A 144,179-nucleotide genomic window follows, 5' to 3' on the forward strand; every position below is an offset into this window, starting at 1 on the left:
ATTGTTTTCATTTCATACAAATTTACATTATCTTATGTGTATTTTGTTCATGTATTTAAATACAAATTTAACTAATAATATGTGTATTTTGTATATCTATTTTCATAGAAATTGAAATTATTTTTGTGTTTTTTTTTTTGTGTATATATTTTTATACAAAATTTTGCTATTTTATGTGTATTTTGCATATTTATTTTCCAAAAAATATACGTTCTTTTATCGGAATTTTGTTTATTTATTTTGATACGAATTTACATTATTTTAGGGGTATTTGGTATATATATTTTTATACTTATTTACATCATTATATATGTATTTTGTATGCATATTTTCATAGAAATTTACTCTATTTTATGTGTATTCGTATATATCTTTTGATAAAAATTTACATTATTTATGTGTATTTTGCATATCTATTTTAATATAAATTTACTTTATTGTATGTGCATTTTCTATATTTATTTTAAAACAAATTTAATTATTTCATGTGTATTTTTGTATATTTATTTTTATTACATTTACATTATTTTATTGATATTCTGTTTATTTATTTTTATACGAGTTAATATTATTCTATGTGTATTTTGTATATATATATATATATATATATATATATATATATATATATATATATATATATATATATATATATATATATATATATATATATATATATATATATATATATATATATATATATATATATATATATATATATATATATATTTTTTATACATATTTACATTATTTAATGTTTATTTTGTATATATATTTTATCCAAATTTACGTTATTTTATGTGTATTTCTTTATATATTTTCATACAAATTTACATTATTTTATGTGTATTTTGTATATGTATTTCAATACAAATTTGCCTAATTTTATGTGTATTTTGCATATCTATTTTCAAACTAATTTAACTTATTTTTGTGCATTTTTGTATATGTTTTTATACAAATTTTAGTTATTTTATTTGTATTTAGTATATATATTTTCCTACAAATATAAACTCTTTCATTGGAATTTTGTCTATTTATTTTGATACGAATTTACATTATTTTATGTGTATTTTGTATATACTTTTTCATAAAAATTTACGTTATTTTCTTGTGTGTATTCGTATATATTTTGATACAAATTTTATACAAATTCATGTTATTTTATGTGTATTTGTATAAATATTTTCATACAAATTTAGATGTGTATTTTGTATATATTTTTTTTTACGTATTTACTTAATTTTATGTGTATTTTGTATATATAATTTTATAGAAATCTACGTTATTTTGTGTATTCGTATATATATTTTTAAACAAATTTACATAGCTTTATATGTATTTTGCATATCTATTTCAACACAAATTTACCTTAATGAATTTGCATTTTGTATTTTTATTTTAATACAAATTTAAATATTTTTTGTGTATTTTGGTACATATATATTTTCAAAAAAATGCGTTATATTATGGGTATTTTGCATCTTTATTTTCATACAATTTTACATTATTTTATTAATATTCTGTGTATTTATTTTGATAGGATTTTACCCTATTCTATTTGTGTTTTGTATATATTTTTTTCATTCATATTTGCATTATTTAATGTGTATTTTATATATATATTTTATAACAATTTACGTTATTTAAAAGTATATTTGTTTATATTTTTTCACTCAAATTTACATTATTTTATGTGTATTTTGTATATGTATTTCAATACAAATTTACCTAATTTTATGTGTCTTTTGTATATTTATTTTCATACAAATTTAAACTATTTTTGTGTATTTTTGTATGTATTTTTTATATATGTTTTTATAGAAAACTACGTTTTTTTTATGTGTATTAGTATATATATTTTGAAATAAATTTACCTTGTTTTATGTGTGTTTTGCATATCTATTTCAATACAAATTTACCATATTGTTTGTTCATTTTGTATATTAATTTCAATACAAATTTAATTATTTTATGTGTATTTTTGTATATGTATATTTATAAAAAAATATGCTTTATGTTATGGGTATTTTGCATCTTTATTTTCATACAAATTTACATTATTTTATTGACATTCTGTGTATTTATTTTGATACAATTTTACATTATTCCATGTGTATTTTGTATATATATTTTATAAAAATGTAAGCTAAATTTGAATTGAAATATATATACAAAATACATAAAATAATGTAAATTTGTATCAAAATATTTGTACTAAATTATACACATATAATAACGTAATTTTTTTTTTAAATATATGAACAAAATACACATTAAATAATGTAAATACGTATAAAAAATATGTACAAAATACACATATAATCATGTAATTCGTATCAAAATAAATAACCAAAATACCAATAAAATTACGTAAATTTGTGTGAGAAAACATATACAAAATACATATAAAATAACGCAAATTTCTATAAAAATATATGTACAAAAATGCACATAAAATAAAGTAAATTTGCATAAAAATATATATACAAAACACACACTAAATAATGTAAATGCGTACATAAAATAACCTAAATTTGTATAAAACTATATACAAAAATACACAAAAATAATTTAAATTTGTTTGAAAAGATATATACAAAATACACATAAAACTAGGTAAATTTGTATTGAAATACATATATAAAATACACATCAAATAATGTAAATTTGAATGAAAATATATAAACAAATACACTTAAAATAACGTAAATTTGTATAAAATATATATGCAAGATACACATTAAATAATGTAAATGTGTATAAAAAAATATATACAAAAAACAAATAGTATAATGTAAAATCGTATCAAAATAAATACACAGAATATCAATAAAATAATGTAAATTTATATGAAAATAAAGATGCAAAATCCCCAAAAACTATCGCATTTTTTTAAAAAATATATATACCAAAATACACATAAAATATTTAAATTTGTATTGAAATAAATATACAAAATGCATATACAGTAAGGTAGATTTGTACTGAAAGAGATATTCAAAAATACATATAAAACAATGTAAATTTGTTTCAAAATACACATAAAATAAAGTAGATTTCTATAGAAATATATATACAAAATACATATGAAATTATGTAAATACGTATAAAAATATATATACAAAATACATATCAAATAATGTAAATTCGTGTCAAAATAAATAAACAAAATATGATGAAAAGAATGTGTATTTGTATGAAAATAGATAATAGATAATAAATTTGTATGAAATATATATGCAAGATACACATTAAATAATGTAAATATGTATAAAAAGATATATACAAGAGACAAATAGAATAATGTAAAATAGTATCAAAATAAATACACAGAATATTAATAAAATACTGTAAATTTGGATGAAAAGAAAGATGCAAAATACCCATAAAACAACGCAATTTTTATGAAAATAGATATACCAAAATACACATAAAATATTTAAATTTGTATTACAATAAATATACAAAATGCACATACAATAAGGTAAATTTGTATTGAAATAGATATGCAAAATACATATAAAACAATGTAAATTTCTTTCAAAATATATATACGAATACACATAAAATAACGTAGATTTCTATAAAAATATATATACAAAATACACATAAAATTAAGTAAATACGTATAAAAAAATGTATACAAAATACACATAAAATAATGTAAATTCGCATCAAAATAAATATACAAAATACGAATAAAAGAATATGTATTTGTATATACATAAATATACAAAATACACATAAAATAACGTAAATTTATATAAAACTATGTACAAAAATACACAGAAGTATTTTAATTTGTATGAAAATAGATATACAAAATAAGGTAAATTCGTTTCAAATTCAATAAACAAAATTCAGATAAAAGAACGTATATTTGTAGAAAAAATAAATATACAAAATACACATAAAATAACGAAAATTTTTATGAAAATATATAAAAAAATAAACAAAAATAATTTCAATTTGTATGAAAATAAAGATACAAAATACACATGTATTTTGTATATCTATTTTCACACAAATTTAATTACTTTTGTGTATTTTTGCATATAGTTTTATATAGATTTACGTTATTTTATTTGTATTTTGTATATTTATATTTACACAATACACATTCTTTTATTAGTATTTTGTTTATTTATTTTGATACGAGCTTACATTATTTTATGTGTATTTTGTATACCTTTTTTTTATACGTATTTACTTCATTTTATGTGTATTTTGTATATTTATTTTCATAGAAATCTACGTTATTTTATATGTATTCGTACATATATTTTGAAAAAAATTTACATGGTTTTATATGTATTTTGCATATCTATTTCAATACAAATTTACCTTATTGTATGTCCATTTTGTATATTTATTTTAATACAAATTCAAATATTTTATGTGTGTCTTGGTATATATATTTTTTATAAAAAAAAGCGTTATTTTATGGGTATTTTGCATCTTAATTTTCATACAAATCTACATTATTTTATTAATATTCTGTGTATTTATTTTGATACGACTTTATATTATTCTATTTGTGTTTTGTATATATTTTTTTATACATATTTACATTATTTAATGTGTATTTTTTATATATATTTTATACAAATTTACGTTATTTTAAGTGTATTTGTTTATTTATTTGTATTTAGGTTATTTTATGTGTGTTTTCTATATATATTTTCATCCAAAATTACATTATTTTATTGTTATTTTCTTAATTTAACTTGACTCGAATTTAGATTATTTCATAGGTATTTTGTATACATATTTTTATACTCATTTACATTATCAAATGTATATATTTTTTTATGCAAACTAATTTTATGTGCATTTTTGTACATATATTTTTATAGAAACTTAAAACGTTATTTTATGTGTATTTTGTATATGTTTTCTCATACAAATTTACATTATTTAATTAGTTTTTTGTTTATTTATTTTGATACGAATGACTTGATTATTTGTGTATTTTGTAAATATTTTTTTATACGTATTTACATTACTTAATGTGTATTTTGTTTATATATTTTGTTACAAATTTACGTTATTATATGTGTGTTTGTTAAAAATATTTTGAAACGAGTTTACTTTATTTTATGTATTTTGTATAGATATTTAAATTCAAATTGAGCTTATTTTGTGTGTATTTTGTATATCTATTTTCATACAAATTTAATTACTTTTGTGTATTTTTGTATATAGTTTTATACAAATTTACGTTATTTTATATGCATTTTGTATATTTATATTTATACAAATACACACTCTCTTATTGGTATTTTGTTTATTTATATTTATACGAATTTACATTATTTTATGTGTATTTTGTATACATTTTTGATTCGTATTTACTTAATTTTATTTGTTTTTTGTATATATATATATATATATATATATATATATATATATATATATATATATATATATATATATATATATATATATATATATATATATATATATAGATATATATATATATATATATATATATATATATATATATATATTTATAGAAATCTACGTTATTTTATGTGTATTCGTATATATATTTTGAAACAAATTTACATTGTTTTATATGTATTTTGCATATCTATTTCAATACAAATTTACCTTATTGTATGTGCATTTTGTATATTTATTTTAATACAAATTCAAATATTTTGTGTGTATTTTGGTATATATAATTTTATAAAAAATGCGTTATTTTATAGGTATTTTGCATCTTAGTTTTCATACAAATGTACATTATTTTATTAATATTCTGTGTATATATTTTGATACGATTTTATATTATACTATTTGTGTTTTGTATATATTTTTTTATACATATTTTCATTATTTAATGTGTATTTTTTATATATATTTTATACAACTTAACGTTATTTTAAGTGTATTTGTTTATATAATTTCATTCAAATTTACATTATTTGAAGTGTATTTTGTATATGTATTTCAATACAAATTTACCTAATTTTCTGTGTATTTTGTATATTTATTTTCATACAAATTTAAATTATTTTTGTGTTTTTTTGTATAAACATATAGAGTAAATTTCTATGAAAATATATATTCAAAATACATATAAAATTATGTAAATAAGTATAAAAATATATATATATCAAATACACCTAAAAAAATGAAAATTCGTATCAAAATAAATAATCAAAATTCCGATAAAAGAACGTATATTTATAGGAAAGTAAATATACGAAATACACATAAAATTACGAAAATTTGAATAAAAATATATACAAAACAACTAAAATAAATTTCAATTTGTATGAAAATAGATATACAAAATACACATATAATTAGTTAAATTTGTATTTAAGTACATGTACAAAATACACATAAAATAGTGTAAATTTGTATGAAATGAAAACAAATTCACATAAAATAACCTACATTTGTATAAAATAGATATACAAAATATACGTAGTAAAATGTAAAATCGTATCAAAATATATACACAGAATATCAATAAAATAATGTAATTTTGTATGAAAATAAAGAAAATAAAGAAAAAAGAAATGTATTTTTGTATATGTATTTTTAATAAAAATATGCTTTATTTTATGGGTATTTTGCATCTTTATTTTCATACAAATTTAAATTATTTTATTGATATTCTGTGTACTTATTTTGATACGATTTTACATTATTCTATGTGTATTTAGTATATATATTTTATACAAATGTACGTTATTTTATGTGTATTTGGTTTCATTTCATACAAATTTACATAATTTTACGTGTATTTTGTAAATGTATTTAAATACAAATTTAACTAATTATATGTGTATTTTGTATATCTATTTTCATACAAATTGATATTATTATTTTTTTTTTGTATATATTTTTAAACAAATTTTCGTTATTTTATGTGTATTTTGGGTATTTATTTTCCTACAAATATATGTTTTTTATCGGAATTTTGTTTATTTATTTTGATACGAATTTACGTTATTTTAGGTGTATTTGATATATATATTTTTATACTTATTTACATCATTTGATATGTATTGTGTATGTATATTTTCATAGAAATTTATTCAATTTTAGGTGTATTCGTATATATATTTTGATACAAATTTACATTATTTATGTGTATTTTGCATATCTATTTCAATACAAATTTACTTTATTGTGTATACATATTTCTATACATTATTTAATGTTTCTTTTGAATATATATTTTTATACTAATTCATGTTATTTTATGTGTATTTGTATTTATATTTTCATACAAATTTAAATTATTTTATGTGTATTTTGTACATATATTTCATTACAAATTTACCTTATTTATGTTTATTTTGTATATTTATTTCATTCAATTTTAAATTATTTTATGTGTATATTTGTATTTGTATTTAGGTTATTTTATGTGTATTTTCTATATATATTTTCATCCAAAATTCCATTATTTTTTTGGTATTTTGTTAATTTGATTCGATACGAATTTAGATTATTTCATTGGTATTTTGTATACATATTTTTATACGCATGTACATTATTTAATGTGTGTTTTGTATATATATTTTTATGCAAATTTACATTATTTTATTGATATTCTGTGTATTTATTTTGATACGATTTTACATTATTCTATGTATATTTTGTATATATATTTTATACAAATGTACGTTATTTTATGTGAATTTGTTTTAATTTCATACAAATTTACATTATTTTATGTGTATTTTGTATATGTATTTCAATACAAATTTACCTAATTTTATGTGTATTTTGTATATTTATTTTCATACAAATTTAAAATATTTTTGTGTATTTTTGTATATAGTTTGATACAAATTTAGATTATTTTATGTGTATTTTGTATATCTATTTTCATACAAATACACATTCTTTTATTGATATTTTGTTTATTTATTTTGACGCGAATTTACATTATTTAATGTGTATTTTGTATATATACTTTTATACGTATTTACATAATTTCATGTGTATTTTGTATATATATTCCTATAGAAATCAACGTTATTTTATGTGTATTCGTATATATATTTTGAAACAAATTTACACTGTTTTATGTGTATTTTGCGTATTTTTTCAATACAAATTTACCTTATTGTATGTGCATTTTGTATATTAATTTTAATACAAATTTAATTATTCTATGTGTATTTTTGTATATGTATTTTTAAAAAAAATATGCTTTATTTTATGGGTATTTTGCATCTTTATTTTCATACAAATTTAAATTAATATATTGATATTCTGTGTACTTATTTTGATACGATTTTACATTATTCTATGTGTATTTTGTATATATATTTTATACAAATGTACGTTATTTTATGTTTATATGTTTTCATTTCATAAAAATTTACATTATTTTATATGTATTTTGCACATGTATTTAAAGACAAATTTAACTAATTATATGTGTATTTTGTATATTTATTTTCAAACAAATTGAAATTATTTTTGTGTTTATTTTTTGTATAAATTTTTATACAAATTTTCGTTATTTTATGTTTATTTTGTAATAATATTGTATATATAATATTGTAATAATTTAAATCTGTATTTAAATAGATGTACAAAATACACATAAAATAATGTAAATTTGTATGAAATTAAAACAAATTCACATAAAATAACGTACATTTGTACAAAATATATATACAAAATATGCATAGAATAATGTAAAATCGTATCAAAATAAATACACAGAATATCAATAAAATAATGTAAATTTGTTTGAAAATAAAGATGCAAAATATCCATAAAATAAAGATTTTTTTTTATAAAAATTACATATACAAAAATACACATAGATTAATTAAATTTGTATTAAAATTAATATACAAAATGCACATACGATAAGGTAAATTTGTATTGAAAGAATATGCAAAATACACTTAAAACAATGTATATTTGTTTCAAAATATATATACGAATACACATAAAAGAACGTAGATTTCAATAGAAATATATATACACAATACAAATGAAATTATGTAAATACGTATAAAAATATATATACACAATACACATTAAATAATGTAAATTCGTGTCAAAATAAATAAACAAAATATCAATAAAAGAATGTGTATTTGTATGAAAATAGATATACAAAATACTCATTAAATATTGTAAATTTGTATAAAACTCTATACAAAAATACACAAAAAATAATTAAAATTTGTATGAAAATTAATATACAAAATACACATAAAATTAGGTAAATTTGTATTGAAATACATATACAAAATACACATAAAATAATGTAAATTTGAATGAAAATATATAAACAAATACACTTAAAATAACGTAAATTTGTATGAAATATATATACAAAATACACATTCAATAATGTAAATATGTATAAAAAAATATATACAAAAGACAAATAGAATAATGTAAAATAGTATCAAAATAAATACACAGAATATTAATAAAATAATGTAAATTTAGATGAAAATAAAGATGCAAAATACCCATAAAACAACGCATTTTTTATGAAAATATATATACCAAAATACACATAAAATATTTAAATTTGTATTACAATAAATATACAAAATGCACATACAATAAGGTAAATTTGTATTGAAATAGATATGCAAATAATATAAAACAATGTAAATTTCTTTCAAAATATATATACGAATACACATAAAATAACGTAGATTTCTATAAAAATATATATACAAAATACACATAAAATGAAGTAAATACGTATAAGAAAATGTATACAAAATACACATAAAATAATGTAAACTCGTATCAAAATAAATAAAATAATGCAATATATATATATATATATATATATATATATATATATATATATATATATATATATATATATATATATATATATATATATATATATATATATATATATATATATATATATATATATATATATATATATATATATATATATATATATATATATATATATATATATATATATATATATATATATATATATATATATATATATATATATATATACATATATATATTCTCTTAAATATACATTCTTTTGTTATAATTTTGTTTATTTATTTTGATAATGTACATTATTTTTTTTATGTATTTTTCTACATACATTATTTTATGTGTATTTTGTATATATATTTTCATAAAAATTTACGTTATTTTATTGTGTGTATTCGTATCTATTTTTATACAAATTTACATTATTTTATGTGTATTTTGCATATCTATTTCAATACAAATATACCTTATAGTATGAGTATTTTGTATATTTATTTTAATACAAATTGAATTATTTTATGTGTATTTTTGTATATATTTTTTTTAAATATGAGTTATTTTATGTGTATTTTGTATATATATTTTCATACAAATTTAACTACTTTTGTGTATTTTTGTATATACTTTTATATCAATTTACGTTATTTTATGTGTATTTTGTATATTTATATTTATACAAATACACATTCTTTTATTAGTATTTTGTTTATTTATTTCGATACGAGTTTACATTATTTTATGTGTATTTTGTACACATTTTTTTATACGTATTTACTTCATTTTATGTGTATTTTGTATATATATCTTTATAGAAATCTGCGTTATTTTATGTGTATTCGTATATATATTTTGAAACAGATTTACATTGATTTATATGTATTTTGCATATCTATTTCAATACAAATTTACCTTATTGTGTGTGCATTTCGTATATTTATTTTAATACAAATTCAAATATCTTATGTGTGTTTTGGTATATATATTTTTTACAAAAAATGCGTTATTTTATGGGTATTTTGCATCTTTATTTTCATGCAATTTTATGTTATTTATTTTATATATATTTTAATAAAAAATTACATTATTTTATTGTGTGTATTCGTATTTATTTAGATACAAATTTTATACAAATTCATGTTATTTTATGTGTATTTGTATATGTATTTTTATACAAATTAATATTATTTTATGTGTATTTTTACATATTTTTCATTACAAATTTACCTTATTTTATGATTATTTTGTATATTTATTTCATTCAATTTTAAATTATTTTATGTGTATATTTGTATTTCTATTTACGTAATTTTATATATTTTTATACAAATTTTAGTTATTTTATTTGAATTTTGTATATATATTTTCCTACAAATATACATTCTTTTATTGGAATTTTGTGTATTTATTTTTTTACGAATTTACATTATTTTATGTGTATTTTGTATATATATTTTTCTTCGTATTTAAATTATTTTATGTGTATTTTATATATACATTTTCATAAAAAATTACGTTATTTTATTGTGTGTATTCGTATATATTTTGATACAAAATTTTATACAAATTCATGTTATTTTATGTGTGTTTGTATATATATTTTCATACAAATTTAAATTATTTTATGTGTATTTTTACATATATTTCATTACAAATTTAACTTATTTTATGTTTATTTTGTATATTTATTTTATTCAATTTTAAACTATTTAATGTGTATATTTGTATTTGTATTTAGGTTATTTTTGTGTGTTTTCTATATATATTTTCATTCAAAACTATATTATTTTATTGGTATTTTCTTAATTTAACTCGATACGAGTTTAGATTATTTCATAGGTATTTTGTATACATATTTTTATACTCATTTACATTATCTAATGTGTGTTTTGTATATATTTTTTTATGCAAATTAATTTTATGTGCATTTTTGTACATATATTTTTATAGAAATTTGCGTTATTTTATGTGTATTTTGTATATGTTTTCTCATACAAATTTACATTATTTTATTGTTTTTTTGTTTATTTATTTTGATACGGATTTATGATTATATGTGTACTTTTTACATATTTTTTTATACGTATTTACATTACTTAATGTGTATTTTGTTTATATATTTTTATACAAATTTACGTTATTATATGAGTATTTGTTAAAAATATTTCGATACAAATTTACTTTATTTTATGTATTTTGTATATATATTTCAACTCAAATTTAGCTTGTTTTGTGTGTATTTTGTTTATCTATTTTCAAACAAATTTAATTACTTCTGTGTATTTTTGTATATAGTTTTATATAAATTTACGTTATTTTATGTGCATTTTGTATATTTATATTTATACAAATACACATTCTTTTATTGGTATTTTGTTTACATTATTTTATGTGCATTTTGTATACATTTTTTATACGTATTTACATAATTTTATGTGTATTTTGTATATATATTTTTATAGAAATCTACGTTATTTTATGTGTATTCGTATATATATTTTGAAACAAATTTACATTGTTTTATATGTTTTTTGCATATCTATTTCAATACAAATTTACCTTATTGTATGTGCATTTTGTATAAATATTGTAATACAAATTTAAATATTTTATGTGTATTTTGGTATATATATTTTTATAAAAAATGCGTTATTTAATGGGTATTTTGCATCTTTATTTTCATACAAATTTACATTGTTTTATTAATATTCTGTGTATTTATTTTGATACGATTTTCCATTATTCTATTTGTGTTTTGTATATATTTTTTTTATACATATTTACATTATTTAATGTGTATTTTGTATATTTTAAAACAGATGTACGTTATTTTATGCGCATCTGTTAAAATATTTTGATACAAATTTACATTATTTTATATATATTTCAATACAAATTTTGTTTATTTTATGTTTATTTTGTATATCTATTTTCATTCGTATCAAAATAAATAAAGAAAATAGCAATGAAATAATGTAAATTTGTATGAGAAAACATATACAAATACACATAAAATAACGCAAATTTCAAAAAAAATATATGTACAAAAATGCACATAAAATAAATTAAATTTGAATAAAAATATATATACAAAACACACATTAAATAATGTAAATGCGTACATAAAATAACCTAAATTTGTATAAAAATATATATAAAAATACACAAAAATATTTAAAATTTGTATGAAAAGAAATATACAAAATACACATGAAATTAGGGAAAGTTGTATTGAAATACACATACAAAATACACATAAAATAATGTAAATTTGAATGAAAATATATAAACAAATACACTTAAAATAACGTAAATTTGTATCAAATATATATGCAAGACACACATTAAATAATGTAAATGTGTATAAAAAATATACACAAAAAAGAAATAGAATAATGTAAAATACTATCAATATAAATACACAGAATATCAATAAAATAATGTAAATTTGTATGAAAAGAAAGATGCAAAATTCCCATAAAATAGCGAATTTTTTATAAAAATATATATACCAAAATACACATAAAATATTTAAATTTGTATTGAAATAAATATACAAAATGCATATACAGTATGGTAAATTTGTTTCAAAATATATATACGAATACATATAAAATAACGTAGATTTCTATAGAAATATATATACAAAATACACATGAAATTATGTAAATACGTATAAAAATATATATACAAAATACATATCTAGGTAAATTCGTGTCAAAATAAATAAACAAAATATCATGAAAAGAGTGTGTATTTGTATGAAAATAAATAATAGATAATAAATTTCTATGAAATATATATGCAAGATACACATTAAATAATGTAAATATGTATAAAAAATAATATATACAAAAAACAAATAGAATAATGTGAAATCGTATCAAAATAAATACACCGAATATTAATAAAATAATGTAAATTTGTATGAAAATAAAGATGAAAAATTCCCATCAAATAGCGCATTTCTTATAAAAAAATATATATACCAAAATACACATAAAATATTTAAATTTGTATTGAAATAAATATACAAAATGCAAATACAATAAGGTAAACTTGTATTGAAAGAGATATGCAAAAAATCATATAAAACAATGTAAATTTGTTTCAAAATATATATACGAATACACATAGAATAACGTAGATTTCTATAAAAATATATATACAAAATACACATAAAATTAAGTAAATACGTATAAAAATAGATATACAAAATACACATAGAATAATGTAAAATTGTTTAAAAAAAAAAAAAAACAGAATATAAATAAAATAATGTAAATTTGTATGAAAATAAAAATGCAAAATACCCATAAAATAAAGCATATTTTTTTAAAATATACATATACAAAAATACACATAGCATAATTAAATTTGTATTAAAATTAATATACAAAATGCATATACAATAAGGTGAATTTGTATTGAAAAAATATGCAAAATACACATAAAACAGTGTAAATTTATTTCAAAATCTATATATGAATACTCATAAATCAACGTAGATTTCTATAGAAATGTATATACAAAATACACATCAAATGATGTAAACACGTATAAAAAAAAAATATATATATATATATATATATATATATATATATATATATATATATATATATATATATATATATATATATATATATATATAATACACATTAAATAATGTAAATTCGCGTTAAAATATATAAACGAAATATCAACAAAAGAATGTGTATTTGTATGAAAATAGATATACAATATACACATAAAATCACCTAAATTTGTATAAAACTATATACAAAAATATAGAAAAATAATTTTAATTTGTATAAAAATAAATATACAAAATACACATAAAATTATGTAAATTTGTATTGAAATACATTTACAAAATACACATAAAATAATGTAAATTTGAAAGAAAATATATAAACAAATACACTTAAAATAACGTAAATTTGTTTAAAATATATATACAAAATACACATTAAATAATGTAAATATGTGTAAACAAATATATACAAAACACAAATAGAATAATATAAAATCGTATCAAAATAAATACACAGAATATTAAAAAAATAATGTAAATTTGTATGAAAATTAAGATGCAAAATACCCATAAAATAACGCATTTTTTTTTATAAAAATATATATAGAACATAAAATATTTGAATGTGTATTAAAATAAATATACAAAATGCACATACAATAAGGTAAATTTGTATTGAAATAGATATGCAAAATACATATAAAACCATGTAAATTTTTTTCAAAATATATATACGAATACACATAAAATATCGTAGATTTCTATGAAAATAAATATACAAAATACACATGAAATGAAGTAAATACGTATAAAAAAGGTATACAAAACACACATAAAATAATGTAAACTCGTATCAAAATAAATAAACAAAATACTAATAAAAGAATGTGTATTGTATAAATATAAATATACAAAATACAAATAAAATAACGTAAATTTATATAAAACTATATGCAAAAATACACAAAAGTAATTAAATTTGTATGAAAATAGAAATACAAAATACATGTGTATTTTGTATATTGTATGAAACTATATACAAAAATACACACAAATAATTTAAATTTGTATGAATAGAAATATAGAAAATACACGTAAAATTAGGTAAATTTGTATTGAAATACATATACAAAATACACATCAAATAATGTAAATTTGAATGAAAATATATAAACAAACACACTTAAAATAACGTAAATTTGTGTAAAATATATATGCAAGATACACATTAAATAAGTTAAATGTGTATATAAAAATAAATACAAAAAACAAATAGAATAATGTAGAATCGTATCAAAATAAATACACAGAATATCAATAAAATAATGTAAATTTGTATGAAAATAAAGATGCAAAATTCCCCAAAAATATCGCATTTTTTATAAAAATATATATACCAAAATACACATAAAATATTTAAATTTGTATTGAAATAAATATACAAAATGCATATACAGTAAGGTAAATTTGTATTGAAAGAGATATTCAAAAATACTTATAAAACAAGGAAAATTTGTTTCAAAATATATATACGAATACACATAAAATAATGTAAACTCGTATCGAAATAAATAAACAAAATACTAATAAAAGAATGCGTATTTGTATAAATATAAATATACAAAATACACATAAAATAACGTAAATTGATATAAAAGTATATACAAAAATACACAAAAGTAATTAAATTTCTATGAAAATAGATATACAAAATACACATAAAATAACTCATATTTAAAAATATATACGAAAATACACATAAAATAGTTAAATTTGTATTAAAATAAATATACAAAATACACATACTATAAGGTAAATTTGTATTGAAATAGATATGCAAAATACACATAAAATAATGTAAATTTGTATCAAAATAGATACGAATACACACAATAAAATAACGTAAATTTTTTTGAAAATATATATACAAAATACACATAAAATAATGTAAATACGTAGAAAAATATATATACAAAATACACATAAAATAATGTAAATTCGTATCAAAATAAATAAACAAAATTCCAATAAAAGAATGTATATATATATATATATATATATATATATATATATATATATATATATATATATATATATATATATATATATATATATATATATATATATATATATATATATATATATATATATATAGTATATGTATAGAAAATACACATGAAATAATCTAAATTCGTATCGAAATAAATTAACAAAATACCGATAAAATAATGTAGTTTTGAATGAAAATATATATAGAAAATACACATAAAATAACGTATATACAAATAAATATATACACATAAAATGATTTGAATTTGAATGAAAATATATATGAAAATAAACATAAAATAAGGCAGATTTGTAATGAAATATATACAAAATACATATAAAATAATGTAGATTTGTTTCAAAATATATATACGAATACACATAAAATAACGTAGATTTTTATAGAAATATATATACAAAATACACATGAAATGATGTAAATACGTATAAAAATATATATACAAAATACACATTAAATAATGTAAATTCGTGTCAAAATAAATAAGGAAAATATCAATAAAAGAATGTGTATTTGTATGAAAATACATATACAAAATACACATAAAATAACGTAAATTTGTATAAAACTATATATAAAAATACACAAAAAAAATTAAATTTGTATGAAAATAAATATACAAAATACACATGAAATTAGGTAAATTTGAATAGAAATACATATAGAAAATACACATAAAATAATTTAAATTTGAATGAAAATATATAAACAAATACACTTAAATTAACGTAAATTTGTATAAAATATATATACAAAATGCTCATTAAATAATGTAAATATGTATAAAAATATATATACAAAACACAAATAGAATAATGTAAAATCGTATCATAATAAATACACAGAATGTAAATAAAATAATGTAAATAACGAATTTTTTTTAAATATACAAAATACCTATATATATATATATATATATATATATATATATATATATATATATATATATATTTATAGATATATATATATATATATATATATATATATATATATATATATATATATATATATATATATATATATATATATATATATATATATATATATATATATATATATATATATATATATATATATATATATATATATATATATTTATATCTATATATATATATATATATATATATATAAAAATAAAATATATATAATAATATCAATAAAAGAATGTGTATTTGTATGAAAATAAATATACAAAATACACATAAGATAACATAAATTTGTATAAAACTATATACAAAAATACACAAAAATAGTTTAAATTTGTATGAAAATAAATATACAAAATACACATAAAATTAGGTAAATTTGTATTGAAATACATATACAAAATACACATAAAATAATGTAAATTTGAATGAAAATACATAAACAAATACACTTAAAATAACATAAATTTGTATAAAAAAATATATACAAAACACAAATAGAATAATGTAAAATCGTATTAAAATAAATACGCAGAATATTAATAAAATAATGTAAGCTTGTATGAAAATAAAGAAGCAAAATACCCATAAAATAACGCATTTTTTTTATAAAAATATATATACAAAAATACATATAAAAAAATTAATTTGCATTAAAATAAATATACAAAATACAAATACAATAAGGTAAATCTGTATTGAAATAGATATGCAAAATACATATAAAACAATGTAAATTTCTTTCAAAATATATATACGAATATACATAAAATAACGTAGATTTCTATAAAAATATATATACAAAATACACATAAAATGAAGTAAATACGTATAAAAAAATGTATACAAAATAAACATAAAATATTGTAAATTCGCATCAAAATATATATACAAAATACCAATAAAAGTATGTTTACTTGTATAATTATAAATATACAAAATACACATAAAATAACGTAAATTCATATAAAACTATATACAAAAATACACAAAAGTATTTTAATTTGTATGAAAATAGATATACAAAATAAGGTAAATTCGTTTCAAATTCAATAAACAAAATTCAGATAAAAGAACGTATATTTGTTAAAAAAATAAATATACAAAATACATATAAAATAACGAAAACTTGTATGAAAATATATAAAAAAATAAACAAAAATAATTTCAATTTGTATGAAAATAAATATACAAAATACACATGTATTTTATATCTATTTACACAAATTAATTATATGTGTATTTTGCATATAGTTTATATAAATTTACGTTATTTTATTTATATTTTGTATATTTATTATATACACATTCTTTTATTAGTATTTTGTTTATTTATTTTACATTATTTATTATTGTATTTTATATTTATTTTCATAGAAATCTACGTTATTTTATGTATTCGTATATATATATTTTGAAAAAATTTACATGGTTTTATATCTATTTTGCATATGTATTTATTTTAATACAAATTCAAATATTTTATGTGTGTCTTGGTATATATATTTTTATAAAAAATGCGTTATTTTATGGGTATTTTGCATCTTAATTTTCATACAAATTTACATTATTTTATTAATATTCTGTGTATTTATTTTGATACGATTTTATATTATTCTATTTGTGTTTTGTATATATTTTTTATACATATTTACATTATTTAATGTGTATTTTTTATATATATTTTATACAAATTAACGTTATTTTAAGTGTTTTTGTTTATATAATATCATTCAAATTTACATTATTTTAAGTGTATTTTGTATATGTATTTCAATAAAAAATTACCTAATTTTATGTGTATTTTGTATATTTATTTTCATACAAATTTAAATTATTTTTGTGTTTTTTTTGTATATACATATAGAGTAAATTTCTATGAAAATATATATTCAAAATACATATAAAATTATGTAAATAAGTATAAAAATATATATATCAAATACACCTAAAAAAATGAAAATTCGTATCAAAATAAATAAACAAAATTCCGATAAAAGACCGTATATTTGTAGGAAAATAAATATACAAAATACACATAAAATTACGAAAATCTGAATAAAAATATATACAAAAAAACAAAAAAATATATTTCAATTTGTATGAAAATAGATATACAAAATACACATATAATTAGTTAAATTTGTATTTAAATACATGTACAAAATACACATAAAATAATGTAAATTTGTATGAAATGAAAAGAAATTCACATAAAATAACGTACATTTTATAAAATAGATATACAAAATATACATAGAATAATGTAAAATCGTATCAAAATAAATACACAGAATATCAATAAAATAATGTAGTTTTGTATGAAAATAAAGATGCAAAATACCCATAAAATAAAGCATATTTTTTTAAAAATACATATACAAGAATACACATAGAATAATTAAATTTGAATTAAAATTAATATACAAAATGCACGTACAATAAGGTAAATTTGTATTGAAAAAATATACAAAATGCATATAAAACAATGTATATTTGTTTCACAATATATATACGAATACACATAAAATAACGTATATTTCTTTAGCAATATATATACAAAATACACATGAAAAGACGTAAATACGTATAAAAATATAGATACACAATACACATTAAATAATGTAAATTCGCATCAAAATAAATAAACAAAATATCAATAAAAGAATGTGTATTTGTATGAAAATAGATATACAAAATACACATAAAATATTATAAATTTGTATAAAACTCTATACAAAAAATACACAAAAATAATTAAAATTTGTATAAAAATATATATACAAAATACACATAAAATTAGTTAAATTTCTATTGAAATACATATACAAAATACACATAAAATAATGTAAATTTGAATGAAATTATATAAACAAATACACTTAAAATAACGTAAATTTGTATGAAATATATATAGAAAATACATATTAAATAATGTAAATATGTATAAAAAAATATATACAAAACACAAATAGAATAATGTAAAATAGTATCAAAATAAATACACAGAATATTAATAAAATAATGTAAATTTGTATGAAAATAAAGATGCAAAATACCCATAAAATTAAGGATATTTTTTATGAAAATATATATACCAAAATACACATAAAATATTTAAGTTTGTATTACAATAAATATACAAAATGCACATACAATAAGGTAGATTTGTATTGAAATAGATATGCAAAATACACATAAAACAATGTAAATTTGTTTCAAAATATATATACGAATACACATAATATAACGTAGATTTCTATAAAAATATATATACAAAATACACATGAAATGAAGTAAATACGTATAAGAAAATGTATACAAAATACACATAAAATAATGTAAATTCGTATCAAAATAAATAAACTAAATGCCAATAAAAGAATGTTTACTTGTATAAAAATAAATATACAAAATACACATAAAATAACGTAAAATTGTATTAAACTATATACAAAATTAAACAAAAATAATTAAATTTGTATGAAAATAGATATACAAAAGACACATAAAATAAGCTAAATTTGAATTGAAATAAATGTAGAAAATACATAAAATAATGTAAATTTGTCTCAAAATATATATTCAAATACACATATAATAACGTAAATTTGTATAAAAATATATAAACAAAATACACATTAAATAATGTAAATACTTATAAAAGATATGTACGTAAAGTAAAAAAAATTTAAATTAAAGATGCAAAATACCCATAAAATATCTCATATTTAAAAAAAAATATATACAAAAAAACACATAAAATAATTGAATTTGTATTAAAATAAATATACAAAATACACATACAATAAGGTAGATTTTTATTGAAATAGATATGCAAAAAACACATAAAATAATGAATGTTTTTATCAAAATATATACGAATACACACAATAAAATTACGTAAATTTTTATGAAAATATATATACAAAATACACATAAAATAATGTAAATACATAGAAAAATATATATACAAAATACACATAAAATAATGTAAATTCGTATCAAGATAAATAAACAAAATTTCCTCTAAAAGAATGTATATTTGTAAGAAAATATATATACAAAATACAAATAAAATACCAAAAATTTGTATAAAAATATATACAAAAGTACACACAAATAATTAAAATTTGTTTGAAAATAGATATGCAAAATACATATGAAATAAGGCAAATTTTTAATGAAATACATATACAAAATACACATAAAATAATGTAAATTTGTATGAAAATATATAAACAAATACACATAAGATAACGTAAATTTCCATAAAATATATGTACAAAATATACATTAAATAATGTAAATATGTCTAAAAATATATATATAAAAAACTACACAGAATAACGTAAAATCGTATCAAAATAAATAAACAGACTATCAATAAAATAATGTAAATCTGTATGAAAATAAAGATGCAAAATACCCATATAATAACGCATATTTGTTTAAAAATATATATACAAAAATACACATAAAATAATTAAATTTGTATCAACATAAATATACAAAAGGCACATACAATAAAGAAAATTTGTATTGAAATAGATATGCGAAATACACATAAATAATGTAAATTTGTATCAAAATATATATACGAATACACATAAAATAGAGTAAATTTCTATGAAAATATATATTCAAAATACATATAAGATTATGTAAATAAGTATAAAAATATATATATCAAATACACATAAAATAATGAAAATTCGTATCAAAATAAATTAACAAAATTCCGATAAAAGAACGTATATTTGTAGGAAAATAAATATACAAAATACACATAAAATTACGAAAATTTAAATAAAAATATATACTAAAATACACAAAATTAATTTCGATTTGTATGAAAATAGATATACATAATACACATATAATTACTTAAATTTGCATTTAAATACATGTACAAAATACACATAAAATAATGTAAATTTGTATGAAATGAAAACAAATTCACATAAAATAACGTTCATTTGTATAAAATATATATACAAAATATACATAGAATAATGTAAAATCGTATCAAAATAAATACACAGAATATCAATAAAATAATGTAAATTTGTATGAAAATAAAGATGCAAAATTCTGATAATATAAAGCATTTTTTTATGAAAATACATATACAAAAATACACAAAATAATTAAATTTGTATTATTTTATATGTACTTTGTATATATATATTTTTATATGCATTTACATTATTTAACATTTATTTTGAATATATAATTTCATACAAATTCATGGTATTTTATGTGTATCTGTATATATATTTTCATATAAATTTACATTATTTTATGTGTATTTTGTACATATATTTCATTACAAATTTACCTTATTTTATGTTTATTTTGTATGTGTATTTTGTACATTTTATATTTATACAAATACACATTATTTTATTGGTATTTTGTTTATTTATTTTGATTCGAATTTACATTATTTTATGTGTATTTTGTTTACATTTTTTTATACGTATTTACTTAATTTTATGTGTATTTTCTAATTATATTTTTATAGAAATCTACGTTATTTTATGTGTATTCGTATATATATTTTGAAACAAATTTACATTGTTTTATATGTATTTTTGCATATCTCTCAATAGAAGTTTACCTTATTGTATATGCATTTTGTATATTTATTTCAATACAAATTTAAATATTTTATGTGTATTTTGGTATATATATTTTTATAAGAAATGCGCTATTTGATGGGAATTTTGCATCTTTATTTTCATACAAATTTACATTATTTTATTAATATTCGGTGTATTTATTTTGATACGATTTTACATTATTCTATTTGTTTTTTGTATATATTTTTAATATGTATTTTGTATATATATTTTAAAACGTATTTACATAATTTCATGTGTATTTTGTATATATATTTCTATAGAAATCTACGTTATTTTATGTGTATTCGTATATATATTTTGAAACAAATTTACATTGTTTTATATGTATTTTTGAATATCTCTTTCAATACAAATTTACCTTACTGTATATGCTTTTTGTATATTTATTTCAATACAAATTTTAATATTTTATATGTATTTTGGTATATATATTTTTAGAAAAAAATGCGCTATTTTATGGGAATTTTGCATCTTTCTTTTCATACAAATTTACATTATTTTGTTGATATTCTCTGTATTTATTTTGATACGATTTTACATTATTCTATTTCTTTTTTGTATATATTTTTTTTATACACATTTACATTATTTAATGTGTATCTTGCATATATATTTTATAAAAAAATTACGTTATTTAAGTGTATTTGTTTATATATTTTCATTCAAATTTACATTATTTTATGTGTATTTTGTATATGTATTTCAATACAAATTTACCTAATTTTATGTGTATTTTGTATATTTCTTTTCATACAAATTTAAATTATTTTTGAGTATTTTTGTATATAGTTTTATACAAATTTAGGTTATTTTATGTACGTATTTACATCATTTAATGTGAGTTTTGTATATATATTTTTATGCAAATTTACTTTATTTTATGTGATTTTTTGTAAGTTTGTATTGAAATAGATATGCAAAATACATATAAAACAATGTAAATTTGTTTCAAAATATATATACGAATACACATAAAATAACGTAGATTTCTATAAAAATATATACAAAATACACATAAAATGAAGTAAACACGTATAAAAAAATGAATAAAAAATACACATAAAATAATGTAAAATCGTATCAAAATAAATAAACAAAATACCAATAAAAGAATGTGTATTTGTATAAATATAAATATACAAAATACACATAAAATATCGTAAATTTGTATAAAACTATTTACAAAAATAAACAGAAGTAATTAAATTTGTAGGAAAATAGATATATAAAATACAGCTAAAATAAACTAAATTTGAATTGAAATATATATATAAAATACATAAAATAATGTAAATTTATATCAAAATATTTATACAAATACATATAATAACGTATATTTGTTTAAAAATATATAAACAAAATACACATTAAGTAATGTAAATACGTATAAAAATTATGTACAAAATACACATATAATCATGTAATTCGTATCAAAATAAATAAACAAAATAACAATGAAATAAACAAATTTCTATAAAAATATATGTACAAAAATGCACACAAGATAAAGTAAATTTGCATATAAATATATATACAAAACACACATTAAATAATGTAAATGAGTACATAAAATAACCTAAATTTGTATAAAACTATATACAAAAATACACAAAAATAATTTAAATTTGTATGAAAAGAAATATACAAAATACACGTAAAATTAGGTAAATTGTATTGAAATACATATACAAAATAAACATCAAATAATGTAAATTTTAATGAAAATATATAAACACATACACTTAAAATAACGTAAATTTGAATAAAATATATATGCAAGATACACATTAAATAATGTAAATGTGTATAAAAAAATATATACAAAAAACAAATAGAATAATGTAAAATCGTATCAAAATAAATACACAGAATATCAATGAAATAATGTAAATTTGTATGAAAATAAAGATGAAAAAATTCAAAAAAATTATCGCATTTTTTATAAATATATATATACCAAAATACACATCAAATATTTAAATTTGTATTGAAATAAATATACAAAATGCATATACAGTAAGGTAAATTTGTATTGAAAGAGATATTCAAAAATACATATAAAACAATGTAAATTTGTTTCAAAATATATATACGAATACACATAATACCCAAATAAATACACAAATAATACGTAAATAAAGTAGATTTCTATAGAAATATATATACAAAATACATATGAAATTATGTAAATACGTATACAAATATATATACAAAATACATATCAAATAATGTAAATTCGTGTCAAAATAAATAAACAAAATATCATGAAAAGAATGTGTATTTGTATGAAAATAGATAATAGATAATAAATTTGTATAAAATATATATGCAAGATACACATTAAATAATGTAAATATGTATAAAAAAGTATATACAAAAAACAAATAGAATAATGTAAAATCGTATCAAAATAAATACAACGAATATTAATAAAATAATGTAAATTTGTATGTAAATAAAGATGCAAAATTCCCATAAAATAGCGAATTTCTTATAAAAATATATATACCAAAATACACATAAAATATTTAAATTTGTATTGAAATAAAATACAAAATGCACATACAATAAGGTAAATTTGTATTGAAAGAGATATGCAAAAATACATATAAAACAATGTAAATTTGTTTCAAAATATATATACGAATACAAATAAAAAAACGTAGATTTCTATAAAAATATATATACAAAATACACATAAAATTAAGTAAATACGTATAAAAAAATGTATACAAAATACACATAAAATAATGTAAATTCGAATTAAAATAAATAAACAAAATACCAATAAAAGAATGTGTATATGGATAAATATAAACATACAAAATACACATACAAAAAAAAAACACAAAATAAGGTAGATTTGTAATAGAATATATTTACAAATACACATAAAATACCATGAATTTGTATAAAAATATATATTCAAAATAAATATTAAATAATGTAAAAGCGTATAAAAATATATACACAAAGTACATATAAAATAATGTAAATTCGTATCAATATAAATCAACAAAACACCAATAAAATAATATATATTTGAATGAAAATAAATTTACAAAATACACATAACATAACTAAAATTTGTATTGAAATATATACAAAAATACATAAAAAAAAATTGAGTTTGTATAAAAATAGATATTCAAAATACACATAAAACTAGGTAAATTTGTTTTGAAATATATATACAAAATACCAATAAAATATTGTAAATTTGTGTCAAAATATATAAACAAATACACATAAAATAACTTAAAATAATGTAAATATGTATCAAATATATATACAAAAAACACATTAAATAATGTAAATATGTATAAAAAAATATATACAAAACACAAATAAAATAATGTAAAATCGTATCAAAATAAATACAGAAAATATTAATAAAATAATGTAAAGTTGTATGAAAATTAAGATGCAAAATACCCATAAAATAACGCATTTTTTATAAAAATATATATACGAAAAAACATAAAATATTTGATTTTGTATTAAAATAAATAGATTTACAAAATACACATAAAATAAGCAAAATTTGAGTTGAAATATATATACAAAATACATAAAATAATGTAAATTTGTATCAAAATACTTATACAAATTCACATATAATAACGTAAATTTGTATAAAAATATATAAACAAAATACACATTAAATAATGTAAATACGTATAAAAAATGTACAAAATAGACAAATAATCATGTAATTCTTATCAAAATAAATAGACAAAATACCAATAAAATAATGTAAATTTCTATGAGAAAACATATACAAAATACACATAAATAACGCAAATATCAATAAAAATATATATAATATAATATATTTTTATACCTATTTAAAATATTTAATGTATATTTTGTATATATATTTTATCAAAATTTACGTTATTTTATATGTATTTGTTTATATATTTTCATTCAAATTTACATTATTTTACGTGAGTTTTGTATATGTATTTCAATACAAATTTGCCTAACTTTATGTGTATTTTGCATATCTATTTTCAAACAAATTTAAATTATTTTTGTGTATTTTTGTATATATTTATAAACAAATTTTAGCTATTTTATTTGTTTTTTGTATATATATTTTCCTACAAATATACATTCTTTTATTGGAATTTTGTGTATTTAATTTTTTACGAATTTACATTATTTTATGTGTATTTTGTATATATATTTTTCTACGTATTTAAATTATTTTATGTGTATTTTATATATACATTTTCATAAAAATTTACGTTATTTTATTGTGTGTATTCGTATATATTTTGAAACAAATTTTATACAAATTTATGTTATTTTATGTGTATTTGTATAAATATTTTCATAGAAATTTATATTATTTTATGTGTATTCATACATATATTTTATTACAAATTTACCTTATTTTATGTTTATTTTGTATATTTATTTCATTCAATTTTAAATTATTTAATGTGTATTTTTGTATTTGTATTTAGGTTATTTTATGTGTGTTTTCTATATATATTTTCATCCAAAATTACATTATTTTATTGTTATTTTCTTAATTTAACTCGATACGAATTTAGATTATTTCATAGGTATTTTGTATACATATTTTTATACTCATTTGCATTATCTAATGTGTTTTTTGTATATATTTTTTTATGCAAACTAATTTTATGTGCATTTTTGTACATATATTTTTATAGAAACTAAAAACGTTATTTTATGTGTATTTTGTATATGTTTTCTCACTCAAATTTACATTATTTAATTAGTTTTTTGTTTATTTATTTTGATACGAATGACTTGATTATTTGTGTATTTTGGAAAAAAAATTTTATACGTATTTACATTACTTAATGTGTATTTTGTTTATATATTTTTTACAAATTTACGTTATTATATGTGTATTTGTTAAAAATATTTTGAAACGAATTTACTTTATTTTATGTATTTTGTATATATATTTCAATTCAAATTTAGCTTATTTTGTGTGTATTTTGTATATCTATTTTCATACAAATGTAATTACTTCTGTATTTTTTTGTATATAGTTTTATACAAATTTACGTTATTTTATGTACATTTTGTATATTGATATTTATACAAATACACATTCTCTTATTGGTATTTTGTTTATTTATATTTATACGAATTTACATTATTTTATGTGTATTTTGAAAACATTTTTGATTCGGATTTACTTAATTTTACTTTTATTTTGTATATATATATTTATAGAAATCTACGTTATTATATGTGTATTCGTATATATATATTGAAACAAATTTACATTGTTTTATATGTATTTTGCATATCTATTTCAATACAAATTTACCTTATTGTATGTGCATTTTGTATATTTATTTTAATTCAAAATCAAATATTTTATGTGTATTTTGGTATATATAATTTTATAAAAAATGCGTTATTTTATAGGTATTTTGCATTAGTTTTCATACAAATGTACATTATTTTATTAATATTCTGTGTATATATTTTGATACGATTTTATATTATACTATTTGTGTTTTGTATATATTTTTTTATACATATTTTCATTATTTAGTGTGTATTTTTTATATATATTTTATACAAATTAACGTTATTTAAGTGTATTTGTTTATATAATTTCATTCAAATTTACATTATTTTAAATGTATTTTGTATCTGTATTTCAATACAAATTTACCTAATTTTATGTGTATTTTGTATATTTATTTTCATACAAATTTAAAATATTTTTGTGTTTTTTTGTATATACATATAGAGTAAATTTCTATGAAAATATATATTCAAAATACATATAAAATTATATAAATAAGTATAAAAATATATATATCAAATACACCAAAAAAATGAAAATTCGTATCAAAATAAATAAACAAAATTCCGATAAACGAACGTATATTTTTAGGAAAATAAATATACAAAATACACATAAAATTACGAAAATTTGAATAAAAATATATACAAAAAAACAAAAAAAAAATTTCAATTTGTATGAAAATAGATATACAAAATACACATATAATTAGTTAAATTTGTATATAAATACATGTACAAAATACACATAAAATAATGTAAATTTGTATGAAATGAGAACAAATTCACATAAAATAACGTACATTTGTATAAAATAGATATATAAAATATACATAGAATAATATAAAATCGTATCAAAATAAATACACAGAATATAAATGAAATAATGTAATTTTGTATGAAAATAAAGATGCAAAATACCCATAAAATAAAGCATATTTTTTTAAAAATACATATACAAAAATACACATAGAATAATTAAATTTGTATTAAAATTAATATACAAAATGCACGTACAATAAGGTAAATTTCTATTGAAAAAATATACAAAATGCACATAAAACAATGTATATTTGTTTCAATATATATATACGAATACACATAAAATAACGTATATTTCTATAGAAATATATATACAAAATACACATGAAATGACGTAAATACGTATAAAAATATATAAACACAATACACATTAAATAATGTAAATTCGCATCAAAATAAATAAACAAAATATCAATAAAAGAATGTGTATTTGTATGAAAATAGATATACAAAATACACATAAAATATTGTAAATTTGTATAAAACTCTATACAAAAATACACAAAAAATAATTTAAATTTGTATAAGAATATATATACAAAATACACATAAAATTAGGTAAATTTCTATTGAAATACATATACAAATTACACATAAAATAATGTAAATTTGAATGAAAAGATATAAACAAATCCATTTAAAATAACGTAAATTTGTATGAAATTTAAATAGAAAATACACATTAAATAATGTAAAAATGTATAAAAAAATATATACAAAACACAAATAGAATAATGTAAAATAGTATCAAAATAAATACACAGAATATTAATAAAATAATGTAAATTTGTATGAAAATAAAGATGCAAAATACCCATAAAACAACGCATTTTTTATGAAAATATATATACCAAAATACACATAAAATATTTAAATTTCTATTACAATAAATATAGAAAATGCACATACAATAAGGTAAATTTGTATTGAAATAGATATGCAAAATACACATAAAACAATGTAAATTTGTTTCAAAAAATATATACGAATACACATAAAATAACGTAGATTTCTATAAAAATATATATACAAAATACACAAAAAATAAAGTAAATACGTATAAGAAAATGTATACAAAATACTCATAAAATAATGTAAATTCGTATCAAAATAAATAAACTAAATGCAAATAAAAGAATGTTTACTTGTATAAATATAAATATACAAAATACACATAAAATAACGTAAAATTGTATAAAACTATATACAAAAATAAACAAAAAAAATTAAATTTGTATGAAAATAGATATACAAAAGACACATAAAATAAGCTAAATTTGAATTGAAATAAATATATAAAATACATAAAATAATGTAAATTTGTATCAAAATATATATTCAAATACACATATAATAACGTAAATTTGTATAAAAATATATAAACAAAATACACATTAAATAATGTAAATACGTATAAAAGATATGTACGTAATGTAAAAATTTATAAAATCAAAGATGCAAAATACCCATAAAATAACTCATATTTAAAAAAAAAATTATATACAAAAATACACATAGAATAATTAAATTTGTAATAAAATAAATATTCAAAATACACATACAATAAGGTAGATTTTTATTGAAATAGATATGCAAAAATCATATCAAATAATGAATTTTTTTTATCAAAATATATACGAACCCACACAATAAAATTACGTAAATTTTTATGATAATATATATACAAAATACACATAAAATAATGTGAATATATAGAAAAATATATATACAAAATACACATAAAATAATGTAAATTCGTATCAAAATATATAAAAAAAAATTCCTCTAAAAGAATGTATATTTGTAGGAAAATATATATACAAAATACAAATAAAATAACAAAAATTTGTATAAAAATATATGCAAAAATACACAAAAATTATTTAAATTTGTTTGAAAATAGATATGCGAAATACACATGAAATTAGGCATATTTTTATTGAAATACATATACAAAATACACATAAAATAATGTAAATTTGTATGAAAATATATAAACAAATATACATAACATAACGTAAATTTTCATAAAATATATGTACAAAATATACATTAAATAATGTAAATATGTCTAAAAATATATATACAAAATACACAGAATAACGTAAAATCGTATCGAAATAAATAAAGAGACTATCAATAAAATAATGCAAATTTGTATGAAAATAAAGATGCAAAATACCCATATAATAACGCATATTTGTTTAAAAATATATATACAAAAATACACATAAAATAATTAAATTTGTATCAAAATAAATATACAAAAGGCACATACAATAAAGAAAATTTGTATTGAAATAGATATGCGAAATACTCATAAATAATGTAAATTTGTATCAAAATATATATACGAATACACATAAAATAGAGTAAATTTCTATGAAAATATATATTCAAAATACATATAAAATTATGTAAATAAGTATAAAAAAATATATATCAAATACACCTAAAATAATGAAAATTGGTATCAAAATACATAAACAAAATTCCGATAAAAGAACGTATATTTGTAGGAAAATAAATAAACAAAATACACATAAAATTACGAAAATTTGAATAAAAATATATACTAAAATAAAAATAATTAATTTCGATTTGTATGAAAATAGATATACATAATACACATATAATTAGTTAAATTTGCATTTAAATAAATGTACAAAATACACATAAAATAATGTAAATTTGTATGAAATGAAAACAAATTCACATAAAACAACGTTCATTTGTATGAAATATATATACAAAATATACATAGAATAATGTAAAATCGTATCAAAATAAATACACAGAATATCAATAAAATAATGTAAATTTGTATGAAAATAAAGATGCAAAATACCCATAAAATAAAGCATTTTTTTATGAAAATACATATACAAAAATACACATAGAATAATTAAATTTGTATTATTTTATATGTACTTTGTATATATATTTTTATACGCATTTACATTATTTAATATTTATTTTGAATATATAATTTTATACAAATTCATGGTATTTTATGTGTATTTGTATATATATTTTCATATAAATTTACATTATTTTATGTGTATTTTGTACATATATCTCATTACAAATTTACCTTATTTTATGTTTATTTTGTATGTGTATTTTGTACATTTATACAAATACATATTCTTTTATTGGTATTTTGTTTATTTATTTTGATTCGAATTTACATTATTATAGGTGTATTTTGTTTACATTTTTTTATACGCATTTACTTAATTTTATGTGTATTTTGTATATATATTTTTATAGAAATCTACGTTATTTTATGTGTATTCGTATATATATTTTGAAACAAATTTACATTGTTTTATATGTATTTTTGCATATCTCTATATATATTCAAAATAAATATTCAATAATGTAAATGCGTATAAAAATATATATACAAAGTATATATAAAATAATGTAAATTCGTATCAATATAAATCAACAAAACACCAATAAAATAATATATATTTGAATGAAAATAAATTTACAAAATACAAATAACTAAAATTTGTATTAAAATATATACAAAAATACATAGAAATAATTTGAGTTTGTATGAAAATAGTATACAAAATACACATAAAACTAGGTAAATTTCTTTTGAAATATATATACAAAATAACCATAAAATATTGTAAATTTGTGACAAAATATAAACAAATATACATAAAATAACGTAAATTTGTATGAAAAATATATACAAAATACACATAGAAGAATGTCAATTCGTATCAAACTGAATTACCAGAATATCAATAAAATAATGTAAATTTGAATGAAAATAAAGATGCAAAAAACCCATAAAATAAAGCATATGTTTATAAAAATACTGATACAAAAATACACATCGAATAATTACATTTGTATTAAAATTAATATACAAAATGCGTATATAATAAGGTAAATTTGTATTGAAATAATATACAACATACACGTTTACTCATACAAATTTGTATTATTTTATTGGTATTTTGTTTATTTATTTTGATACGAATTACATGATTATATGTGTATTTTGTACATATTTTTTTACACGTATCTACATTATTTAATGTGTATTTTGTTTATATATTTTCATACAAGTTTACCTTATTATATGTGTATTTGTATAAATATTTTGATACAAATTTACTTTATTTCATGTATTTTGTATATATATTTCAATTCAAATTTAGCTTATTTTATCTGTATTTTGTATAATATATTTTCATACAAATTCAATTACTTCTGTGTATTTTTGTATATAGTTTTATACAAATTTACGTTATTTTATGTATATTTAGGATATTTATATTTATACAAATACACATTCTTTTATTGGTATTTTGTTTATTTATTTTGATACGAATTTACATTATTTTATGTGTATTTTGTATACATTTTTTTATACGTATTTACTTCATTTTATGTGTATTTTGTATATATATTTTTATACAAATCTACGTTATTTTATGTGTATTCGAATATATATTTTGAAACAAATTTACATTGTTTTATATGTATTTTGCATATCTATTTCAATACAAATTTACCTTATTATATGTGTTTTTTGTATATATATTTTAATACAAATTTAATTTTTTGATGTGTATTTTGGTATATATACTTTTATAAATAAAAAAAATGCATTATTTTATGGGTATTTTCCTTCTTTATTTTCATACAAATTTACATTGTTTTATTAATATTCTGTGTATTTATTTTGATACGATTTTACATTATTCTATTTGTGTTTTGTACATATTTTTTTTTATACAAATTTACGTTATTTTATGTGTATTTGTTTATGTATTTTCATTCAAATTTACATTATTTTATGTGTATTTTGTGTATTTATTTCAATACAAATTTAAAAAAATTTATGTGTATTTTATATATTTATTTTCATACAAATTTAAAATATTTTTGTGTATTTCTGTATATAGTTTGATACAAATTTAAATTATTTAATGTGTATTTTGTATATATATTTTTATTCGTATTTACATCATTTCATGTGTATTTTGTATAGTTTTAAACAAATTTGTATTATTTAATGTGTATTTTGTATATATATATTTATACAAATACACATTCTTTTATTGGTATTTTGTTTATTAATTTTGATACTAATTTACAGTATTTAATGTGTATTTTGTATAAATTTTTTATACGTATTTACTTAATTTTATGTGTATTTTGTATATATATTTTTATAGAAATCTACCTTATTTCATGTGTATTCGTATATATATTTTGAAACAAATGTACATTGTTTATATGTATATTGCATATCAATTTTTGTGTATTCTGTATTTATTTTTGTCATACATAAAATAATGTAAAATCATATCAAAATAAGTACACAGAATATCAATAAAATAATTTAAATTTGTATGAAAATAAAGATGGAAAATACCCATAAAAAAAGCATTTTTTTTTAAATATACAAAAATACACATAGAATAATTAAATTTTTATTAAAATTAATATACAAAATGCACATACAATAAGGTAAATTTGTATTGAAAAATACACATAAAACAGTGTAAATTTGTTTCAAAATATATATACACATAAAATAACGTTGATTTCTTTAGGAATATATATACAAAATACACTTGAAATGATGTAAATACGTATAAAAATATATATACAAAATGCACATTAAATACTGTAAATTCGCGTCAAAATAAATAAACAAAATATCAATAAAAGAATGTGTATTTGTATGAAAACAGATATACAAAATACACATAAAATAACCTAAATTTGTATCAAACTATATACAAAAATACACAAAAATATTTTAAATTAAATTTTTTATACGTATTTACTTCATTTTATTTGTATTTTGTATATTTATTTTCATAGAAATCTATGTTATTTTATATGTATTCGTATATATATTTTGAAAAAAATTTACATGGTTTTATATATATTTTGCATATCTATTTCAATACAAATTTACCTTATTGTATGTGCATTTTGTATATTTATTTTAATACAAATTCAAATATTTTATGTGTGTCTTGGTATATATATTTTTTATAAAAAATGCGTTATTTTATGGGTATTTTGCATCTTAGTTTTCATACAAATTTACATTATTTTTTTAATATTCTGTGTATTTATTTTGATACGATTTTATATTATTCTATTTGTGTTTTGTATATATTTTTTTATACATATTTACATTATTTAATGAGTATTTTTTATATATATTTTATACAAATTTACGTTATTTTAAGTGTATTTGTTTATATATTTCATTCAAATTTACATTATTTTATGTGTATTTTGTAAATGTATTTCAATACAAATTTACCTAATTTTATGTATATTTTGTATATTTATTTTCATACAAATTAAAATTATTTTTGTGTATATTTGTATATAGTTTTATACAAATTTAGCTGACTTTATGTGTATATGGTATATCTATTTTCATACAAATACACATTCTTTTATTGATATTTTGTTTATTTATTTTGACGCGAATTTACATTATTTAATGTGTATTTTATATATATATATATATTTTTATACGTGTTTATATCATTTGATGTGTATTTTGTATATATATTTCTATTGAAATCTACGTTGATTTATGAGTATTCGTATATAGATTTTGAAATAATTTTACACTGTTTTATGTGTATTTTGCATATTTTTTCAATACAAATCTACCTTATTGTATATGCATTTTGTATATTAATTTTAATAAAAATTTAATTATGCTATGTGTTTTTTTGTATATGTATTATTATGAAAATATGCTTTATTTTATGGGTATTTTGCATTTTTATTTTCATACAAATTTACATTATTTTATTTATATTCTGTTTATTTTTTTTGAAACAATTTTACATTATTCTATGTGTATTTTGTATATCTATTTTTATACGGATTTACTTAATTTTATGTGTATTTTGTATATATATTTTTATAGAAATCTACGTTATTTTATGTGTATTCGTATATATATTTTGAAACAAATTTACGTTGTTTTATATGTATTTTTGCATATCTCTTTCAATACAAGTTTACCTTATTGTATGTGCATTTTGTATATTTATTTCAATACAAATTTAAATATTTTATGTGTATTTTGGTATATATATTTTTATAAGAAATGCGCTATTTAATGGGAATTTTGCATACAAATTTACATAATTTTATTAATATTCGGTGTATTTATTTTAATACGATTTCACGTTATTCTATTTGTTTTTTGTATATATTTTTTTTATACATATTTAAATTATTTAATGTGTATCTTGCAAATATATTTCATATAAATTTATTATCTATTATTTATTTTCATACAAATACACATTCTTTTCATGATATTTTGTTTATTTAATATGACACGAATTTACCTAGATATGTATTTTGTATATATATTTTTATACGTATTTACATAATTTCATGTGTATTTTGTATATATATTTCTATAGAAATCTACGTTATTTTATGTGTATTCGTATATATATTTTGAAACAAATTTACTTTGTTTTATATGTATTTTTGAATATCTGTTTCAATACATATTTACCTTACTGTATATACATTTTGTATATTTATTTCAATACAAATTTAAATATTTCATGTTTATTTTGGTATATATATTTTTATAAAAAATGCGCTATTTTATGGGAATTTTGCATCTTTGTTTTCATACAAATTTACATTATTTTATTGATATTCTGTGTATTTATATTGATAGGATTTTACATTATTCTATTTCTTTTTTGTATATATTTTTTTATACACATTTACATTATTTAATGTGTATCTTGCATATATATTTTATACAAATTTACGTTATATTAAGTGTATTTGTTTATATATTTTCATTCAAATTTACATTATTTGATGTGTATTTTGTATATGTATTTCAATACAAATTTTGTATATTTCTTTTCATACAAATTGTAAATATTTTTGTGTATTTTTGTATATAGTTTTATACAAATTTAGGTTATTTTATGTACGCATTTACATTATTTAATGTGTGTTTTGTATATATATTTTTATGCAAATTTACTTTATTTTATGTGCATTTTTGTACATATATTTTTTTAGAAATTTGCGTTATTTTATGTGTATTTGTATATGTTTTCTCATACAAATTTACATTATTTCATAGCTATTTTGTTTATTTATTCTGATACGAATGAAAACAGATATATAAAATATACATAAAATAAACTAAATTTGTATTGAAATATATATACAAAATACATAAAATAATGTAAATTTGTATCAAAATATTTTAACAGATGCGCATAAAATAACGTAAATTTGTTTTAAAATATACAAAATACACATTAAATAATGTAAATATGTATAAAAAAATATATACAAAACACAAATAGAATAATGTAAAATCGTATGAAAATAAATACATAGAATATTAATAAAACAATGTAGATTTGCATGAAAATAAAGATGCAAAATACCCATTAAATAACGCATTTTTTATAAAAATATATATACCAAAATACACATGAAAAAATTAATTTGTATTAAAATAAATATACAAAATACACATACAATAAGGTAAATCTGTATTGAAATAGATATGCTAAATACATATAAAACAATGTAAATTTGTTTCAAAATATATATACGAATACACATAAAATAACGTAGATTTGTATCAAAATATATATACAAAATACACATAAAATACAAATAAAATACAGATAAAATAAGCTAAATTTGAATTGAAATGTATATACAAAATACATAAAATAATGTAAATTTGAATCAAAATATTTATAAAAAAACATATAATAACGTAAATTTGTTTAAAAATATATAAACAAAATACACATTAAGTAATGTAAATACGTATAAAAAATATGTACAAAATACACATTTAATCATGTAATTCGTATCAAACTAAATAAACAAAATATTAATAAAATAATGTAAATTTGTATGAGAAAGCATATAAAAATACATATAAAATAACGCTAATTTCTAGAAAAATATATGTCCAAAAATGAGCGTAAAATAAAGTAACTTTGGATGAAAATATATATACAAAACACACATTAAATAATGTAAATGCGTACATAAAATAACCTAAATTTGTATAAAACTATATACAAAAATACACAAAAATAATTTAAATATGAATGAAAAGAAATATACAAAATACACATAAAATTATGTTAATTTGTATTGAAATACATATACAAAATACACATCAAATAATGTAAATTTGAAAGAAAATATATAAACAAATACACATATAATAACGTAAATTTGTATGAAATATATATTTAAAATACACATTAAATAATGTAAATATGTATGAAAAAATATATACAAAACACAAATAGAATAATGTAAAATCGTATCAAAATATATACACAGAATATAAATAAAATAATGTAAATTTGTATGAAAATTAATATGCAACATACCTATAAAATAAAGCATTTTTTATAAAATTATTGATACCAAAATACACATAAAATATTTGAATTTGTATTAAAATAAATATACAAAATGCACATACAATAAGGTAAATTTGTATTGAAATAGATATGCAAAATACATATAAAATAATGTAAATTTGTTTCAAAATATATATACGAATACACATAAAATAACGTAGATTTCTATAAAAATACATATACAAAATACACATAATATTAAGTAAATACGAATAAAAAAATCGTATCAAAATAAATATACAAAATACACATAAAATAATGTAAATTCGTATAAATGTAAATAAACAATATACCAATAAAAGAAGGTGTATTTGTATAAATATAAATATACAAAATTCACATAAAATAACGTAAATTTATATAAAACTATATACATAAAATAACGCAAATTTCTATAAAAATATATGTACAAAAATGAACATAAAATAGATTTGCATAAAAATATATATACAAAACACACATTAGATAATGTAAATGAGTATAAAAATATATATACAAAATACCTATGAAATAATCTAAATTCGTATCGAATTAAATTAAGAAAATACCATTAAAATAATGTAATTTTGGATGAAAATATATATACAAAATTCACATACAATAACCTAAATACAAATACAAATATACACATAAAATCATTTAAAATTGAATGAAATAAATATACAAAATAAACATAAAATAAGGTAAATTTGTAATGTAATATATGAAAAAATACACATAAAATAATATAAAATTGTATGAAAATATATATACAAATACACATTAAATAACATGAATTTGTATAAAATTTGTATCAAAATATATACTTATACACAAAATAAAATAACGTAATTTTTTTTATGAAAATGTATATACAAAATACACATAAAATAATTTAAATACGTAGAAAAATATATATACAAAAAACACATAAAATAATGTAAATTTGTATGAAAATATATAAACAAATACACATAAAATAATGTAAATTTGGATAAAATATGTATACAAAATGAACATTAAATAATGTAAATATGTATAATAAAAATATATGCAAAATACACATAGAATAATGATAATCGTATCAACATAAATAAAGAGAATATCAATAAAATAATGTAAAGATGCAAAATATCCATATAATAACGCATATTTGCATAAAAAATATATATACAAAAATACATATAAAATAATTAAATTTGTATTAAAATAAATATACAAGATGCACGTACAATAAAGTAAATTTGTATTGAAATAGACATGCAAAATACACATCAATAATGTAAATTTGTATCAAAATATATATACGAATACTCATAAAATAGAGTAAATTTGTATGAAAATATACATACAAAATAGATATACAAAATACACATATAACTAGTTAAATTTGTATTTAAATACATGCACAAAAAACACATAAAATAATGTAGATTTGTATGAAATGAAAACAAAAACATTTTATGTAAAATATATATACAAAATACACATAGAATAATGTAAAATCATATAAAAATAAATACACAGAATATCAATAAAATAATGTAAATTTGTGTGAAAATAGAGATGCAAAATACCCATAAAATAAAGCATATTTTTATAAAAACACATATACAAAAATACACATAGATTAATCAAATTTGTATTAAAATTAATATACAAAATGCACATACAATAAGGTAAATTTGTATTGAAAAAATATGCAAAATACACATAAAACAATGTAAATTTGTTTCAAAATATATATACGAATACACATAAAATAACGTATATTTCTATAGAAATATATATATACAAAATACACTTGAAATAATGTAAATACGTATAAAAATATATATACAAAATACACATTAAATAATGTTAATTCGTGTCAAAATAAATAAACAAAATATCACGAAAAGAACGTGTATTTGTATGAAAATAGATATACAAAATACACATAAAATAACCTAAATTTGTATAAAACTATATACAAAAATACACACAAATAATTTAAAACATATAAAATTATGTAAATTTGTATTGAAATACATATACAAAATACACATAAAATAATGTAAATTTGAATGAAAATATATAAACATCTAGACCTAAAATAATGTAAGTTTGTATCAAGTATATATATAAAAAACACATTAAATAATGTAAATATGTATAAAAAAATATATACAAAACACAAATATAATAATGTAAAATCGTATCAAAATAAATACAGAAAATATTGATAAAATAATGTAAATTTGTATGAAAATTAAGATGCAAAATACCCATAAAATAACGTATTTTTTTATAAAAATATATAAACGAAAAAACATAAAATATTTGATTTTGTATTAAAATAAATAGATATACAAAATACACATAAAATAAGCTAAATTTCAATTGAAATATATATACAAAATACATAAAATAATGTAAATTTGTATCAAAATACTTATAAAAATACACATATAATAACGTAAATTTGTATAAAAATATATAAACAAAATACACATTAAATAATGTAGATACGTATAAAAAAAATGTACAAAATACACAAATAATCATGTAATTCGTATCAAAATAAATAGACAAAATACCAATAAAATAATGTAAATCTCTATGAGAAAACATATACAAAATACACCTAATGAACGCAAATATCAATAAAAATATATATAATATAATATATTTTTATACATATTTAAAATATTTAATGTATATTTTGTATATATATTTTATCCAAATTTACGTTATTTTATATGTATTTGTTTATATATTTTCATACAAATTTACATTATTTTATGTGAGTTTTGTATATGTATTTCAATACAAATTTGCCTAACTTTATGTGTATTTTGCATATCTATTTTCAAACAAATTTAAATTATTTTTGTGTATTTTTGTATATATTTTCATACAAATTTTAGTTATTTTATTTGTTTTTTGTATATATATTTTCCAACAAATATACATTCTTTTATTGGAATTTTGTGTATCTAATTTTTTACGAAGTTACATTATTTTATGTGTATTTTGTATATATATTTTTCTACGTATTTAAATTATTTTATGTGTATTTTATATATACATTTTCATAAAAATTTACGTTATTTTATTGTGTGCTATTTTATGTGTATTTGTATATATATTTTCATACAAATTTATATTATTTCATGTGTATTCTTACATATATTTTATTACAAATTTACCTTATTTTATGTTTATTTTGTATATTTATTTCATTCAATTTTAAATTATTTAATGTGTATATTTGTATTTGTATTTAGGTTATTTTATGTGTGTTTTCTATATATATTTTCATCCAAAATTACATTATTTTATTGTTATTTTCTTAGTTTAACTCGATACGAATTTAGATTATTTCATATGTATTTTGTATACATATTTTTATACTCATTTACATTATCTAATGTGTGTTTTGTATATATTTTTTTATGCAAACTAATTTTATGTGCATTTTTGTACATATATTTTTATAGAAACTTAAAACGTTATTTTATGTGTTTTTTGTATATGTTTTCTCATACAAATTTACATTATTTAATTAGTTTTTTGTGTATTTATTTTGATACGAATGACTTGATTATTTGTGTATTGGGTAAATATTTTTTTTATACGTATTTACATTACTTAATGTGTATTTTGTTTATATATTTTTTTACAAATTTACGTTATAATATGTGTATTTGTTAAAAATATTTTGAAACGAATTTACTTTATTTTATGTATTTTGTTTATATATTTCAATTCAAATTTAACTTATTTTGTGTGTATTTTGTATATCTATTTTCATACAAATTTAATTACTTCTGTGTATTTTTGTATATAGTTTTATACAAATTTACGTTATTTTATGTGCATTTTTTTATATTTATATTTATACAAATACACATTCTCTTATTGGTATTTTGTTTATTTATATTTATACGAATCTACATTATTTTATGTGTATTTTGTATACATTTTTGATTCGTATTTACTTAATTTTATTTGTATTTTGTATATATATATATATATATATATATATATATATATATATATATATATATATATATATATATATATATATATATATATATATATATATATATATATATATATATATTTATATAAATCTGGGTTATTTTGTGTGATTTGGTATATATATTTTGAAACAAATTTACATTGTTTTATATGTATTTTGCATATCTATTTCAATACAAATTTACCTAATTGTATGTGCATTTTGTATATTTATTTTAATACAAATTCAAATATTTTATGTGTATTTTGGTATAAATAATTTTATAATAAATGCGTTATTTTATAGGTATTTTGCATCTTAGTTTTCATACAAATGTGTATTATTTTATTAATATTCTGTGTATATATTTTGATACGATTTTATATTATACTATTTGTGTTTTGTATATATTTTTTTATACATATTTTCATTATTTAATATGTATTTTTATATATATTTTATACAAATTAACGTTATTTTAAGTGTATTTGTTTATATAATGTCATTCAAATTTACATTATTTTAAGTGTATTTTGTATATGTATTTAAATACAAATTTACCTAATTTCATGTGTATTTTGTATATTTATTTTCATACAAATTTAAATTATTTTTGTGTTTTTTTTATATACATATAGAGTAAATTTCTATGAAAATATATATTCAAAATACATATAAAATTATGTAAATAAGTATAAAAATATATATATCAAATACACCTAAAAAAATTAAAATTAAAATAAATAAACAAAATTCCGATAAAAGAACGTATATTTGTAGGAAAATAAATATACAAAATACACATATAATTAGTTAAATTTGTATTTAAATACATGTACAAAATACACATAAAATAATGTAAATTTGTACGTTCTTTTATCGGAATTTTGTTTATTGATTTTGATACGAATTTTCATTATTTTAGGTGTATTTGATATATATATATATATATATATATATATATATATATATATATATATATATATATATATATATATATATATATATATATATATATATATATATATATATATATATATATATATATATATATATATATATATATATATATATATATATATATTTTATACTTATTTACATAATTTTATATGTATTTTTAATATATATTATCATAGAAATTTATTCTATTTTATGTGTATTCGTATATATATTTTGATACAAATTTACATTATTTATGTGTATTTCGCATATCTATTTCAATACAAATTTTCTTTATTGTATGTGCCTTTTATATATTTATTTTGATACAAATTTAATTATTTTATGTGTATTTTTGTATATATATTTTTAAACAAATATGCGTTATTACATGGGTATTTTGCATCTTTATTTTCATACAAATTTGCATTATTTTATTGATAGTCTGTTTATTGATTTTGATACGATTTTACGTTATTCTGTGTATTTTGTATACATATTTTTAGACATATTTACATTATTTAATGTATATTTTGTACATATATTTTATGGAAATTTACGTTATCTTATGTGTATTTGTTTATATAGTTTCATACAAATTTACATTATTTTATGTGTATTTTGTATATGTATTTCAATAAAAATTTGCCTAATTTCATGTGTATTTTGCATATCTATTTTCAAACAAATTTAAATTATTTTTGTGTATTTTTGTATATATTTTTATACAAATTTTTGTTATTTTATTTGTATTTTGTATATATATTTTCCTACAAATATACATTCTTTTAGAGGAAATTTTGTTTATCTATTTTGATACGAATTTACATTATTTTATGTGTATTTTGTATATATTTTTATCTATTGTATCTATTGTAATACAAATTTAAATATTTTATGTGTATTTTGATATATATATTTTCATAAAAAATGCGTTGTTTTATGGGTATTTTGCATCTTTATTTTCATACAAATTTACATTATTTTATTAATATTCTGTGCATTTATTTTGATTCTATTTTACATTATTCTATTTGTCTTTTCTATATATTTTTTTATGCATATTTACATTATTTAACGTGTATTTTATATATATATATTTCATACAAATTTACGTTTTTTTAAGTGTATTTGTTTATATATTTTCATTCAAATTTACATTATTTTATGTGTATTTTGTATATGTATTTCAATACAAATTTACCTAATTTTATGTGTATTTTGTATATTAATTCTCATACAAATTTAAATTATTTTTTGTGTATTTTTGTATAGAGTTTTATACAAATTTACAATATTTAATGTGTATTTTGTATATTTATTTTCATACAAATACACATTCTTTTATTGATATTTTGTTTATTTATTTTGACACGAATTTACATTATTTAATGTGTATCGTGTACATATATTTTTATACGTATTTACGTCATTTCATCTATTTTTTGTATATATATTTCTATAGAAATCTACGTTATTTTTTGTGTATTCGTATATATATTTTGAAACAAATATACATTGTTTTATGTGTATTTTGCATATTCTTTCAATACAAATTTACCTTATTGTATGTGCATTTTGTATATATATATATATATATATATATATATATATATATATATATATATATATATATATAGATATATCTATAGATATATATATATATATATATATATATATATATATATATATATATATATATATATATATATATATATATATATATATATATATATATATATATATATATATATATATATATATATATATATATATATATATATATATATATATATATATATATATATATATATATATATATATATATATTTATATTATATTTATACATATATTTAATTACTTTTGTGTATTTACGTTATTTTATGTGTATTTTGTGTATTTATATTTATACAAATACACATTCTTTTATTAGTATTTTGTTTATTTATTTCGATACGAGTTTACATTATTTTATGTGTATTTTGTACACATTTTTTTTATACGTATTTACTTCATTTTATGTGTATTTTGTATATATATCTTTATAGAAATCTGCGTTATTTTATGTGTTTTCGTATATATATTTTGAAACAAATTTACATTGTTTTATATGTATTTTGCATATCTATTTCAATACAAATTTACCTAATTGTGTGTGCATTTCGTATATTTATTTTAATACAAATTCAAATATTTTATGTGTGTTTTGGTATATATATTTTTATAAAAAATGAGTTATTTTATGGGTATTTTGCATCTTTATTTTCATGCAAATTTATATTATTTTATTAATATTCTGTGTATTTATTTTGATACGATATTACATTATTCTATTTGTGTTTTGTATATGTTTTTTTTATACATATTTACATTATTTAATGTGTATTTTGTGTATATATTTCATACAATTTTACGTTATTTTAAGTGTATTTGTTTATATATTTTCATTCAAACTTACATTATTTTATGTGTATTTTGTATATGTATTTCAATACAAATTTGCCTAATTTTATGTGTATTTTGCATATCTATTTTCAAACAAATTTAAATAATTTTTGTGTGTTTTTGTATATATTTTTATACAAATTTTAGTTATTTTATTTGTATTTTCTATATATATTTTCCTACAAATATTCATTCTTTTATTGGAATTTTATCTATTTTTTCTGATACGAATTTCCTTTATTTTATGTGTATTTTGTATATATATTTTTCTACGTATTTACATTATTTTATGTGTATTTTTTTTTATTGTGTGTATTCGTATATAATTTGATACAAATTTTATACAAATTCATGTTATTTTATGTGTATTTGTATATATATTTTCATACAAATCTACATTATTTTATGTGCATTTTTACATATATTTCATAACAAAATTTACCTTATTTTATGTTTATTTTCAATATTTATTTCCTTCAATCTTAAATTATTTGATGTGTATATATGTATTTGTATTTAGGTTATTTTATGTGTATTTTCTATATATATTTTCAACAAAAATTACATTATTTTATTGGTATTTTGTTAGTTTAATTCGATACGAATTTAGATTATTTCATAGGTATTTTGTATACATATTTTTATACGCATTTAAATTATTTAATGTGTGTTTTGTATATTTATTTTTATGGAAATTTACTTTATTTTATGTGTATTTGTATAAATATAAATATACAAAATGCACATAAAATAAGGTAAATTTATATAAAACAATATACAAAGATACACAAAAGTAATTAAATTTGTATGAAAATAGATATACAAAATACACACAAAATAAGCTTAATTTGAATTGAAATATATGTACAAAATACATAAAATTAAGTAAATTTGTATCAAAATATTTTTTCAAATACACATATAATTACGTAAATTTTATATAAAAATATATAAACAAAATACACATTAAATAATGTAATTACGTATAAAAAATATATACAAAATACACATATAATCATGTAATTCGTATCAAAATAAATAAACAAAATACCAATAAAATAATGTAAATTTTTATGAAAAAACATATACAAAATACACATAAAATAAATAAATTTCTATAAAAATATATGTACAAAAATGCACATAAAATAAATTTGCATTAAAAAATATATACAAAACACACATTACATAATGTAAATGAGTATAAACATATGTATACAAAATACCTATGAAAAAATCTAAATTCGTATCGAGTTAAATAAAGAAAATACCAATAAAATAATGTAATTTTGGATGAAAATATATATAGAAAATACACATAAAATTACGTAAATACAAATACAAATATACACATAAAATAATTTAAAATTGAATGAAATAAATATACAAAATAATCATAAAATAAGGTAAATTTGTAATGAAAAATATGTAAAAATACACGTAAAATAATATAAATTTGTATGAAAATACATACAAATACACATAAAATAACATGAATTTGTATAAAATTTGTATCAAAATAAATAGGAATACACACAATAAAATAATGTAAATTTTTATTAAAATATATATACAAAATACACATAAAATAATGTAAATACGTAGAAAAATATATATACAAAATACACATAAAATAATGTAAACTCGTATCAAAATAAATAAACAAAATTTTAATAAAAGATTGTATATTTGTAGGAAAATATATATACAAAATACAAATAAAATAACTAAAATTTGTATAAAAATAAATACAAAAATACACAAAAATAATTTAAATTTGTTGGAAAATAGATATGCAAAATACACATAAAGTTAGGCAAATTTGTATTGAAATACATATACAAAATACACATAAAATAATGTAAATTTGTATGAAAATATATAAAAAAATACACATAAAATAACGTAAATTTGGATAAAATATATATACAAAATATACATTAAATAATGTAAATATGTATAAAAATATATATACAAAATACACATAGAATAATGTTAAATCGTATCAAAATAAATAAACAATATCAATAAAATAATTTCAATTTGTATGAAAATAAAGATGCAAAATACCCATATCATAACGCATATATGCATAAAAATATATATACAAAAATACACATGAAATAATTAAATTTGTATTGAAATAAATATACAAAATGCATATACAATAAAGTAAATTTGTATTGAAATACATATGCAAAATACACATCAATAATGTAAATTTGTATCAAAATATATATACGAATACACATAAAATAGAGTAAATTTCTATGAAAATATATATACAAAATACATATGAAATGATGTAAATAGTATAAAAATATATATACCAAATACACCTAAAATAATGTAAATTCGTATCAAAATAAACAAACAAAATTCCGATAAAAGAACGTATATTTGTAGGAAAATAAATATACAAAATACACATAAAATAACGAAAATTTGTATAAAAATATATACAAAAAAAACAAAACTAATTTCAATTTTTATGAAAATTGATATACAAAATACACATATAATTAGTTAAATTTGTACAAATTTGTACATGTACAAAATACACATAAAATAATGAAAATTTGTATGAAATGAAAACAAATACACATAAAATAACGTACATTTCTATTAAATATATATACAAAATACACATAGAAAATAATGTAAAATCGTATCAAAATAAATACACAAAATATCAATAAAATAATGTAAATTTGTATGAAAATAAAGATGCAAAATACCAATAAAATAAAGCATATTTTTAAAAAAATACATATACATAAATACACATTCAATAATTAAATTTGTAGTAAAATTAATATACAAAATGCACATACAATAAGGTAAATTTTTATTAAAAAAATATGCAAAATACACATAAAACAATGTAAATTTGTTTCAAAATATATATACGAATACACATAAAATAACGCAGATTTCTATAGAAATATATATACAAAATACACTTGAGATGCTGTAAATACGTATAAAAATATATACAAAATAGACATTAAATAATGTAAATTCGTGTCAAAATAAATAAACAAAATATCAATAAAAGAATGTGTATTTGTATGAAAATAGATATACAAAATACACATAAAATAACGTAAATTTGTATAAAACTATATACAATAATACACAAAAATAATTAAAATTTGTTTGAAAATAAGTATACAAAATACACATAAAATTAGGTAAATTTGTATTGAAATACATTTACAAAATACACATAAAATAATGTAAATTTGAATGAAAATATATAAACAAATACACTTAAAATAACGTAAATTTTTATAAAATATATATACAAAATACACATTAAGTAATGTAAATATGTATAAAAAAAATATATACAAAACCCAAATAGAATTATGTAAAATCGTAACAAAATAAATACACAGAATATTAATAAAATAATGTAAATTTGTATGAAAATAAAGGAGCAAAATATCCATAAAATAACGCATTTTTTTTAAATATATATACCAAAATACATATAAAATTTTTAAATTTGTATTAAAATAAATATACAAAATGCACCTACAATAAGGTAAATTTATATTGATATGCAAAATACATATAAAACAATGTAAAATTTGTTTCAAAATATATATACGAATACACATAAAATAACGTAGATTTCTATAAAAATATATATACAAAATACACATAAAATGAGGTAAATACGTATAAAAAAATGTATACAAAATACACATAAAATAATGTAAATTCGTATCAAAATAAATAAACAAAATACCAATAAAAAAATGTGTATTGGTATAAAAATAAATATACAAAATACACATAAAATATCGTAAATTTATATAAAACTATATACAAAAATACACAAAAGTAGTTAAATTTGTATGAAAAAAGATATACAAAATACATAAAATAAACTCAATTTGTATTGACATATATATATATATATATATATATATATATATATATATTTATATATATATATATATATATATATATATATATATATATATATATATATATATATATATATATATATATATATATATATATATATATATATATATATATATATATATATATCAAATAATGTAGATTTGTATCAAAATATTTATACAAATACACATATAATAACGTAAATTTGTATAAAAACACATAAACAAAATACACATTAAATAATGTAAATACGTATAAAAAAATATGTAGAAAATACACATATAATCATGTAATTCGTATCAAAATAAATAAACAAAATACCAATAATATAATGTAAATTTGTATGAGAAAACATATACAAAATACATATAAAATAACGCTAATTTCTTTAAAATATATGTACAAAAATGCACATCAAATAAAGTAAATTTGCATCAAAATATATATACAAAACACACATTAAATAATGTAAATGCGTATAAAAAAATGTATAAAAAATACCTTTGAAATAATCTAAATTCGTATCGAATTAAATTAACAAAATACCAATAAAATAATGTAGTTTTGGATGAAAATGTATATAGAAAATACAAATAAAATAACCTAAATATAAATACAAATATACACATAAAATAATTTAAAATTGCATGAAATGAATATATGAAACAAACATAAAATAAGTTAAATTTGTAATGAAATATATGTAAAATTACACATAAAATAATTTAAATTTGTATGAAAATATGTATTCAAATACACATAAAATAACATGAATTTGTATAAAATTTGTATCAAAATATATACGAGAGCACACAATAAAATAACGTAAATTTTTATGAAAATATATATCCAAAATACACATAAAATAATGTAAATACGTAGAAACATATATATACAAAATACACATAAAGTAATGGAAATTCGTATCAAAATAAATAAACAAAATTGCAATAATAGAATGTATATATGTAGGAAAATATATATACAAAATACAAATAAAATAACTAAAATTTGTATAAAAATTTATACAAAATACATAAAAATAATTTAAATTTGTTTGAAAATAGATAGGCAAAATACACATAAAATTAGGCAAATTTGGATTGAAATACATATACAAAACACTCATAAAATAATGTAAATCTATATGAAAATATATAAACAATGTATTTAAATACATTTACAAAATACTCATCAAATAGTGTAAATTTGAATTAAAATATATATACAAATACACTTAAATTAACGTAAATTTGTATAAAATATATATATATATATATATATATATATATATATATATATATATATATATATATATATATATATATATATATATATATATATATATATATATATATATATATATATATATATATATATATATATATATATATATATATATATATACATTAAATAATGTAAATATGCATACAAAAATATATACAAAACACAAATAGAATAATTTAAAATCGTATCAAAATAAATAAACAGAATATTAATAAAATAGTGTAAATTTGTATGAAAATTAAGATGCAAAATACTCCAAAAATAGCGCATTTTTTTTATAAAAAATATATATACCAAAACACACATAAAATATTTGAGTTTGTATAAAAATAAATATACGAAATGCACACACAATAAGGTAAATTTGTATTGAAATAGATATACATACATATAAAACAATGTAAATTTGTTTCAAAATATATATACGAATACACATAAAATAACGCATATTTTATAAAGATATATATACAAAATACACATAAAATGAAGTAATTACGTATACAAAAATGTGTACAAATTACACATAAAATAATGTAAACTCGTATCGAAATAAATAAACAAAATGCTAATAAAAGAATGTGTATTTGTATAAATATAAATATACAAAATACACATAAAATAACGTAAATTGATATAAAAGTATATACAAAAATAAACAAATTTAGTTTATTTTATGTGTATTTTGTATATCTATTTTCGTATAAATTTAACTACTTTTGTGTATTTTTGTATATAGTTTTATATAAATTTACGATATTTTATGTATATTTTGTATATTTATTTTTATACAAATACACATTTTTTTATTGGTATTTTGTTTATTTATTTTGACACGAGTTTACATTATTTTATGTGCATTTTGTATACATTTTTTTATACGTATTTACTTCATTTTATGTGTATTTTGTATATATATTTTTATAGAAATCTACGTTATTTTATGTGTATTCGTATATATATTTTGAAACAAATTTTACATTGTTTTATATGTATTTTGCATATCTATTTCAATATAAATTTACCTAATTGTATACAAAATACACATAAAATTAGGTAAATTTGTATTGAAATACATATACAAAATACACATAAAATAATGTTAATTTGAATGAAAATATATAAACAAATACACTTAAAAAAACGTAAATTTGTATGAAATATATATATAAAATACACATTAAATAATGTAAATATGTATAAAAAAATATATACAAAAGACAAATAGAATAATGTAAAATAGTATCAAAATAAATACACAGAATATTAATAAAATAATGTAAATTTGTATGAAAATAAAGATGCAAAATACCCATAAAACAACGCATTTTTTATGAACATATATATACCAAAATACACATAAAATATTTAAATTTGAATTACAATAGATATACAAAATGAACATACAATAAGGTAAATTTGTATTGAAAGAGATATGCAAAATACATATAAAACAATGTAAATTTCTTTCAAAATATATATACGAATAAACATAAAATAACGTAGATTTCTATAAAAATATATATACAAAATACACATAAAATGAAGTAAATACGTATCAGAAAATGTATACAAAATACACATAAAATAATGTAAATTCGTATCAAAATAAATAAACTAAATGCCAATAAAAGAATGTGCACTTGTATAAATATAAATATACAAAATCCACATAAAATAACGTAAAATTGTATAAAACTATATACAAAAAAAAAAAAATTGTATGAAAATAGATATACAAAAGACACATAAAATAAGCTAAATTTGAATTGAAATAAATATAGAAAATACATAAAATAATGTAAATTTGTATCAAAATATATATTCAAATACACATATAATAACGTAAATTTGTATAAAAATATATAAACAAAATACACATTAAATAATGTAAATACGTATAAAAGATATGTACGTAATGTAAAAATTTATAAAATTAAAGATGCAATATATCCATAAAATAACTCATATTAAAAAAATATATATACAAAAATGCACATAAAATAATTAAATTTGTATTAAAATAAATATACAAAATACACATACAATAAGGTAGATTTTTATTGAAATAGATATGCAAAAAACATAAAATAAAGTAAATTTGTATCAAAATATATACGAATACACACAATAAAATAACGTAAATTTTTATGAAAATATATATACAAAATACACATTAAATAATGTAAATACATAGAAAAATATATATACAAAATACACATAAAATAATGTACATAAAATAACCTAAATTTGTATAAAACTATATACAAAAATACACAAAAATAATTAAAATTTGTATGAAATGAAATATACAAAATACACGTAAAATTAGGTAAATTTTTATTGAAATACATATACAAAATACACATCAAATAATGTAAATTTGAATGAAAATACATAAACAAACACACTTAAAATAACGTAAATTTGTATAAAATATATATGCAAGATACATATTAAATAATGTAAATGTGTATAAAAAAATATAAAAATAGAATTATGTAAAATCGTGTCAAAATAAATACACAGAATATCAATAAAATAATGTAAATTTGTATGAAAATAAAGATGCAAAATTCCCAAAAATATCGCATTTTTTATAAAAAAATATATATACCAAAATACACATAAAATATTTAAATTTGTATTGAAATAAATATACGAAATGCATAATTATACAGTAAGGTAAATTTGTATTGAAAGATATATTCAAAAATACATATAAAATAATGTAAATTTGTTTCAAAATATATATACGAATACACATAAAATAATGTAAACTCGTATCGAAATAAATAAAAAAAATACAAATAAAAGAATGTGTATTTGTATAAATATAAATATACAAAATACACATAAAATAACGTAAATTGATATAAAAGTATATACAAAAATACACTAAAGTAATTAACATAAAATAGCTCATATTTAAAAAAAATATAAACGAAAATACACATAAAATAATGGAATTTGTATTGAAATAAATATACAAAATACACATACTATAAGGTAAATTTGTATTGAAATAGATATGCAAAATACACATAAAATAATGTAAATTTGTATCAAAATAGATACGAATACACACAATAAAATAACGTAAATTTTTATGAAAATATATAAACAAAATACACATAAAATAATGTAAATACGTAGAAAAATATATATACAAAATACACATAAAATAATGTAATTTCGTATCAAAATAAATAAACACAATTCCAATAAAAGAATGCATATTTGTAGAAATATATATATATATATATATATATATATATATATATATATATATATATATATATATATATATATATATATATATATATATATATATATATATATATATATATATATATATATATATATATATATATATATATATATATATATATATATATATATATATATATATATATATATATATATATATATATATATATATATATATATATATATATATATATATATATATATATATATATATATATATATATATATATATATATATATATATATATATATATATATATATATATTATATGTATAGAAAATACACATAAAATAATCTAAATTCGTATCGAAATAAATGAATAAAATAACGATAAAATAATGTAATTTTGAATGAAAATATATATAGAAAATACACATAAAATAACGTAAACACAAATAAATATATACACATAAAATGATTTGAATTTGAATGAAAATAGATATAAAAATAAACATAAAATAAGGCAAATTTGTAATGAAATATATATATAAAATACACATAAAATAATGTAGATTTGTTTCAAAATATATATACGAATACACATAAAATAACGTAGATTTCTATAGAAATATATATACAAAATACACATGAAATGATGTAAATTCGTGTCAAAATAAATAAGGAAAATATCAATAAAAGAATGTGTATTTGTATGAAGATACATATACAAAATACACATAAAATAACGTAAATTTGTATAAAACTATATATAAAAATACACAAAAATAAATTAAATTTGTATGAACATAGCTATACAAAACACACATAAAATTAGGTAAATTTGTATAGAAATACATATACAAAATACACATAAAATAATGTAAATTTGAATGAAAATATATAAACAAATACACTTAAATTAACGTAAATTTGTATAAAATATATATACAAAATACTCATTAAATAATGTAAATATGTATAAAAAATATATATACAAAACACAAATAGAATAATGTAAAATCGTATCATAATAAATACACAGAATGTAAATAAAATAATGTAAAATTGTATGAAAATAATGATGCAAAATTCCCATAAAATAACGCATTTTTTATAAATATACAAAATACACATGAAAGGATGTAAATACGTATAAATATATATATACAAAATACACATTAAATAATGCAAATTCGCGTCAAAATAAATAAACAAAATATCAATAAAAGAATGTGTATTTGTATGAAAATAAATATACAAAATACACATAAGATAACTTAAATTTGTATAAAACTATATACAAAAATACACAAAAATAATTTAAATTTGTATGAAAATAAATATACAAAATAAACATAAAATTAGGTAAATTTGCATTGAAATACATATACAAAATACACATAAAATAATGTAAATTTGAATGAAAATACATAAACAAATACACTTAAAATAACATAAATTTGTATAAAAAAATATTTTGAAAACACAAATAGAATAATGTAAAATCGTATCAAAATAAATACACAGAATATTAATAAAATAATGTAAATTTGTAGGAAAATAAAGAAGCAAAATACCCTTAAAATAACACTTTTTTTTTAATATATATACCAAAATACATATAAAAAATTTATTTGTATTAAAATAAATATAGAAAATACACATATAATAAGGTAAATCTGTATTGAAATATATATGCAAAATACATATTAAACAATGTAAATTTGTTTCAAAATATATATACAAATACACATAAAATAACGTAGATTTGTATAAAAATATATATACAAAATACACATAAAATGAAGTAAATACGTATAAAAAAATGTATACAAAATACACATAAAATAATGTAAATTCGTATCAAAATAAATAAACAAAATACCAATAAAAGAATGTGTATCTGTATAAATATAAATATACAAAATACACATAAAATAACGTAAATTTGTATAAAAGTATATTCAAAAATACACAGAAGTAATTAAATTCGTATGAAAATAGATATACAAAATACAGATAAAATAAGCTAAATTTGAATTGAAATATATATATACAAAATACATGAAATAAAGTAAATTTGTATCAAAATATTTATACAAATACACATATAATAACGTAAATTTGTATGAAAATATATAAACAAAATACACATTAAATAATGTAAATACGTGTAAAAAAATATGTACAAAATACACATATAATCTTGTAATTCGTATCAAAATAAATAAACAAAATACCAATAAAATAATATAAATTTGTATGAGTAAACTTGTATGTTGTATATTTTTTCAATACAAATTTACCTTATTATATACGCTTTTTGTATATTAATTTTAATACAAATTTAATTATTCGATGTGTATTTTTGTATCAGTATTTTTATAAACATATGCTTTATTTTATGGGTATTTTGCATCTTTATTTTCATACAAATTTACATTATTTTATTGATATTCTGCTCATTCATTATGATACGAATTGACATTATTCTATGTGTATTTTGTATATATTTTTCATACAAATTTACGTTATTTTATGTGTATTTGTTTATATATTTTGACACAAATTTACAATACTTGATGGGTATTTTTTATATACATTTCAAAAGAAGTTTCCCTAGTTTTATGTGTATTTTGTATACTATTTTCATACAAACTCAAATTATTTCTATGTATTTTTGTATATATTTTAATACAAATTTTAGTTATGTTATTTGTATTTTGTAAATTTATTTTCATTCAAATATATATTATTTTATTGGTGTTTTGTTGATTTATATTGATACGAATTTACATTATTTTATATATACTTTGTATATATATTTTTATACGCTTTTACATAATTTAATATTTATATGTGTATTTGTATATATATTTTCATATAAATTTGCATTATTTTATGTGTATTTTGTACATATATTTTATTACAAATCTACCTTATTTTATGTTTATTTTGTATGTGTATTTTGTATATTTATATTTATCCAAATACACATTCTTTTATTGGTATTTTGTTTATTTATTTTAATTCGAATTTACATTATTTTATGTGTATTTTGTATACATTTTTTTATACGTATTTACTTAATTTTATGTGTATTTTGTATATATATTTTTATAGAAATCTACGTTTTTTTATTTGTATTCGTATATATATTTTGAAACAAATTTGCATTGTTTTATATGTATTTTTGCATATCTCTTTCAATACAAATTTACCTTATTGTATGTGCATTTTGTATATTTATTTCAATACAAATTTAAATATTTTATATGTATTTTGGTATATATATTTTTATAAGAAATGCGCTATTTTATGGGAATTTTGCATCTTTATTTTCATACAAATTTACATTATTTTATTAATATTCGGTGTATTTATTTTGATACGATTTTACATTATTCTATTTGTTTTTTGTATATACTTTTTTATACATATTTACATTATTTAATGTGTATCTTGCAAATATATTTTATACAAATTTATTATCTATTATCTATTTTCATACAAATACACATTCTTTTCATGATATTTTGTTTATTTATTTTGACACGAATTTACATTATTTGATATGTATTTTGTATATATATTTTTATACGTATTTACATAATTTCATATGTTTTTTGTATATATATTTCTATAGAAATCTACTTTATTTTATGTGTATTCGTATATATTTTGAAACAAATTTACATTGTTTTATATGTATTTTTGAATATCTCTTTCAATACAAATTTACCTTACTGTATATGCATTTTGTATATTTATTTCAATACAAATTTAAATATTTTATGTGTATTTTGGTATATATATTTAAAAAAAAAATGCGATAATTTTTGGGAATTTTGCATCTTTATTTTCATACAAATTTACATTATTTTATTGATATTCTGTGTATTTATTTTGATACGATTTAACATTATTCTATTTGTTTTTTGTATATATTTCTTTATACACATTTACATTATTTAATATGTATCTTGCATATATATTTTATACAAATTTACGTTATTTTAAGTGTATTTGTTTATATATTTATACGTATTTACATTATTTAATATGAATTTTGTTTATATAATTTTATACAAATTTACGTTATCATATGTGTATTTGTATAGGTATTTTGATACAAATTTACATTATTTTATGTATTTTGTATATATATTTCAATTCAAAGTTAGCTTATTTGATGTGTATTTTGTATATCTATTTATTTTAATACAAAATCAAATATTTAATGTTTTTTCGTATATATATTTTTATAAAAAATGCGTTATTTTATGGGTATTTTGCATCTTAATTTTCATACAAATTTACATTATTTTATTAATATTTTCTGTATTTATTTTGATACGATTTTACATTATTTTATTTGTGTTTTGTATATATATATTTTTTACATATTTACATTATTTAATGTTTTATATATATATATATATATATATATATATATATATATATATATATATATATATATATATATATATATATATATATATATATATATATATATATATATATATATATATATATATATTGGATACAAATTTACGTTATTTTAAGTCTATATGTTTATATATTTTCATTGAAATTTACATTATTTGATGTGTATTTTGTATATGTATTTCAATACAAATTTACCTAATTTTATGTGTATTTTGTATATTTCTTTTCAAACAAATTTAAATTATTTGTGTGTTTTTTTGTATATAGTTTTATACAAATTTAGGTTATTTTATGTACGCATTTACATTATTTAGTGTGTGTTTTGTATATATATTTTTATGCAAATCTACTTTATTTTATGTGCAGTTTTGTACATATATTTTTATAGAAATTTGCGTTATTTGTATATGTTTTCTCATACAAATTTACATTATTTTATTGCTATTTTGTTTATTTATTTTGATACGAATTACATGATTATATGTGTATTTTGTACATATTTTTTATACGTATTTACATTACTTAATGTGTATTTTGTTTATATATTTTTAAACAAATCTACGTTATTATATGTATTTGTATAAATATTTTGATACAGATTTACATTATTTTATGTATTTTGTATGTACATTTCAATTCAAATTTACCTTATCTTAGCTGTATTTTGTATATATATTTTCATACAAATTTAATTACTTCTGTGTATTTTTGTATATAGTTTTATACAAATTTACGATATTTTATGTGTATTTTGTATATTTATATTTATACAAATACACATTCTTTTACTGGTATTTTGTTTATTTATTTTGATACGATTTTTATGTGTATTTTGGATTTATTTTTTTTATACGTATTTACTTCATTTTATGTGTATTTTGTATATATTTTTATAGAAATCAACGTTATTTTATGTGTATTCGTATATATATTTTGAAACAAATTTACATTGTTTTATATGTATTTTGCATATCTATTTCAATTCAATTGGCTGGAGTAGGTAGGAAGACACCTACCGAACGGGCGCAAGCCACTCCCGGTGAGGTATATATGGGAGGTGAGAAGGGAGCTGAAGCCCTCCAAAGACCCTTCCCATGTCCTCACTAACCGTTTCCCTATTGTCTCACCAACACCGGAGAGTAGTTCAGCATGCTCTCTAAAGACAGATCCTCTCTTTATCCACACCACACTACATTCACACAACATATACACCTTTTCCCAAAATCAAAATTTCAAAATGGCGCACATACACCAAGCCTCGGAGTCCCCGACTGGCGGGGGGGACCACAAATTCCCCCAGGGAGGACTCCCCTTCTGGCTGCCGACCCGAGAGGTGTCTTGATAACTCCTCGAACCTCTTTCTTCTCAATTTCTGCAACATTCGCGGTCTTCGCTCTAATTTTCATTCTGTGGAACATCATCTCTCCTCCTCTAAACCTCACCTTCTCTTCCTTACCGAAACACAGGTTTCTGAGGCTACTGACAGCAATCTCTACTCTGTTCCCTAATATTATCTCTATCCTAAATTTCAATCCAAAGCTGGATGTTGCGCCTACGTGCGCAACGACATCACTTGCTCTCGTGCCCACGACCTTGACTCTTCTGAATTTTCCACCATCTGATTAAGACTTCACTGTCATTCTATTACTAAATACATCTGTGCTGTTTATCTCTCACCTAACTCTACCAACTATGTAAAATTCTTTGACTATTTGAATTCTAAAGTGGAGCACATCTTGACCCTCTCCCTTCGCTGAAATCTCCATCCTAGGAGATTTCAATGTTCACCACCAGCTTTGGCTTTCATCCTCTTTCACTGACCATCCTGGTGAACAAGCCTACAGCTTTGCTATCCTCAACGACCTAGAGCAGTTGGTCCAGCACCCTACACGTATTCCCGACCGTCTTGGAGATCGGCCCAACATTCTAGACCTCTTCCTTACCTCAAACCCTTCTGCTTATTCTGTCAAACTGTTCTCTCCGTTGGGCTCCTCCGATCACAATCTTATCTCTGCATCCTGTCCTATCGCTCCTGTACACCCTCTGGACCCACCGAAGAGGCGATGCTTCTGGCATTTTGCTTCAGCTCGGTGGGACGACCTGAGGATGTACTTTTCCGATTCCCGTGGAATGATTATTGCTTCCAGGATAGAGACCCTCTGTGTGTGCTCAGCGCATCACAGAGGTGATTGTCTCTGGAATGGAGGCATACATTCCTCGTTCTTTCTCTACTCCTCACGCAAAAAGCCTTGGTTTAATCACGCTTGTTCTCGTGCTGTCAATGATAGAGGTAGCTCACAAAAGATACCAGCGCCTTCAAACTAATGCTAATTATGAACTTTACATTTCTGCCCGAAATCGTGCCAAATCTATTCTCCGACTAACCAAAAATTCTTTCATTAATAGAAAATGTCAAAACCTTGCTTTCTCTAACTCTTCCCGTGACTTCTGGCATCTAGCCAAAACCATCTCCTCCAACTTCACTTCTTCATCTTTCCCTCCACTCCTCAGTCCTGACGGCAACACTGCCGTCTCATCTATCTCTAAGGCTGAACTCTTCTCTCAAACATTTTCTAAGAACTCCACTCTGGACGATCCTGGGCATATTCCTCCTACTCATCCCCCCTCTGACTCTTTTATGCCTGTTATAAAGATTCTTCAAAATGATGTTTTCTATGCCCTCTCTGGCCTCAATCCTCAGAAGGCTTATGGACCTGATGGAGTGCCTCCTATTGTCCTTAAAACTGTGCCTCCGTGCTGTCACCCTGACTGGTCAAACTCTTTAGTCTCTGAATGTCAAAATCTACCTTTCCTTCTTGATGGAAGTATGAATTAATACAGACTGTACATTAGAAGTGTGACCGCTCAATCCCTCAAACTACCGTCCTATAGCTTTACTTTCTTGTCTATCTAAAGCTTTTGAATCAATCCTTAACCGGAAGATTCAAAAAGCACCTTTCCACTTCTGACCTTCTATCTGATCGCCAGTATGGGTTCCGCAAGGGTCGTTCTACTGGTGATCTCTAGCCTTCTTAACTGACTCTTGGTCATCCTCTCTTAGCCGTTTCGGTGAAACTTTTGCTATTGCGCTGGACATATCAAAAGCTTTTGATAGGGTCTGGCACAAATCTTTGCTTTCAAAACTACCCTCCTACGGTTTCTATCCTTCTCTCTGTACCTTTATCTCCAGTTTCCTTTCTGACCGTTCTATTTCTGCCGTGGTAGACGGTCACTGTTCTTCTCCTAAATCTATTAACAGTGGTGTCCCACAGGGTTCTGTCCTATCTCCCACTCTTTTCTGTTGTTCATTGATGATCTTCTTTCCAAAACGAACTGTCCTATCCATTCCTACGCCGATGATTCCACTCTGCATTATTCAACTTCTTTTAATAGAAGACCCACCCTTCAGGAACTTAACGACTCAAGGCTGGAGACTGCAGAACGCTTAGCCTCAGACCTTACGATTATTTCCGATTGGGGCAAGAAGAACCTGGTGTCCTTCAACGCCTCAAAAACACAGTTTCTCCACCTATCCACTCGACACAATCTTCCAAACAACTATCCCCTATTCTTTGACAACACCCAGCTATCACCTTCCTCAACACTAAACATTCTCGGTCTATCCTTAACTCAAAATCTCAACTGGAAACTTCATATCTCATCTCTTACTAAATCAGCTTCCTCGAGGCTGGGCGTTTTGTACCGTCTCCGCCAGTTCTTCTCCCCTGCACAGTTGCTGTCTATATACAGGGGCCTTGTCCGCCCTCGTATGGAGTATGCATCTCATGTGTGGGGGGGCTCCACTCACACAGCTCTTCTGGACAGAGTGGAGGCTAAGGCTCTTCGTCTCATCAGCTCTCCTCCTCATACTGATAGTCTTCTACCTCTTAAATTCCGCCGCAATGTTACCTCTCTTTCTATCTTCTATCGATATTTCCACGCTGACTGCTCTTCTGAACTTGCTAACTGCATGCCTCCCCCCCCTCCCGCGGCCCCGCTGCACTCGACTTTCTACTCATGCTCATCCCTATACTGTCCAAACCCCTTATGCAAGAGTTAACCAGCATCTTCACTCTTTCATCCCTCACGCTGGTAAACTCTGGAACAATCTTCCTTCATCTGTATTTCCTCCTGCCTACGACTTAAACTCTTTCAAGAGGAGGGTATCAGGACACCTCTCCTCCCGAAACTGACCTATCTTTCGGCCACCTCTTTGGATTCTTTTTAGGAGCAGTGAGTAGCGGGCTTTTTTTTTTTTTATTAATGTTTGCTTTTTGTGTGCCCTTGAACTGTCTCCTTTGCTGTAAAAAAAAAGAAAAAAAATTCAAATTTACCTTACAGTATGTGCATTTTTTATATTTATTTTAATACAAATTTTAATATTTTATGTGTATTTTGGTATATATATTTTTCTAAAAAATTCGTTATTTTATGGCTATTTTGCATCTTTATTTTCATACAAATTTACATTATTTAATTAATATTCTGTGTATTTATTTTGATACGATTTTACATTATTCTATTTGTGTTTTGTATATATTTTTTTATACATATTTACATTATTTAATTAGTATTTTGTATATATATTTGATACAAATTTACGTTATTTTAGGTGTATATTTTATATATTTTCATTCAAATTTCCATTATTTTATTTGTATTTTGTATATGTATTTTAATACAAATTTACCTAATTTTATGTGTATTTTGTATATTTATTTTCATACAAATTTAAATTAGTTTTGTGTATTTTTGTATATAGTTTTATACAAACTTAGGTTATTTTATGAGTATTTTGTATATCTATTTTCATACAAATACACATTCTTTTATTGATATTTTGTTTATTTATTTTGACGAGTATTTAAATTATTTAATGTGTATTTTGTATATATATTTTTAAACGTATTTACATCATTTCATGTGTATTTTGTATATATTTCTATAGAAATCTACGTTATATTATGTGTATTCGTATATAGATTTTTAAAAAAATTTACACTTCTATGTGTATTTTGCAAATTTTTTCAATACAAATTTACCTTATTGTATATGCATTTTGTATATTAATTTTAATACAAATTTAAATATTCTATGTGTATTTTTGAATAAGTATTTTAAAAAAAATATTCTTTATTTTATGGGTATTTTGCATCTTTATTTTTATAGAAATTTACGTTATTTTATTGATATTCTGTTCATTCATTTTGATACGATTTGACATTATTCTATGTGTATTTTGTATATATTTTTCATTCAAATTTACGTTATTTTATGTGTATTTGTTTATATATTTTGACACAAATTTTCAATATTTTATGGGTATTTTGTATATATATATATTTCAAAAGAAATTTATCTAGTTTTATATGTATTTCGAATATCTATTTTCAGACAAACTGAAATTATTTTTATGTATTTTTTGTATATATTTCAATACAAATTTTAGTTATGTTATGTGTATTTTGTAAATCTATTTTCATTCAAATATATATTATTTTATTGGTATTTTGTTGATTTATATTGATACGAATTTACATTATTTTATATGTACTTTTTATATATATTTTTATACGCATTTACATTATTTATTATTTATTTTGAATATATAATTTTATACAAATTCATGGTATTTTATGTGTATTTGTATATATATTTTCATATAAATTTATATTATTTTATGTGTATTTTGTACATATATTTCATTACAAATCTACCTTAGTTTATGTTTATTTTGTATATGTATTTTGTACATTTATATTTATACAAATACACATTCTTTTATTGGTATTTTGTTTATTTATTTTGCTTCGAATTTATATTATTTTATGTGTATTTTGTTTACATTTTTTTATACGTATTTACCTAATTTTATGTGTATTTTGTATATATATTTTTATAGAAATCTACGTTATTTTATGTGTATTCGTATATATATTTTGAAACAAATTTACCTTATTGTATGTGCATTTTGTATATTTATTTCAATACAAATTTAAATATTTTATGTGTATTTTGGTATATATATTTTTATAAGAAATGCGCTATTTGATGGGAATTTTGCATCTTTATTTTCATACAAATTTACATTATTTTATTAATATTCGGTGTATTTATTTTGATACGATTTTACATTATTCTATTTGTTTTTTTGTATATATATTTTTTTTATACATATTTACATTATTTAATGTGTATCTTGCATATATATTTCATACAAATTTATTATCTATTATTGATTTTCATACAAATACACATTCTTTTCATGATATTTTGTTTATTTATTTTGACACGAGTTTACATTACTTAATATGTATTTTGTATATATATTTTTATACGTATTTACATAATTTCATGTGTATTTTGTATATATATTTCTATAGAAATCTACGTTATTTTATGTGTATTCGTATATATATTTTGAAACAAATGTACACTGTTTCATTTGTATTTTGCGTTTTTTTTTTTCAATACAAATTTACCTTATTGTGTGTGTGCATTTTGTATATTAATTTTAATACAAATTTATTTATTCTGTGTATTTTTGTATATGTATTTACAAATTACACAAATAATCAAGTCATTCGTATCAAAATAAATAAACAAAAAACTAATTAAATAATGTAAATTTGTATGAGAAGACATATACAAAATACACATAAAATAATGTAAATTTCTATAAAATATATGTACAAATACACATAAAATAACGTAAATTTGTATAAAAATATATACAAAACACATTAAATAATGTAAATGAGTATAAAATATGTACAAAATACATAAATAATCTAAATCGTATCAAAATAAATTAGAAAATACCTATAAAATAATGTAATTTTGGATGAAAATATATATACAAAATATACATAAATAACGCAAATATCAATACAAATATACACATTAAATTATAATTGAATGAAATAAATATACAAAATAAACATAAAATAATTTGAATTTGTAATAAAATATATTCAAAATACACATAAAATAATATAAATTTGTATGAAATATATATACAAATACCATAAAATATTGTAAATTTGTGTCAAAATATATACAAATACACACATAAAATAACGTAAATTTTTATGAAAATGTATATATAAAATACACATAAAATAATTTAAATACGTAGAAAATATATATTCAAAATACACATAAAATAATGTAAATGCGTAAAATTAAATACACAAAATTCAATAAAAGAATGTATATTTGTAGGAAAATATATATACAAAAAACAAATAAAATAACTAGAATTTGTATAAAAATATATACAAAAATACACAAAAATAATTTAAATTTGTTTGAAAATAGATATGCAAAATACACATAAAGATAGGCAAATTTGTATTTAAATACATATACAAAACTCACATAAAATAATGTAAATTTGTATTAAAATATATAAACAAATACATATAAAATAACGTAAATTTGGATAAAATATATACAAAATATACATTAAATATTTTAAATATGTATAAAAATATATTATATTATATATATTTTTATTGATATTTGCGTTATTTATGTATATTTTGTATATGTTTTCTCATAGAAATTTACATGATTTTATGGGTATTTTGTCTATTTATTTTGACACGAATTACATGATTATTTGTGTATTTTGTACATTTTTTATACGTATTTACATTATTTAATGTGTATTTTGTTTATATATTTTTATACAAATTTACGTTATTATATGTGTATTTGTATAAGTATTTTGATACAAATTTACATTATTTTATGTATTTTGTATATATATTTCAATTCAAATTTAGCTTATTTTATTTGTATTTTGTATATCTATATATTTTAATACAAAATCAAATATTTTATGTTTTTTCGTATATATATTTTTATAAAAAATGCGTTATTTTATGGGTATTTTGCATCTTAATTTTCAAACAAATTTACATAATTTTATTAATATTTTCTGTATTTATTTTGATACGATTTTACATTATTTTATTTGTGTTTTGTATATATTTTTTTATACATATTTACATTATTTAATGTTTTTTTTGTATATATATTTGATACAAATTTACGTTATTTTAAGTCTATATGTTTATATATTTTCATTCAAATTTACATTATTTTATGTGTATTTTGTATATGTATTTCAATACAAATTTACCTATTTTTATATGTTTTTTGTATATTAATTTCCATACAAGTTTGAATTATTTTTGTGTATTTTTGTATATAGTTTTATACAAATTTAGGTTATTTTATGTGTATTTTGTATATCTATTTTCATACAAATACACATTCTTTTCATGATATTTTGTTTATTTACTTTGACACGAATTAACATTATTTAATGTGTATTTTGTATATATATTTTTATACGTATTTACATTATTTCAAGTGTATTTTGTATATATATTTCTATAGAAATCTGCGTTATTTTATATGTATTCGTATATATATTTTGAAACAAATTTACATTGTTTTATGTGTATTTTGCATATTTTTTCAATACAAATTTACCTTATTGTATGTGCATTTTGTATATTAATTTTAATACAAATTTGATTAATCTATGTGTATTTTTCTATATGTATTTTTATAAAAATATGCTTTATTTTATGGGTATTTTGCATCTTTATTTTCATACAAATTTACATTTTTTTTTATTGATATTCTGTGTATTTTTTTTTATATGTTTTTACATTATTCTATGTGTATTTTGTATATATATTTTATATAAAATGTATTTGTTTTCATTTCATACAAATCTACATTATTTTATGTGTTTTTTGTACATGTATTTAAATACAAATTTAACTAGTTATATGTGTATTTTGTATATCTATTTTGTATGTATATTTTCATAGAAATTTACTCTATTTTATGAGTATTCGTATATATATTTTCATACAAATTTACATTATTAATGTGTATTTTGCATATCTATTTCAATACAAATTTACTTTATAGTACGTGCACTTTGTATATTTATTTTAATACAAATTTAATTATTTTATATGTATTTTTGTATATATATTTTTATGCAAATATGCGTTATTATATGGATATTTTGCATCTTTATTTTCATACAAATTTACATTATTTTATTGATATTCTCTTTATTTATTTTGATACGATTTAACATTATTCTATGTGTTTTTTGTATATATTTTTTTATACATATTTACATTATTTAATGTTCATTTTGTATATATTTTATCCAAATTTACATTATTTCATGTGTATTTGTTTATATATTTTCATACATATTTACATTATTTTATGTGTTTTTTGTATATATATTTTTCTACGTATTTAAATTATTTTATGTGTATTTTGTATATACATATTCATAAAAAAATTACGTTATTTTATTGTGTGTATAAGTATATATTTTGATACAAATTTTATACAAATTCATGTTATTTAATGTGTATTTGTATATATATTTCATACAAATTTATATTATTTTAGTGTATTTTTTCATATATTTCATTACAAATTTACCTTATTTTATGTTTATTTTGTATATTTATTTATTTCAATTTTAAATTAATTTATGTGTATATTTGTATTTGTATTTAGGTTATTTTATGTGTATTTTGTATATATATTTTCATTCAAAATTACATTATTATATTGGTATTTTCTTAATTTAATTCGATACGAATTTAGATTATTTCATAGGTATTTTGTATACATATTGTTATACTCATTTACATTATCTAATGTGTGTTTTGTATATATATTTTTATGCAAATTTATTTTATGTTCATTTTTGTACATATATTTTTATAGAAATTTGCGTTATTTCATGTATATAGTTTTATATAAATTTACGTTATTTTATGTGCATTTTGTATATTTATATTTATACAAATACACATTCTTTTATTGCTATATTGTTTATTTATATTTATACGAATTTACATTATTTTATGTGTATTTTGTATGCATTTTTTTATACGTATTTACTTAATTTCATGTGTTTTTTGTATATGTATTTTTATAGAAATCTACGTTATTTTATGTGTATTCGCATATATATTTTGAAACAAATTTACATTATTTTATATGTATTTTGCATATCTATTTCAATACAAATATATCTTATTGTATGTGCATTTTGTATATTTATTTTGATACAAATTCAAATATTTTATGTGTATTTTGGTATCAATAATTTTATAAAAAATGCGTTATTTTTCATCTTAATTTTCATACAAATTTACATTATTTTATTAATATTCTGTGTATATATTTTGATACGATTTTACATTATTCTATTTGTGTTTTGTATATATTTTTTTATACATATTTACATTATTTAATGTGTATTTTGTATATATATTTCATACAAATTTACGTTATTATATGTGTATTTGTTTATATATTTTCTTTCAAATTTACATTATTTTATGTGTATTTTGTATATGTATTTCAATAGAAATTAATCTAATGTTATGTGTATTTTGTATATTTCTTTTCATACAAATTTAAATTATTTTTTGTGTATTTTTGTATATAGTTTTATACAAATTTAGGTTATTTTATGTACGCATTTACATTATTTAATGTGTGTTTTGTATATATTTTTATCCAAATTTAATTTATTTTACGTTCATTTTTTGGACATATATTTTTTATAGAAATTAGCGTTATTTTATATGTATTTGTATATGTTTACTCATACAAATTTACATTATTATATTGCTATTTTGTTTATTTAGTTTGATACGAATTACATGATTATATGTGTATTTTGTACATATTTTTTATACGTATTTACATTACTTAATGTGTATTTTGTTTATATATTTTTAAACAAATTTACGTTATTATATGTATTTTTATAAATATTTTGATACAAATTTACATTATTTTATATATTTTGTATATACTTTTCAATTCAAATTTAGCTTATTTTATCTGTATTTTGTATATTTATTTTCATACGAATTTAATTACTTCTGTGTATTTTTGTATATAGTTTTATACAAATTTACGTTATTTTATGTGTATTTTGTATATTTATATTTATACAAATACACATTCTTTTATTGGTATTTTGTTTATTTATTTTTATACGAAGTTACATTATTTTATGTGTATTTTGTATACATTTTTTTATACGTATTTACCTCATTTTACGTGTATTTTGTATATATATTTTTATACAAATCTACGTTATTTTATGTGTATTCGTTTATATATTTTGAAACAAATTTACATTGTTTTATATGTATTTTGCATATCTATTTCAATACAGATTTACCTTATTGTATGTGTATTTTGTATATTTATTTTAATGCAAATAAATTTTTTTGTGTATTTCTGTATATACATATTTAAAAAAAAATGCTTATTTTATGGGTATTTTGCTTCTTTATTTTCATACAAATTTACATTATTTTATCAATATTCTGTGTATTTATTTTGATACGATTTTGCATTATTCTATTTGTGTTTTGTATATATTTTTTTATACAAATTTACGTTATTTTAAGTATATTTGATTATGTATTTTCATTCAAATTTACATTATTTTATGTGTATTTTGTATATGTATTTCAATACAAATTTACCTATTTTATATATGTTTTTTGCATATTTATTTTTATACAAGTTTAAATTATTTTTGTGTATTTTTGTATATAGTTTTATACAAATTTAGGTTAATTTATGTGTATTTTGTATATCTATTTTCATACAAATACACATTCTTTTCATGATTTTTTGTTTATTTACTTTGACACGAATTAACATTATGTAATGTGTATTTTGTATATATATTTTTATACGTATTTACATTATTTCAAGTGTATTTTGTATATATATTTCTATAGAAATCGGCGTTATTTTATGTGTATTCGTATATATATTTTGAAACAAATTTACATTGTTTTATGTGTATTTTGCATATTTTTTCAATACAAATTTACCTTCTTGTATGTGCATTTTGTATATTAATTTTAATACAAATTTGATTAATCTATGTGTATTTTTGTATATGTATTTTTATAAAAATATGCTTTATTTTATGGGTATTTTGCATCTTTATTTTCATACAAATTTACATTATTTTAATGATATTCTGTGTATTTATTTTGATATGTTTTTACATTATTCTATGTGTATTTTGTATATATATTTTATATAAAATGTATTTGTTTTCATTTCATACAAATCTACATTATTTTATGTGTATTTTGTACATGTATTTAAATACAAATTTAACTTGTTATATGTGTATTTTGTATATCTATTTTCATAGAAATTTACTCTATTTTATGAGTATTCCTATATATATTTTGATACAAATTTACATTATTGATGTGTATTTTGCATATCTATTTCAATACAAATTTTCTTTATTGTACGTGCATTTTGTATATTTATTTTAATACAAATTTAATTATTTTATATGTATTTTTGTATATATATTTTTATGCAAATATGCGTTATTATATGGATATTTTGCAGTTTTATTTTCATACAAATTTACATTATTTTATTGATATTCTCTTTATTTATTTTGATACGATTTAACATTATTCTATGTGTATTTTGTATATATTTTTTATACATATTTACATTATTTAAGGTTTATTTTGTATATATATTTTATCCAAATTTACATTATTTTATGTGTATTTGTTTATATATTTTTATACAAATTTACATTATTTTATGTGTATTTTGTATATACATTTTCATAAAAAAATTACGTTATTTTATTGAGTGTATTCGTAAATATTTTGATACAAATTTTATACAAATTCATGTTATTTAATGTGTATTTGTATATATATTTTCATACAAATTTATATTATTTTATGTGTATTTTTTCATATATTTCATTACAAATTTACCTTATTTTATGTTTATTTTGTATATTTATTTCATTCAATTTTAAATTAATTTATGTGTATATTTGTATTTGCATTTAGGTTATTTTATGTGTATTTTGTATATATATTTTCATCCAAAATTACATTATTATATTGGTAATTTCTTAATTTAATTCGATACGAATTTAGATTATTTCATAGGTATTTTGTATACATATTTTTATACTCATTTACATTATCTAATGTGTGTTTTGTATATATATTTTTACGTAAATTTATTTTATGTTCATTTTTGTACATATATTTTTATAGAAATTTGCGTTATTTTATGTATATAGTTTTATATAAATTTACGTTATTTTAAGTGCATTTTGTATATTTATATTTTTACAAAAACACATTCTTTTATTGCTATATTGTTTATTTATATTTATACTAATTTACATTATTTTATGTGTATTTTGTATACATTTTTTTATACGTATTTACTTAATTTTATGGTTATTTTGTATATGTATTTTTATAGAAATCTACGTTATTGTATGTGTATTCGCATATATATTTTGAAACAAATTTACATTATTTTATATGTATTTTGCATATCTATTTCAATACAAATTTACCTTATTGTATGTGCATTTTGTATATTTATTTTGATACAAATTCAAATATTTTAAGTGTATTTTGGTATCAATAATTAAAAAAAAAAAGCGTTATTTTATAGGTATTTTGCATCTTAATTTTCATACAAATTTACATTACTTTATTAATATTCTGTGTATATATTTTGATACAATTTTACATTATTCTCTTTGTGTTTTGTATATATTTTTTATACCTATTTACATTATTTAATGTGTATTTTGTATATATATTTTATACAAATTTACGTTATTATATGTGTATTTGTTTATATATTTTCTTTCAAATTTACATTATTTTATGTGTATTTTGTATATGTATTTCAATAGAAATTAACCTAATTTTATGTGTATTTTGTATATTTCTTTTCATACAAATTTAAATTATTTTTGTGTATTTTTTATATAGTTTTATACAAATTTAGGTTATTTTATGTACGCATTTACATTATTTAATGTGTGTTTTATATATATATTTTTATCCAAAGTTAATTTATTTTACGTTCATTTTTGGACATATATTTTTATAGAAATTAGCGTTATTTTATATGTATTTGTATATGTTTTCTCATACAAATTTACATTATTTTATTGCTATTTTGTTTATTTAGTTTGATACGAATTACATGATTATATGTGTATTTTGTATATATTTTTTATACGTATTTACATTACTTAATGTGTATTTTGTTTATATATTTTTAAACAAATTTACGTTATTATATGTATTTTTATAAATATTTTGATACAAATTTACATTATTTTATGTATTTTGTATATACATTTCAATTCAAATTTAGCTTATTTTATCTGTATTCTGTATATATTTTTTCATACGAATTTAATTACTTCTGTGTATTTTTGTATATAGTTTTATACAAATTTACGTTATTTTATGTGTATTTTGTATATTTATATTTATACAAATACACATTCTTTTATTGGTATTTTGTTTATTTATTTTGATACGAATTTACGTTATTTTATGTGTATTTTGTATACATTTTTTTATACGTATTTACTTCATTTTACGTGTATTTTGTATATATATTTTTATACAAATCTACGTTATTTTATGTGTATTCGTATATATATTTTGAAACAAATTTACATTGTTTTATATGTATTTTGCATATCTATTTCAATACAGATTTACCTCATTGTATGTGTATTTTGTATATTTATTTTAATACAAATACATTTTTTTATGCGTATTTTTGTATATATATTTAAAAAAAAGCGTTATTTTATGCGTATTTTGCTTCTTTATTTTCATAAAAATTTACATTATTTTATTAATATTCTGTGTATTTATTTTGATACGATTTTACATTATTTTATTTGTTTTGTATATATTTTTTTTATACAAATTTACGTTATTTTAAGTGTATTTGTTTATGTATTTTCATTCAAATTTACAGTATTTTATGTGTATTTTGTATATGTATTTCAATACAAATTTACCTAATTTTATGTGTATTTTGTATATTTATTTTCATACAAATTTAAATTATATTAAATTATATAGTTTTTTACAAATTTATGTTATCTTATGTGTAATTTGTATATTTATTTTCATTCAAATACACATTCCTTTATTGACATTTTGTTTATTTATTTTGACGCGAGTTTACATTATTTAATATGTATTTTGTATATATATTTTTATACGTATTTACATCCTTTCATGTGTATTTTGTATATTTATAAAAAATGCGTTATTTTGTGGGTCTTTTGCATCTTTATTTTCATACAAATTTACATTATTTTATTTACATTCTGTGTATTTATTTTAATACGATTTTAAATTCTTCTATTTGTGTTTTGTATATATATTTTTTATACATATTTACATTATTTAATGAATATTTTTTATATATATTTTATACAAATTTATGTTAATTTAAGTGTATTTGTTTATATATTTTCATTCAAATTTACATTATTTTATGTGTATTTTGTATATGTATTTCTTTACAAATTTACCTAATTTTATGTGTATCTTGTATATTTATTTTCATACAAATTTAACTTATTTTTGTGTATTTTTATATATAGTTTTATACAAATTTACGTTATTTTATGTGTATTTTGTATATGTATTTTCATACAAATACACATTCTTTTATTGATATTTTAATTATTTATTTTGACGCGAATTTACATTATTTAATGTGTATTTAGTATATATATTTTTATACGTATTTACAACATTTCATGTATATTTTGTATATATATATTTCTATAGAAATCTACATTATTTTATGTGTATTCGTATATATATTTTGAAACAAATCTACATTACTTTATGTGTATTTTGTATATATATTTCATTATAAAGTTGCCTTATTTTAAGTTTATTTTTATATCTATTTTCATTCAAATTCAAATCATTTTATGTGTATATATTTATTTGTATTTACGTTATTTTATGTGTATTTTCTAAATATATTTTCATTCAAAATTACATTATTTTATCGGTATTTTGTTCATTTATTTCGATACGAATTTAGATTATTTCATGTATTTTATATAGATATACATTTAGATTAAATTTCTCTGAAAATATATATACACAATACATATAAAATTCTGAATATTAGTATAAATATATATATATATATATATATATATATATATATATATATATATATATATATATATATATATATATATATATATATATATATATATATATATATATATATATATATATATATATATATATATATCAAATACACCTAAAAAAATGAAAATTGCATCAAAATAAATAAATAAAATTCCGATAAAAGAACGTATATTTGTAGGAAAATAAATATACAAAATACACATAAAATTACGAAAATTTGAATAAAAATATATACAAAAATACACAAAATTAATTTCAATTTGTATGAAAATAGATATACAAAATACACATATAATTAGTTAAATTTGTATTTAAATACATGTACAAAATTCACATAAAATAATGTAAATTTGTATGAAATGAAAACAAATTCACATAAAATAACGTACATTGGTATAAAATAGATATACAAAATATACATAGAATAATGTAAAATCGTATCAAAATAAATACACAGAATATCAATAAAATAATGTAATTTTGTATGAAAATAAAGATGCAAAATACCCATAAAATAAAGCATTTTTTTTATAAAAATACATATACAAAAATACACATAGAATAGCTAAATTTGTATTAAAATTAATATACAAAATGCACGTACAATAAGGGAAATTTGTATTGAAAAAATATGCAAAATGTACATAAAACAATGTACATTTGTTTCAAAATATATATACGAAACACATAAAATAATGTAAATTCGTATCAAAATAAATAAACAAAATATCAATAAAAGAATGTGTATTTGTATGAAAATAGATATACAAAATACACATAAAATATTGTAAATTTGAATAAAACTCTTTACAAAAATACACAAAAAATAATTTAAATTTGTATAAAATATATATAAAAAATTCACATGAAATAAGGTAAATTTCTATTGAAATACATATACAAAATACACATAAAATAATGTAAATTTGAATAAAAATATATAAACATATACACTTAAAATAACGAAAATTTGTATGAAATATATATAGAAAATACACATTAAATCATGTAAATATGTATAAAAATATATACAAAACACAAATAGAATAATGTAAAATAGTATCAAAATAAATACACAGAATATTAATAAAATAATGTAAATTTGTATGAAAATAAAGATGCAAATTACCCATAAAACAACGCATTTTTTATGAAAATATATATACCAAAATGCACATTAAATATTTAAATTTGTATTACAATAAATATACAAAATGCACATACAATAAGGTAAATTTGTATTGAAATAGATATGCAAAATACATATAAAACAATGTAAATTTGTTTCAAAATATACATACGAATACTCATAAAATAACGTAGATTTCTATAAAATATATATACAAAATACACATAAAATGAAGTAAATACGTATAAGAAAATGTATACAAAATACACATAAAATAATGTATATTCGTATCAAAATAAATAAACTAAATGCCAATAAAAGAATGTTTACTTGTATAAATATAAATATACAAAATACACATAAAATAACGTAATATTGTATAAAACTATATACAAAAATAAACAAAAATAATTAAATTTGTATGAAAATAGATATACAAAAGACATAAAATAAGCTTAATTTGAATTGAAATAAATATAGAAAATACATAAAATAATGTAAATTTGTATCGAAATATATATTCAAATACACATATAATAACGTAAATTTGTATAAAAATATATAAACAAAATACACATTAAATAATGTAAATACGTATTAAAGATATGTACGTAATGTAAAAATTTATATAATTAAAGATGCAAATTACCCATAAAATATCTTATATTTAAAAAAAAATATATACAAAAATACACATAAAATAATTAAATTTGTATTAAAATGAATATACAAAATACACATACAATAAGGTAGATTTTCATTGAAATAGATATGCAAAAAACACATAAAATAATGAAAATTTTTATCAAAATATATACGAATACACACAATAAAATTACGTAAATTTTTATGAAAATATATATACAAAAAACACATAAAATAATGTAAATACATAGAAAAATATATTTACAAAATACACATAAAATAATATAAATTCGTACCAAAATAAATAAACAAAATTTCCTCTAAAAGAATGTATATGTGTAGGAAAATATATATACAAAATACAAATAAAATAAAATAAAATTGTATAAAAATAATACAAAAATAAAGAAAAATAATTTAAATTTGTTTGAAAATAAATATGCAAAATACAAATGAAATTAGGCAAATTTTTATTGAAATACATATACAAAATACACATAAAATAATGTAAATTTGTATGAAAATATATAAACAAATACACATAAGATAACGTAAATTTCCATAAAATATATGTACAAAATATATATTAAATAATGTAAATATGTCTAAAAATATATACACAAAATACACAGAATAACGTAAAATCGTATAAAAATAAATAAACAGACAATCAATAAAATAATGTAAATTTGTATGAAAATAAAGATGCAAAATACCCATATAATAACGCATATTTGTTTAAAAATATATATACAAAAATACACATAAAATAATTAAATTTGCATCAAAATAAATATTCAAAAGGCACATACAATAAAGAAAATTTGTATTGAAATAGAAATGCGAAATACACATAAATGATGTAAACTTGTATCAAAATATATATACGAATACACATAAAATAGAGTAAATTTCTATGAAAATATATATTCAAAATACATATAAAATTATGTAAATAAGTATAAAAATATATATATCAAATACACCTAAAATAATGAAAACTCGTATCAAAATAAATAAACAAAATTCCGATAAAAGAACGTATATTTGTAGGAAAATAAATATACAAAACTCACATAAAATTACGAAAATTTGAATAAAAATATGTACTAAAATACACAAAATTAATTTCAATTTGTATGAAAATAGATATACATAATACACATATAATTAGTTAAATTTGTATTTAAATACATGTACAATATACACATAAAATAATGTAAATTTGTATGAAATGAAAACAAATTCACATAAAATAACGCTCATTTGTATGAAATATATATACAAAATGTACATAGAATAATGTAAAATCGTATCAAAATAAATACACAGAATATCAATAAAATAATGTAAATTTGTATGAAAATAAAGATGCAAAATACCCATAAAATAAAGCATTTTTTTATGAAAATACATATACAAAAATACACATAGAATAATTAAATTTGTATTAAAATTAATATACAAAATGCACGTACAATAAGGTAAATTTATATTGAAAAAATATGCAAAATGCACATAAAACAATGTATATTTGTTTCAAAATATATATACGACTACACATAAAATAACATATATTTCTATAGAAATATATATACAAAATACACATGAAATGACGTAAATACGTATAAAAATATATATACACAATACACATTAAATAATGTGAATTCGCGTCAAAATAAATAAACAAATATCAATAAAAAATGTGTATTTGTATGAAAATAGATATACAAAATACACATAAAATATTTTAAATTTATATAAAACTCTTTTTATAAAAATATATATACCAAAATAATAAAATTTTAAAATTTGTATTACAATAAATATACAAAATGCACGTACAATAAGGTAGATTTATATTGAAATAGATATGCTAAATACATATAAAACAATGTAAATTTGCTTCAAAATATATATACCAATACACATAAAATAACGTAGATTACTATAAAAATATATATACAAAATACGCATTAAATGAAGTAAATACGTATAAGAAAATGTATACAAAGTACACATAAAATAATTAAATTTGTATTAAAATAAATTTACAAAATACACATACAATAAGTTAAATCTATATTGAAATAGATATGCAAAATAAACATAAAATAATGTAAATTTGTATCAAATCATATACGAATACACACAATAAAATAACGTAAATTTTTATGAAAATGTATATAAAAAATACACATAAAATAATGTAAATACGTAGAAAAATATATATACAAAATACACATAAAATTATGTAAATTCTTATGAAAATAAATGAACAAAATTCCACTAAAAGAATGAATATTTGTAGGAAAATATAAATACAAAATACAAATAAAATAACTAAAATACATAAAAATAATTTAAATTTGTTTGAAAATAGATATGCAAAATACACATAAAATTAGGCAAATCTGTATTGTAATACACATACAAACTACACATCAAATATTGTAAATTTGTATGAAAATATATAAACAAATACACATTTATATAAAATATATATACAAAATATACATTAAATAATGTAAATGTGTATAAAAATATATATACAAAATACACATAAAATAATGTAAAATCGTATCAAAATAAATAAACAGAATACAAATAAAATAATGTAAATTTGTATGAAAATAAAGATGCAAAATACCCAAGTAATAACGCATATTTTTACAAAAATACACATAAAATAATTAAATTTGTATTAAAATAAATATACAAAATACACATACAATATGGTAAATTTGTATTGAAATAGATTTGCAAAATAAACATAAAAAATGTAAATTTGTATCAAAATATATATACGAATACCCATAAAATAGAGTATATTTCTATGAAAATATATATTGAAAACACAAATAAAATGATATAAATAAGTATAAAAATATACATATCAAATACACCTAAAATAATGTAAATTCGTATAAAAATAAATAAACAAAATTACGATAAAAGATGCAAGATACACATTAAATAATGTAAATATTTATAAAAAAAATATATACAAAAAAAATAGAATAATGTGAAATCGTATCAAAATAAATACACCGAATATTAATAAAATAATGTAAATTTGTTTGAAAATAAAGATGCAAAATTCCCATCAAATAGCGCATTTCTTATAAAAATATATATACCAAAATACACATAAAATATTTAAATTTGTATTGAAATAAACATACAAAATGCACATACAATAAGGTAAATTTGTATTGAAAGAGATATGCAAAAATACATATAAAACAATGTAAATTTGTTTCAAAATATATATACGAATACACATAAAATAACGTAGATTTCTATAAAAATATATATACAAAATACACATAAAATTAAGTAAATACGTATGAAAATAGATATACAAAATACACATAGAATAATGTAAAATTGTTTAAAAAAAAAAAAGAATATAAATAAAATAATGTAAATTTGTATGAAAATAAAAATGCAAAATACCCATAAAATAAAGCATATTTTTTATAAAAATACATATACAAAAATACACATAGCATAATTAAATTTGTATTAAGATTAATATACAAAATGCATATACAATAAGGTAAATTTGTATTGAAAAAATATGCAAAATACACATAAAACAGTGTAAATTTGTTTCAAAATCTATATACGAATACTCATAAATCAACGTAGATTTCTATAGAAATATATTTACAAAATACACATCAAATGATGTAAACACGAATAAAAAATATATATATATATATATATATATATATATATATATATATTTATATATATATATATATATATATATATATATATATATATATATATATATATATATATATATATATATATATATATATATATATATATATATATATATATATATATATATATATATATATATATATATATATATATATATATATATATATATATATATATATATATATATATATATATAATACACATTAAATAATGTAAACTCGCGTCAAAGTAAATAAACAAAATAAAAGAATGTGTATTTGTATGAAAATAGATATACAATATACACATAAAATCACCTAAATTTGTATAAAACTATATACAAAAATACACAAAAATAATTTAAATTTGTATGAAAATAAATATACAAAATACACATAAAATTAGGTAAATTTGTATTGAAATACATTTACAAAATACACATAAAATAATGTAAATTTGAATGAAAATATATAAACAAATACACTTAAAATAACGTAAATTTGTATAAAATATATATAAAAATTACACATTAAATAATGTAAATATGTATAAAAAAATATATACAAAACACAAATAGAATAATATAAAATCATATCAAAATAAATACACAGAATATTAATAAAATAATGTAAATTTGTATGAAAATTAAGATGCAAAATACCTATAAAATAACGCATTTTTAAAAAAAATATTTATACCAAGACACACATAAAATATTTGAATTTGTATTAAAATAAATATGCAAAATGCACATACAATAAGGTAAATTTGTATTGAAATAGATATGCAAAATACATATAAAACCATGTAAATTTTTTTCAAAATATATATACGAATACACATAAAATAACGTAGATTTCTATGAAAATAAATATACAAAATACACATAAAATGAAGTAAATACGTATAAAAAAAGGTATACAAAATACACATAAAATAATGTAAACTCGTATCAAAATAAATAAACAAAATACTAATAAAAGAATGTGTATTGTATAAATATAAATATACAAAATACAAATAAAATAACGTAAATTTATATAAAACTATATGCAAAAATACACAAAAGTAATTAAATTTGTGTGAAAATAGATATAAAAAATACATGTGTATTTTGTATATTTATTTTCATACAAATTGAAATTATTTTTGTTTATTTTTTTATATATTTTCAAACAAATATTCGTTATTTTATGTGTATTTTGTATATTTATTTATTCTACAAATATACTTTCTTTTATCTGAATTTTGTTTATTGAATTTGAAACGAATTTACCTTATTTTGTATATCTATTTTCATACAAATTAAAATACTTCTGTGTATTTTTGTATATAGTTTTATATAAATTTACGTTATTTTATGTGTATTTTGCATATTTATATTTATACAAACACACTTTCTTTTATTGGTATTTTGTATATTTATTTTGATACGAATTTACATTATTTTATGTGTATTTTGTATACATTTTTTTATACGTATTTAGTTCATTTTATGTGTATTTTGTATATATATTTTTATACAAATCTACGTTATTTTATGTGTATTCGTATATATATTTTGAAACAAATTTACATTGTTTTATATGTATTTTGCATATATATTTCAATACAAATTTACCTTATTGTATGTGTTTTTTATATATTTATTTTAATTCAATTTTTTTTTATGTGTGTATTTTGGTATATATATTTTTATAAATAAAAAAAAATGCGTTATTTTATGGGTATTTTGCCTCTTTATTTTCATACAAATATACATTATTTTACTAATATTCTGTGTATTTATTTTGATACGATTTTACAGTATTCTATTTGTGTTTTGTATTTATTTTTTATACAAATTTACGTTATTTTAAGTGTATTTGTCTATGTCTTTTCATTCAAATTTACATTATTTTATGTGTATTTTGTATATGTATTTCAATACAAATCTACCTAATTTTATGTGTATTTTGTATATTTATTTTCATACAAATTTAAAATATTTTTGTGTATTTTAGAATATAGTTTGATACAAATTTTGGTTATTCTATGTGTATTTTGTATATCTATTTTCATACAAATACACATTCTTTTATTGATATTTTGTTTATTTATTTTGACGCGAATTTACAGTATTTAATGTGTATTTTGTATATATCTTTATACGTATTTACATCATTTCATGTGCATTTTGTATATATATTCCTATAGAAATCAACGTTATTTTATGTGTATTCGTATATATATTTTGAAACAAATTTACACTGTTTTATGTGTATTTTCCTTTTTTTTTTCAATACAAACTTACCTTATTGTATGTGCATTTTGTATATTAATTTTAACACATATTTAATTATTCTATGTGTATTTTTGTATATGTATTTAAAAAAAATGCTTTATTTTATAGGTATTTTGCATCTTTATTTTCATACAAATTTAAATTATTTTATTGATATTCTGTGTACTTATTTTGATACGATTTTACTTTATTCTATGTATAACAAAAATAAATACAGAATACACAAAAATAGATATGCAAAATACATTAAACAATGTAAATTTGTTTCAAAATATATATACGAATACACATGAAATAAGGTAGATTTCTATAAAAATATATATACAAAATACACATAAAATTAAGTAAAACGTATAAAAAATGTATACAAAATACACATAAAATAATGTAAATTGGTATCAAAATGTAAATTTGTTTCATAATATGTATACGAATACACATAAAATAACGTAGATTTCTATAAATATATATATATATATATATATATATATATATATATATATATATATATATATATATATATATATATATATATATATATATATATATATATATATATAAAATTAAGTAAATACGTATAAAAAATGTAGACAAAATACACATAAAATAATGTAGATTCGGATCAAAATAAATAAACAAAATACTAATAAAACAATGTGTATTTGTATATATAAATATACAAAATACACATAAAATAACGTAAATTTATATAAAACTATATACATAAATACACAGAAGTAATTAAATTTGTATGAAAATATATACAAAATACACACAAAATAAGCTAAATTTGAATTGAAATATATATATATATATATATATATATATATATATATATATATATATATATATATATATATATATATATATATATATATATATATATATATATATATATATATATATATATACAAAATACATGAAATAAAGTAAATTTGTATCAAAATATTTATACAAATACACATATAATAACGTAAATTTGTATGAAAATATATAAACAAAATACACATTAAATAATGTAAATACGTATAAAAAAATGTTTACAAAATACACATATAATCATGTAATTCGTATCAAAATAAATAAACAAAATACCAATAAAATAATATAAATTTGTATGAGTAAACGTGTATGTTGCATATTTTTTCAATACAAATTTACCTTATTATATACGCATTTTGTATATTAATTTTAATACAAATTTAATTATTCGATTTGTATTTTTGTATCTGTATTTTTATAAACATATGCTTTATTTTTTGGGTGTTTTGCATCTTTATTTTCATACAAATATACATTATTTTATTGATATTCTGCTCATTCATTTTGATACGAATTGACATTATTCTATGTGTATTTTGTATATATTTTGACACAAATTTACAATATTTTATGGCTATTTTGTATATACATTTCAAAAGAAATTTACCTAGTTTTATGTGTATTTTGAATATCTATTTTCATACAAACTCAAACTATTTCTATGCATTTTTGTATATATTTTAATACATATTTTAGTTATGTTATGTGTATTTTGTAAATTTATTTTCATATATATATATATATATATATATATATATATATATATATATATAAAAATATATAAATATATATATATATATATATATATATATATATATATATATATATATATATATATATATATATATATATATATATATATATATATATATATATATTATTTTATTGGTGTTTTGTTGATTTATAATGATACGAATTTACATTATTTTTATGTACTTTGTATATATATTTTTATACGCTTTTACATTATTTAATATTTATTTTGAATATATATTTTTATACAAATTCATGGTATTTTATGTGTATTTCTATATATATTTTCATATAAATTTACATTATTTTATGTGTATTTTGTACATATATTTTATTACAAATCTACCTTATTTTGTTTATTTTGTATATGTATTTTGTATATTTATATTCATCCAAATACACATTCTTTTATTGGTATTTTGTTTATTTATTTTAAATCGAATTTACATTATTTTATGTGTATTTTGTATACATTTTTTTATACGTATTTACTTAATTTTATGTGTATTTTTTATATATATTTTTATAGAAATCAACGTTTTTTCATTTGTATTCGTATATATATTTTGAAACAAATTTACATTGTTTTATATGTATTTTTGCATATGTCTTTCAATACAAATTTACCTTATTGTATGTGCATTTTGTATATTTATTTCAATACAAATATAAATATTTTATGTGTATTTTGGTATATATATTTTTATAAGAAATGCGCTATTTCATGGGAATTTTGCATCTTTATTTTCATACAAATTTACATTATTTTATTAATATTCGGTGTATTTATTTTGAAACGAATTTACATTATTCTATTTGTTTTTTGTATACACTTTTTTATACATACTTTCATTATTTAATGAGTATCTTGCATATATATTTTATACAAATTTATTATCTATTATCTATTTTTATACAAATATACATTCTTTTCATGATATTTTGTTTATTTATTTTGACACGAATTTACATTATTTGATATGTATTTTGTATATATATTTTTATACGTATTTACATAATTTCATATGTATTTTGTATATATATTTCTATAGAAATCTACTTTATTTTATATGTATTCGTATATATATTTTGAAACAAATTTACATTGTTTTATATGTATTTTTGAATATCTCTTAATACAAATTTACCTTACTGTATATGCATTTTGTATATTTATTTCAATACAAATTTAAATATTTTATGTGTATTTTGGTATATATATTTTTATAAAAAATGCGATAATTTTTGTGAATTTTGCATCTTTATTTTCATACAAATTTACATTATTTTATTGATATTCTGTATATTTATTTTGATACGATTTTACATTATTCTATTTGTTTTTTGTATATATTTTTTTATACACATTTACATTATTTAATGTGTATCTTGCATATATATTTTATACAAATTTACGTTATTTTAAGTGTATTTGTTTTTATATTTTCATTCAAATTTACATTTATTTTAATTCGAAATTACATTATTTTATGTGTGTTTTGTATACATTTTTTTTATACGTATTTACTTAATTTTATGTGTATTTTGTATATATATTTTTTTAGAAATCTACGTTTTTTTATTTGAATTCGTATATATATTTTGAAACAAATTTACATTGTTTTATATGTATTTTTGCATATCTCTTTCAATATAAATTTACCTTACTGTATGTGCATTTTGTATATTTATTTCAATGCAAATTTAAATATTTTATGTGTATTTTGGTAATATATTTTTATAAGAAATGCGCTATTTTATGGGAATTTTGCATCTTTATTTTCATACAAATTTACATTACTTTATTAATATTCGGTGTATTTATTTTGATACGATGTTACATTATTCTATTTGTTTTTTGTATATACATTTTTATACATATTTACACTATTTAATGTGTATCTTGCATATATATTTTATACAAATTTATTATCTATTATCTATTTTCATACAAATACACATTCTTTTCATGATATTTTGTTTATTTATTTTGACACGAATTTACATTATTTGATATGTATTTTGTATATATATTTTTATACGTATTTACATAATTTCATATGTATTTTGTATATATATTTCTATAGAAATCTACTTTATTTTATGTGTATTCGTATATATATTTTGAAACAGATTTACATTGTTTTATATGTATTTTTGAATATCTCTTTCAATACAAATTTACCTTACTGTATATGCATTTTGTATATTTATTTCAATACAAATTTAAATATTTTATGTGTATTTTGGTAAATATATTTTTATAAAAAATGCGATAATTTTGGGAATTTTGCATCTTTATTTTCATACAAATTTACATTATTTTATTGATATTCTGTGTATTTATTTTGATACGATTTTACATTATTCTATTTGTTTTTTGTTTATATTTTTTTATACACATTTACATTATTTAATGTGTATCTCGCATATATATTTTATACAAATTTACGTTATTTTAAGTGTATTTGTTTATATATTTTCATTCAAATTTACATTATTTGATGTGTATTTTGTATATGTATTTCAATACAAATTTACCTAATTTTATGTGTATTTTGTATATTTCTTTTCAAACGAATTTAAATTATTTTTGTGTATTTTTGTATATAGTTTTATACAAATTTAGGTTATTTTATGTACGCATTTACATTATTTAGTGTGTGTTTTGTATATATATATTTATGCAAATTTACTTTATTTTATGTGCATTTTTGTACATATATTTTTATAGAAATTTGCGTTATTTGTATATGTTTTCTCATACAAATTTATATTATTGTATTGCTATTTTGTTTATTTATTTTGATACGAGTTACATGATTATATGTGTATTTTGTACATATTTTTTATACGTATTTACATTACTTAATGTGTATTTTGTTTATATATTTTTAAACAAATCTACGTTATTATATGTATTTGTATAAATATTTTGATACAGATTTACATTATTTTATGTATTTTGTATGTACATTTCAATTCAAATTTAGCTTATTTTAGCTGTATTTTGTATATATATTTTCATACAAATTTAATTACTTCTGTGTATTTTTGTATATAGTTTTATACAAATTTACGATATTTTTTGTGCATTTTGTATATTTATATTTATACAAATACACATTCTTTTACTGGTATTTTGTTTATTTATTTTCATACGATTTTTATGTGTATTTTGTATTCATTTTTTTATACGTATTTACTTCATTTTATGTGTATTTTGTATATATTTTTATTGAAATCTACGTTATTTTATGTGTATTCGTATATATATTTTGAAACAAATTTACATTGTTTTATATGTATTTTTGAATATCTCTTTCAATAGAAATTTACCTCTCCATATATACCAAAATACACATAAAAAAATTAAATTTGTATTAAAATAAATATTTAAAAAACACATACAATAAGGTAAATTTGTATTGAAATAGATATGCAAAATTCATATAAAACGATGTAAATTTGTTTCAAAATATATATACGAATACACATAAAATAACGTAGATTTCTATAAAAATATATATATATACAAAATACACATAAAATGAAGTAAATACGTATAAAAAAATGTATACAAAATACACATAAAATAATGTAAATTCGTATCAAAATAAATATACAAAATACCAATAAAAGAATGTGTATTTGTATAAATATATATATACAAAATGCACATAAAATAACGTAAATTTATATAAAACTATATACAGAAATACACAGAAGTATTTTAATTTGAAGGAAAATAGATATACAAAATGAGGTAAATTCGTTTCAAATTCAATAAACAAAATTCAGATTTTATAATAATAATATAAAATCAGATTATCAGATTTTGTATATCTATTTTAATACAAACTCAAATTATTTCTATGAATTTTTGTATATATTTTAATACAAATTTTAGTTATGTTATGTGTATTTTGTAAATTGATTTTCATTCAAATATATATTATTTTATTGGTGTTTTCTTGATTTATATTGATACGAGTTTACATTATTTTAAATGTACTTTGTATATATATTTTTATACGCTTGTACATCATTTAATATTTATTTTGAATATATATTTTTATACAAATTCATGGTATTTTATGTGTATTTGTATACATATTTCTTATAAATTTACATTATTTTATGTGTATTTTGTACATATATTTTATTACAAATCTACCTTATTTTATGTTTATTTTGTATATGTATTTTGTATATTTATATTTATCCAAATACACATTCTTTTATTGGTATTTTGTTTATTTATTTTAAATCGAATTTACATTATTTTATGTGTATTTTGTATACATTTTTTTATACGTATTTACTTAATTTTATGTGTATTTTGTATATATTTTTATAGAAATCTACGTTTTTTTATTTGTATTCGTATATATATTTTGAAACTAATTTACATTGTTTTATATGTATTTTTGCATATCTCTTTCAATACAAATTTACCTTATTGTATGTGCATTTTGTATATTATTTCAATGCAAATTCAAATATTTTATGTGTATTTTGGTATATATATTTTTATAAGAAATGCGCTATTTTATGGGAATTTTGCATCTTTATTTTCATACAAAATTACATTATTTTATTAATATTCGGTGAATTTATTTTGATACGATTTCACAGTATTCAAATTTTTTTTGTATATATTTTTTTTATAAATATTTACATTATTTAATGTGTATCTTGCATCTTTTATCGTAATTTTGTTTATTTATTTTTATACGAATTTACATTATTTTAGGTGTATTTGATATGTATATTTTTATACTTATTTATATCATTTTATTTGTGTTTTGAATATATATTTTCATAGAAATTTACTCTATTTTATTTATTTACAAATACACATTCTTTTACTGGTATTTTGTTTATTTATTTTGATACGATTTTTATGTATTTTTTGTATTCATTTTTTTATACGTATTTACTTCATTTTATGTGTATTTTGTACATATTTTTATAGAAATCTACGTTATTTTATTTGTATTCGTATATATATTTTGAAACAAATTTACATTGTTTTATATGTATTTTGCAAATCTATTTCAATACAAATATGCAAATTTACTTTATTTTATGTGCATTTGTATATGTTTTCTCATACAAATTTACATTATTTTATTGCTATTTTGTTTATTTATTTTGATACAAATGAAAATAGATATACAAAATATTCATAAAAAAAACTAAATTTGTATTGAAATATATATACAAAATACATAAAATAATGTAAATTTGTATCAAAATATTTTAACAGATGCGCATAAAATAACGTAAATTTGTTTTAAAATATACAAAATACACATTAAATAATGTAAATATGTATAAAAAATTATATACAAAACACAAATAGAATAATGTAAAATCGTATCAAAATAAATACACAGAATATTAATAAAACAATGTAAATTTGTATGAAAATAAAGATGCAAAATACCCATTAAATAACGCATTTTTTATAAAAATATATATACCAAAATACACATAAAAGATTAATTTGTATTAAAATAAATATACAAAATACACATACAATAAGGTAAATCTGTATTGAAATAGATATGCAAAATACATATAAAACAATGTAAATTTGTTTCAAAATATATATACGAATACACATAAAATAACGTAGATTTGTATAAAAATATATATACAAAATACACATAAAATGAATAAAATACGTATACAAAATAAACATAAAATAATGTAAAATCGAATCAAAATAAATAAACAAAATACCAATAAAAGAATGTGTATTTGTATAAATATAAATATACAAAATACACATAAAATAACGTAAATTTGTATGAAAATAGATATACAAAATACACATAAAATAAGCTAAATTTGAATTGAAATGTATATACAAAATACATAAAATAATGTAGATTTGTATCAAAATATTTATAAAAACTCCCATAAAATAACGCATTTTTTTATTTATAAAAATATATATACCAAAATACACATAAAAAAATTAAATTTGTATTAAAATAAATATACAAAAAACACATTCAATAAGGTAATTTTGTATAGAAATAGATATGCAAAATACATATAAAACAATGTAAATTTGTTTCAAAATATATATACGAATACACATAAAATAACGTAGATTTCTATAAAAATATATATACAAAATACACATAAAATGAAGTAAATACGTATAAAAAAATGTATACAAAATACACATAAAATAATGTAAATTCGTATCAAAATAAATAAACAAAATACCAATAAAAGAATGTGTATTTGTATAAATATAAATATACAAAATACACATAAAATAACGTAAATTTACATAAAACTATATACACAAATACACAGAAATATTTTAATTTGTATGAAAATAGATAAACAAAATAAGGTAAATTCGTTACAAATTCAATAAACAAAATTCAGATAAAAGAACGTATATTTGAAGAAAAAATAAATATACAAAATACACATTAAATAACGAAAATTTGTATGAAAATATATAAAAAATTAAACAAAAATAATTTCAATTTGTATGAAAATAAATATACAAAATACACATGTATTTTGTATATCTATTTTCACACAAATTTAATTACTTTTGTGTATTTTTGCATATAGTTTTATATAAATTTACGTTATTTTATTTGTATTTTGTAAATTTATATATATACAATACACTTTCTTTTATTAGTATTTTGTTTATTTATTTTGATACAAGTTTACATTATTTTATGTGTATTTTGTATATTTTTTTATACGTATTTACTTCATTTTATGTGCATTTTGTATATTTATTTTCATAGAAATCTACGTTATTTTATGTGTATTCGTATATATATTTTGAAAAAATTTACATGGTTTTATATGTATTTTGCATATCTATTTCAATGCAAATTTACCTTATTGTATGTGCTTTTTGTATATTTATTTTAATACAAATTCAAATATTTTATGTGTGTCTTGGTATAAATATTTTTAGAAAAAATGCGTTATTTTATGGGTATTTTGCATCTTAATTTTCATACAAATTTACATTATTTTATTAATATTCTGTGTATTTATTTTGATACGATTTTATATTATTCTATTTGTGTTTTGTATATATTCTTTTATACATATTTACATTATTTAATGTGTATTTTTTATATATATTTTATACAAATTTACGTTATTTTAAGTGTATTTTTTATATATTTTCATTCAAATTTACATTATTTTATGTGTATTTTGTAAATGTATTTCAATACAAATTTACCTAATTTTATGTGTATTTTGTATATTTATTTTCATACAAATTAAAATTATTTTTGTGTATTTTTGTATATAGTTTTATACAAATTTAGGTGATTTTATGTGTATATTGAATATCTATTTTCATACAAATACACATTCTTTTATTTATATTTTTTTTATTTACTTTGACGCGAGTTTACATTATTTAATGTGTATTTTATATATATATATATATATATATATATATATATATATATATATATATATATATATATATATATATATATATATATATATATATATATATATATATATATATATATATATATATATATATATATATATATATATATATATATATATATATATATATATATATATATATATATATATATATATATATATATATATATATATATATATATATATATATATATATATATATATATATATATATATATATATATATATATATATATATATATATATATATATATATTTATTCGTGTTTACATCATTTGATGTGTATTTTGTATATATATTTCTATAGAAATCTACGTTGATTTATGAGTATTCGTATATAGATTTTGAAATAAATTTACACTGTTTTATGTGTATTTTGCATATTTTTTCAATACAAATTTACCTTATTGTATATGCATTTTGTATATTAATTTTAATACAAATTTAATTATGCTATATGTATTTTTGTATATGTATTTTTATAAAAATATGCTTTATTTTATGGGTATTTTGCATTTTTATTTTCATACAAATTTACATTATTTTATTTATATTCTGTTTTTTTTAAACAATTTTACATTATTCTATGTGTATTTTGTATATCTATTTTTATACGTATTTACTTAATTTTATGTGTATTTTGTATATATATTTTTATAGAAATCTACGTTATTTTATGTGTATTCGTATATATATTTTGAAACAAATTTACATTGTTTTATATGTATTTTTGCATATCTCTTTCCATACAAATTTACCTTATTGTATGTGCATTTTGTATATTTATTTCAATACAAATTTAAATATTTTATGTGTATTTTGGTATATATATTTTTATAAGAAATGCGCTATTTGATGGGAATTTTGCATCTTTATTTTCATACAAAATTACATTATTTTATTAATATTCGGTGAATTTATTTTGATACGATTTCACAGTATTCAAATTTTTTTGTATATTTTTTTTTTATAAATATTTACATTATTTAATGTGTATCTTGCATCTTTTATCGTAATTTTGTTTATTTATTTTTATACGAATTTACATTATTTTAGGTGTATTTGATATGTATATTTTTATACTTATTTATATCATTTTATTTGTGTTTTGAATATATATTTTCAAAGAAATTTACTCTATTTTATGGGTATTCGTATATATATTTTGATACAAATTTACATTATTTATGTTTATTTTGCATATCTATATAAATACAAATTTACCATATTGTATGTGTATTTTGTATATTTATTTTAATACAAATTTAATTATTTTATATGTATTTTTGTATAAATATGCGTTATTATTTGGGTATTTTGCATCTTTATTTTCATACAAATTTACATTATTTTATTGATATTCTGTTTATTTATTTTGATACGATTTTACATTATTCTATGTGTATTTTGTATATATATTTTTATACACATTTACATTATTTAATGTATATTTTGTATATATATTTTATATAAATTTACGCTATTTTATGTGTATTTGTTTATATATTTTCATACAAATTTACAATATTTTATGTGTAATTTGTATATGTATTTCAATACAGATTTGCCTAATTTTATGTGTATTTTGCATATCTATTTTCAAACAAATTTAAATTATTTTTATGTATTTTTTATATATTTTTATACAAATTTTAGTTATTTTATTTGTATTTTGTATTTATATTTTCCTACATATATACATTCTTTTAGTGGAATTTTGTTCATTTATTTTCATAAGAATTTACATAATTTTATGTGTATTTTGTATATATATTTTTCTACGTATTTACATTATTTTATGTGTATTTTTTATATACATTTTCATAAAAAAATTACGTTATTTTATTATGTGTATTCGTATATGATTTGATACAAATTTACATTACTTTATGTTTATTTTGCATATCTATTTCAATATAGATTTACCTTATTGTATGTTTATTTTGTATATTTATTTTAATACAAATTTAATTATTTTATGTGTACTTTGTATACATTTTCTTATACGTATTTACTTCATTTAATGTGTATTTTGTATATATATTTTTATAGTAATCTACGTTATTTTATGTGTATTGGTATATATATTTTGAAGCAAATTTACATTGTTTTATATGTATTTAGCATATCTATTTCAATATAAATCTACCTTATTGTATATGCATTTTGTATATTTATTGTAATACAAATTTTAAAATTTTATTATTTTGGTATATATATTTTTATAAAAAGAGTTTTATATAAATTTAAAATATTTTATGTGTATTTTGTATATCTATTTTCATACAAATACACATTTTTATTGATATTTTGTTTATTTATTTTGACGCGAATTCACATTATTTAATGTGTATTGTGTATATATATTTTTATACGTATTTACGTCATTTCATGTGTATTTTGTATATATATTTCTATAGAAATATGTTATTTTATGTGTATTCGTATATATATTTTGAAACAAATATACATTGTTTTATGTGCATTTTGCATATTTTTTCAATATAAATTTATCTTATTGTACGTGCATTTTGTATATTAATTTTAATACAAATTTAATTATTCTATGTGTATTTTTGTATATGTATTTTCATAAAAAAATGCTTTATTTTATGGGTATTTTGCATCTTTATTTTCATACAAATTTACATTATTTTATTGATATTCTGTGTATTTATTTTGATACGATTTTACATTATTCTATGTATATTTTGTATATATATTTCATACAAATGAACGTTATTTTATGTGAATTTGTTTTCATTTCATACAAATTTACATTATTTTATGTGTATTTTATACATGTATTTAAATACAAATTTAACTAATTATATGTGTATTATGTATATCTATTTTCATACAAATTGAAATTAATTTTGTGTATTTTAGTATATATTTTATTCAAATTTTCGTAATTTTATGTGAATTTTGTATATTTATTTTCCTACAAATATACGTTCTTTTATCGGAATTTTGTTTATTTATTTTGATACGAGTTTTCATTATTTTAGGTGTATTTGATATATATATTTTTATACTTATTTACATAATTTTATATGTATTTTGAATATATATTTTCATAGAAATTTACTCTATTTTATGTGTATTCGTATATATATTTTGATACAAATTTACATTATTTATGTGTATTTCGCATATCTATTTCAATACAAATTTTCTTTATTGTATGTGCCTTTTGTATATTTATTTTGATGCAAATTTAATTATTTTATGTGTATTTTTGTATATATATTTTTAAACAAATATGCGTTATTATATGGGTATTTTGCATCTTTATTTTCATACAAATTTACATTATTTTATTGATTGTCTGTTTATTTATTTTGATACGATTTTACGTTATTCTGTGTATTTTGTATATATATTTTTAGACATATTTACATTATTTAATGTATATTTTGTACATATATTTTATGGAAATTTACGTTATCTTATGTGTATTTGTTTATATATTTTCATACAAATTTACATTATTTTATGTGTATTTTGTATATGTATTTCAATAAAATTTGCCTAATTTCATTTGTATTTTGCATATCTATTTTCAAACAAATTTAAATTATTTTTGTGTATTTTTGTATTATTTTTAAACAAATTTTTTTTTTTATTTGTATTTTGTATATATATTTTAAAACACATATACATTCTTTTAGAGGAAATTTTGTTAATTTATTTTGATACGAATTTATATTATTTTATGTGTATTTTGTATATATATTTTTCTATGTATTTACATTATTTTATGTGTATTTTGTATATATATTTTCATAAAAATTTACGTAATTTTATTGTGTGTATTCGTATATATTTTGATAAAAATTTTCATTATTTTATGTATTTTTTGCATATCTATTTCAATAAAAATCTACCTTATTGTATGTGTATTTTGTATATTTATTTTAATACAAATTTAATTATTTTATGTGTATTTTGTATATATTTTTTTAAATATAAGATATTTTATGGGTAATTTGCATCTTTAATTATATAAATTTTATACGTTACATTATTTAATATCTTTTATACGTATTTACATTATTTAATGTGTATTTTGTTTATATATTTTTATACAAATTTTATGTATTTTCTATATATATTTCAATTCAAATTTAGCTTATTTTATGTGTCTTTTGTACATCTATTTTCATACAAATTTAATTGTTTTTGTTTATTTTTGTATATAGTTTTATACAATTTTACGTTATTTTATGTGTATTTTGTATATTTATATTTATACAAGTAAACATTCTTTTATTGGCATTTAGTTTATTTATTTTGATACGAATTTACATTATTTTATGTGTATTTTGTATACATTTTCTTATACGTATTTACATCATTTTATGTGTATTTTGTATATATATTTTTATAGAAATCTACGTTATTTTATGTGTATTCGTATATATATTTTGAAACAAATTTACATTGTTTTATTTGTATTTTGCATATCTATTTCTATACAAATTTACCTTATTTTATGTGCATTTTGTATATTTATTGTAATACAAATTTAAATATTTTATGTGTATTTTGGTATATATATTTTCATAAAAATTGCGTTGTTTTATGGGTATTTTGCATCTTTATTTTCATACAAATTTACATTATTTTATTAATATTCTGTGTATTTATTTTGATACTATTTTACATTATTCTATTTGTGTTTTGTATAAATTTTTTTATACATATTTACATTATTTAATGTGTATTTTCTATATATATTTCATACAAATTTTCGTTATTTTAAGTGAATTGGTTTATATATTTTTATTCAAATTTACATTATTTTATGTGTATTTTGTATATGTATTTCAATACAAATTTACCTAATTTCATGTGTATTTTGTATTTATATTTTTTACAAATTTAAATTATTTTTTGTGTATTTTTGTATAGAGTTTTATTCAAATTTACAATATTTAATGTGTATTTTGTATATCTATTTTCATTCAAATACACATTCTTTTATTGATAATTTGTTTATTTATTTTGATGCGAATTTACATTATTTAATGTGTATTGTGTATATATATTTTTATACGTATTTACGTCATTTCATGTGTATTTTGTATATATATTTCTATAAAAAATATACGTTATTTTATGTGTATTCGTATATAGATTTTGAAACAAATATACATTGTTTTATGTGCATTTTGCATATTTTTTCAATACAAATTTACCTTATTGCACGTGCATTTTGTATATTAATTTTAATACAAATTTAGCTATTCTATGTGTATTTTTGTATATGTATTTTGATAAAAATATGCTTTATTTTATGGGTATTTTGCATCTTTATTTTCATACAAAATTACATTATTTTATTGATATTCTGTGTATTTATTTTGATACGATTTTACATTATTCTATGTATATTTTGTATATCTATTTTATACCAATGTACGTTATTTTATGTGAATTTGTTTTCATTTCATACAAATTTACATTATTTTATGTGAATTTTGTACATGTATTTAAATACAAATTTAACTAATCATATGTGTATTTTGTATATCTATTTTCATACAAATTGAAATTAATTTTGTGTATTTTTGTATATATTTTTATTCAAATTTTCGTAATTTTATGTGTATTTTGTATATTTATTTTCCTACAAATATACGTTCTTTTATCGGAATTTTATTTATTTATTTTGATACGAATTTTCATTTTTTTTAGGTGTATTTGATATATATAATTTTATACTTATTTACATAGTTTTATATGTATTTTGAATATATATTTTCATAGAAATCTACTCTATATGTATATGTATAGAAAATACACATGAAATAATCTAAATTCGTATCGAAATAAATGAACAAAATACCGATAAAATAATGTAATTTTGAATGAAAATATATATAGAAAATACACATAAAATAACGTAAATACAAATAAATATATACACATAAAATGATTTGAATTTGAATGAAAATAGATATAAAAATAAACTTAAAATAAGGCAAATTTATAATGAAATATATATACAAAATACACATAAAATAATGTAGATTTGTTTCAAAATATATATACGAATACACATAAAATAACGTAGATTTCTATAGAAATATATATACAAAATATACATGAAATGTTGTAAATACGTATAAAAATATATATACTAAATACACATAAAATAATGTAAATTCGTCTCAAAATAAATAATTAAAATATCAATAAAAGAATGTGTATTTGTATGAAAATACATATACAAAATACACATAAAATAACGTAAATTTGTATAAAACTATATATAAAAATACACAAAAATAAGTTAAATTTGTATGAAAATAAATATACAAAATACACTTAAAATTAGGTAAATTTGTAAAGAAATACATATACAAAATACACTTAAAATAATGTAAATTTGAATGAAAATATATAAACAAGTACACTTAAATTAACATAAATTTGTATAAAATATATATAAAAAATACTCATTAAATAAACAAAATACCAATAAAAGAATGTGTTTTTGGATAAATATAAATATACAAAATACACATACAAAATAAACATAAAATGAGGTAGATTTGTAATAAAATATATGTACAAAATACACATACAATAATGTAAATTTATATGAAAATATATATACAAATATACATAAAATACCATGAATTTGTATAAAAAATTATATTCAAAATAAATATTAAATAATGTAAGAGCGTATAAAAATATATATACAAAGTACATATAAAATGAAAATTAAGATGCAAAATACCTATAAAATAACGCATTTTTTTTATAAAATTATTGATACCAAAATACACATAAAATATTTGAACTTGTATTAAAATAAATATACAAAATGCACATACAATAAGGTAAATTTGTATTGAAATAGATATGGAAAATACATATAAAATAATGTAAATTTGTTTCAAAATATATATACGAATACACATAAAATAACGAAGATTTCTATAAAAATACATATACAAAATACACATAAAATTAAGTAAATACGTATAAAAAAATGTATACAAAACACACATAAAATAATGTAAACTCGTATAAATGTAAATAAACAACATATCAATAAAAGAATGTGTATTTGTATAAATATAAATATACAAAATGCACATAAAATAACGTAAATTTATATAAAATATATACATAAAATAACGCAAATTTCTATAAAAATATATGTACAAAAATGAACATTAGATAAATTTGCCTAAAAATATATATACAAAACACACATTAGATAATGTAAATGAGTATAAAAATATGTATACAAAATACCTATGAAATAATATAAATTCGTATCGAATTAAATTAAGAAATACCAATAAAATAATGTAATTTTGGATGAAAATATATATACAAAATACATATAAAATAACCTAAATACAAATACAAATATACACATAAAATAATTTAAAATTGAATGAAATAAATATACAAAATAAACATAAAATAAGGTAAATTTGTAATGAAATATATGAAAAAATACACATAAAATAATATAAATTTGTATAAAAATATATATACAAATACACATTAAATAACATGAATTTGTATAAAATTTGTATCAAAATATATACCTATACACACAGTAAAATAACGTAATTTTTTTATGAAAGTATATACAAAATACACATAAAATAATTTAAATACGTAGAAAAATATATATACAAAAAACACATAAAATAGTGTAAATATGTATGAAAATATATAAACAAATACACATAAAATAATGTAAATTTGGATAAAAAGTATATACAAAATGAACATTAAATAATGTAAATATATATATAAAAAAATATTTACAAAAAACACATGGAATAATGTTAAATCGTATCAAAATAAATAAAGAGAATATCAATAAAATAATGTAAATTTGTATGAAAATAAAGATGCAAAATATCCATATAATAACGGATATTTGCATAAAAATATATATACAAAAATACATATAAAATAATTAAATTTGTATTAAAATAAATATACAAAATGCACGTACAATAAAGTAAATTTGTATTGAAATAGATATGCAAAATACACATTAATAATGTAAATTTGTATCAAAATATATATACGAATACTCATAAAATAGAGTAAATTTCTATGGAAATATACATACAAAATAGATATACAAAATACACATATAACTAGTTAAATTTGTATTTAAATACATGTACAAAAAACACATAAAATAATGTAGATTTGTATGAAATGAAAACAAATACATTTTTTATAAAATATATATACAAAATACACATAGAATAATGTAAAATCATATCAAAATAAATACACAGAATATCAATAAAATAATGTAAATTTGTATGAAAATAAAGATGGAAAATACCCATGAAATAAAGTATATTTTTATAAAAATACATATACAAAAATACACATAGATTAATCAAATTTGTATTAAAATTAATATACAAAATGCACATACAATAAGGTAAATTTATATTAAAAAAATATGCAAAATACACATAAAACAATGTAAATTTGTTTCAAAATATATATACGAATACACATAAAATAACGCAGATTTCTATAGAAATATATATACAAAATACACTTGAAATAATGTAAGTACGTATAAAAATATATATACAAAATACACATTAAATAATGTTAATTCGTGTCAAAATAAATAAACAAAATTTCATGAAAAGAATGTGTATTTGTATGAAAATACATATACAAAATACACATAAAATAATGTAAATTTCAATGAAAATATATAAACATATAGACTTAAAATAACGTAAATTTGTATCAAATATATAAACAAAAAACACATTAAATAATGTAAATATGTATAAAAAAATATATACAAAACACAAATAAAATAATGTAAAATCGTATCAAAATAAATACAGAAAATATTAAGAAAATAATGTAAATTTGTATGAAAATTAAGATGCAAAATACCCATAAAATAATGCATTTTTTATAAAAATATATATACGAAAAAACATAAAATATTTGATTTTGTATTAAAATAAATAGATATACAAAATACACATAAAATAAGCTAAATTTGAATTGAAATATATATACAAAATACATAAAATAATGGAAATTTGTATGAAAATACTTATACAAATACACATATAATAACGTAAATTTGTATAAAAATATATAAACAAAATACACATTAAATAATGTAAATACGTATAAAAAATGTACAAAATACACAAATAATCATGTAATTCGTATCAAAATAAATAGACAAAATACCAATAAAATAATGTAAATTTATATGAGAAAACATATACAAAATACACATAAATAACGCAAATATCAATAAAAATATATATAATATAATATATTTTTATACATATTTAAAATATTTAATGTATATTATGTATATATATTTTATCCAAATTTACGTTATTTTATATGTATTTGTTTATATATTTTCATACAAATTTACATTATTTTATGTGAGTTTTGTATATGTATTTCAATACAAATTTGCCTAACTTTATGTGTATTTTGCATATCTATTTTCAAACAAATTTAAAATATTTTTGTGTATTTTTCTATATATTTTTATACAAATTTTAGTTATTTTATTTGTTTTTTGTATATATATTTTCCTACAAATATACATTCTTTTATTGGAATTTTGTGTATTTAATTTTACAATTTACATTTACATTATTTTATGTGTATTTTGTATATATATTTTTTTTAAATTATTTTATTTATTTATGTATTTTATATACATTTTCATAAAAATTTATGTTATTTTATTGTGTGTATTCGTATATATTTTGAAACAAATTTTATACAAATTCATGTTATTTTATGTGTATTTGTATATATATTTTCATACAAATTTATATTATTTTATGTGTATTCATACATATATTTTATTACAAATTTACCTTATTTTATGTTTGTTTTGTATATTTATTTCATTTAATATAATCAAATTTAAATTTATTGTATATTCATTTTGTATATTAATTTTAATACAAATTTAATTACTCTATGTGTATTTTTCTATTTGTATTTTTATAAAAATATGCTTTATTTTATGGGTATTTTGCATCTTTATTTTCATACAAATTTACGTTATTTTATTGATATTATGCTCATTCATTTTGATACGATTTGACATTATTCTATGTGTATTTTGTATATATTTTTCATACAAATTTACGTTATTTTATGTGTATTTGTTTATATATTTTAACACAAATTTACAATATTTTATTGGTATTTTGTATATATATTTCAAAGAAATTTATCTAGTTTTATGTGTATTTTGAATATCTATTTTCATTCAAACTCAAATTATTTTGATGTATTTTTGTATATATTTCAATACAAATTTTAGTTAGGTTATGTGTATTTTGTAAATCTATTTTCATTCAAATATATATTATTTTATTGGTATTTTGTTGATTTATATTGATACGAATTTACATTATTTTATATGTACTTTGTATATATATTTTTATACGCATTTACATTATTTAATATTTATTTTGAGTATATAATTTTATACAAATTCATGGTATTTTATGTGTATTTGTATATATATTTTCATATAAATTTACATTATTTTATGTGTATTTTGTACTTATATTTCATTACAAATTTACCTTATTTGATGTTTATTTTGAATGTGTATTTTGTACATTTATATTTATACAAATACACATTCTTTTATTGGCATTTTGTTTATTTATTTTGTTTCGAATTTACATTATTTTATGTGTATTTTGTTAACTTTTTTTTATACGTATTTACTTAATTTTATGTATATTTTGTATATATATTTTTATAGAAATCTACGTTATTTTATGTGTATTCGTACATATATTTTGAAACAAATTTACAGTGATTTATATGTACAATAAGGTAAATTTGTATTGAAATAGATATGCAAAATACATATAAAGCAACGTAAATTTGTTTCAAAATATGTATACGAATACACCTAAAATAACGTAGATTTCTATAAAAATATATATACAAAATACACATAAAATGAAGTAAATACGTATAAAAAATGTATACAAAATACACATAAAATAATGTAAATTCGTATCAAAATAAATAAACAAAATACCAATAAAAGAATGTGTATTTGTATAAATATAAACATACAAAATACACATAAAATAACGTAAATTTATATAAAACTATATACAAAAATACACAGAAGTAATTAAATTTGTATGAAAATATATACAAAACACACAGAAAATAAGCTAAATTTGAATTGAAATATATATACAAAATACATGAAATAAAGTAAATTGGTATCAAAATATTTATACAAATACACATATAATAACGTAAATTTGTATGAAAATATATAAACAAAATACACATTAAAAAATGTAAATACGTATAAAAAAATGTGTACAAAATACACATATAATCATGTAATTCGATTTAAAATAAATAAACAAAATACCAATAAAAGAATGTGTATTTGGATAAATATAAATATACAAAATACACATACAAAATAAACATAAAATAAGGTAAATTTGTAATGAAATATATGTACAAAATACACATAAAATAATGTAAGTTTATATGAAAATATATATACAAATACACATAAAATACCATGAATTTGTATAAAATTATATATTCAAAATAAATATTAAATAATGTAAATGCGTATAAAAATATATATAAAAAGTACATATAAAATAATGTAAATTCGTATCAATATAAATCAACAAAATACCAATAAAATAATATATATTTGAATGAAAATAGATTTACAAAATACACATAACTAAAATTTGTATTGAAATATATACAAAAATACATAAAAATAATTTGAGTTTGTAAGAAAATAGATATTCAAAATACACATAAAACTAGGTAAATTTCTTTTGAAATATATATACAAAATACCCATAAAATATTGAAAATTTGTGTCAAAATATATAAACAAATACACATAAAATAACGTAAATTTGTATGAAAAATATTTACAAGATACATATAGAATAATGTCAGATCGTATCAAAATGAATGAGCAGAATATCAATAAAATAACGTAAATTTGTATGACAATAAAGATGCAAAATACCCATAAAATAAAGCATATTTTTATAAAAATACATATACAAAAATATATACAAAAATATATACAAAACACAAATAAAATAATGTAAAATCGTATCAAAATAAATACAGAAAATATTAATAAAATAATGTAAATTTGTATGAAAATTAAGATGCAAAATACCTATAAAATAATGCATTTTTTATAAAAATATATATACGAAAAAACATAAAATATTTGATTTTGTATTAAAATAAATAGATATACAAAATACACATAAAATAAGCTAAATTTGAATTGAAATATATATACAAAATACATAAAATAATGGAAATTTGTGTGAAAATACTTATACAAATACACATATAATAACGTAAATTTGTATAAAAATATATAAACAAAATACACATTAAATAATGTAAATACGTATAAAAAATGTACAAAATACACAAATAATCATGTAATTCGTATCAAAATAAATAGACAAAATACCAATAAAATAATGTAAATTTCTATGAGAAAACATATACAAAATACACATAAATAACGCAAATATCAATAAAAATATATATAATATAATATATTTTTATACATATTTAAAATATTTAATGTATATTATGTATATATATTTTATCCAAATTTACGTTATTTTATATGTATTTGTTTATATATTTTCATACAAATTTACATTATTTTATGTGAGTTTTGTATATGTATTTCAATACAAATTTGCCTAACTTTATGTGTATTTTACATATCTATTTTCAAACAAATTAAAATATTTTGTGTATTTTTCTATATATTTTTACAAATTTTAGTTATTTTATTTGTTTTTTTGTATATATATTTTCCTACAAATATACATTCTTTTATTGGAATTTTGTGTATTTAATTTTTTACGAATTTACATTATTTTATGTGTATTTTGTATATATATTTTTCTACGTATTTAAATTATTTTATGTGTATTTTATATACATTTTCATAAAAATTTACGTTATTTTATTGTGTGTATTCGTATATATTTTGAAACAAATTTTATACAAATTCATGTTATTTTATGTGTATTTGTATATATATTTTCATACAAATTTATATTATTTTATGTGTATTCATACATATATTTTATTACAAATTTACCTTATTTTATGTTTATTTTGTATATTTATTTCATTTAATATAATCAAATTTAAATTTATTGTATATGCATTTTGTATATTAATTTTAATACAAATTTAATTACTCTATGTGTATTTTTCTATTTGTATTTTTATAAAAATATGCTTTATTTTATGGGTATTTTGCATCTTTATTTTCATACAAATTTACGTTATTTTATTGATATTATGCTCATTCATTTTGATACGATTTGACATTATTCTATGTGTATTTTGTATATATTTTTCATACAAATTTACGTTATTTTATGTGTATTTGTTTATATATTTTAACACAAATTTACAATATTTTATGGGTATTTTGTATATATATTTCAAAGAAATTTATCCAGTTTTATGTGTATTTTGAATATCTATTTTCATTCAAACTCAAATTATTTTGATGTATTTTTGTATATATTTCAATACAAATTTTAGTTAGGTTATGTGTATTTTGTAAATCTATTTTCATTCAAATATATATTATTTTATTGGTATTTTGTTGATTTATATTGATACGAATTTACATTATTTTATATGTACTTTGTATATATATTTTTATACGCATTTACATTATTTAATATTTATTTTGAGTATATAATTTTATACAAATTCATGGTATTTTATGTGTATTTGTATATATATTTTCATATAAATTTACATTATTTTATGTGTATTTTGTACTTATATTTCATTACAAATTTACCTTATTTTATGTTTATTTTGAATGTGTATTTTGTACATTTATATTTATACAAATACACATTCTTTTATTGGCATTTTGTTTATTTATTTTGTTTCGAATTTACATTATTTTATGTGTATTTTGTTAACATTTTTTTATACGTATTTACTTAATTTTATGTGTATTTTGTATATATATTTTTATAGAAATCTACGTTATTTTATGTGTATTCGTACATATATTTTGAAACAAATTTACATTGATTTATATGTACAATAAGGTAAATTTGTATTGAAATAGATATGCAAAATACATATAAAGCAACGTAAATTTGTTTCAAAATATGTATACGAATACACCTAAAATAACGTAGATTTCTATAAAAATATATATACAAAATACACATAAAATGAAGTAAATACGTATAAAAAATGTATACAAAATACACATAAAATAATGTAAATTCGTATCAAAATAAATAAACAAAATACCAATAAAAGAATGTGTATTTGTATAAATATAAACATACAAAATACACATAAAATAACGTAAATTTATATAAAACTATATACAAAAATACACAGAAGTAATTAAATTTGTATGAAAATATATACAAAACACACAGAAAATAAGCTAAATTTGAATTGAAATATATATACAAAATACATGAAATAAAGTAAATTGGTATCAAAATATTTATACAAATACACATATAATAACGTAAATTTGAATGAAAATATATAAACAAAATACACATTAAATAATGTAAATACGTATAAAAAAATGTGTACAAAATACACATATAATCATGTAATTCGATTTAAAATAAATAAACAAAATACCAATAAAAGAATGTGTATTTGGATAAATATAAATATACAAAATACACATACAAAATAAACGTAAAATAAGGTAAATTTGTAATGAAATATATGTACAAAATACACATAAAATAATGTAAGTTTATATGAAAATATATATACAAATACACATAAAATACCATGAATTTGTATAAAATTATATATTCAAAATAAATATTAAATAATGTAAATGCGTATAAAAATATATATATAAAGTATATATAAAATAATGTAAATTCGTATCAATATAAATCAACAAAATACCAATAAAATAATATATATTTGAATGAAAATAGATTTACAAAATACACATAACTAAAATTTGTATTGAAATATATACAAAAATACATAAAAATAATTTGAGTTTGTAAGAAAATAGATATTCAAAATACACATAAAACTAGGTAAATTTCTTTTGAAATATATATACAAAATACCCATAAAATATTGAAAATTTGTGTCAAAATATATAAACAAATACACACAAAATAACGTAAATTTGTATGAAAAATATTTACAAAATACATATAGAATAATGTTAGATCGTATCTAAATGAATGAGCAGAATATCAATAAAATAACGTAAATTTGTATGACAATAAAGATGCAAAATACCCATAAAATAAAGCATATTTTTATAAAAATACATATACAAAAATACACATAGAATAATTAAATTTGTATTAAAATTAATATACAAAATGCATATACAATAAGGTAAATTTGTATTGAAAAAATATGCAAAATACACATAAAAGTGTAAATTTGTTTAAAAATCTATATACGAATACACATAATATAACGTAGATTTCTATAGAAATATATATACAAAATACACATGAAATGATGTAAATACGTATAAAAATATATATACAAAATACACATTGAATAATTTAAATTCTCGTCAAAATAAATAAACAAAATATCAATAAAAGAATGTGTATTTGTATGAAATAGATATACAAAATACTCATAAAATAACCTAAGTTTGTATAAAACTATATACAAAAATACACAAAAATAATTTAAATTTGTATGAAAATAAATATACAAAATACACATAAAATTAGGTAAATTTGTATTGAAATACATATACAAAATACACATAAAATAATGTAAGTTTCAATGAAAATATATAAAGATATACACTTAAAATAACGTAAATTTGTATCAAATATATATACAAAATACTAATTAAATAATGTAAATATGTATAAAAAAATATATTCAAAACACAAATAGAATAATGTAAAATCGTATGAAAATAAATACACAGAATATTAATAAAATAATGTAAATTTGTATGAAAATAAAGATGCAAAATAGCCATAAAATAACGCATTTTTTTATAAATATATATATACCAAAATACACATAAAATATTAAAATTTGTATTAAAATAAATATAAAAAATGCACATACTGTTAGGTAAATTTGTATTGAAATAGATATGCAAAATACATAGAAAACAATGTAAATTTGTTTCAAAATATATATACGAATACACATAAAATAACGTTGACTTCTATTAAAATATATACAAAATACACATAAAATGAAGTATTTGATATATATATTTTTATACTTATTTACATAATTTTATATGTATTTTGAATATATATTTTCATAGAAATTTACTCTATATGTATATGTATAGAAAATACACATGAAATAATCTAAATTCGTATCGAAATAAATGAACAAAATACCGATAAAATAATGTAATTTTGAATGAAAATATATATAGAAAATACACATAAAATAACGTAAATACAAATAAATATATACACATAAAATGATTTGAATTTGAATGAAAATAGATATAAAAATAAACTTAAAATAAGGCAAATTTATAATGATATATATATATATATATATATATATATATATATATATATATATATATATATATATATATATATATATATATATATATATATATATATATATATATATATATATATATATATATACACATAAAATAATATAGATTTGTTTCAAAATATATATACGAATACACATAAAATAACGTAGATTTCTATAGAAATATATATACAAAATACACATGAAATGTTGTAAATACGTATAAAAATATATATACAAAATACACATTAAATAATGTAAATTCGTGTCAAATAAATAATTAAAATATCAATAAAAGAATGTGTATTTGTATGAAAATACATATACAAAATACACATAAAATAACGTAAATTTGTATAAAACTATATATAAAAATACACAAACATAAGTTAAATTTGTATGAAAATAAATATACAAAATACACATAAAATTAGGTAAATTTGTAAAGAAATATATATACAAAATAAACATAAAATAATGTAAATTTGAATGAAAATATATAAACAAATACACTTAAATTAACATAAATTTGCATAAAATATATATAAAAAATACTCATTAAATAATGTAAATATGTATAATATATATATATATATATATATATATATATATATATATATATATATATATATATATATATATATATATATATATATATATATATATATATATATATATATATATATATATATATATATATATATATATATATATATATATATATATATATATTAAAATAAATACACAGAATGTAAATAAAATAATGTAAATTTGTATGAAAATAAAGATGCAAAATACCCATAAAATAACGCATTTTTTTTATAAATATACAACATACACATGAAAGGATGTAAATACGTATAAAATATATATATACAAAATACACATTAAATAATGTAAATTCGCGTCAAAATAAATAAACAAAATGTCAATAAAAGAATGTGTATTTGTATGAAAATAAATATACAAAATACACATAAGATAACATAAATTTGTATAAAACTATATACAAAAATACACAAAAATAATTTAAATTTGTATGAAAATACATATAGAAAATACACATAAAATTAGGTAAATTTGTATTGAAATACATATACAAAATACACATAAAATACTGTAAATTTGAATGAAAATACATAAACAAATACACTTAAAATAACGTAAATTTGTTTAAAAAAATATATACAAAACACAAATAGAATAATGTAAAATCGTATCAAAATAAATACACAGAATATTAATAAAATAATGTAAATTTGTATGAAAATGAAGAAGCAAAATACCCATAAAATATATATACAAAAATACACATGAAAAAATTAATTTGTATTAAAATAAATATACAAAATACACATACAATAAGGTAAATCTGTATTGAAATAGATATGCAAAATACATATAAAACAATGTAAGTTTGTTTCAAAATATATATACGAATACACATAAAATAACGTAGATTTGTATAAAAATATATATACAAAATACACATAAAATGAAGTAAATACGTATAAGAAAATGTATACAAAATACACATAAAATAATGTAAATTCGTATCAAAATAAATAAACAAAATACCAATGAAAGAATGTGTATTTGTATAAATATAAATATACAAAATACACATAAAATAACGTAATTTTTTTATAAAACTATATACAAAAATACACAGAAGTTATTAAATTCGTATAAAAATAGATATACAAAATACAGATAAAATAAGCTAAATTTGAATTGAAATGTATATAGAAAATACATAAAATAATGTAAATTTGTATCAAAATATTTATAAAAATACATATAATAACGTAAATTTGTTTAAAAATATATAAACAAAATACACATTAAGTAATGTAAATACGTATAAAAAATATGTACAAAATACACATATAATCATGTAATTCGTATCAAACTAAATAAACAAAATAGCAATAAAATAATATAAATTTGTATGAGAAAACATATACAAATACATATAAAATAACGCTAATTTCCATAAAAATATATGTCCAAAAATGAACGTAAAATAAAGTAAGTTTGGATAAAAATATATATACAAAACACACATTAAATAATGTAAATCCGTACATAAAATAACCTAAATTTGTATAAAACTATATACAAAAATACATAAAAAAAATTTAAATTTGTATGAAAAGAAATATACAAAATACACATAAAATTAGGTTAATATCTATTGAAATACATATACAAAATACATATAAAATAATGTAAATTTGAAAGAAAATATATAAACAAATACACATATAATAACTTAAATTTGTATGAAATATATAATTAAAATACACATTAAATAATGTAAATATGTATAAAAAAATATATACAAAACACAAATAGAATAATGTAAAATCGTATCAAAATATATACACAGAATATTAATAAAATAATGTAAATTTGTATGAAAATTAAGATGCAAAATACCTATAAAATAACGCATTTTGTATAAAAATATTGATACCAAAATACACATAAAATATTTGAATTTGTATTAAAATAAATATACAAAATGCACAATACACATTAAATAATGTAAATTCGCGTCAAAATAAATAAACAAAATGTCAATAAAAGAATGTGTATTTGTCTGAAAATAAATATACAAAATACACATAAGATAAAATAAATTTGTATAAAACTATGTACAAAAATACACAAAAATAATTTAAATGTGTATGAAAATAAATATACAAAATACACATAAAATTAGGTAAATTTGTATTGAAATACATATACAAAATACTCATAAAATACTGTAAATTTGAATGAAAATACATAAACAAATGCACTTAAAATAACGAAAATTTGTATAAAAAAATATATACAAAACACAAATATAATAATGTAAAATCGTATCAAAATAAATACACAGAATATTAATAAAATAATGTAAATTTGTATGAAAATAAAGAAGCAAAATACACATAAAATATATATACAAAAATACACATAAAAAAATTTATTTGTATTAAAATAAATATACAAAATACACATACAATAAGGTAAATCTGTATTGAAATAGATATGCAAAATACATATTAAACAATGTAAATTTGTTTCAAAATATATATACGAATACACATAAAATAACGTAGATTTGTATAAAAATATATATACAAAATACACGTAAAATGAAGTAAATACGTATAAAAAAATGTATACAAAATACACATAAAATAACGTAAATTCGTATCAAAATAAATAAACAAAATACCAATAAAAGAATGTATATTTGTATAAATATAAATATACAAAATACACATAAAATAACGTAAATTTGTATAAAACTATATACAAAAATACACAGAAGTAATTAAATTCGTATGAAAATAGATATACAAAATACAGATAAAATAAGCTAAATTTGAATTGAAATGTATATACAAAATACATAAAATAATGTAAATTTGTATCAAAATATTTATAAAAATACATATAATAACGTAAATTTGTCTAAAAATATATAAACAAAATACACATTAAGTAATGTAAATACGTATAAAAAATATGTACAAAATACACATATAATCATGTAATTCGTATCAAAATAAATAAACAAAATACCAATAAAATAATGTTAATTTGTATGAGAAAACATATACAAATACATATAAAATAACGCTAATTTCTATAAAAATATATGTCCAAAAATGAACGTAAAATAAATTAACTTTGGATAAAAATATATATACAAAACACACATTAAATAATGTAAATGCGTACATAAAATAAACTAAATTTGTATACAAAAATACACAAAAATAATTTAAATTTGTATGAAAAGAAATATACAAAATAAATATAAAATTAGGTTAATTTGTATTGAAATACATATACAAAATACACATAAAATAATGTAAATTTGAAAGAAAATATATAAACAAATACACATATAATAACGTAAATTTGTATGAAATATATATACAAAATACACATTAAATAATGTAAATATGTATAAAAAAAATATATAAAAAACACAAATAGAATAATGTAAAATCTTATCAAAATATATATACAGAATATTAATAAAATAATGTAAACTTGTATGAAAATTAAGATGCAAAATACCTATAAAATAACGCATTTTTTATAAAATTATTGATACCAAAATACACATAAAATATTTGAATTTGTATCAAAATAAATATACAAAATGCACATACAATAAGGTAAGTTTGTATTGAAATAGATATGCAAAATACATATAAAATAATGTAAATTTGTTTCAAAATATATATGCGAATACACATAAAATAACGTAGATTTCTATAAAAATACATATACAAAATAACCATAAAATTAAGTAAATACGTATAAAAAAATGTATACAAAATATACATAAAATAATGTAAATTAGTATAAATATAAATAAACAATATAGCAATAAAAGAATGGGTATTTGTATAAATATAAATATACAAAATGCACATAAAATAACGTAAATTTATATAAAACTATATACATAATATAACGCAAATTTCTATAAAAATATATGTACAAAATTAACATAAAATAAATTTGCATAAAAATCTATATACAAAACACACATTATATAATGTAAATGAGTATAAAAATATGTATACAAAATACCTATGAAATAATCTAAATTCGTATCGAATTAAATTAAGAAAATACCAATATAAGAATGTAATTTTGGATGAAAATATATATACAAAATAAACATAAAATAACCTAAATACAAATACAAATATACACATAAAATAATTTAAAATTGAATGAAATAAATATACAAAATAAACATAAAATAAGGTAAATTTGAAATGAAATATATGAAAAAACACACATAAAATAATATAAATTTGTATGAAAATATATATACAAATACACATTAAATAACATGAATTTGTATAAAATTTGTATCAAAATATATACGAATACACACAATAAAATAACGCAATTTTTTTATGAAAATGTATTACAAAATACACATAAAATAATGAAAATTCGTATAAAAATATATAAAGAAATACACGTAAAATAATGTAAATTTGGATAAAATATATATACAAAATAAACCTTAAATAATGTAAATATGTATAAAAAATATATACAAAATACACATAGAATAATGTTAAATCGTATCAAAATAAATAAAGAGAATATCAATAAAATAATGTAAATTTGTATGAAAATAAAGCTGCAAAATATCCATATAATAACGCATATTTGCATAAAAATATATATACAAAAATACATATAAAATAACTAAATTTGTATTAAAATAAATATACAAAATGCACGTACAATTAAGAAAATTTGTATTGAAATAGATATGCAAAATACACATCAATAATGTAAATTTGTATCAAAATATATATACGAATACTCATAAAATAGAGAAAATTTCTATGAAAATATACATACAAAATAGATATCCAAAATACACATATAACTAGTTAAATTTGTATTTAAATACATGTACAAAAAACACATTAAATAATGTAGATTTGTATGAAATGAAAACAAATACATTTTATATAAAATATATATACAAAATGCACATAGAATAATGTAAAATCATACCAAATAAATACACAGAATATCAATAAAATAATGTAAATTTGTATGAAAATAAAGATGCAAAATACCCATAAAATAAGGCATATTTTTATAAAAATACATACACAAAAATACACATAGATTAATCAAATTTGTATTAAAATTAATATACAAAATGCACATACAATATTGTAAATTTGTATTAAAAAAATATGCAAAATACACATAAAACAATGTAAATTTGTTTCAAAAAATATATACGAATACACGTAAAATAACGTAGATTTCTATAGAAATATATATACAAAATACACTTGAAATAATGTAAATACGTATAAAAATATATATACAAAATACACATTAAATAATGTTAATTCGTGTCAAATAAATAAAAAAAATATCATGAAAAGAATGTGTATTTGTATGAAAATAGATATACAAAATACACATAAAATAACCTAAATTTGTATAAAACTATATACAAAAATAAACAAAATAATTTAAACTTGTATGAAAATAAATATACAAAAAACATAAAATTACGTAAATTTGTATTGAAATACATATACAAAATACACATAAAATAATGTAAATTTGAATGAAAATATATAAACATATAGACTTAAAATAACGTAAATTTGTATCAAATATATATATCAAAAACACTTTAAATAATGTAAATATGTATAAAAAAATATATACAAAACAAAAATAAAATAATGTAAAATCGCATCAAAATAAATACAGAAAATATTAATAAAATAATGTAAATTTGTATGAAAATTAAGATTCAAAATACCCATGTCATTTGTATTCGTATATATATTTTGAAACAAATTTACATTGTTTATACGTATTTTGCATATCTGTTTTTGTGCATTCTGTATTTATTTTTGTTATACATAGAATAATGTAAAATCGTATCAAAATAAGTACACAGAATATCAATAAAATAATTTTAATTTGTATGAAAACGAAGATGCAAAATACCCATAAGATAAAGCATTTTTTTTTTTAAATACATATACAAAAATACACATAGAATAATTAAATTTGTATTAAAATTAATATACAAAATGCACACTTACAATAAGGTAAATTTGTATTGAAAAAAAAACGCAAAATACAAATAAAACATTGTAAATTTGTTTCAAAATATATATACGAATACACATAAAATAACGTAGATTTCTATAGAAATATATATACAAAATACACATGAAATTATGTAAATACGTATAAATATATATATATATATATATATATATATATATATATATATATATATATATATATATATATATATATATATATATATATATATATATATATATATATATATATATATATATATATATATATATATATATATATATATATATATATATATATATGTAAATATATATTGTCAAAATAAATAAACAAAATATCATGAAAAGAATGTGTATTTGTATGAAGATAAATAATAGATAATAAATTTCTATGAAATATATATGCAAGATATACATTAAATAATGTAAATATGTATAAAAAAAATATATACAAAAAACAAATAGAATAATGTAAGATCGTATCAAAATAAATACACCGAATATTAATAAAATAATGTAAATTTGTATGAAAATAAAGATGCAAAATTCCCATCAAATAGCGCATTTCTTATAAAAATATATATACCAAATACACATAAAATATTTAAATTTGTATTGAAATAAATGTACAAAATGCACATACAATAAGGTAAACTTCTATTGAAAGGGATATGCAAAAATACATATAAAACAAAGTAAATTTGTTTCAAAATATATATACGAATACACATAAAATAACGTAGATCTCTATAAAAATATATATACAAAATACACATAAAATTAGGTAAATACGTATAAAAAAATGTAAACAAAATACACATAAAATAATATAAATTCGAAACAAAATAAATAAACAAAATACCAATAAAAGAATGTGAATTTGTATAAATATAAATGTACAAAATACACATACAAAATAAACATAAAATAAGGTAAATTTGTAATGAAATATATGTACAAAATACACATAAAATAATGTAAATTTATATGAAAATATATATACAAATACACATAAAATACCATGAATTTGTATAAAATTATATATTCAAAATAAATAATAAATAATGTAAATGCGTGTAAAAATATATATAAAAAGTACATATAAAATAATGTAAACTCGTATCAATATAAATCAACAAAATACCAATAAAATAATATATATTTGATTGAAAATAGATTTACAAAATACACATAACATAACTAAAATTTGTATTGAAATATATACAAAAATACATAAAAATAGTTTGAGTTTGTATGAAAATAGATATTCAAAATACACATAAAACTAGGTAAATTTCTTTTGAAATATATATACAAAATACCCATAAAATATTGTAAATTTGTGTCAGATTATATAAACAAATACACATAAAATAACGTAAATTTGCTTGAAAAATATATACAAAATACATATAGAATAATGTCATATCGTATCAAAATGAATGTGCAGAATATCAATAAAATAACGTAAATTTGTATGAAAATAAAGATGCAAAATACCCATAAAATAAAGCATATTTTTATAAAAATACATATACAAAAATACACATAGAATAATTAAATTTGTATTAAAATTAATATACAAAATGCATATACAATAAGGAAAATTTTTATTGAAAAAATATGCAAAATACACATAAAAGTGTAAATTTGTTTAAAAATCGATATACGAATACATATAATATAACGTAGATTTCTTTAGAAAGATATATACAAAATACACATGAAATGATGTAAATACGTATAAAAATATATGTACTAAATACACATTAAATAATTTAAATTCTCGTCAAAATAAATAAACAAAATATCAATAAAAGAATGTGTATTTGTATGAAAATAGATATACAAAATACTCATGAAATAACTTAAGTTTGTATAAAACTATATACAAAAATACACAAAAATAATTTAAATTTGTATGAAAATAAATATACAAAATACACATAAAATTATTTTGTATATCTATTTTATACAAATGTACGTTATTTTATGTGAATTTGTTTTCATTTCATACAAATTTACATTATTTTATGTGTATTTTGTACATGTATTTAAATACAAATTTAACTAATTACATATTTTTATATAAATACATATACAAAAATAAACATAGATTAATCAAATTTGTATTAAAATTAATATACAAAATACACATACAATAAGGTAAATTTTATTGAAAAAATATGGAAAATACACATAAAACAATGTAAATTTGTTTCAAAATATATATACGAATACACATAAAATAACGCAGATTTCTATAGAAATATATATACAAAATACAATTGAAATAATGTAAATACGTATAAAAATATATATACAAAATACACATTAAATAAGGTTAATTCGTGTCAAAATAAATAAACAAAATATCATGAAAAGAATGTGTATATGTATGAAAATAGATATACAAAATACACATAAAATAACCTAAATTTGTATCAAACTATAAACAAAAATACACAAAAATAATTTAAACTTGTATGAAAATAAATATACAAAAAACATATAAAATTAGGTAAATTTGTATTGAAATACATATACAAAATACACATAAAATAATGTAAATTTGAAAGAAAATATATAAACATATAGACTTAAAATAACGTAAATTTGTATTAAATATATATACAAAAAACACATTAAATAATGTAAATATGTATAAAAAAAATATATACAAAACACAAATAAAATAATGTAAAATCGTATCAAAATAAATACAGAAAATATTAATAAAATAATGTAAATTTGTATGAAAATTAAGATGCAAAATACCCATAAAATAACGCATTTTTTATAAAAATATATATACGAAAAAACATAAAATATTTGATTTTGTATTAAAATAAATAGATATACAAAATACACATAAAATAAGCTAAATTTGAATTAAGATATATATACAAAATACATAAAATAATGTAAATTTGTATCAAAATACCTATACAAATACACATATAATAACGTAAATTTGTATAAATATATATAAACAAAATACACATTAAATAATGTAAATACGTATAAAAAAATGTAAAAAATACACAAATAATCATGTAATTCGTATGAAAATAAATAGACAAAATACCAATAAAATAATGTAAATTTCTATGAGAAAACATAAACAAAATACACATAAATAACGCAAATATCAATAAAAACATATATAATATAATATATTTTTATACATATTTAAAATATTTAATGTATATTTTGTATATATATATTTTATCCAAATTTGCGTGATTTTATATGTATTTGTTTATATATTTTCATACAAATTTACATTATTTTATGTGAGCTTTGTATATGTATTTCAATACAAATTTGCCTAACTTTATGTATTTTGCATATCTATTTTCAAACAAATTTAAATTATTTTTGTGTATTTTTGTATATATTTTTATACAAATTTTAGTTATTTTATTTGTTTTTTGTATATATATTTTCTTACAAATATACATTCTTTTATTGGAATTTTGTGTATTTAATTTTTTACGAATTTACATTATTTTATGTGTATTTTGTATATATATTTTTCTACGTATTTAAACTATTTTATGTGTATTTTATATATACATTTTCATAAAAATTTACGTTATTTTATTGTGTGTATTCGTATATATTTTGAAACATTTTATACAAATTCCTGTTATTTTATGTGTATTTGTATATTTTTTTTCATACAAATTTATATTATTTTATGTGTATTCTTACATATATTTTATTACAAATTTACCTTATTTTATGTTTATTTTGTATATTTATTTCATTCAATTTTAAATTATTTAATGTGTATATTTGTATTTGTATTTAGGTTATTTTATGTGTGTTTTCTATATATATTTTCATCCAAAATTACATTATTTTATTGTTATTTTCTTAATTTAACTCGATACGAATTTAGATTATTTCATAGGTATTTTGTATACATATTTTTATACTCATTTACATTATCTAATGTGTGTTTTGTATATATTTTTTTATGCAAACTAATTTTATGTGCATTTTTGTACATATATTTTTATAGAAACTTAAAACGTTATTTTATGTGTATTTTGTATATGTTTTCTCATACAAATTTACATTATTTAATTAGTTTTTTGTTTATTTATTTTGATACGAATGACTTGATTATTGGTATATTTTGTAAATATTTTTTTATACGTATTTACATTACTTAATGTGTGTTTTCTTTATATATTTTTTTTTACAAATTTACGTTATTATATGTGTATTTGTTAAAAATATTTTGAAACAAATTTACTTTATTTTATGGATTTTGTATATATATTTCAATTCAAATTTAGATTATTTTGTGTGCATTTTGTATATCTATTTTCATGCAAATTTAATTACTTCTGTGTATTTTTGTATATAGTTTTATACAAATTTACGTTATATTATGTGCATTTTATATATTTATATTTATACAAATACACATTCTCTTATTGGTATTTTGTTTATTTATATTTATACGAATTTACATTATTTTATGTGTATTTTGTATACATTTTTGATTCGTATTTACTTAATTTTATTTGTATTTTGTATATATATATTTATAGAAATCTACGTTATTTTATGTGTATTCGTATATATATTTTGAAACAAATTTACATTGTTTTATATTTGTTTCAAAATATATATACGAATACACATGAAATAACGTAGATTTGTATAAAAATATATATACAAAATACACATAAAATTAAGTAAATACGTATAAGAAAATGTATACAAAATACACATAAAATAATGTAAATTCGTTTCAAAATAAATAAACAAAATACCAATAAAAGAATGTGTATTTGTATAAATATAAATATACAAAATACACATAAAATAACGTAAATTTTTATAAAACTATATACAAAAATACACAGAAGTTATTAAATTCGTATGAAAATAGATACACAAAATACAGATAAAATAAGCTAAATTTGAGTTGAAATGTATATAGAAAATACATAAAATAATGTAAATTTGTATCAAAATATTTATAAAAATACATATAATAACGTAAATTTGTTTAAAAATATATAAACAAAATACACATTAAGTAATGTAAATACGTATAAAAATATGTACAAAATACACATATAATCATGTAATTCGTATCAAACTAAATAAACAAAATATCAATAAAATAATGTAAATTTGTATGAGAAAACATATACAAATACATATAAAATAACGCTAATTTCCATAAAAATATATGTCCAAAAATGAACGTAAAATAAAGTAACTTTGGATAAAAATATATATACAAAACACACATTAAATAATGTAAATCCGTACATAAAATAATCTAAATTTGTATAAAACTATATACAAAAATACACAAAAATAATTTAAATTTGTATGAAAAGAAATATGCAAAATACACATAAAATTAGGTTAATTTCTATTGAAATACATATACAAAATACATATAAAATAATGTAAATTTGAAAGAAAATATATAAACAAATACACATATAATAACATAAATTTGTATGAAATATATAATCAAAATACACATTAAATAATGTAAATATGTATAAAAAAATATATACAAAACACAAATAGAATAATGTAAAATCGTATCAAAATATATACACAGAATATTAATAAAATAATGTAAATTTGTATGAAAATTAAGATGCAAAATACCTATAAAATAACGCATTTTTTATAAAAATATTGATACCAAAATACACATAAAATATTTGAATTTGTATTAAAATAAATATACAAAATGCACATATAATAAGGTAAATTTGTATTGAAATAGATATGCAAAATACATATAAAATAATGTAAATTTGTTTCAAAATATATAAACGAATACACATAAAATAACGTAGATTTCTATAAAAATACATATACAAAATACACATAATATTAAGTAAATACGTATAAAAAAATGTATACAAAATACACATAAAATAATGTAAATTCGTATAAATGTAAATAAACAATATACCAATAAAAGAATGTGTATTTGTATAAATATAAATATACAAAATGCACATAAAATAACGTAAATTTATATAAAACTATATACATAAAATAACGCAAATTTCTATAAAAATATATGTACAAAAATGAACATAAAATAAATTTGCATAAAAATATATAATAAAAACACAGTTTAGATAATGTAAATGAGTATAAAAATATGTATACAAAATACCTATGAAATAATATAAATTCGAATCGAATTAAATTAAGAAAATATCAATAAAATAATGTAATTTTGGATGAAAATATATATACAAAATACACATAAAATAACCTAAATACAAACACAAATATACACATTAAATAATTTAAAATTGAATGAAATAAATATACAAAATAAACATAAAATAAGGTAAATTTGTAATGAAATATATGAAAAAATACACATAAAATAATATAAATTTGTAAGAAAATATATAAACAAATACACATTAAATAACATGAATTTGTATAAAATTTGTATCAAAATATATACTTATACACACAATAAAATAACGTAGTTTTTTTTATGAAAATGTATATACAAAATACACATAAAATAATTTAAATACGTAGAAAAATATATATACAAAAAAACACATAAAATAATGTAAATTTGTATGAAAATATATAAACAAATACACATAAAATAATGTAAATTTGGATAAAATATATATACAAAATGAACATTAAATAATGTAAATATGTATAAAAAAAAATATACAAAATACACATAGAATAATGTTAAATAGTATCAAAATAAATAAAGAGAATATCAATAAAATAATGTAAATTTGTATGAAAATAAAGATGCAAAATATCCATATAATAACGCATATTTGCATAAAAATATATATACAAAAATACATATAAAATAGTAAAATTTGTATTAAAATAAATATACAAAATGCACGTAAAATAAATTAAATTTGTATTGAAATAGATATGCAAAATACACATCAATAATGTAAATTTGTATCAAAACATATATACGAACACTCATAAAATAGAGTAAATTTCTATGAAAATATACATACAAAATAGATATACAAAATACACATATAACTAGTTAAATTTGTATTTAAATACATGTACAAAAAACACATAAAATAATGTAGATTTGTATGAAATGAAAACAAATACATTTTATATAAAATATATATACAAAATACACAAAGAATAATGTAAAATCATATCAAAATAAATACACAGAATATCAATAAAATAATGTAAATTTGTATGAAAATAAAGATGCAAAATACCCATAAAATAAAGCATATTTTTATAAAAATACATATACAAAAATACACATAGATTAATCAAATTTGTATTAAAATTAATATACAAAATGCACATACAATAAGGTAAATTTGTATTGAAAAAATATGCAAAATACACTTAAAATTATGTAAATTTGTTTCAAAATATATATACGAATAAACATAAAATAACGCAGATTTCTATAGAAATATATATACAAAATACACTTGAAATAATGTCAATACGTATAAAAATATATATACAAAATACACATTAAATAATGTTAATTCGTGTCAAAATAAATAAACAAAATATCATGAAAAGAATGTGTATTTGTATGAAAAAAGATATACAAAATACACAGTATGTGTATTTTGTATATTTATTTTAACACAAATTTAATTATTTTATGTGTACTTTGTATACATTTTCTTATACGTATTTACTTCATTAATGTGTATTTTGTATATATATTTTTATAGTAATCTACGTTATTTTATGTGTATTGGTAATACACATAAAGTTAGGCAAATTTGTATTGAAATACATATACAAAACTCACATAAAATAATGTAAATTTGTATGAAAATATATAAACAAATGCATATAAAATAACGTATATTTGGATAAAATATATATACAAAATATACATTAAATATTTTAAATATGTATAAAAATATATTATATATATTTTTATTGATATTTGCGTTATTTATGTGTATTTTGTATATGTTTTCTCATAGAAATTTACATTATTTTATTGGTATTTTGTCTATTTATTTTGATACGAATTACATGATTATTTGTGTTTTTTGTACATTTTTTTTATACGTATTTACATTATTTAATGTGTATTTTGTTTATATATTTTTATACAAATTTACGTTATTATATGTGTATTTGTATAAGTTTTATGTATTTTGTATATATATTTCAATTCAAATTTAGCTTATTTTATGAGTATTTTGTATATCTATTTATTTTAATACAAAATCAAATATTTTATGTTTTTTCGTATATATATTTTTATAAAAAAATCATTATTTTATGGGTATTTTGCATCTTAATTTTCATACAAATTTACATTATTTTATTAATATTTTCTGTATTTATTTTGATACGATTTTACATTATTTTATTTGTGTTTTGTATATATTTTTTTATACATATTTACATTATTTAAAGTGTTTTTTGTATATATATTTGATACAAATTTACGTTATTTTAAGTCTATATGTTTATATATTTTCATTCAAATTTACATTATTTTATGTGTATTTTGTATGTGTATTTCAATACAAATTTACCTAATTTTATATGTTTTTTGCATACTTTTTTTCATACAAGTTTAAATTATTTTTGTGTATTTTTGTATATAGTTTTATACAAATTTAGGTTATTTTATGTGTATTTTGTATATCTATTTTCATACAAATACACATTCTTTTCATGATATTTTGTTTATTTATTTTGACACGAATTAACATTATTTAATGTGTATTTTGTATATATATTTTTATACGTATTTACATTATTTCAAGTGTATTTTGTATATATATTTCTATAGAAATATGCGTTATTTTATGTGTATTGGTATATATATTTTGAAACAAATTTACATTGTTTTATGTGTATTTTGCATATTTTTTCAATACAAATTTACCTTATTGTATGTGCATTTTGTATATTAATTTTAATACAAATTTGATTAATCTGTGTATTTTTGTATATGTATTTTTATAAAAATATGCTTTATTTTATGGGTATTTTGCATCTGTATTTTCCTACAAATTTACATTATCTTATTGATATTCTGTGTATTTATTTTGATATGATTTTACATTATTCTATGTGTATTTTATATATATATTTTATATAAAATGTATTTGTTTTTATTTCATACAAATCTACATTATTTTATGTGTTTTTTGTACATGTATTTAAATACAAATTTAACTAGTTATATGTGTATTTTGTATATCTATTTTGTATGTATATTTTCATAGAAATTAACTCAATTTTATGAGTATTCGTAAATATATTTTGATACAAATTTACATTATTAATGTGTATTTTGCATATCTATTTCAATACAAATTTACTTTATTGTACGTGCATTTTGTATATTTATTTTAATACAAATTTAATTATTTTATATGTATTTTTGTATATATATTTTTATGCAAATATGCGTTATTATATGGATATTTTGCATCTTTATTTTCATACAAATTTACATTATTTTATTGATATTCTCTTTATTTATTTTGCTACGATTTAACATTATTCTATGTGTTTTTTGTATATATTTTTTTATATATATATTTACATTAGTTAATGTTAATTTTGTATATATTTTTTATCCAAATTTACATTATTTTATGTGTATTTGTTTATATATTTTCATACATATTTACACTATTTTATGTGTTTTTTGTATATATATTTTTCTACGTATTTAAATTATTTTATGTGTATTTTGTATATACATTTTCATAAAAAATTACGTTATTTTATTGTGTGTATAAGTATATATTTTGATACAAATTTTATACAAATTCATGTTATTTAATGTGTATTTTTATATATATTTTCATACAAATTTATATTATTTTATGTGTATTTTTTCATATATTTCATTACAAATTTACCTTATTTTATGTTTATTTTGTATATTTATTTCATTCAATTTAAAATTATTTTATGTGTATATTTGTATTTGTATTTGGGTTATTTTATGTGTATTTTGTATATATATTTTCATCCAAAATTACATTATTTTATTAGTATTTCTTAATTTAATTCGATACGAATTTAGATTATTTCATAGGTATTTTGTATACATATTTTTATACTCATTTACATTATCTAATGTGTGTTTTGTATATATATTTTTATGCAAATTTATCTAATGTTCATTTTTGTACATATATTTTTATAGAAATTTGCGTTATTTTATGTATATATTTTATATAAATTTACGTTATTTTATGTGCATTTTGTATATTTATATTTATACAAATACACATTCTTTTATTGGTATATTGTTTATTTACATTTATACGAATTTACATTATTTTATGTGTATTTTGTATACATTTTTTTATACGTATTTACTTAATTTTATGTGTATTTTGTATATGTATTTTTATAGAAATCTACGTTATTTTATGTGTATTCGTATATATATTTTGAAACAAATTTACATTATTTTATATGTATTTTCCATATCTATTTCAATACAAATTTACCTTATTGTATGTGCATTTTGTATATTTATTTTAATACAAGTTCAAATATTTTATGTGTATTTTGGTATCAATAATTTTATAAAAAAATGCGTTATTTTATAGGTATTTTGCATCTTAATTTTCATTTTATATGTACATTGTATATATATTTTTATACGCTCTTACATTATTTAATATTTATTTTGAATATAATTTTTTATACAAATTCATGGTATTTTATGTGTATTTGTATATATTTTCATATAAATTTACATTATTGTATGTGTATTTTGTACATATATTTTATTACAAATCTACCTTATTTTATGTTTATTTTATATGTGTATTTTGTATATTTATATGTATCCAAATACACATTCTTTTATTGGTATTTTGTTTATTTAATGAGTATTTTTTATATATATTTTATACAAATTTATGTTAATTTAAGTGTATTTGTTTATATATTTTCATTCAAATTTACATTATTTTATGTGTATTTTGTATATGTATTTCTTTACAAATTTACCTAATTTTATGTGTATTTTGTATATTTATTTTCATACAAATTTAACTTATGTTTGTGTATTTTTATATATAGTTTTATACAAATTTACGTTATTTTATGTGTATTTTGTATATGTATTTTCATACAAATACACATTCTTTTATTGATATTTTAATTATTTATTTTGACACGAATTTACATTATTTAATGTGTATTTTGTAAATATATTTTTATACGTATTTACAACATTTCATGTGTATTTTGTATATATATTTCTATAGAAATCTACGTTATTTTATGTGTATTCGTATATATATTTTGAAACAAATCTACATTATTTTATGTGTATTTTGTATATATATTTCATTATAAATTTGCCTTATTTTAAGTTAATTTTTATATCTATTTTCATTCAAATTCAAATCATTTTATGTGTATATATTTATTTGTATTTACGTTATTTTATGTGTATTTTCTATATATAATTTCATTCAAAATTACATTATTTTATCGATATTTTGTTCATTTATTTCGATACGAATTTAGATTATTTCATGTATATTTTCTATACATATACATATAGAGTAGATTTCTATGAAAATATATATTCAAAATACATATAAAATTATGTAAATAAGTATAAAAATATATATATCAAATACACCTAAAAAAAATGAAAATTCGTATCAAAATAAATAAATAAAATTCCGATATAAGAACGTATATTTGTAGGAAAATAAATATACAAAAAACATATAAAATTACGAAAATTTGAATAAAAATATATACAAAAATACACAAAATTAATTTCAATTTGTATGAAAATAGATATACAAAATACACATATAATTAGTTAAATCTGTATTTAAATACATGTACAAAATTCACATAAAATAATGTAAATTTGTATGAAATGAAAACAAATTCGCATAAAATAACGTACATTGGTATAAAATAGATATACAAAATATACATAGAATAATATAAAATCGTATCAAAATAAATACAAAGAATATCAATAAAATAATGTAATTTTGTATGAAAATAAAGATGCAAAATACCCATAAAATAAAGCATATTTTTATAAAAATACATATACAAAAATACACATAGAATAGCTAAATTTGAATTAAAATTAATATACAAAATGCACGTACAATAAGGTAAATTTGTATTGAAAAAATATGCAAAATGCACATAAAACAATGTATATATGTTTCAAAATATATATACGAATACACATAAAATAACGTATATTTCTATAGAAATATATATACAAAATACACATGAAATGACGTAAATACGTATAAAAATATATATACACAATACACATTAAATAATGTAAATTCGCATCAAAACAAATAAACAAAATATCAATAAAAGAATGTGTATTTGTATGAAAATAGATATACAAAATACACATAAAATATTGTAAATTTGAATAAAACTCTATACAAAAATACACAAAAAATAATTTAAATTTGTATAAAATAAATATACAAAATACACATGAAATTAGGTAAATTTCTATTGAAATACATATACAAAATACACATAAAATAATGTAAATTTGAATAAAAAAATATAAACAAATACACTTAAAATAACGAAAATTTGTATGAAATATATATAGAAAATACACATTAAATCATGTAAATATGTATAAAAAAATATATACAAAACACAAATAGAATAATGTAAAATAGTATCAAAATAAATACACAGAATATTAATAAAATAATGTAAATTTGTATGAAAATAAAGATGCAAAATACCCATAAAACAACGCATTTTTTTATGAAAATATATATACCAAAATGCATATAAAATATTTAAATTTGTATTACAATAAATATACAAAATGCACATACAATAAGGTAAATTTGTATTGAAATAGATATGCAAAATACATATAAAACAATGTAAATTTGTTTCAAAATATACATACGAATACTCATAAAATAACGTAGATTTCTATAAAATATATATACAAAATACACATAAAATGAAGTAAATACGTATAAGAAAATGTATACAAAATATACATAAAATAATGTAAATTCGTATAAAAATAAATAAACTAAATGCCAATAAAAGAATGTTTACTTGTATAAATATCAATATACAAAATACACATAAAATAACGTAAAATTGTATAAAACTATATACAAAAATAAACAAAAATAATTAAATTTGTATGAAAATAGATATACAAAAGACATAAAATAAGCTAAATTTGAATTGAAATAAATATAGAAAATACATAAAATAATGTAAATTTGTATCAAAATATATATTCAAATACACATATAATAACGTAAATTTGTATAAAAATATATAAACAAAATACACATTAAATAATGTAAATACGTATAATGTACTTATACATTAAATAAACAAAATACCAATAAAAGAATGTGTATTTGGATAAATATAAATATACAAAATACACATATAAAATAAACATAAAATAAGGTAGATCTGTAATAAAATATATGTACAAAATACACATACAATAATGTAAATTTATATGAAAATATATATACAAATACACATAAAATACCATGAATTTGTATAAAAAATTATATTCAAAATAAATATTAAATAATGTAAGAGCGTATAAAAATACATATACAAAATATATTAAAGATGCAAATTACCCATAAAACATCTTATATTTAAAAAAAAAATATGTACAAAAATACACATAAAATAATTAAATTTGTATGAAATTAAATATACAAAATACATATACAATAAGGTAGATTTTTATTGAAATAGATATGCAAAAAACACATAAAATAATGAAAATTTTTATCAAAATATATACGAATACACACAATAAAATTACGTAAATTTTTATGAAAATATATATACAAAATACACATAAAATAATGTAAATACATAGAAAAATATATATACAAAATACACATAAAATAATATAAATTCGTATCAAAATAAATAAACAAAATTTCCTCTAAAAAAATGTATATGTGTAGGAAAATATATATACAAAATACAAATAAAATAAAAAAAAATTTGTATAAAAATAATACAAAAATACACAAAAATAATTTAAATTTGTTTGAAAATAGATATGCAAAATACAAATGAAATTAGGCAAATTTTTATTGAAATACATATACAAAATACACATAAAATAATGTAAATTTGTATGAAAATATATAAACAAATACACATAAGATAACGTAAATTTCCATATAATATATGTACAAAATATACATTAAATAATGTAAATATGTCTAAAAATATATATACAAAATACACAGAATAACATAAAATCGTATCAAAATAAATAAACAGACAATCAATAAAATAATGTAAATTTGTTTGAAAATAAAGATGCAAAATACCCATATAATAACGAATATTTGTTTAAAAATATATATACAAAAATACACATAAAATAATTAAATTTGCATCAAAATAAATATACAAAAGGCATATACAATAAAGAAAATTTGTATTGAAATAGATATGCGAAATACACATAAATAATGTAAATTTGTATCAAAATATATATACGAATACACATAAAATAGAGTAAATTTCTATGAAAATATATATTCAAAATACATATAAAATTATGTAAATAATTATAAAAATATATATATCAAATACACCTAAAATAATGAAAACTCGTATCAAAATAAATAAACAAAATTCCGATAAAAGAACGTATATTTGTACGAAAATAAATATACAAAATTCACATAAGATTACGAAAATTTGAATAAAAATATATACTAAAATACACAAAATTAATTTCAATTTGTATGAAAATAGATATACATAATACACATATAATTAGTTAAATTTGTATTTAAATACATGTATAAAATACACATAAAATAATGTAAATTTGTATGAAATGAAAACAAATTCACATAAAATAACGTTCATTTGTATGAAATATATATACATAATATACATAGAATAATGTAAAATCGTATCAAAATAAATACACAGAATATCAATAAAATAATGTAAATTTGTATGAAAATAAAGATGCAAAATACCCATAAAATAAAGCATTTTTTTATGAAAATACATATACAAAAATAAACATAGAATAATTAAATTTGTATTAAAATTAATATACAAAATGCACGTACAATAAGGTAAATTTACTTTGAAAAAATATGCAAAATGCACATAAAACAATGTATATTTGTTTCAAAATGTATATACGAATACACATAAAATAACATATATTTCTATAGAAATATATATACAAAATACACATGAAATGACGTAAATACGTATAAAAATATATATACACAATACACATTAAATAATGTGAATTCGTGTCAAAATAAATAAACAAAATATCAATAAAAAATGTGTATTTGTATGAAAATAGATATACAAAAAACACGTAAAATATCTTAAATTTATATAAAACTCTTTTTATAAAAATATATATACCAAAATAATAAAATTTTAAAATTTGTATTACAATAAATATACAAAATGCATATACAATAAGGTAGATTTATATTGAAATAGATATGCTAAATACATATAAAACAATGTAAATTTGCTTCAAAATATATATACCAATACACATAAAATAACGTAGATTACTATAAAAATATATATACAAAATACACATTAAATGAAGTAAATACGTATAAGAAAATGTATACAAAGTACACATAAAATAATTAAATTTGTATTAAAATAAATATACAAAATACACATACAATAAGGTAAATCTATATTGAAATAGATATGCAAAATAAACATAAAATAATGTAAATTTGTATCAAATCATATGCGAATACACACAATAAAATAACGTAAATTTTTATGAAAATGTATATAAAAAATACACATAAAATAATGTAAATACGTAGAAAAATATATATACAAAATACACATAAAATTATATAAATTCTTATGAAAATAAATGAACAAAATTCCACTAAAAGAATGTATATTTGTAGGAAAATATAAATACAAAATACAAATAAAATAACTAAAATTTGTATAAAAATATATAAAAAATACATAAAAATTATTTAAATTTGTTTGAAAATAGATATGCAAAATACACATAAAATTAGGCAAATCTGTATTGAAATACATATACAAATTACACATAAAATATTGTAAATTTGTATGAAAATATATAAACAAATACACATAAAATAGCGTAAATTTATATAAAATATATATACAAAATATACATTAAATAATGTAAATGTGTATAAAAATATATATACAAAATACACATAGAATAATGTAAAATCGTATCAAAATAAATAAACAGAATATCAATAAAATAATGTAAATTTGTATGAAAATAAAGATGCAAAATACCCAAATAATAACGCATATTTTTACAAAAATACACATAAAATAATTAAATTTGTATTAAAATAAATATACAAAATACACATACAATATGGTAAATTTGTATTTATATAGATATGCAAAATAAACATAAATAATGTAAATTTGTATCAAAATATATATACGAATACCCATAAAATAGAGTAAATTTCTATGAAAATATATATTCAAAACACAAATAAAAGGATATAAATAAGTATAAAAATATACATATCAAATACACCTAAAATAATGTAAATTCGTATAAAAATAAATAAACAAAATTACGATAAAAGAGGCAAGATACACATTAAATAATGTAAATATTTATAAAAAAAAATATATACAAAAAAAATTTGAATACTGTGAAATCGTATCAAAATAAATTCACCGAATATTAATAAAATAATGTAATTTTGTATGAAAATAAAGATGCAAAATTCCCATAAAATAGCGCATTTCTTATAAAAATATATATACCAAAATACACATAAAATATTTGAATTTGCATTGAAATAATATACAAAATGCACATACAATAAGGTAAATTTGTATTGAAAGAGATATGCAAAAATACATATAAAACAATGTAAATTAGTTTCAAAATATATATACGAATACAAATAAAAAAACGTAGATTTCTATAAAAATATATACAAAATACACATAAAATTAAGTAAATACGTATAAAAAAATGTATACAAAATACACATAAAATAATGTAAATTCGATTTAAAATAAATAAACAAAATACCAATAAAAGAATGTGTATTTGGATAAATATAAATATACAAAATAAATATACAAAATAAACATAAAATAAGGTAGATTTGTAATAAAATATATGTACAAAATACACATAAAATAATGTAAATTTATAAGAAATATATATACAAATACACATAAAATACCATGAATTTGTATAAAAATATATATTCAAAATAAATATTAAATGATGTACAAGCGTATAAAAATATATATACAAAGTACATATAAAATAATGTAAAATCGTATCAATATAAATCAAGAAAACACCAATAAAATAATATATATTTGAATGAAAATAAATTTACAAAATACACATAACATAACTAAAATTTGCATTAAAATATATACAAAAATTCATAGAAATAATTTGAGTTTGTATTAAAATAGATATACAAAATCTGATAATCTGATTTTATATTATTATTATAAAATCTGAATTTTGTTTATTGAATTTGAAACGAATTTACCTCATTTTGTATATCTATTTTCCTTCAAATTAAAATACTTCTGTGTATTTTTGTATATAGTTTTATATAAATTTACGTTATTTTATGTGTATTTTGTATATATATATTTATACAAATACACATTCTTTTATTGGTATTTTGTATATTTATTTTGATGCGAATTTACATTATTTTATGTGTATTTTGTATACATTTTTTTATACGTATTTACTTCATTTTATGTGTATTTTGTATATATATATATATATTTTTATAGAAATCTACGTTATTTTATGTGTATTCGTATATATATTTTGAAACAAATTTACATCGTTTTATATGAATTTTGCATATCTATTTCAATACAAATTTACTTTATTGTATGTGTTTTTTAAATATTTATTTTAATACAAATTTAATTTTTTTATGTGTATTTTGGTATATATGGAGAGGTAAATTTCTATTGAAAGAGATATTCAAAAATACATATAAAACAATGTAAATTTGTTTCAAAATATATATACGAATACACATAAAATAACGTAGATTTCAATAAAAATATATACAAAATACACATAAAATGAAGTAAATACGTATAAAAAAATGAACACAAAATACACATAAAAATCGTATGAAAATAAATAAACAAAATACCAGTAAAAGAATGTGTATTTGTATAAATATAAATATACAAAGTGAACAAAAAATATCGTAAATTTGTATAAAACTATATACAAAAATACACAGAAGTAATTAAATTTGTATGAAAATATATATACAAAATACAGCTAAAATAAGCTAAATTTGAATTGAAATGTACATACAAAATACATAAAATAATGTAAATCTGTATCAAAATATTTATACAAATACATTAATAACGTAGATTTGTTTAAAAATATATAAAAAAAATACACATTAAGTAATGTAAATACGTATAAAAAATATGTACAAAATACACATATAATCATGTAACTCGTATCAAAATAAATAAACAAAATAGCAATAAAATAATGTAAATTTGTATGAGAAAACATATACAAATAACGCAAATTTCTATAAAAATATATGTACAAAAATGCACATAAAATAAAGTAAATTTGCATAAATATATATATACAAAACACACACTAAATAATGTAAATGCGTACATAAAATAACCTAAATTTGTATAAAACTATATACAAAAATACACAAAAATAATTTAAATTCGTTTGAAAAGAAATATACAAAATACACATAAAATTAGGTAAATTTGTATTGAAATACATATACAAAATACACATCAAATAATGTAAATTTGAATGAAAATATATAAACAAATACACTTAAAATAACGTAAATTTGTATAAAATATATATGCAAGATACACATTAAATAATGTAAATGTGTATAAAAAAATATAAACAAAAAACAAATAGAATAATGTAAAATCGTATCAAAATAAATACACAGAATATCAATAAAATAATGTAAATTTGTATGAAAATAAAGATGCAAAATTTCCAAAAATTATCGCATTTTTTATAAAAATATATTTACCAAAATACACATAAAATATTTAAATTTGTATTGAAATAAATATACAAAATGCATATACAGTAAGGTAAATTTGTATTGAAAGAGATATTCAAAAATACATATAAAACAATGTAAATCTGTTTCAAAATATATATACGAATACACATAAAATAAAGTAGATTTCTATAGAAATATATATACAAAATACATATGAAATTATGTAAATACGTATAAAAATATATATACAAAATACATATCAAATAATGTAAATTCGTGTCAAAATAAATAAACAAAATATCATGAAAAGAATGTGTATTTGTATGAAAATAGATAATAGATAATAAATTTGTATAAAATATATATGCAAGATACACATTAAATAGTGTAAATATGTATAAAAATGTATATACAAAAAACAAATAGAATAATGTAACATCGTATCAAAATAAATACTCCGAATATTAATAAAATAAAGTAATTTTGTATGAAAATAAAGATGCAAAACTCCCATAAAATAGCGCATTTCTTATAAAAATATATTACCAAAATACACATAAAATATTTAAATTTGCATTGAAATAAATATACAAAATGCACATACAGTAAGGTAAATTTGTATTGAAAGAGATATGCAAAAATACATATAAAACAATGTAAATTTGTTTCAAAATATATATACGAATTCAAATAAAAAAACGTAGATTTCTAAAAAAATATATATACAAAATACACATAAAATTAAGTAAATACGTATAAAAAAAAATGTATACAAAACACACATAAAATAATGTAATTTCGAATTAAAATAAATGTAAATTTGAATGAAAATATAAAAACAAATACACTTAAAATAACGTAAATTTGTATAAAATATATATGCAAGATACACATTAAATAATGTAAATGTGTATAAAAAAATATATACAAAAAACAAATAGAATAATGTAAAATCGTATCAAAATAAATATACAGAATATCAATAAAATAATGTAGATTTGTATGAAAATAAAGATGCAAAATTCCCAAAAATTATCGCATTTTTTATAAAAATATATTTACCAAAATACACATAAAATATTTAAATTTGTATTGAAATAAATATACAAAATGCATATACAGTAAGGTAAATTTGTATTAAGAGATATTCAAAAATACATATCAAACAATGTAAATTTGTTTCAAAATATATATACGAATACATATAAAATAAAGTAGATTTCTATAGAAATATATATACAAAATACATATGAAATTATGTAAATACGTATAAAAATATATATACAAAATACATATCAAATAATGTAAATTCGTGTCAAAATAAATAAACAAAATATCATGAAAAGAATGTGTATTTGTATAAAAATAGATAATAGATAATAAATTTGTATAAAATATATATGCAAGATACTCATTAAATAATGAAAGTATGTATAAAAAAGTGTATACAAAAAACAAATAGAATAATGTAAATTCGTATCAAAATAAATACACCGAATATTAATAAAATAATGTAAATTTGTATGAAAATAAAGATGCAAAATTCCCATGAAATAGCGCATTTCTTATAAAAATATTTATACCAAAATACACATAAAATATTTATATTTGTATTGAAATAAATATACAAAATGCACATACAATAAGGTAAATTTGTATTGAAAGACATATGCAAAAATACATATAAAACAATGTAAATTTGTTTCAAAATATATATACGAATACAAATGAAAAAACGTTGATTTCTATAAAAATATATATACAAAATACACATAAAATTAAGTAAATACGTATAAAAAAATGTATACAAAATACACATAAAATAATGTAAATTCGATTTAAAATAAATAAACAAAATACCAATAAAAGAATGTGTATTTGGATGAATATAAATATACAAAATACATATACAAAATAAACAAAATAAGGTAGATTTGTAATAAAATATATGTACAAAATACACATAAAATAATGTAAATTTATATGAAAATATATATAGAAATACACATATAAAATAATGTAAATTGTATCAATATATATAAAAAACAAATATTAAATAATATATATATATATATATATATATATATATATATATATATATATATATATATATATATATATATATATATATATATATATATATATATATATATATATATATATATATATATATATATATATATATATATATATATATATATATATATATATATGAATGAAAATAAATTTACAAAATACACATAACATAACTAAAATATGTATTAAAATATATAAAAAAATACATAGAAATAGTTTGAGTTTGTATGAAAATAGATATTCAAAATACACATAAAACTAGGTAAATTTCTTTTGAAATGTATATACAAAATAGCCATAAGATATTGTAAATTTGTGTCAAAATATATAAACAAATACACATAAAATAACGTAAATTTGTGTGAAAAATATATACAAAATACACATAGAATAATGTCAATTCGTATCAAAATGAATGAGCAGAATATCAATAAAATAATGTATATTTGTATGAAAATAAAGATGCAAAACACCCCAAAAATAAAGCATATGTTTATAAAAATACAGATACAAAAATACACATCGAATAATTAAATTTGTATTAAAATTAATATACAAAATGCGTATATAATAAGGTAAATTTGTATTGAAAAAATATGCAACATACACGTTTACTCATACAAATTTATATTATTTTATTGGTATTTTTTTATTTATTTTGATACGAATTACATGATTATATGTGTATTTTGTAAACATTTTTTTATACGTATTTACATTATTTAATGTGTATTTTGTTTATATATTTTCATGCAAATTTACGTTATTATATGTGTATATGTATAAATATTTTGATACAAATTTACTTTATTTCATGTATTTTGTATATATATATATATATATATATATATATATATATATATATATATATATATATATATATATATATATATATATATATATATATATATATATATATATATATATATATATATATATATATTTCAATTCAAATTTAGCTTATTTTGTGTGTATTTTGTATATATTTTCATACAAATTTAATTACTTCTGTGTATTTATGTATATAGTTTTATATAAATTTACGTTATTTTATGTGTATTTTGTATATTTATATATATACAAATACACATTCTTTTATTGGTGTTTTGTTTATTTATTTTGATACGAATTTACATTATTTTATATATATATATATATTTATATATATATATATATATATATATATATATATATATATATATATATATATATATATATATATATATATATATATATATATATATATATATATATATATATTTATAGAAATCTACGTTATTTTATGTGTATTCGTATACATATTTTGAAACAAATTTACATTTTGATACCAATTTACATTATTTTATGTGTATTTTGTATACATTTTTTATACGTTTTACTTAATTTTATGTGTATTTTGTATATATATTTTTATAGAAATCTACCTTATTTCATGTGTATTCGTATATATATTTTGAAACAAATTTACATTGTTTAATGTATTTTGCATATCTATTTTTGTGTATTCAGTATTTATTTTTGTTATACATAGAATAAAGTAAAATCGTATCAAAATAAGTACACAGAATATCAATAAAATAATTTAAATTTGTATGAAAATAAAGATGCAAAATACCTATAAAATAAAGCATATTTTTGTTTTAAATACATATACAAAAATACACATAGAATAATTAAATATGTGTTAAAATTAATATACAAAATGCACATACAATAAGGTAAGTTTGTATTGAAAAAAAAAAGCAAAATACACATAAAACAGTGTAAATTTGTTTCAAAATATATATACGAATACACATAAAATAACGTTTATTTCTATAGGAATATATATACAAAATGCACATGAAATGATGTAAATACGTATAAAGATATATACAAAATACACATTAAATACTGTAAATTCGCGTCAAAATAAATAAACAAAATATCAATAAAAGAATGTGTATTTGTATGAAAATAGATATACAAAATACACATAAAATAACTTAAATTTGTATCAAACTATATTCTAAAATACACAAAAATATTTTAAATTTGTATGAAAATAAATATACAAAATACACATAAAATTAGGTAGATTTGTATTGAAATACATATACAAAATACACATAAAATAATGTAAATTTGAATGAAAAGACATAGACAAATACACTTAAAATAACGTAAATTTGTATAAAAAAATATATACAAAACACAAATAGAATACTGTAAAATCGTATCAAAATAAATACACAGAATATTAGTAAAATAATGTATATTTGTATGAAAATAAAGAGGCAAAATACCCATAAAATAACGCATTTTTTTTTATTTATAAAAATATATATACCAAAATACACACATAAAAAAAAATTTGAATTAAAATAAATATATAAAAAACACATACAATAAGGTAAATTTGTATTGAAATATATATGCAAAATACATATAAAACAATGTAAATTTGTTTCAAAATATATATACGAATACACATAAAATAACGTAGATTTGTATAAAAATATATATACAAAATACACATAAAATGAAGTAAATACGTATAAAAAAATGTATACAAAATACACATAAAATAATGTAAATTCGTATCAAAATAAATATACAAAATACCAATAAAAGAAAGTGTGTTTGTATAAATATAAATATGCAAAATACACATAAAATAACGTAAATTTATATAAAACTATATACAAAAATACACAGAAGTATTTTAATTTGTATGAAAATAGATATACAAAATAAGGTAAATTCGTTTCAAATTCAATAAAGAAAATTCAGATAAAAGAAAGTATATTTGTAGAATAAATAAATATACAAAATACACATGTATTTTTTATATCTATTTTCACACAAATTTAATTACTTTTGTGTATTTTTGCATATTGTTTTATATAAATTTACGTTATTTTATTTGTATTTTGTATATTTATATTTATACAATACACATTCTTTTATTAGTATTTTGTTTATTTATTTTGATACGAGTTTACATTATTTTATGTGTATTTTGTATACCTTTTTTTATACGTATTTACTTCATTTTATGTGTATTTTGTATATTTATTTTCATAGAAATCTACGTTATTTTATGTGTATTCGTATATATATTTTGAAAAAAATTTACATGGTTTTATATGTATTTTGCATATCTATTTCAATACAAATTTACCTTATTGTATGTGCATTTTGCATATTTATTTTAATACAAATTCAAATATTTTATGTGTGTCTTGGTATAAATATTTTTATAAAAAATGCGTTATTTTATAGGTATTTTGCATCTTAATTTTCATACAAATTTACATTATTTTATTAATATTCTGTGTATTTATTTTGATACGATTTTATATTATTCTATTTGTGTTTTGTACATATATTTTTTATACATATTTACATTATTTAATGTGTAATTTTTATATATATTTTATAAAAATTTACGTTATTTTAAGTGTATTTGTTTATATATTTTCATTCAAATTTACATTATTTTATGTGTATTTTGTAAATGTATTTCAATACAAATTTACCTAATTTTATGTGTATTTTGTATATTTATTTTCATACAAATTAAAATTATTTTTGTGTATTTTTGTATATAGTTTTATACAAATTTAGGTGATTTTATGTGTATATTGTATATCTATTTTCATACAAATACACATTCTTTTATTTTGTTTATTTACTTTGACGCGAGTTTACATTATTTAATGTGTATTATATATATATATATATATATATATATATATATATATATATATATATATATATATATATATATATATATATATATATATATATATATATATATATATATATATATATATATATATATATATATATATATATATATATATATATATATATATATATATATATATATATATATATATATATATATATATATATATATTTATTCGTGTTTACATCATTTGATTTGTATTTTGTATATATATTTCTATAGAAATCTACGTTGATTTATGAGTATTCGTATATAGATTTTGAAATAAATTTACACTGTTTTATGTGTATTTTGCATATTTTTTCAATACAAATTAACTTTATTGTATATGCATTTTGTATATTAATTTTAATACAAATTTAATTATGCTATGTGTATTTTTGTATATGTATTTTTATAAAAATATGCTTTATTTTATGGGTATTTTGCATTTTTATTTTCATACAAATTTACATTATTTTATTTATATTCTGTTTTTTTTTTAAACAATTTTACATTATTCTATGTGTATTTTGTATATTTATTTTCATACGATTTCACATTATTCTATTTTTTTGTATATATATTTTTTATAAATATTTACATTATTTAATGTGTATCTTGCATCTTTTATCGTAATTTTGTTTATTTATTTTTATACGAATTTACATCATTTTAGGTGTATTTGATATGTATATTTTTAAACCTATTTATATCATTTTATTTGTGTTTTGAATATATATTTTCATAGAAATTTACTCTATTTTATGGGTATTCGTATATATATTTTGATACAAATTTAAATTATTTATGTTTATTTTGCATATATATTTCAATACAAATTTACCATATTGTATGTGTATTTTGTATATTTATTTTAATACAAATTTAATTATTTTATGTGTATTTTTGTAAAAAATATGCGTTATTATTTGGGTATTTTGCATCTTTATTTTCATACAAATTTACATTATTTTATTGATATTCTGTTTATTTATTTTGATACGATTTTACATTATTCTATGTGTATTTTGTATATATATTTTTATACACATTTACATTATTTTATGTATATTTTGTATATATATTTTATATAAATTTACGCTATTTTATGTGTATTTGTTTATATATTTTCATACAAATTTACAATATTTTATGTGTAATTTGTATATGTATTTCAATACAGATTTGCCTAATTTTATGTGTATTTTGCATGTCTATTTTCAAACAAATTTAAATTATTTTTATGTATTTTTTATATATTTTTATACAAATTTTAGTTATTTTATTTGTATTTTGTATTTATATTTTCCTACAAATATACATTCTTTTAATGGAATTTTGTTCATTTATTTTCATAAGAATTTACATAATTTTATAGGTATTTTGTATATATATTTTTCTACGTATTTACATTATTTTATGTGTATTTTTCATATACATTTTCATAAAAATTTACATTATTTTATTGTGCGTATTCGTATATGATTTGATACAAATTTACATTATTTTATGTTTATTTTGCATATCTATTTCAATATAGATTTACCTTATTGTATGTGTATTTTATTTTAATACAAATTTAATTATTTTATGTGTACTTTGTATACATTTTCTTATACGTATTTACTTCATTTAATGTGTATTTTGTATATATATTTTTATAGTAATCTACGTTATTTTATGTGTATTGGTATATATATTTTGAAGCAAATTTACATTGTTTTATATGTATTTAGCATATCTATTTCAATATAAATGTACCTTATTGTATGTGCATTTTGTATATTTATTGTAATACAAATTTTAAAATTTTATTATTTTGGTATATATATTTTTATAAAAAGAGTTTTATATAAATTTAAAATATTTTATGTGTATTTTGTATATCTATTTTCATACAAATACACATTTTTTATTGATATTTTGTTTATTTATTTTGACGCGAATTCACATTATTTAATGTGTATTGTGTATATATATTTTTATACGTATTTACGTCATTTCATGTGTATTTTGTATATATATTTCTATAGAAATACACGTTATTTTATGTGTATTCGTATATATATTTTGAAACAAATATACATTGTTTTATGTGCATTTTGCATATTTTTTCAATATAAATTTACCTTATTGTACGTGCATTTTGTATATTATTTTTAATACAAATTTAATTATTCTATGTTTATTTTTGTATATGTATTTTCATAAAAAAATGCTTTATTTTATGGGTATTTTGCATCTTTATTTTCATACAAATTTACATTATTTTATTGATATTCTGTGTATTTATTTTGATACGATTTTACATTATTCTATGTATATTTTGTATATATATTTCATACAAATGAACGTTATTTTATGTGAATTTGTTTTCATTTCATACAAATTTACATTATTTTATGTGTATTTTGTACATGTATTTAAATACAAATTTAACTAATTATATGTGTATTATGTATATCTATTTTCATACAAATTGAAATTAATTTTGTGTATTTTAGTATATATTTTTATTCAAATTTTCGCAATTTTATGTGAATTTTGTATATTTATTTTCCTACAAATATACGTTCTTTTATCGGAATTTTGTTTATTTATTTTGATACGAGTTTTCATTATTTTAGGTGTATTTGATATATATATTTTTATACTTATTTACATAATTTTATATGTATTTTGAATACCTATTTTCATAGAAATTTACTCTATTTTATGTGTATTCGTATATATATTTTGATACAAATTTACATTATTTATGTGTATTTCGCATATCTATTTCAATACAAATTTTCTTTATTGTATGTGCCTTTTGTATATTTATTTTGATGCAAATTTAATTATTTATGTGTATTTTTGTATATATATTTTTAAACAAATATGCGTTATTATATGGGTATTTTGCATCTTTATTTTCATACAAATTTACATTATTTTATTGATTGTCTGTTTATTTATTTTGATACGATTTTACGTTATTCTGTGTATTTTGTATATATATTTTTAGACATATTTACATTATTTAATGTATATTTTGTCCATATATTATATGGAAATTTACGTTATCTTATGTGTATTTGTTTATATATTTTCATACAAATTTACATTATTTTATGTGTATTTTGTATATGTATTTCAATAAAAATTTGCCTAATTTCATTTGTATTTTGCATATCTATTTTCAAACAAATTTAAATTATTTTTGTGTATTGTTGTATTATTTTTATACAATTTTTTTTTATTTTATTTGTATTTTGTATATATATTTTCCTACACATATACATTCTTTTAGAGGAAATTTTGTTTATTTATTTTGATACGAATTTATATTATTTTATGTGTATTTTGTATATATATTTTTCTATGTATTTACATTATTTTATGTGTATTTTGTATATATATCTTCATAAAAAACTACGTAATTTTATTGTGTGTATTCGTATATATTTTGATAAAAATTTTCATTATTTAATGAGATTTTTGCATATCTATTTCAATAAAAATCTACCTTATTGTATGTGTATTTTGTATATTTATTTTAATACAAATTTAATTATTTTATGTGTATTTTTGTATATATATTTTTTTAAATATAAGATATTTTATGGGTAATTTGCATCTTTAATTATATAAATTTTTACATTACGTACATATCTTTTATACGTATTTACATTATTTAATGTGTATTTTGTTTATATATTTTTATACAAATTTACGTTATTATATGTGTATTTGAATATATATTTTGATACAAATTTACATTATTTTATGTATTTTCTATATTTATTTCAATTCGCATTTAGCTTATTTTATGTGTCTTTTGTATATCTATTTTCATACAAATTTAATTATTTTTGTTTATTTTTGTATATAGTTTTATACAATTTTACGTTATTTTATGTGTATTTTGTATATTTATATTTCTACAAGTAAACATTCTTTTATTGTCATTTAGTTTATTTATTTTGATACCACTTCACATTATTTTATGTGTATTTTCTATACATTTTCTTATACGTATTTACTTCATTTTATGTGTATTTTGTATATATATTTTATAGAAATCTACGTTATTTTATGAGAATTTGTATGTATATTTTGAAACAAATTTACAATGTTTTATATGTATTTTGCATATCTATTTCAATACAAATTTACCTTATTGTATGTGCATTTTGTATATTTATTGTAATACAAATTTAAATATTTTAAGTGCATTTTGGTATATATATTTTCATAAAAAATGCGTTGTTTTATGGGTATTTTGCATCTTTATTTTCATACAAATTTACATTATTTTATTAATATTCTGTGTATTTATTTTGATACTATTTTACATTATTCTATTTGTGTTTTGTATATATTTTTTTATACATATTTACATGATTTAATGTGTATTTTCTATATA

Source organism: Eriocheir sinensis, chromosome 56, assembly GCF_024679095.1.
Source record: "Eriocheir sinensis breed Jianghai 21 chromosome 56, ASM2467909v1, whole genome shotgun sequence".
Taxonomy (NCBI): Eukaryota; Metazoa; Arthropoda; class Malacostraca; order Decapoda; family Varunidae; genus Eriocheir; species Eriocheir sinensis.